The sequence below is a fragment of the Xenopus laevis genome, chromosome 6L (genome assembly GCF_017654675.1).
Source record: "Xenopus laevis strain J_2021 chromosome 6L, Xenopus_laevis_v10.1, whole genome shotgun sequence".
NCBI lineage: Eukaryota > Metazoa > Chordata > Amphibia > Anura > Pipidae > Xenopus > Xenopus laevis.
Window position 1 is genome coordinate 162,502,685 of NC_054381.1, and position 121,694 is coordinate 162,624,378.

General features: G+C 47.4%; 3 protein-coding genes, 11 non-coding genes and 2 pseudogenes across 20 annotated transcripts; all 16 read right to left on the bottom strand.

Annotated features, from left to right (window-relative positions):
- Positions 1-9,187: 9,187 nt before the first annotated feature.
- On the bottom strand, positions 9,188-38,222 carry LOC108719484 (5-oxoprolinase). Of its 4 annotated transcripts, none has more exons than XM_041567013.1 (27): positions 38,151-38,222; positions 34,058-34,241; positions 32,708-32,899; positions 32,479-32,593; positions 31,918-32,041; positions 31,580-31,775; positions 30,597-30,762; positions 30,302-30,440; positions 29,956-30,023; positions 28,947-29,212; positions 28,613-28,725; positions 28,353-28,523; positions 28,061-28,198; positions 27,659-27,797; positions 27,219-27,331; positions 26,302-26,453; positions 25,850-26,010; positions 25,560-25,661; positions 25,239-25,413; positions 24,849-25,033; positions 17,275-17,421; positions 16,960-17,094; positions 16,376-16,525; positions 16,083-16,240; positions 14,661-14,821; positions 14,383-14,480; positions 9,188-10,179 (listed from the first exon to the last, which is right to left on the bottom strand). In XM_041567013.1, the coding sequence occupies exons 2-27, from the start codon at positions 34,223-34,225 to the stop codon at positions 10,030-10,032; spliced, it is 3,882 nt and encodes a 1,293-aa protein (XP_041422947.1). In that variant the 5' UTR covers positions 34,226-34,241; positions 38,151-38,222; the 3' UTR covers positions 9,188-10,029. The 4 variants fall into 4 exon arrangements, with proteins under 4 accessions (XP_041422947.1, XP_018123833.1, XP_018123834.1 ...); XM_018268344.2 differs by lacking the exon at positions 38,151-38,222 and adding an exon at positions 36,076-36,223; XM_018268345.2 differs by lacking the exon at positions 38,151-38,222 and adding an exon at positions 36,076-36,170 and having other exon boundaries at positions 34,058-34,244.
- Positions 38,223-40,614: 2,392 nt separating this feature from the next.
- Positions 40,615-73,047, bottom strand: gpt.L (glutamic-pyruvate transaminase (alanine aminotransferase) L homeolog). Of its 4 annotated transcripts, XM_041565445.1 has the most exons (13): positions 72,985-73,047; positions 68,636-69,146; positions 60,098-60,281; positions 53,844-53,933; positions 52,758-52,866; positions 51,701-51,834; positions 45,519-45,762; positions 45,269-45,348; positions 44,835-44,971; positions 44,277-44,451; positions 43,522-43,677; positions 42,516-42,628; positions 40,615-41,909 (listed from the first exon to the last, which is right to left on the bottom strand). In XM_041565445.1, exons 2-13 carry the CDS (start codon positions 68,641-68,643, stop codon positions 41,819-41,821), a joined length of 1,521 nt encoding a protein of 506 aa, XP_041421379.1. In that variant the 5' UTR covers positions 68,644-69,146; positions 72,985-73,047; the 3' UTR covers positions 40,615-41,818.
- A 1,715-nt stretch (positions 73,048-74,762) lies between these two features.
- Positions 74,763-74,881, bottom strand: LOC121394901. The gene has a single exon (XR_005962079.1). It is a non-coding gene; the product is annotated as a 5S ribosomal RNA (ribosomal RNA).
- A 765-nt stretch (positions 74,882-75,646) lies between these two features.
- Positions 75,647-75,765, bottom strand: LOC121394939. Its single transcript, XR_005962110.1, has one exon. It is a non-coding gene; the product is annotated as a 5S ribosomal RNA (ribosomal RNA).
- A 763-nt stretch (positions 75,766-76,528) lies between these two features.
- LOC121394950 lies at positions 76,529-76,647 on the bottom strand. The gene has a single exon (XR_005962121.1). It is a non-coding gene; the product is annotated as a 5S ribosomal RNA (ribosomal RNA).
- Positions 76,648-77,408: 761 nt separating this feature from the next.
- Positions 77,409-77,527, bottom strand: LOC121394961. The gene has a single exon (XR_005962132.1). It is a non-coding gene; the product is annotated as a 5S ribosomal RNA (ribosomal RNA).
- Positions 77,528-78,286: 759 nt separating this feature from the next.
- On the bottom strand, positions 78,287-78,405 carry LOC121394972. Its single transcript, XR_005962137.1, has one exon. It is a non-coding gene; the product is annotated as a 5S ribosomal RNA (ribosomal RNA).
- Positions 78,406-79,160: 755 nt separating this feature from the next.
- Positions 79,161-79,279, bottom strand: LOC121394902. The gene has a single exon (XR_005962080.1). It is a non-coding gene; the product is annotated as a 5S ribosomal RNA (ribosomal RNA).
- A 752-nt stretch (positions 79,280-80,031) lies between these two features.
- On the bottom strand, positions 80,032-80,150 carry LOC121394903. The gene has a single exon (XR_005962081.1). It is a non-coding gene; the product is annotated as a 5S ribosomal RNA (ribosomal RNA).
- A 758-nt stretch (positions 80,151-80,908) lies between these two features.
- Positions 80,909-81,027, bottom strand: LOC121394904. Its single transcript, XR_005962082.1, has one exon. It is a non-coding gene; the product is annotated as a 5S ribosomal RNA (ribosomal RNA).
- Positions 81,028-81,778: 751 nt separating this feature from the next.
- On the bottom strand, positions 81,779-81,895 carry LOC121394971 (annotated as a pseudogene).
- Positions 81,896-82,643: 748 nt separating this feature from the next.
- LOC121394967 lies at positions 82,644-82,762 on the bottom strand (annotated as a pseudogene).
- An 816-nt stretch (positions 82,763-83,578) lies between these two features.
- On the bottom strand, positions 83,579-83,697 carry LOC121394905. The gene has a single exon (XR_005962083.1). It is a non-coding gene; the product is annotated as a 5S ribosomal RNA (ribosomal RNA).
- Positions 83,698-84,451: 754 nt separating this feature from the next.
- Positions 84,452-84,570, bottom strand: LOC121394906. The gene has a single exon (XR_005962084.1). It is a non-coding gene; the product is annotated as a 5S ribosomal RNA (ribosomal RNA).
- A 752-nt stretch (positions 84,571-85,322) lies between these two features.
- LOC121394913 lies at positions 85,323-85,441 on the bottom strand. Its single transcript, XR_005962085.1, has one exon. It is a non-coding gene; the product is annotated as a 5S ribosomal RNA (ribosomal RNA).
- A 4,904-nt stretch (positions 85,442-90,345) lies between these two features.
- On the bottom strand, positions 90,346-114,293 carry LOC108719486 (protein phosphatase 1 regulatory subunit 16A). The gene is made up of 10 exons (XM_018268347.2): positions 113,472-114,293; positions 96,164-96,234; positions 95,089-95,234; positions 94,874-94,977; positions 94,556-94,680; positions 93,792-93,917; positions 93,553-93,628; positions 93,306-93,435; positions 92,485-92,653; positions 90,346-92,246 (listed from the first exon to the last, which is right to left on the bottom strand). The coding sequence occupies exons 1-10, from the start codon at positions 113,719-113,721 to the stop codon at positions 91,794-91,796; spliced, it is 1,650 nt and encodes a 549-aa protein (XP_018123836.1). The 5' UTR covers positions 113,722-114,293; the 3' UTR covers positions 90,346-91,793.
- Between the last annotated feature and the right edge of the window lie 7,401 nt (positions 114,294-121,694).

Here is a 121,694-nt window from a genome sequence, read left to right on the forward strand (position 1 = left end):
AGTGTAGGAATACAAACATACAATTGTAGGGTTCGTGGTCACTCACCTTTCTCCACTTTGCTGAGAACAGATATTGAGGACCTCCTATTGTTGAAGGTGCAGGAGAACTACTGTATGTTAAAGTATGGAGACACCATAAGACTGGAGGAATTTCTTGGACCCTCCAAACCAGTGATTCCCAACCAGAGGCTCGCAAGCAACAATTTGTTCACCAAGGCCTTTGATGTAACTCCTAGTGGCTTCAAATCAGGTGTTCATTTCTGGATTTCTGTCTTTCTGTCTTAAATACGTGTTTACTGCCCAACAGACCTACCTACCTGGCCACATAGGGCTACAACATAACCAATTACAGTGCTTATTGTGCACCCCCTAGGAACTGTTTTTATGCTTGTGGTGCTACTCACCATTTAAATGTGGCTCAAGGGTACAAAAGTTTGGGGACCCCTGCTCTAAACATAAAATACTCTTCTGAGGCAGAGCACATTCAAAGATTGTGTGTTTTAATAACCTTCCTTTAATAAATAATATCTGCCCGTGAGTGAATTTATGTAGAAGAGGCAACAGTCCATTATGGCAAAGCAGACTGATACTCCAGGATAGCAAGGTTGGTAGTAGGGATGCACTGAATCCAGGATTCGGTTCGGGATTCGGCCAGGATTCGGCCTTTTTCAGCAGGATTCGGATTCGGCCAAATCCTTCTGCCCAGCCAAACCGAATCCAAATCCTAATTTGCATATGCAAATTAGGGGCAGGGAGGAAAATCGAGTGACTTTTTGTCACAAACCAAGGAAGTAAAAAATGTTTTCCCATTCCCACCCCTAATTAGCATATGCAAATTAGGGTTCGGTTCGGTATTCGGCCGAATCTTTCGTGAAGGATTCGGGGGTTCAGCCGAATCCGAAATAGTGGATTCGGTGCATCCCTAGTTGGTAGAACATGAGACCCTCCATTCAGGTCAAGCCAACAGAAGAGCTGATAAACAAGGCTAACTTGGTGCCAGAAGAGGATTCATCAACTCAATAAAGATGTCAAGACAATAAGTACAATAAGAAAGAGAGATGATGATTTTTCTTCCAAGGAGATGACGGAATACACAACTTGTTTATTTATTGTATACCTATTGTTACATAAGAAGCAGAATATCTACATGTTCATTCATCTGTGGGTTGGGCACATAACATTCTATCCCTGGGCTATGACTAAACAGATAATTAAGGATGATGTAATTAGTAGGTCTCTGAGTTGTCTAGTTTCCCATTCACCTGTCACCACCAGCGTCTGCTATAGGCGAGTGTTCCTCATAATGTGACATTTCCAGAAGGGATCAAAGGCGTTTTAAAATCCGAGGTGTTTCAGATCATGTTCGTCATAGACCTTATTAAGAGAACTGGAAAGACAAAAGGATACACAGAAATACTTATAGGGAATTGTTGTATCTTTATATAGAACAAATTGTACTGCAAAGACAATAAACAATTACCTATAAGTATCAATGTATCCTTTTTATAGAACTCAATGTACATGCAGAGCAATACATTTACATATATAAACAGTACAAACGTTGCAATAAATATACCCAATTATACAGTGACACCTGTAAAGAGATGCCTCAGAGCTGACACTATATAGAACCGGGGCAGAGTAATAACCTATTTGCTAACAGCCTCTGAGACAACAGAACTAACTAGAGTTTTCATAAGTTTAGGAAATGCACTATAATTTGATCATGTGATTTAGAGGTGACAAACCATTGCAAATAAATGAATAGTGATGGGGTATCCCCTCAAATGGTGGTAAAAAGCTTTTTATCTAGATGGTGTTCTACAAATGTTTCCACATTACATCAAGCAGATTAAGAGATGCCATGTAGATGGGTCAACATTCAAATGATATTGACAGTATTCATATGTATTCAACAGCACACATATTAAATAGTTTCAAAAAAGTCTTGAAACCCAATGTCGTTACAGCTGTTTTCCATCAATAATTACAACAATCCTTCAGGCTTAAGAAAAAAAAGGGTAGATGAAGGGGAACATCTTCTACCACTGCCTTCAACCATAAGAAAAAAGGGTCAGTGAAGAAGAATCTCTTCCACCGATGCCTTTCAACCATAAGAAAAGAAAAGGTAAATTAAGAAGAACCTCTTCCACCACTGCCTTCAACCATAAGAAAAAAAGGTACATTAAAAAGAACCTCTTCCACCACTGCCTTCAACCATAAGAAAAAAAAAGTAAATTGAGAAGAACCTCTTCCACCACTGCCTTCATCCATAAGGGAAAAAAAGGTAAATTAAGAAGAACCTCTACTACCACTGCCTTCAACCATAAGAAAAAAAAAAGTTTGATGAAGAAGAACCTCTTCCACCACTGCTTTCAGACATAAAAAAAGAAGGGTCGATGAAGAAGAACCTCTCCCACCACTGCCTTCAGCCATAAAAAGAAGGGTCGATAAAGAAGAATCTCTTCCACCACTGCCTTTAGCCATATCAACCAGGGTCGATAAAGAGGAAGAACCTCTCGCACCACTGCCTTCAACCAAGAATCTCTCCCACCACTGCCTTCTGCTATAAGAAAAAAAGGTAAATTAAGAAGAACCTCTTCCACCACTGCCTTCAGCCATATAAAAGAAGGGTCAATGAAGAAGAATCTCTCCCACCACTGCCTTCTGCTATAAGAAAAAAAGGTAAATTAAGAAGAACCTCTTCCACCAACGCTTCCAACCATAACAAAAAGAAGGGTTGATGAAGAAGAACATCTTCCACCAGAGTCATATCGTGAACTCAAACTGAGGCAAAATTAATGTAGGTAATATGGAAACAATTATGAATCTAAAGAAGAATTCAGTGACTAGGGGTGAACCGAATTTGGCTGACCAAAATCTTCCATGAAGGTTTCAGCTGTATTCCAAATCAAACCTGAAATTGCAAGCAGAAACTAAAGGTCAATCAGGTTCAAATATTAGTCTGTTTCATAATAAAATGGTTACTAAAAGCAAACTATAAAACCTACTCTGCAAATTTTGTTTTTTGTACCACCATGTACATATGTGTATGGTGGCACAATAACCCGAATTTGCAGAGAATCGTCTGCAGTCTGAGTCCGTTTTGTATAGTGTATAGCTTTGACAAAACAGTCTGTGTAGTCTGTAGCCACATGATCTTCCTCTTCAAAGTGAGAGACAAATCCTCAACCAGTATTTGCAGTTCATTGATAGAATGACAGTTACTCATCCCATTGGAAACAAGTAACATCACTACTGAAAACTGTCAGGATTGCTCAACCAGATTGTGTACAACTATACAAACTGATGACATCTGAGAAGAACGTTTTATTGCATTGGGGTAAGTGTCTGAATAGTGAAGATCCACCATATTGAGGTGCAAGTCAATATAAAGACATAAACAGATGGCAGTGTGTTAGCAGTAGCGTTGTTTGAATGGCCATGACTCTCTGCTCTGGAACGCATGAGCATTGTATGGAGAAAGGGCCATAGGTGATATTGGATTGTCCTGAGGAGCTCAGCATATTGAACGTAAGGAACTGAGCATATCAAAACGTAAGAGTGATTTATTTATATTGTGCTTTTCTACCACAGGACTCAATGCCATTTAGTGTAATCAGTCCTCCTATTTTGCTATCCCAGAACATTTCAGTGGTGGCTAGTCCAGGGTCACAAGGAGTTGCCATATCCTATATAATTAACCTCAAGTGTCTCTGCGTCCAGTCCCTGTGTCCATGGAATTGCGCTACTGCGCATGTGCCCCACGGACCGTTAGCTGCTGGAATTACCTGTCCGAAGAGAGGATCTGCTGCCTGCCACCTGAAGAGGATCCACCGCCGCCTGAAGAGGATCCACCGCCGCCTGAAGAGGATCCACTGCCGGCGTCTGAAGAGAGGATCCACCGACACCGTCTGAAGAGAGGATCCACCGCCGGCGTCTGAAGAGAGGATCCACCGACACTGTCTGAAGAGAGGATCCACCGCCGGCGTCTGAAGAGAGGATCCACCGCCGGCGTCTGAAGAGAGGATCCACCGCCGGCGTCTGAAGAGAGGATCCACCGCTGTCTGAAGAGAAGATCCACCGACACCGTCTAAAGAGAGGATCCACCGCCGTCTGAAGAGAGGATTCACCGCCGCCAAAGGAGAAGAAGCCACCGCCGAGGAAGAAGACGTCACTAAGGAGAAACTGCGTGAAAGGGCCCCGGCGAACTTGACAGGTAAGTCCCACTGGCCACCAATGTTAACCCCCCTGGCCACCAATGTTAACCCCCCCTGGCCACCAATGTTAACCCCCCTGGCCACCAATGTTAACCCCCCTGGCCACCAATGTTAACCCCCCTGGCCACCAATGTTAACCCCCCTGGCCACCAATGCCCCCTGGCCACCAATGTTAACCTCCCTGGCCACCAATGTTAACACCCCCCGGCCACCAATGTTAACCCCCCTGGCCACCAATGTTAACCCCCCCTGGCCACCAATGTTAACCCCCCTGGCCACCAATGTTAACACCCCCCTGGCCACCAATGTTAAACCCCCCTGGCCACCAATGTTAACCCCCCCGGCCACCAATGTTAACACCCCCTGGCCACCAATGTTAACCCCCCCTGGCCACCAATTTTAACCCCCCTGGTCACCAATGTTAACACCCCCTGGGCACCAGCATTAACCCCCTGGCCACCAGTGCTACAAAGGGGGCCCTGCCTACTAATGTTACCCATTCTGAAATGTTGGGAGGTATGTGACGACATATGTTCTAGCGCCCGTTAATTTAACGGGCTTAATGTATTAGTATTGTACATAAACAGTTTTTGGAAAGAATATTACCTTTCATTTATCATTTGTATGAATTAGCGAATACAACAAATCTTTTGCAAACAAATACATTGAAATGCCCTCCACTTTGTGGGACATTAAAATTATATGAGGAGACCACCCACAACACTACAGGCTTCCTCTTTCGGAAAGCCCCCGTGTATAAATCCATATTGTAGTTGGTCAGTATATGAACTAGTTCAGTTGATCATTTTGCTTCTGCTACACGGGGACCTATTCAAGGAAGAAAAAATTCTCATTTAAAAAACTTACCTGTAGATCTATGTTCAGATTGCTAAGGAGAACCGTCTCGGCCTGACTACAATATCCAAGCCATAGAGATCTGACTACAATATCCAAGCCATAGAGATCTGACTACAATATCCAAGCCATAGAGATCTGACTACAATATCCAAACCATAGAGACCTGACTACAATATCCAAACCATAGAGACCTGACTACAATATCCAAACCATAGAGACCTGACTACAATATCCAAACCATAGAGACCTGACTACAATATCCAAGCCATAGAGATCTGACTACAATATCCAAGCCATAGAGATCTGACTACAATATCCAAACCATAGAGACCTGACTACAATATCCAAACCATAGAGACCTGACTACAATATCCAAACCATAGAGATCTGACTACAATATCCAAACCATAGAGACCTGACTACAATATCCAAACCATAGAGACCTGACTACAATATCCAAGCCATAGAGATCTGACTACAATATCCAAGCCATAGAGATCTGACTACAATATCCAAGCCATAGAGACCTGACTACAATATCCAAGCCATAGAGACCTGACTACAATATCCAAGCCATAGAGATCTGACTACAATATCCAAACCATAGAGACCTGACTACAATATCCAAGCCATAGAGACCTGACTACAATATGCAAGCCATAGAGACCTGACTACAATATCCAAGCCATAGAGACCTGACTACAATATCCAAGCCATAGAGATCTGACTACAATATCCAAGCCATAGAGACCTGACTACAATATCCAAGCCATAGAGACCTGACTACAATATCCAAGCCATAGAGATCTGACTACAATATCCAAACCATAGAGACCTGACTACAATATCCAAGCCATAGAGACCTGACTACAATATGCAAGCCATAGAGACCTGACTACAATATCCAAGCCATAGAGACCTGACTACAATATCCAAGCCATAGAGATCTGACTACAATATCCAAGCCATAGAGACCTGACTACAATATCCAAGCCATAGAGATCTGACTACAATATCCAAGCCATAGAGATCTGACTACAATATCCAAGCCATAGAGCCTAACCCTGGTCAAAGGCAGAAGACTGACCTCAGCTGATAACATTTGTGTATTTATTATGTTGTAAGATGTTCCTGCAGTGCCTTGTTCCAACATCAGAACTGTATATATAGAACCCTCTCAGTGTAGTATAAAGCCCCAGTATTAAACATTGGACCCTAAGACCTTAGAAAAGTCAGGGAACAGGAACCCCATGAACGAGGTAAGGAAGGTGGATAGTGGTTTCTGTCATAGCACATACATAGGGGTTGTCAGTGCAACAGGGACACAATTGTGGGATGGAGTCACCTTGGAGAACTAAGAGGAGCCTGATACTGCATGTAGGAACCATAGACTGGAAAGGGACCCAAAAAAAAATCTCCATGTAATGGATCCAGCAGAAGTATCTCATGAAGTTACATTATCCAGAGTGGTGAGACTGATCCTTCACAACTTCTAGCGCCTATGAGTGTTGGTGTTATAGCAAAGGTTACACGATATTCAACGGTTCAATGTTTCTGTTTTCATTCTTGTTTTCACTGTCTAGTCTAGCGCATTATTTGACCAGGTGCTACGTTCTAAATTGCAGTTCAGCTTCCTAAAACTCTTCCTCCAGTCAGTGGTATAACTAGTCGGGGACAGGCCCCAGGGGCAAGATTCAGGCCCCCCACTCCAGAATTGCACACCGGCACTAGCTGAGCCCATGGAAAGTGTAGCAGTTTGCCTGGAATAAAGCTGGGAAAAGGGAATTACGGAGCCCCTCCCCCATGCGAGCCAGCGCATATGAACTCTGCACACAAACTCAGCACGCAAAAGGTATGTGCTGGGGGGATGGTTTGCGATTGGTGGTGGTGGCACTTGCGACTGGGGTGGGGGGCCCCCAGGCAGCAGTTCCAGTGGGCCCCGGACACCCCAATCCAGGATTCAGCCTTTTTCAGCAGGATTCAGATTCGGGCGAATCCTTCTGCCCAGCTGAACCAAATCCTAATTTGCATATGCAAATGATAGGCGGGGAGTGAAATCGCATGACTTTTTGTAACAAAACAAGGAAGTAAGACATTTCCCCCCTTCCTACCCCTAATTTGCATATGCAAATTAGGATTCGGTTCGGTATTTGGCTGTATCGGATTCGGCGCATCCCTAAATGTATGTAATGGGGGAATAAGCCTTTTATCTGTGCGTATGGCTCATGTACAGTAGCATTACACAATGAAGTAGTCTCAGCACAACCTTTAGTAGTAGGGCTCACATACAGTATGGCACCAGAAGGGCACAGTATGGAGCACTCACATTCTCAATTGTATTCTTCTGCTCCTATGTTATGGGATCTATGACAATATATATATTACTTGGCTCTTAGGGGCCAATGTTCTATTTGGCTGTTGCTGATCAGAATCAATGGTTTTCCTTACAATTCAACCCTAAAAGAGACAGAGCTACCCCAACTGCCACATCTTCCTCCAAGTTCTACTCTAGCTCACCTGTATTCTTATGGGGGGGACAGGGGGTGATAGAACAACCTGTTCTTATCCAGATACTTCTTGACTTGTGTCTGGGAGACATTTGGTGGCATTTCTGGTAGAACCTGTATTTTCTATACACCCCTCCCGTTCTGTGAGTAATCTCTGGTGCCTCCCAATACTCCCAGTGAGCCACAACCTCCCACTCTCTTTTATCTCCTTTCTTTATAAGTTTGTGCCTCCCCGCCGGGTAGTTTTATAGGAAAAAATACACATTAAAACCTCCTGCCCAGTCTGACACATCCGTAAACCATGTGCTGAGACAATGTCACAAAATTTATACCTTGTCCCCCCCCCCCTTATGTAAGGCAGAAAGTTAAAGATTCCATTTAGTGTCCCTTCGAGGATTAGTCTTTGTAGAGGCAGAATGAAGGTCCCAGTACACACTGTTCCTATATCACAAGGAGCCAATACTACAGTTCTACAACAACTAGACTGGGTTGATCTATACACGTATGAATCCTATGGCCACACAACAAGTCTGTATTGCCCAGGATTCTATTACCACTAAATATGGACTTGGCTGGAGCCATGCTTTCTCCTTCCACATTGGCCAAAAGACTCTGATACTGTTTAAATTTGTACCGCAGCCTATCAGAGCATATCTCCTTTCTCAAGCTGACTATATTAAAGCCAATGAGTAACTATAATTCTCCTGCACAAGCTATCCTTACCTACTGCGCCAGGGACACCCCCAAAGTACTCCTGCCCCCCCATACCTGTGTTGAAATCTCAGAGCTGTGGAGTTGTTGGTCGCTGGGGGTCTGCCCTGTGCTGCAATCACCAACCTGAAGAAAATGCACTTGTTACTAATAATGGGGCAAAGTAATATATGGTCTAAAGCTTGTACTTCTGTAGTAAACCAGCAATCAATCAGCAGGCAGAATTTACTAGTCAGCAGCTTGAAAACACACCTGATTGGTCGCTATGGGTTACAAGACCGGGACAAACTTTAGAACTATTACACTAGCCTTTATGTTCCTTGCAATCCAAGGAAAGAAGTGGGCAAATATGGCGGCCTCCATAAACCCTACTGTGCATTTTTCTATTTTTTAGGCTATTCTGGGGGTTTATGCTGCATAGAGACAGATCCCCTGCACTCGCCCATGTCTATATATAAAGGGCATCAGTATCACAAAATACACAATGTCCCCTTTAAGAAAACAAGGATTGTAATCCGAGTTCATTTTTAATGGGAATGTGCTGCCGGATGCACCAGTTTCTAAGCAGCGGGAGGATTTTATATGAATCTCTAGCCGGGAGGTTTATGTTGAAACAACACAGCCCCACGCTGGCACATTTCCCAATTCTCTTTATTCTCCCATTGTGACTTTTCTGCAGCCCTCCCCCCTTTGGCAGTGGCTGAAACCCGGGGTAGTTGTGCCCCCAATGCAAAACTTCCATAAGCAGCAAAGGAATCAGCATTGTGGGTATCGCTTCCTATAAAGACCAGTAATGGCCTCCGACCCCTGGGAACCATTAACTAGAGTCTCACTCTCCTAATCACAAAACCGACTCTCATGCAGATACACAGGAACACGCAAGAAACTGGATGATCTAAAACTCTTTATTGTCTACAGCCAACAGCTATGGCAGCTCCAAGGATTCATTTGGTCCAAACAGGACTGACTTGGGAACAAATGATGCCCCCCCCTAGAGCAGCAGTTGTGGGACAGAGGGGTATGGCAGAATAAGGGTGAGAGGAACGCAGCAGAACTTTAGTTGTTTAGAACCAGAGGCCTACAGGTTGGACAACATGTGACTTTATATCAATTAGGCCCCCGCCCTGTACTGCCCCCCTCTACCCCCAGTCATGCTCTCCATACAGATCTTGACCATATGTGATCGCCATCAGTGTTATTTGCTTCTGGTCTGTGATCACCTCCTAAAAGCAGTGGATTGGAAGGCAAGCAATCATGGTGGCCACCAACCACACAGCAAAAACTGCATCCTGGGGTCTTTGCTTAACAGGAGACCCCTGATTAATCAATAGGTGAAGGGCCTTAAGATTGACAGTCCTACATTACATATATAATGTTGGGGGCTCACAACTGTTGTGAGGGATCTAGTGGGGTGTCCTTGATGCTCCTTGTCCCCCAGCTTCTGCCACATTAACCAAGCGATAGTGTAAGAGCTGACCCATCGGCTGGAGGGGATTTGTATAATAACCTGCTGCTCCTGAGCTGGGATCTTGGATAAGGGGGGATCCGCAGAAGCCTAAGTGATTGCATGGCAGTGAAATTCTAAATAATTTGGATTAAGATCTTGGTCCTATATGGTCACTGTAGGGGCAAATCCTTTTGAGATTCTTTCCTCTAATGTACCAATCATGTCCTTGGTTCAACTCTTCCACATTCAGCAGATCAGAGATGGAGGGACAGGGGCACAACCAGTGTCAAACAGTTTCCTGAGCTCTGCGGAACTCAAACACACTCCCACGCTCAGCAAAGCCACCACTCAGAACCTTCACGGGAACAGGGGCCCTTTGGTTCCCCTCCTGAAGCCCAAACCCCCCACCGCCTGGGGTATGAAGGCTGAACGTGTCCTGTGGGCAAAAGACAGAGCAGCCAGTTATTTGCTTAAAATATGTACAAAAACAGAAATAGGAAGCAACTTCCATTGTATGGAATACGGAAAAACAAATAAGTGGTGTGCAGGGTCAAGGAACATGTAAGTAATTCAAAGGAAGGGAAAATAATGACCCAGACACTTGCACCCCCCCCCCACTGTCTAAGTCAGAGGTTCCCACCGTGTGAACGTGGTTAAAACATAACCTTTAATCATCAATAGTCAAAAATATGCCCAGAAAATAGCAAAGTTAAAATGATAATTAGGAGAGTAAACTAAACCGACTGAAGGTCACGAGCTAATGGACGGAACATGTAGGATCAATGACTGAATCTCAGTTAGTCAATCCCCATCCTAAGTTAATCAGCGGTAATACATTTATGGGGAGAAATAGTAGAAGTACTACCACCCTACTAGAGTATGTTTGTTTAGCTGCTGAAATCGGAGCAAAAAGAAAAAGGAAAAAAAAGTGGGTTTCTTCCGGTCTAGTAAATCTGAGAAGCCATATCCAAATGAGCTCATAACGGTATATGAACCAGCCTTGCGAGTGTCTTAGATCCGGCCCACACCGATTCCTTAATATCCGCAATCACCTCTGCACAACAATTACCCGAGGTTTCTACGTCCTGACTATATCGTCTTCTGCTAAATCTTAACCATACGGCACAAGAACCTTCAGCTCCTGCCCTTCCACCACCGAAATTTCTCCTCTATCACCCTGCCTAATAAGTTAACAAGTTTAGAGCGCCTGACGCACGTTTCGCTTGTTATACACGAGCTTTGTCAAAGGCTAATGTGGCGCCGGTACCAGTGTCTCTACAAATAGCCACTCCCCCGTCATTTAAATTGGCCAATTGTGTAGATGAAAAGCAAAAGAAGAGCGATCGTATGCATTGACTTGCTTTGAGTCTCTCCTTAAGGTGGCCATATATTCACTTTTATTAATGAGGATCATATAATGATCTGAACTTAGTTGTTGGATCAGTGTAATTTGTGGTAGCATTTGTTATCATTAAAGGGATTTTTTTTCAAAATGAATCAGTTAATAGTGCTGCTCCAGCAGAATTCTGCACTGAAATCCATTTCTCAAAAGAGCAAACAGATTTTTTTTATATTCAATTTTGAAATCTGACATGGGGCTAGACATATTGTCAATTTCCAAGCTGCCCCAAGTCATGTGACTTGTGCTCTGATAAACTTCATTCACTCTTTACTGCTGTACTGCAAGTTGGAGTGATATCACCCCCTCCCTTCCCCCCACAAGCCAAACAACAGAACAATGGGAAGGTAACCAGATAGCAGCTCCCTAACACAAGATAACAGCTGCCTGGTAGATCTAAGAACAGCACTCAATAGTAAAATCCAGGTCCCACTGAGACACATTCAGTTACATTGAGTAGGAGAAACAACAGCCTGCCAGAAAGCATTTCTCTCCTAAAGTTCAGGCACAAGTCACATGACCAGGGGCAGCTGGGAAACTGACAATATGTCTAGCCCCATGTCAGATTTCAAACTTGAATATAAAAAAATCTGTTTGCTCTTTTGAGAAATGGATTTCAGTGCAGAATTCTGCTGGAGTAGCACTATTAACTGATTCATTTTGAAAAAAACATGTTTTCCGATGACAGGATCCCTTTAAGTTGTTTCATAGCCTCAGATACACGACACGTGGCCACATTTGCTCCCTTATCCGAGGGTTTATTAATAATAACAACATCTTCCCATGAAGAGATTTGCTGCATAGCTGGTCTTTCAGCTCTAGTGAGGTTAACTTGGCCTTGTTTAGGTAAATTCATGAAATCCCTCATTACCAATTCACAGAATACATTGATAGCAGGACTTTCAATTCCTTGGTGGCATGAAACGACTTTTGGGTTTTATGATACCCCCTAATTCCATTCGTTCAGAGATTAACTCTTGCTCAGGCTCAAGAAAAGAATTCTGGAACATGTATCCTGACAATGCTTTGGACTGGATTAAATCAAATAGAAAGCTGCCCCCAGTTAGTAGACATTTTCTTGAATTTCATAATAACTCCAGTAAAGGTCTCAAAGCCACTGGTTTATTTAAAATGTCCCTGGGAATCGACTTGGAGTCGTCTCTTTTAGCCAAACAGAGTGAACTTTAAATGATGAATGCGCCAAGTCTGCAGGACTGAATATTTACATTTGATACACTATTTCTGTATTTCAGGAATTCCACATACAGGATCAATGAGATGTATAGATATCATCATCATCGTCTCCAAGATTACTTTGTACTCATTCATTTACTATTGACACAAATTTATATAATCGCAGGAGATTATTATACACAGTCTGTTGATTTTTCTGACCAATCATTTCTGTTGGGACAATGTGACCAATCAAATGATAGATCTACTTTATCTTCTTATCTGTCTATACTAAGTGTAGTGTTCTGCTCTGACAAACGTTGCCAACTAAAAGATTACTGATGGATAGTGTATAATATGAAAACTTTTTGTTACATTTGAGATAGTCTCTCAGTTTCATATTAACTACATTCAGTATTCCTACTACGGTCAGATTCAATGTTGCGAATCAGAAGATATAATGTATACGAGTTTAGGTGGCCATACACTATTAGATCCGCTCGTTTGGTGAGGTCTCCAAACGAGTGGATCTTAACCCAATGTGCCCGCTAACAGCCGAGTAATATCGGGTAAATCCAAATGTTTGGCCCTGCGAATGGGCACCGACAGGTCGCAGGACTGAATCAACTAGCCAATGCGGTCCTGGATCGAAGAGAAAATCAAACTTGCCCGATCAATATCTGGCTGATTTTTGGCCTGATATGGATCGGGAGCCCTCACACATGGGACGATAAGCTGCCGAATCGGTCTAAAAACCGATATTGGCACCTTTAATTTGCCGGTGTATGGCCACTTTAAGGAGATAGACTCAATGCAAGTCAATGCATACGATCGCATTGCTTTTCATCTACACAATTGGCCAATTTGAATTTGAAGGAGTGGCTATTTGTAGAGGCACCACTACCGGCGCCACGTTAACCTTTGACAAAGCTCGTGCATAACGAGCCAAACGCGCTCTATACTTTTTAACTTATTAGGCAGGGAGGAGAAATTGCGGTGGTGGAAGGGCGGGAGCGGGTGGTTCTTGCGGCGTATGGTTAAGATTTAGCAGAAGACGATATAGTCAGGACGTAGAAACCTTGGGTAATTGTTGTGCAGAGGTGATTGCGGATATTAAGGAATTGATGTGGGTTGATCAGTGGGCCGGATCTTAGACACTCGCAAGTCTGGTTCATATACCGTTATGAGCTCATTTGGATATGGCTTCTCAGACTTACTAGACAGGAAGAAACCCACTTTTTTGCTCCGATTTCAGCACCTAAACATACTTTAGTAGGGTGGTCCTGCTTCTGCTATTTCTCCCTATAACCGTATTGCCAACCCAACACCGATTAACATAGGATAGGGATTGACTAACTGAGGTTAATTCATTGCCTCTGAATCCTACATATTCCGTCCATTAGCTAGTGACCTAAGTTAACTCTCCTAATTATCGTTTTAACTTTGCTATTTTCTGGGCATATTTTTAACTATTGTCTGGGCATATTTTTAACTATTGATGATTAAAGGTTATGTTTTAACCACATTCACACGGTGGGAACCTCTGACTTAAGGTGGCCATACACTAAGAGATCCGCTCGTTTGCCAATGTCGCCAAACCAGCGGATCTCCCTCCGATATGCCCACCTTGAGGTGGGCAATATCGGGCTGATCCGATCGTGGGCCCTAGGGCCCAAAGATCGGATCATAATGATGCCTAACGGGCGGTCGGATCGCGGGACCACATCAACGAATAGATGCGGCTGCGATCCGACGGGATTTTTTCTCCCATCCGATCGAGATCTGGCCGACTTTCGGCCAGATCTCGATCGGTGAAGCAAGTCGGGGGGCCCCCATACACGGGCCAATAAGCTGCAGACACGGTCTGTTGGGGGTGCAAGTGTATGGATCATTCTTTTCCCTTCCTTTGAATTATTTGCTAAAAATGACTCCCCAATAGTTGGACTGAAGCAATGGGTTTGCACCACTCTTTCACATTAGTCAATAGAGGCCACAGTATATTATATACAAGAGTAGGTTCTAAATACAAGTAACTGCAATCAGCTCTGACACAGAAATGTTACTCACCCCCGGCTGAACATTCACTGATGTTTTGCCTCCGAGGTTAATGGTTGTTCCATCCTTTCTGTGCAACAGGTTGAGTCCGGGGGCCCCACTAGATCCCCCTGCAGGAAGAGATTATAAAGGGTTTGGAGGACAGGGAACCATTTCTACACCTGGAAATGTAATCCCTGCCCAACTCAAGGTCAAGTTCAAGGCACCGTTACATAGTTGGACCCAGTCCAGTTCTCCAGACCACATGCTATTTCCTTCCTCCCCTTGTCAACCCCCAGGCTGGCCCTTACCCTGTAACCCATAGGGTCGGAACACTCGGCGCTCCGTCAACACAGATAAAACAATGTCTTCTCTAAACAGCAGCTCTCGGATCACTCCATCTCCTCCATGGAACTTTCCTGTCCCACCGGTACCAGGGGATAACTCAAAGCTCTTCAGCACAACTGGGTATCTGGGAAAGGCACAGTATTGGGGTAAATAAAAAAGAAACGCTTGAACTGTGGTGCAGTGACCATGCTTAAAGATTGAGAGTTAATTAATGGAACCAACATCCTTCATGTGTAGGTACCTGGCACCAGAGGGTGTTCATCTGATGTGAATGTTGGATAAGTGGAGGCTGGTGCTGGAGGAACCAACCAGTTTCTGAGCAACAACACCCACTGAGATATTATGGCCCAGGGATAAATGCTCAGGTCAACTGCCTTTAAACTCTTAGAGATACGGCACATGGGACATGGCACAGCAGCAACGGGACAAGCAACTCCATGTGTGTCATCCACAGTGCCGCCACCAAAAAATATTATGGAGAAGGTTGTTTCAGTGTCTGTTCTTCGTTGCTAATGAAAATGCTGTGTATGCCACTTGACTTAAAGGAGAACTAAAGTCAAATTAAAGAGGTAGCTAGAAATGTTGTATGTGATGTTTTGTGCTTCTGTACCAGCCCAAGGCAACCACAGCCCTTTAGCAGTAAAGATCTGTGTCTCCAAAGATGCCCCAGTAGCTCCCCATCTTCTTTTCTGCTGATTCACTGATTCACATGCTCTGTGCTGCTGTCACTTACTGAGCTTAGGGAGCCACTCACAATATACAGTACACATAGAATAGAAATGTCACAATATAAGGCTGATTAGTAATTAATACACATAATTACTACATGGCAGCACAGAAACCAGTGCAATTAGCATCAGAATTGAATAATCAGCAAACCTGTAGCATCAGCTTATATTACAGTCAGGGAAGCTCATTTTCTGCTGGATAATTAGTGACGAGCCCTAAGCTTAGCTTCTCAACAGCCAATCAGAGCCCACTGAGCATGTGAGTGTCACAGACACTTTCCAAGATGGTGACCCCCTGTGACAAGTTTGAAGTCCTGGATCATTGCTGCTATTGACAAGCTCAAACTTTAGCCTCGTGCAATAAGTTCACTATAGAAAATAGGACATTTTTAGTCACATTCATTTTTAGGGTTTAGTTCTCCTTTAAAGATAAACAACTGACACTGTTAAATTATATAAATTATTGATTAAAAAGGCTTTTCCCTAGGATATGACTCTAGAGCTTGCGCTGGTCCAGTGACTTGTAACGACCAATCAGCTGTCAGTTTTTACAGTTATGGTGCTTATCGGATTGGCTGCAGTGGATTCCTTGATGGAGGCAAATCTGCCATGATACAGTCTCTCCCCTCCATTCTCACCACTAACCACCATATTTACCGTTTCTCCAAGATCTCGGGGTCGGTGATGCGGGTGTTGGTCATGTGAGTGTGGATTCCACTTCGCCCGTCCCAGTGAGGGCCCGCCCCTGCACCGCCAGCTACTGTCTCGTAGTAACCAGTAGTCTTGTTTCCAAAAGTTATATTATTCATACAGCCCTGTGGGAGATATCGTTTTGTGAGCTGAGACTTAAACAGTGGCCTTTGCGTGCCGAGTCAGAGCCCAGTAGAACAGGAATAAGTTGTGTGACATCATAACAATGATCCAATCACTGACTGTGGTTCTGATTGTACCTGAGATGCTGCACAGACTTCAAAGGCCTTGAAAATGACATCAACGATCCTTTGTGACGTCAGCACATTACCCCCAACCACAGCCGCACCAGGAGAGGGGTCCAGGATGGATCCTTTGGGAATTACAGCCTGGATGGGAACAAGGCAGCCCTTTGGGAAGGAATGAAGATGTTATTGTTATAGGAGGAGCAGGAATTAACTGGTGTCAAAAGAACTGATATTAGGGGCTCAGAGAGAAGAGAGTGGCCTGGGACCCAAAATGAAGATCCTTGGGAGGCAGGGGCAGTCATCACCGGGGAGTCCAGTCAAGGGTCCTCAGAGCTAAGAGGGGCTGAGAAAGTGAAGGTCTGATTCTTGGACTGTAAAGAGTCTGGGCTTCAGGTGGGTCATGGGCACAGTGGGGTGGATTGGGGGGGGAAGGCCTGGAACTTCGTTTTTTGGGGACGGGGCAATCTACGTAGTTGGCAGGGCACAAAGCCGGTGAAGGACTAATAACCTGGGCTCCCAAGGAGGGCCCTAATTACAAGAACTGGGATTTTAAGGACAGCCACACTCACCACCACCAAAGTCTGCCCGGTGCTCACCTGATTAAGAGGGATATCCTGGCCCACCATGCAGCGAAGGCAATAAATGAGAGCAGAAAGGGTAATTGCACGTGGGGCATTGCAGTTCCCATAAACCTCATATCCAGATCCAGTGAAATCAAAGACCGCACTGCCCTGAAAGAGATGAGCACAAGGGTAAGAGGCATCCAATAACACTGCAGGTTCCTCATAGCAGCACCTGTAGGGGGTCTAAATATGGCCTCCAGAACCAAATACTGGGACGTAAAAGATTTGTACAAACTGATCATTCAGCCACTCTGTGCGGGAAGCAGAGGGGTCACTATTAACAATTACCTCCTGCTTATTTATCTGCACTTTCAGTTTAATTGGCGAGCCATCATCCATGTAATCCACAGACTCCACCTCTAGCGCCCCCTTCTGGCTCTCCCAGCACTCAGCAAAGTCTCTCAGCATGTTCCTCACAGCCACCTCGGCATTAGCCTAGAGGAGTCAAGAAAAAAAAAATGCTTCACTGGTTCTACACTGGGCAGATTTAACCCTTTAAGTGCCAGCAGAATTTCACATTTTGGTTACGCGAAATGCCAGCCGTTTTTGAAACATTTTGTGCTCTCTCACTTTAGGGGCATTTTCTGAGGGGAAACCTATAGTTTACCTAGGAAAACTATACATTGTTTTTTTCGGTAGAAACTGAGCTTTCTAAATCTGCCTGAGTTTTCATGTATTTCCACCTGTGCAAAAAAATTTATAGTGCTAAATACCAAAAAAAAATGAAAAATTACCATTTTTCATCGTATATCAATTTATACCAGAAAAATATTTCATTTTACGGATGAAAATCCAACTGATTTGGAAAGCCTTATGTCTCTCGAACGTGCCAATACCAGATATGTATAGTTTTAGGGAGATTTAGGACTTCTGTACCTCAAAAACTCCCGGCAGTATATTGCCGAATTTTGAAAGCACTAAGGCAGAAAACGGCATGCTTTAGATTCCAAGGCAAAAACTCCTGAAACCGTAGGTTTACCCCAGAAAACCATGCATTTTTGAAAAGTACACATTCTGCCGATTACAAAATGGGTAACTATGTCTCTCTAATCCCAACTACCAAACATAAAAGCTTGTCTGAACATAGCGGTTTTTCAAAAAAAATTCAAAATTCTGAAAAATCATTGCAAAGGTTTTATTTTGCTGCTCCGCATATCCCAAACTATATTAGGTACCAAGAAAAGCACCTGAAATATGATTGCCAGGGGTCCACTGAACAGTTTGATACCCATTATGCATAGGTTTACCAAAGTATCTGGCATTTAGAGACACCAATATGAAGTTAGCACATCCAAATTGATCAGGACTTTACTTCAGCTACTGAGAAATCAACACATTGACTGCATTTTTTGTGGGGTAAAAACACAGAAATATATGTTTACCCCCCAAACCCATATATTTTTGGAAAGTACACATTCTACAGAATCTAAAATGGGTACCCATGCCTTTCTGCTCCAAACTACTGAGTCGCAAGGCTTTCCCAAAATTGTCGGTTTTGGTGAAATATGTGAAAATTGCCTCAAACCTTCAACTTCCCAGCACCATATCACCCATGTATCATTATGTACTAAGAAAAAGCACCCTAAATATGATTGCCAGGGTTCCTCTGAACATTTTGGTGGCCATTGTTCATAGGTTTACCAAAGTATCTGGCATTTAGAGGCCCCAAAATGAAGTTAGCGCATACAAACAGTCCCGTGGGTAACTTCAGCTAATGAAAAATCAAACACATTGACTGCATTTTTGTGGGGTAAAAACACAGAAATATATGTTTACCCCCAAAACCCATATATTTTTGGAAAGTACACATTCTACTGAATCTAAAATGGGTACCCATGCCTTTCTGCTCCAAACTACTGAGTCGCAAGGCTTTCCCACAATTGTCAGTTTTGGTGAAATATGTGAAAATTGCCTCAAACCTTCAACTTCTCAGCACCATATCACCCATGTATCGTTACACACCAAGAAAAAGCACCCTAAATATGATTGCCAGGGTTCCTCCAAACAGTTTGGTGGCCATTGTTCATAGGTTTACCAAAGTATCTGGCATTTAGAGGCCCCAAAATGAAGTTAGCGCATACAAACAGTCCCGTGGGTAACTTCAGCTAATGAAAAATCAACACATTGACTGCATTTTTGTGGGGTAAAAACACAGAAATATATGTTTACCCCCAAAACCCATATATTTTTGGAAAGTACACATTCTACCGAATCTAAAATGGGTACCCATGCCTTTCTGCTCCAAACTACTGAGTCGCAAGGCTTTCCCACAATTGTCGGTTTTGGTGAAATATCTGAAAATTGCCTCAAAGCTTCAACTTCTCAGCACCATATCACCCATGTATCGTTACGCACCAAGAAAAAGCACCCTAAATATGATTGCCAGGGTTCCTCCAAACAGTTTGGTGGCCATTGTTCATAGGTTTACCAAAGTATCTGGCATTTAGAGGCCCCAAAATGAAGTTAGCGCATACAAACAGTCCCGTGGGTAACTTCAGCTAATGAAAAATCAACACATTGACTGCATTTTTGTGGGGTAAAAACACAGAAATATATGTTTACCCCCAAAGCCCATATATTTTTGGAAAGTACACATTCTACCGAATCTAAAATGGGTACCCATGCCTTTTTGCTCCAAACTACTGAGTCGCAAGGCTTTCCCACAATTGTCGGTTTTGGTGAAATATCTGAAAATTGCCTCAAAGCTTCAACTTCTCAGCACCATATCACCCATGTATCGTTACGCACCAAGAAAAAGCACCCTAAATATGATTGCCAGGGTTCCTCCAAACAGTTTGGTGGCCATTGTTCATAGGTTTACCAAAGTATCTGGCATTTAGAGGCCCCAAAATGAAGTTAGCGCATACAAACAGTCCCGTGGGTAACTTCAGCTAATGAAAAATCAACACATTGACTGCATTTTTGTGGGGTAAAAACACAGAAATATATGTTTACCCCCAAAACCCATATATTTTTGGAAAGTACACATTCTACCGAATCTAAAATGGGTCCCCATGCCTTTCTGCTCCAAACTACTGAGTCGCAAGGCTTTCCCAAAGTTGTCGGTTTTGGTGAAATATCTGAAAATTGCCTCAAAGCTTCAACTTCCCAGCACCATATCACCCATGTATCATTACGTACTAAGAAAAAGCACCCTAAATATGATTGCCAGGGTTCCTCTGAACATTTTGGTGGCCATTGTTCATAAGTTTACCAAAGTATCTGGCATTTAGAGGCCCCAAAATGAAGTTAGCGCATACAAACAGTTCTGTGGGTAACTTCAGCTAATGAAAAATCAACACATTGACTGCATTTTTGCGGGGTAAAAACACAGAAATATATGTTTGCCCCCCAAAACCCATATAGTTTTGGAAAGTACACATTCTACCGAATCTAAAATGGGTACCCATGCCTTTCTGCTCCAAACTACTGAGTCGCAAGGCTTTCCCACAATTGTCGGTTTTGGTGAAATATCTGAAAATTGCCTCAAACCTTCAACTTCTCAGCACCATATCACCCATGTATCGTTATGCACCAAGAAAAAGCACCCTAAATATGATTGCCAGGGTTCCTCCGAACAGTTTGGTGGCCATTGTTCATAGGTTTACCAAAGTATCTGGCATTTAGAGGCCTCAAAATGAAGTTAGTGCATACAAATAGTCCTGTGGGTAACTTCAGCTAATGAAAGATCAACACATTGACTGCATTTTTTGTGGGGTAAAAACACAGAAATATATGTTTACCCCCCAAACCCATACATTTTTGGAAAGTACACATTCTACAGAATCTAAAATGGGTACCCATGCCTTATTGCTCCAAACTACTGAGTCGCAAGGCTTTCCCAAAGTTGTCGGTTTTGGTGAAATATCTGAAAACTGCCTCAATGCTTCAACTATCCAGCATCATATCACCCATGTATCATTACGTATCACAAAAAAGCACCCAAATTGTGATTGCCAGGGGTCCTCCAAACAGTTTGGTGCCCACTGTGCATAGGTTTACCAAAGTATATGGCATTTAGAGGCCCCAAAATGAAGTTAGCACATACAAATTGTCCTGTGGGTAACGTCAGCTAATGAAAAATCAGCACATTGTCTGCATTTTTGTGGGGTAAAAACACAGAAATATATGTTTACCCCCCAAACCCATACATTTTTGGAAAGTACACATTCTACAGAATCTAAAATGGGTACCCATGCCTTTCTGCTCCAAACTACTGAGTCGCAAGGCTTTGCCAAATTTGGCGGTTTTGGTGAAATATCTGAAAATTGCCTCAAAGCTTCAACTTTCCAGCAACGTATTGTCCATGTATCATTACCAGCATAAAGCATCCTAAATATAAACATAGGGGTCTACTAAATAGTTTGATGCCCAATGTGCATAGATATACCAAACTATGTGGCGCACAGAGACCCCCAAATGACAATATGTATAGACATTTTCACGGCTGACGCGCTGGCTGCTGCAACATAACCACCCGGTGTGTGTATTATGCGACATTAGACCACCTAACAGTACAGAGACCCCAGAAATCCATATATTTTCAGAAAGTACACATTCTGACGAATCCAATATGGGTAAATAAGTGTTTCTACTACAAACTGCCAAACTGCAAAGCAATGCTGAACATAACGTTTTTTATCAAATTTCTGAAAATCGTCACAAAGCTTGATTTTTACCCCATTATATGCCCCACATTTCGTAACTTATCAGCATAAAACATCCTAAATATGAACGCCAGGGGTCTACTGAACACTTTGATGCCCAATATGCATAGATATACCAAACTATGTGGCGCACAGAGACCCCCAAATGACAATACTGTATATACATTTTCACGGCTGACGCGCTGGCTGCTGCAATATAAGCACCTGGTGTGTGTATTATGCGACATTAGACCCCCCTAACAGTACAGAGACCCCAGAAAACCATATATTTTCAGAAAGTACACATTCTGACGAATCCAATATGGGTAAATAAGTGTTTCTACTACAAACTGCCAAACTGCAAAGCAATGCTGAACATAACGTTTTTTATCAAATTTCTGAAAATCGTCACAAAGCTTTAATTTTACCCCATTATATGCCCCACATTTCGTAACTTATCAGCATAAAACATCCTAAATATGAACGCCAGGGGTCTACTGAACACTTTGATGCCCAATATGCATAGATATACCAAACTATGTGGCGCACAGAGACCCCCAAATGACAATACTGTATATACATTTTCACGGCTGACGCGCTGGCTGCTGCAATATAAGCACCTGGTGTGTGTATTATGCGACATTAGACCCCCCTAACAGTACAGAGACCCCAGAAAACCATATATTTTCAGAAAGTACACATTCTGACGAATCCAATATGGGTAAATAAGTGTTTCTACTACAAACTGCCAAACTGCAAAGCAATGCTGAACATAACGGTTTTTATCAAATTTCTGAAAATCATCACAAAGCTTGAATTTTACCCCATTATATGCTCCACGTTTCGTAACGTATCAGCATAAAACATCCTAAATATGAACGCCAGGGGTCTACTGAACACTTTGATGCCCAATATGCATAGATATACCAAACTATGTGGCGCACAGAGACCCCCAAATGACAATAGTGTATATACATTTTCACGGCTGACGCGCTGGCTGCTGCAATATAAGCACCTGGTGTGTGTATTATGCGACATTAGACCCCCCTAACAGTACAGAGACCCCAGAAAACCATATATTTTCAGAAAGTACACATTCTGACGAATCCAATATGGGTAAATAAGTGTTTCTACTGCAAACTGCCAAACTGCAAAGCAATGCTGAACATAACGGTTTTTATCAAATTTCTGAAAATCGTCACAAAGCTTGAATTTTACCCCATTATATGCCCCACATTTCGTAACTTATCAGCATAAAACATCCTAAATATGAACGCCAGGGGTCTACTGAACACTTTGATGCCCAATATGCATAGATATACCAAACTATGTGGCGCACAGAGACCCCCAAATGACAATACTGTATATACATTTTCACAGCTGACGCGCTGGCTGCTGCAATATAAGCACCTGGTGTGTGTATTATGCGACATTAGACCCCCCTAACAGTACAGAAACCCCAGAAAACCATATATTTTTAGAAAGTACACATTCTGACAAATCCAATATGGGTAAATATGTGTTTCTACTGCATACTGCCAAACTGCAAAGCAATGCTGAACATAACGGTTTTTATCAAATTTCTGAAAATCGTCAGAAAGCTTGAATTTTACCCCATTATATGCCCCACATTTCGTAACGTATCAGCATAAAACATCCTAAATATGAACGCCAGGGGTCTACTGAATACTTTGATGCCCAATATGTATAGATATACCAAACTATGTGGCGCACAGAGACCCCCAAATGAATCTATAGCAGACAAAATTTCCATGGGCAAAACGAAGTAACATAGAACTGAGCCAAATGGTATAAAATCAGTAAAATCCAACAAAACCACAAAAATCAATGGCTTTTTTTTTTTAGCCTAATGTAATTAACGGTCAGAATCAAAGTTTGATTATTTTAGCATAGCTAAATAGGTTTTACAGATAGAAATAAGCGAACAACACCTACGCAAAGCTGAAAATGAAATAAAATGGCTAAACATGCAATAAAATGGCTAAAAATGTACAAATATCACTGAAATTGCAATATAATCACCGAAATAACATACAAAAGGTATTGCGCGGTGCAATTAGCAAATACGCTATTCGCAATGGCAATAAAACAGTTTTTACAGGCAAAAATACAGACGATGCGATAAAAGAAAATAAAAACACACAAAATAGCGTATGTGTGTGTACAACAGGCAAATTGTGTGTTGTATGCGTGTTGTTTGCATGTGCAAGTGTGTGCAAGCATGTGTAAGGGCTGTGAATATATGTGACCCCCCCCTGATCCCCCAAAATTGAATGTATGTGTGTGTAAGTGTGAATATAAGTGGGAATGTAAGTGTATTAGTACAATAGGTGTGTGTGGGTGTGTGTTTGTGTGTATGTGTGTGTGGGGGGGGCACTAACCTGGGGTGGCAGGCTGTAGGTTGTCCAGGAGGGCTGCATGATGAGCTGGAATCGTCTTCATTGCTGGATCTGGTGAGTGGGCGGTGCTGTAGGGCTAGGAAGCACAGGCAGCAGCAGGGCACCTAGATTTCATTGTGCCTGCTGCTGCCTTGGGGCCCCTGGGCGATCGCGCCTCAGGGGCCACTCGTTCCCCGCTTCTGCTCGTTGCCTAGGGGCTGGGGGACGAGTATGAACGGAGCGAGCGGCTTTTTTAGCCGCTCCTCCGTTCAAAAAAAGCAGGCAGCAGGCAAACAGCAGCAGAGCACGTTTATTTTGCGTGCCTGCTGCTGCATTGGGGCCCCTGGGCGATCGCGACCCAGGGGCCCATTTTCCCTACGTAGGCTCGTTGCCTAGGGGAAGGGTAAGCTGGCAGGGACACTAAGAACGGAGCGAGCGGCTTGTAAAGCCGCTCCTCCGTTCTGAAAGTGCAGGCAGCAGCAGGGCACATATGCTGCACGTGCCTGCTGCTGCCTTGGGGCCCCTGGGCGATCGCGACCCAGGGGCCACTTGTTCCCCGCCTAGGCTCGTTGCCTAGGGGCTGGGGAACAAGCAGGAACGGAGCGAGCGGCTTTACAAACCGCTCCTCCGTTCCCAAATCTGCAAATGCTGCAGAACGTAGAATCTACGTTCTGTGGCATTTCAAGTTACTTTGCTACAGAACGTAGATTCTACGTTCTGTGGCATTTAAAGGGTTAAAGTTCCTATAATAAATAATGGCAGGTATTTACATCAGATGTTTTTATATACCATCAGGGTGGCGGAACAAGAATATCACCTGAATGTGCGCCATGTAGGCCTGTACCACCTGCAGCCCATACACATCGATCAGCTCATTCACCAGCTGAATGCCTTTCTGATTGGCAGCTACTTGTGCCCGCAGGTCAGACAGGTTGTCATGGAGATTACGGGTCCCACTGCCGCCCGGGATCAGACCTGGAGCCATAAGAGCCTCAGCAACTGCTGCAGGGGTGAAAGGCAAAGGTTCAGTCACTGCACCCTCAGGCACCTTCCATATCTCATATTTCCATTCGTAGGAACCAATGAAATCAACAGATTGTGCCATTCCTATTGCTGGTGAATTATTAAAGTCACAGTTTTTCCTGTATGTCGGGTACAGAAACTGCTTAACATATAATTCCCCATTCTTTCCCATCTCGCTCCTCACCTTCCTCCTGGAATTTTCCTTCTCGCACCAGTTTGAATGAGGTGAACACTGCCCCCTCATCCTGCAGGATCTTGGAGTGGGGTGGCATGGAGCCTGGTGTAATACCACCAATGTCAGCGTGGTGACCTCTGGATGCCACAAAGAAAACTGGGCGTGGGGCCTCCACCCGGAACACCTGGAAGGAAAAACAACAAATTAGCCATTGATATTGAACACCAAATGTGGCGCCTCCAGATGCATCAGCAGAAAAGTGCACTTGGAACAGAATGAAACCAGTTTTCCAGGTGTGTAGAAAACACCTGAGAATAACAAAGCACTTACAGGGGTAATAACCGTGAGGTCTGGCAGGTGGCTTCCCCCAGCACATGGGTGATTACTCAGTATGACATCTCCTTCCTTCAGATCATCCTTCAGGTTCCTGATCTGAAACAGAGAGAGAGGCATGAGACCCCACTTCAACCCGACAGGAGAGAAGTGAACTTTGTGCTGTCTTGTACTCTTTGTACAAAACCCATCAAACCAGAGCACTGATCTGCTGGAACAAGATGGACAGGCTGGACCTAAGGAGCGTCCAAGGTCTAATCCGAGTCACACTCAGCCTCTGTACTCACCTGGAACTGGACTGTCTCCTGCATGGCACCCAGATGGACGGGTATATGGGGAGCATTAGAGACCAAGCCCCCATCAGGGCCAAACAAAGCACAGGAGAAGTCTAGTCGTTCTTTGATGTTAGTGGAAATCGCTGTTCTCTGCAGGATACGACCCATCTGCTCTAGAACACAAGACAAGACTCAATCCCACATATGTGATATAAGGCACTAAGTTCACCCAGTAGCAGTGACCCATATCCACCAATAAGATGTTTGTTTTTAAATTGGTGACCCGTGAATTCTACCTGCTGAGTTTGCTATGGGTTACTGCTCCTGGGCAAACTTGGTGCCTTTTAATACATAACCCCTAATGTCTGGTACAGAGGATTTCTATGCACTGTACTGGACCAAACCCAATAATCAGTAAACATCATCAGTGCCGGTATATACACGGGTGCATGGGGCATCCAAACCTGCAATGCTCATGAATCGATGGGAGAAGATGGAAAGCTGGATTGTGTCCAAGTCAGTGCCGATCACCCTCTGCTTTCCGCTTCCAACTGATATCCGGACATCTCCATATTCAGTTATAGAGGCCGTGCAATCAGGTTCCACCAGGATAGTACTGGGAGAGAGAAAGATGGAATCAATTTCTTGTTCCCCCAGTCAGGGTTATATGGGTGTACCAGTGTTTCACAGCTCTGCCCACCCTCTGTACTCCCTATAGTACTCGTGACTTTACATGCCACATCCAACGCATCTCCTGCATAATGTCCCAATATTCACATGGTGATGTAAGAGTAGGACTGACACTCTTTCAGGTAAGACTGATCTAGAATCACATGACTAGAAGGAGTGGGCAGGCCCATGTGTACCAAGACTTATGCCAGCAGGAAAGTGGCTTGGTAAACTGGTCTCGGGTAAAAAAAGAAACCTTTTTATTTAGAAAGCATTAATTTTCAGAGATGCACCGAATCCAGGATTCGGTTCGCGATTCAGCCTTTTTCAGCAGGATTCGGCCGAATCCTTCTGTCCAGCCGAACCGAATCCGAATTTGCATATGCAAATTAGATGCAGGGAGGGAAATCATGTGACTTTTTGTCACAAAACAAGGAAGTAAAAAATGTTTTCCCTTCCCATCCCTAATTTGCATATGCAAATTAGGATCCGGTATTCGGCCAAATCCTTTGTGAAGGATTCGGGGGTTCAGCCAAATCCAAAATAGTGGATTCAGTGCATCCCTATTAATTTTGGCATTAAATTGACCACTGGTACGCCCATGTCTGGATAAAGGGCAAGTATCATGGCACCGGAGGAGGAGGATATTGGAGCCTGGAGAATACAGTTATTGAGAAAATGTTTGGGGTTGAGCTGAAGGTAAGTCACATACCTGTTCTTGTCTATGATAATGGCGGGTCCTGTTATGGAATGGTCGGAGGAAAGGTCCTGCAGGAGGTACACGTTTGTGTCATAATATCCATCCTCAAAGTAGCATCTGGTGACCTACAAATGAGGAGAGCTGGTCAGGGTGAGGTGCTGGCATAGGCCTGGCACAAAGGTGAGAATTGAAATGAAGCTGAGAATAACTGCAACAAGGAAAGGGCCAATGGCAGGTGGGGCAGGAACGGAGAACAAAAGGCTGAAGATTTAGGTGCCGTCTAGTAAAACCCTCAATATTGGGTGTCTACAATAAAACGTGCACCGATTCGGAGGTACATAGTTTGAGGGGGATGCGGAATGGGCAAGACCAACATGTGCCAGTGAATGAGAAGAGTAGGATCACTAAGCACTAGTGGGGCAGAAGAGCATGGATTCACTTAAGCCCCTTACTGTCTCCACTCGGGCAGGCTGCCCACTTGGCTGAATGGCAACCTCACAGCGGATTCCGGTGCTGCCCGTCCCTCGTACTCGGATGTCGTCCACCACAATGGAGCGCGAGGGGATGGTGAATCCAAACTCCTTCAGGTACCTGAGGGACAGAAGGTAAGTGAATGTATCATCGGCCTTGTGATGTCCCTCATTATCAGGCCCGGACTGACAATCTGTGGGTTCTGGCAAATGCCAGAGGGGCTGCTATAAGGTCCCATAGAAAGTCAGTATTTAGTGGGCTGGTGGGGGCTGTTTGGGCCTCTATGTGGGTTGTTTGGGCCTCTGTGTACCTGAAATGCCAGGGCCTATTTTAATTCTCAGTCCGGACCTGCTCATTATCAACACTCCGGTACATTCCCTCACCTGTCAGTGAACGCCTGTTTAAAGTTCCCCACGTGGCAGGAGTCCGGGGCAGTTGGGTACCCCCGGTTAGAGCACATGAGGGCGCAGTCTGTTCTCTCATAGCGAAGGTGCAGGAACGGCTCTGTGTCAATCTGGGACCTGTTCCACACAAAGGGCATCAGTCCAAATCCTGTTCTATTGATCCCCATAACTAGCAGCTCTATGACTCCCTCATTAACCAACCAGGGATCATTTACTATTAAAATGTTAGATATCAGACCCCTTATTGATGGACTAGAGAGCAGCCTCTCACCTGTGGAAGCCTTGTTCCTGCAGGGCCTCTATGCACTGCCTCTCCAGGGCTACAATGTGTTCCTCCAGCAGGGAGAAGGATTCTGGTTTGTAAACCATAGAGCAGGGTTCCTGTGCCTCATGGACTACATCAGCCAATGCCATGCCAAAAGCAGACAGAACCCCACCATACCTGCATGAAGGGAGGGGAACCAATAAGCAAAGAGGTGCTGGTACTTACACGATACTCAGACGGCGCTCACACTTCCCCGGGACACCTACTTGTGGATGAATACAGTTTTCATGCCCAGTGAGCGAGCGATGGCACAGGCATGCTGCCCCCCTGCACCCCCAAAGCAAGCCAGCACATGGCGCGAAGTGTCATGGCCCTTTGCCTGAGGAACAGATTGATTTACATAAAATACATCTGAAATGAAATTATAAATACATGTTGTGTTTATGAGTGTGTCATCCAATTGCCATGTAACCTGGCCAGTCATAAGTGCCTCTGAAGGGAAGGTGCTGGGAGTTGTGCTTTAACACTATCTGCATGGCTACAAGTTTAGCACATCAGAAATAATGAATTCCGAAGGGGTTAAAATGCCTTCTCCGGTACCTGAGTGAGCGATCTGATTGGCCGGCACATAGCTTCATTGGCCACTCTGATGAATCCCATAGCAACTTCCTCCACACTCAATGAGGCACCAGAACCTGCTCTCCCAGCCTGGAAGTGGTTAATCTCAGCAGTCAGCTTCTGGAACTTGTGCAGCGTGTCCTCCTGAGACAGCGGCTGGTCTTCTGATGGACCAAAAATCCGGGGAAAGTAGTCGGGAAGGAGTCGGCCCAGGCAGAGATTGGCGTCAGTCACAGTGAGTGGCCCTCCTGGGATGAAGGACATGGGAAAGCTGAGCACCTAGTGAAGAACAGGCACAGGGCTCCCCCGAGAAGGAGGTAAGTTGGAACAGATTTGGGGCAGTTAGAACATAGGCAGCAAAGATGGGCCGATAACCAGAGAAACAGTAAACCCAGGAAGGGTAGGAGGTCTGTGATGAGATGCAGTGCTGCCCACCCACAGCTGTTGTATATAGGAAGAGCAGGTGATTGTTGGCATTGCTGGGAATAACGGTCACAGCAGGGTAAGATGGAGACCCCCCTGTGGCTCTTTAAGTTATTGTAGAAGTACAACTGCCAGCTAGGAGTGCAACTGCCAGCTAGTAGTCATACTTCAGCAACAGCGGAAGGGCTATAGGTTGGAAACAGTTTTGCCCCTGCATTGGGCACTACTGATGCTCAGAACACCCATGTCTTATCAGGTCTTAGCCATCCCTTTTGGGATCCTCTAGAACTGAAGGGCCACTAGGCAGGAGAATAGGGAGACTTGTACATAACGCAGCTCAGAAGGGTTACACTGTTAATAGAAGTTGCTAAACGGACTATTGGGATGGGAGGACTTCATATGGGCGGAAGTTTCGCCTCAACGATCTCTTTGCGTATCAATAACAGCTTTTGATTTACTTGCAGCGCTCCCCTAATCCAAGTGGCTGTAGGGCCCCCAGCTGGAGGGATGGTCTGAAAGGAGCAGCAGTTTAATGAAGCAAGAAGGTTACACAGTGAAGTAACAATACCTTTCCTGTAGCAGGCTGGGCCGGGGTGGGCTCCTGCAGAATCTGGTCCCACCATAAACAGACCTGATCTGGGAAACAAATAATTCTTAATATGTTCAATCACAACTGGTTACACATGTCCTCCGACAGTAAGATTGATGGAAATTGGGGATCTAAAGGATTAGGGCAATGGCTTTCTGTGTTTTGGGGAGCAGAACCCCAGCGTTTGCAGTTAGGAGGTTGGTAATGGGGAGGCAGATGTTGGCAGTGATAAGAGCAAACTAATCTCATGTCTCGGGCAAGCCTATATTCATACTGGCACGAGAAAATCCCTCCTAACTTGCCAGCTAATGCCCCCTGTGCCCACCTGAAGAAGAGCATAGAGCCCCCTCCGGCTGCCACCGTATTCACATCAAGTTGTGGGGCCTGGATGCTGATTCCTGCTGTTGTGGCTTCAAACACATGTTCATACTCGCCGGCATATCTGCTCACGTCTGTGGAGGTCCCTGAAGAGAACAAGTTCAATAATCTCCTGAAAAGTCAATTTTAATGTTCCCTTTCCTTGGCACCGAGCCAACAGCATAGATCACCCGTGTGAAATAAAACAACTTTTTTTTGTTAGTGGCTATAAAATGTACCCGACATATTTATCCATCTTTTACCTCCCATATCAAAGCCAATGACTGGCTGCGGGTGGTCCTGGTGATACGTGGTGATGGCGTATCCCACAACCCCTCCCGCGGGGCCCGACAGAATAGCACGGGAGCCACTGAAGCTCTGCATGGGGGTCAGGCCTCCATCCGAACGCATGAACAAGACCTGCAAGTCCTGAGGAGAGAGAGAGGTGCAGGCCACATGTATCAATAATATGGTTGGGGGGGGGTGATCGGCACATTGTAACTTAGTAAATAAGGATGGGAAAAAAAGACACTAAATTCAACCTCAAAGGGTCCCTGATTATATTAATCTATGGGAAAGATAAGTCCTTATATCTCCTGATGTCCCTGTAGCACCCCAATCTGTGAAGATCATAAATGGGTGCTGCTGCACATTCAGCTGGAGCTGTAGGATCCCTGGGATAGAGTCCTGCGCAGAACCAATTTCTAAGACCCAGACCTGAACATTTACCCACTTTGATCCGCTACCCGACCCGCAACTGCCTTATCCGTAACCCGCCGACCGCCATCAAACAAGTGATGGTGCTGCAAACCCAAAGTGATGTCATCAAAAGTGGGCGGGACAGAAAAGTTTTGGAAAACTTTAAAAGGTGTAAAATATTGGCCCTGGTTAGGGAGTGGTAACGTAATGTGGTTCTGGGCTGGGAGATGGAAAGGTATAGGCCTTGCATGTATTGTACACCTGTTACAACTGCCAGTATTTACGATTGTACAATTTGTCACAATTCTTGTACACTGAATTTATTGATGTAACCTTTTAACATTGTTGTGAGGTATCTGTCTCAATAAAATCTTGTTTGAGCAAAAAAAAGGTGTAAAATATAGACAATATTACATAACATAAGAAATTTAGACGAGACCCGCAACTCCGCGACTATACCCGCACCTGAAAATCCTCCCCTCATTCCACAGGGTGCCCGCTTTTTTTGGGTACCCGACCCGCTGCAGACCTCTACCCTGAGACTCACCTTCAGTTGGTTCTTGAAGCCATTGCAGAATCCATTGAGATATCTTTTTATGCAGGGGGTGAGATAGGCATCGGCACAGGCTGTGTAACCTCGGGGCACAATGCGGATCATTGGCATCACTTCTGATGAGAGAGACACATGGGTGAACCCCAAGGAGCGCGCCAATTCCCCAATTTGATGCTCATGGGAAGACCACCTGCAGATGGAAGACAAGAGAACGTTGACATTGTGTTACCCCCCATATACCAGTGAAACATGGAACAATCTAGAGCTGATGACATTGTGTGTGTATTGCAACGACAAACCATGACTTCCCCACTGCTCCCCCTAGTGCTCACGTGTAAGAATGCATAAGGACCACAGCCAGGCTCCTGATCCCCCGGGCAAGTACATTCTGCAGGTCATTCTCCAGCCTTTTCACATCGATTGGCTTCCACACCTCCAGGGACTCCCCAGTAGAACCTGGGGAAAGTAAAGATGCTCAGCACAGGGGACGAGGCTCTCTTGGTCTCACTGTATCTGAGCATTGGTGCCCACGATAAAGAAACACTAATATAAAGCTGATTATCAATTACTTCAGGGTCACATTACACCAGTGCAGTCTGCATCAATGCTCATTCATAATCAGCCCTGTAACAGATGTGACCTCATTTCCCCCAACCCCTAAGCTCAGCTTCTCCCCAGAGCCCACGGTGTGTCAGTGGCACTGCACATGCTCAAACGATGGACTGAGGGCAACTGGATCATTACTATTATAGCATGTGGCACCTCTTGGCTGGTACAGTAAATTCGGCACATAAAATACTGCATTTCTAGCCATTGTTTTTTTAGGCTTTAGTTGAATAATAATCTGCTTTTCTCCTTCAGCCGTAACTTGTCTATTTCCAATGTGCACCCACCTACAAAGGACTCCATAGACGGTCTCTTTGGGAGACAGCAGCCTTCCTGCCTCAGAACGACTCTCTCCTCCACCTCGATCACCTCCTCGTATAGCACCTCCGGCATCTGGATCTCCTAGGGGCAAAACACAGGGTGTCAGAGACCCCAAACTGCCCATAGGATGCGTATGATTCAAGTCTCATACAAATAAGTGGAATATAGCGGCACATAATATATTATTACTCTCACCAAGTCAAAGATCTTGGGCCGGGCTTGGTTCCCAATGTGCAGCAGGTCCCGGAATCCCTTAGTGATGAGCAGAGCAATTCTCTCTCCTTTCCTCTCCAGCAGAGCGTTAGTAGCCACAGTCGTGCCCATACGGATCCACTCAATCCTCCCTGTGTCCAGCGGCTGCTCCCGTGGGAATGAACATCCAGTCTCCTGTAGGGCAAAGCCATTAGTACTATATGCTACTCCCAATATACATAGCAACACCTGTATGGGAGGCTCAAATCTGAAATCCAACAATTTCAGAAGTATTTACCCCCCTGACTCACCCTTTACCCTGCACCTAAGCCACATCATCACCCCATTTAAAAAAGAATTGGGAAACCCCCACAATTATTTTTTTATTTTTTACCTCTGACTGTCAACAAACTGCTGAGGATTCTGGGTAGCTAGAGAGCACTTCACACAGTGGGATGAACTGGGGAAGGGAAGTCAAATCCCCCCTCTCCCCAATAATGAGGGGCTATGGAAAGATACCACCCTCCCCGGGTACCATATTCAGTTAGTATCCAAATAGACTGTGAGCTTCTAGGTATAACAGAATAAAGGCTCTCAGTATCACTGCAGGTAAGTACATTATCTCCTCCCTTACACCAATCAGAAGCCTGCGTTCCTCAGTATCACTGCAGGTAAGTACATTATCTCTCCCTTACACCAATCAGAAGCCTTGGCCCCTCAGTATCACTGCAGGTAAGTACATTATCTCCTCCCTTACACCAATCAGCAGCCTGCGTTCCTCAGTATCACTGCAGGTAAGTACATTATCTCCTCCCTTACACCAATCAGAAGCCTGGGCCCCTCAGTATCACTGCAGGTAAGTACATTATCTCCTCCCTTACACCAATCAGCAGCCTGCGTTCCTCAGTATCACTGCAGGTAAGTACATTATCTCCTCCCTTACACCAATCAGAAGCCTGGGCCCCTCAGTATCTCTGCAGGTAAGTACATTATCTCCTCCCTTACACCAATCAGAAGCCTGGGCCCCTCAGTATCACTGCAGGTAAGTACATTATCTCCTCCGTTACACCAATCAGCAGCCTGCGTTCCTCAGTATCACTGCAGGTAAGTACATTATCTCCTCCCTTACACCAATCAGCAGCCTGCGTTCCTCAGTATCACTGCAGGTAAGTACATTATCTCCTCCCTTACACCAATCAGAAGCCTGGGCCCCTCAGTATCACTGCAGGTAAGTACCTTATCTCCTCCCTTACACCAATCAGAAGCCTGTGCCCCTCAGTATCACTGCAGGTAAGTACATTATCTCCTCCCTTACACCAATCAGAAGCCTGCGCCCCTCATTAATCACTTTACCTCCTCCAGTATCCGTCGGATTCCCTCCGTGGGGGCATCAGGGTAATTTGCTGGGTCCTCAGACAGCAGCTTCATAACACGAATCTTCCCCCCGGGGCATCGTGCAAAGACATCTGTGAATGTGCCCCCCCGGTCTATAGCAAACTGGAACTTATCTGAGTCCGACATAATCCTGACGTATGAGCTGCTGGGGAGACAGGAGAGATCAGTATGGCAACTCCCGCGGGTAAATATCAGGCTGTACTGCTTTATTCTGCCATCAGGGGGCAGTCAGAGCCCAGGCACCTCTGTACTTTGGGGTCACTGCAGAGTAGTGGGGATGATGGAGCCCTGCCTGTGGGCAAACATTGGGGTCATTTTTTTCAGCCAGATGCACAAAACTATAAAATGTAATCGATTGCCCTGAGTTAGAGCCAGCAAGTGTCCTCTGCATTGGAATATATATATATATATATAAATGTGTTAACTTCCCCTTTAGTCACCCCTCTAGGTCGCATGGCTAATCAGTTACATTAAATGAAATCGTCGTGTCTATGTAGAAATCAGTGCGGGCTGCAGCATAATGTACAGGATGGGGTTTTAATGTATTTAACCCTGTCTCTCCCAGTGTACAACTCAGTGGAATGGCCCATCCCGCAGGGGTTCTTATATAGTGATGTATTAACTTGGGCCCAATCCTCCTGCTGAGCCGCTGAATGGACTTTACCCTCCTCTGTATCTGCCCAATGGGAAGTTTATAAACCAGAAGCTGAGTCTGACAAATACTGATCCCTCTGGTACTGACCCACAAGTGCCCCTATTAAAGGATTGTTCCCCCTCCAACACTTGTTTCAGACAGTTCCCCAGATGTAAAGACTTTTTCCCCATGACTTTCTATTTTCTAACATTGAAGCCCAAGTCTCATTTTTCACCTTTCTAAAGCAGCTGTGGGAGGGGGTCGGCGACCCTGTAACTGATCCATGTGTTTGTCCCTGCTGAGCAAAATCCCTGAGTGTCATTAAGGGCAGATACAATAGTCGCACTTATATTCCCCATAGATCCTACTGAGAAATGGAGCAACTAATGGATCAGCCAATTGGAACAGAATCTGCACCTGATCACCGAGCTGCTCCACTCACACTCATACTCACACTCACTACACTTTATGCTGAGACTTTGGAGAAATGATAAAAAAAGTTCATTTCTGGGGAACAATGTGAAGTAAGGGGGGCCCCGGGAGGAGCAATGAGAGGGGCCCCGGGAGGAACGATGAGAGGGGCCCCGGGAGGAACGATGAGAGGGGCCCCGGGAGGAGCGATGAGAGGGGCCCCGGGAGGAGCGATGAGAGGGGCCCCGGGAGGAGCGATGAGGGGCCCCGGGAGGAGCGATGAGAGGGGCCCCGGGAGGAGCGATGAGAGGGGCCCCGGGAGGAGCGATGAGAGGGGCCCCGGGAGGAGCGATGAGAGGGGCCCCGGGAGGAGCGATGAGAGGGGCCCCGGGAGGAGCGATGAGAGGGGCCCCGGGAGGAGCGATGAGAGGGGCCCCGGGAGGAGCGATGAGAGGGGCCCCGGGAGGAGCGATGAGAGGGGCCCCGGGAGGAGCGATGAGAGGGGCCCCGGGAGGAGCGATGAGAGGGGCCCCGGGAGGAGCGATGAGAGGGGCCCCGGGAGGAGCGATGAGAGGGGCCCCGGGAGGAGCGATGAGAGGGGCCCCGGGAGGAGCGATGAGAGGGGCCCCGGGAGGAGCAATGAGAGGGGCCCCTGGTCTGTCCCAGACAATCACCCCACTCCCTGTGGCCCCACATTAGGTACCTCAGTTCTCCAGCTGCAGACTACAACTCCCAGAAGCCTCCTGGACTCTATGCCCCTCCCCCTTGATTAAAAGTGCAACAGGTCGGGATGATGGGAGTTGTAGTTCTGTGTAACACATAACAGTCGAGTTTCCCGACCTTCAGTCTCTCTGGCTCCAACTCCCAGTAACACAGACCCGACACTCCCAGTAACAAATAAATTGAGACCCCCCCCGTGACACGGACTCACCGCTCCCCGAAGCGCTTCTGTCCCTCGCCTCACCTTCTCCTCATGCAGCGCCCCCTCCACTAAACAATCACAGCTCCGGCTTTAGAGAAGTGTCATTGCCGCCAGCCAATCGGAAGTTCGGGCAATGCGCCAATCAGAAAGAAAAATCGCTTATTGTTTTGTCCAATAAGAAACGACAGGAGGTGGGGCGGGGTTTTTTTCTCCTGCAGTGAGAGAGAGACTTGTGGAGACAGAATGAGCGGGTGGAGGTATAAGGTGGGCGTGGCGCTGATAGGCAGGAGAGCCAATGAATCCCTTCCTTTGGGGGGCAGAGGGCGGAGCAGGAAACGTTGGGGAGGGCCCTAAACTGACCTATAGCCGAGCTGAGAGCAACACGGATCCTGATAGTCTCTCACTATAGGAAATCACTGCGAATACAGACAATTGTCTTTTATATGGGCCCGGGGAAACAGGGGCCCAATGTCATTTTAGTTGGGTCCCCCCCATATCTGTGTTTGACAACTGCTGCCTCATCACTTCTGTCTGTATCTCTTTCTCTGTGTCTGTCTATGTGTTTGTCTCTGTTTATCTCTGTGTCTGTCTGTGTATCTCTGTGTCTGTCTCTGTGTTTGTGTCTCAATCTGTGTCTCTGTGTCTCTATCTCTGTGTCTGTCTCTGTGTCTGTATCTCTGTCTCTGTGTCTGTTCTGCTTCATTTCTGCTGCCAGACAAACCCCTCCACTTTGGGTTTATTGGGCACAATAAATAAACGCCTGACATATTATACATTGTACCCCTGTCTGACCCCTGACTCCCCTACTTAACTTGAGAGGAGCAGAGACTTGTGATAAACAACTGCCCAGCAAGAGTTTCAGGATTGATCTGATTGGCTGCTCCTGACCTTGAGACCTTGGTATGAAATGCGTCAGTCAGTCTGACTCTTTCACTAGAGATGTAGTTCAACAGCAGAATGAGGGACACAAGTTACACAGTTAATTTGGGTTTAAAAATGTAAAAGTCCATCAAGTCCAAGCCCTGCATTCCTGGTGTAATACCATTAGTTATCACTAGGGGCAGTATAAGGCCACTTTATTCCAGTGATCCCCAACCAGTAGCTCGTGAGTAACAAGTTGCTCCCCAACCCCTTGGATGTTGCTCCCAGTGGCCTCAAAGCAGGTGATTATTTTTGAATTCCAGTCTTGGAGGCAATGTATAAAATGAATGTATAAAAACCAGGTGTCCTGCCAAATAGAGTCTCAATGTAGGTTGACAATCCACATAGGGGCTACTAAATGGCCAATCACAGCCCTTATTTGGCTCCCCAAGAACATTTTTCATGCTTGTGTTGCTCCTCAACTCCTTTTACTTCTGAATGTTGCTCATGGGTACATTAGGTTGGGGATCCCAGCTTTATTCCCATACGTTGGGCCCCAGATAATCAGGGAAGTGCATTGAGCCCCTGCCAGTGGGTAGATAATTATGGGATGCCACTTAATTATAGAGCCACATAATAATAGGACCTCATACAGTGCCACACAGCATCCCCCAGTGGCCAGGTAATCTTAGGGCCCCTGCACAGAATCCAATGATTATATGGACAATAGAGGAGACGGCCTGGAATCTCCCAAGACTTGTTGCAGGGAATTCTGGGAGTTGTAGTTCTGCACTCATTGGGAATGTGTTTTTTTTTTGCGTGTCAGTGGAGATGAGAGTTGTGTTGATTCCGGCTGAGCGGCTGCTGGGTGTTTCACTGTTTGTACAAGGGTTACTGTTACACACCTGACTTGCAGCTGTAGGAGTCGGTACCAGCAGTGCCTCGTGCAAGGGAAGAAAGTGCTGGAGTTGGTGCAGGAGGAACCCCCAGGCTCATCAGTTACTGCTCATGTTGATGTTGCTTCCCAGACACTTAGTCACACCATCAAGAGCAAGTGCAGCACAGGGATAAGAACCCCTAAATAATGGTAGTTAAACTACAACTCCCAAAGCCAGAGACAACATTGGTCGCTGGTTGATATAAATTAGGGGCCCCAGGTCCATGGCCACTAACAGCAGCCCTTGGAAGGGACACAATGGCAAACTGTCTGCCCCAGCACTTACCTGAGGGGTCACGTGCAACTTAATTCAGTTTTGTTGATCCAATCAGATCTGCAGCTTCAGCCTCCCCAGCCCAATATGAACTGGCACAGTGGAACCCCCAGAACAGACAGTCTGCTGGCCAGAGCTCAGTGCTGGGGGTGACTGCACCAGGACGTAACTCCCTGTAACCTGATCAAGGAGGAGGAGCCTGAGGTTTCCCCAGTGCTGGAGGTGACTGGTACCAGTACAACAGGGACAGAGTTCCACTCACTGAGTTCAGCCTTACTGGCAAGGAGTTCCATGCAAATGGCCACACGGGGGCAGTAATAAACAAGGAATGAACAGGCCAAGCTCTATAGCAGTGATCCTCAACCAGTAGCTCGCAGGGTCAGACTGGGAGGCGTGGGGCCCACCGGGGCTACTGCCCCAGGGCCCCCCTCCGGCCGCCGCTACCGCTCCGGAGTGCTTTAGGGGACTAGTGCGCATGCGCGCGGTGCCGTGTTTGTGCGCAGGCGCGCGGCGCTACCTTTATGCGCATGCGCAGTTACTCTATTATACCGCGACCCCAAACAAAGTGGGGTCGCGCCGCCCCACTAAGTAGCGGATCTGGGCCGGCGGGGCCCACAAGAGCCCGGGGCCCACCGGGGTTTTTCCCGGTGTCCCGCCGGCCCAGTCCGACACTGGTAGCTCGTGAGTAACATACTCACCAACCCCTTGGATGTTGCTCCCAGTGGCCTCAAAGCAAGTGATTATTTTTGAATTCCTGACTTGGAGGCAAGTTTTGTAGCAATAAAACCAGATGTACTGCCAGAGTCTCCTGTAGGCCAGTCCACATAGAGGCTACCAATAGCCAATCACAGCCCTTTTTTGACACCCCATGCTTGTGTTGCTCTCCAAGTCTTTTTACACTTAAATGTGGCTCACGAGTAAAAAAGGTTGGGGACCCTGTTCTATAGGAAAGTGCAGTCCTTGCTCAGTGGAGCCAGAGAAATGGAACAGGGAGACTGGTTCTTCATTACAGGTCCAATCAGGCGGCACCCGGTTGCACTTAAAAGAGAACTAAAGCCTAACTAAAGAAGTAGGTAGAAATGTTGTACATGATGTTTTGTGCTTCTGTACCAGCCCAAGGCAACCACAGCCCTTTAGCAGTAAAGATCTGTGTCTCCAAAGATGCCCCAGTAGCTCCCCATCTTCTTTTCTGCTGATTCACTGATTCACATGCTCTGTGCTGCTGTCACTTACTGAGCTTAGGGAGCCACTCACAATATACAGTACACATAGAAATGTCACAATATAAGGCTGATTAGTAATTAATACACATAATTACTACATGGCAGCACAGAAACCAGTGCAATTAGCATCAGAATTGAATAATCAGCAAACCTGTAGCATCAGCTTATATTACAGCCAGGGAAGCTCATTTTCTGCTGGATAATTAGTGACGAGCCCTAAGCTTAGCTTCTCAACAGCCAATCAGAGCCCACTGAGCATGTGAGTGTCACAGACACTTTCCAAGATGGTGACCCCCTGTGACAAGTTTGAAGTCCTGGATCATTGCTGCTATTGACAAGCTCAAACTTTAGCCTCGTGCAATAAGTTCACTATAGAAAATAGGACATTTTTAGCCACATTCATTTTTAGGGTTTAGTTATCCTTTAAGGATGAGCCTTTATTATTGGGGCTGTTTTCTACTATTTATAACATTGTATTTCCTTTATGTTTGGCTCAAATTATGTAAATCGAGACAGTTTTGGTGCAAATCTTCTGTGAAGGATTTAATATTCAGAGTCCAAAAGTGATGGGTCTGGTCCCTCTTGCTTTTTTCCCCCCAGTGTCCCATCGGCCGAGTCCGACCCTGGAATTTTGTAACACCCCACTGAGCACAATGGAGGGGCCAGACTCTAACAGGCAAAATAGGGCTGAACCCTGCAGCTAACACTCTGAACATAAAGGGCCAGGAGCAGAATATTTCTAAAACTTTTGCCATTTAAAGGGGAACTCCACCAAGAAACTGTTTAATAAAAGAAAATGTATTTCTGTGCAATGCCCCAATTTCTATTCATTCCTCACTCTCAGCAATCACTGTGTTCCCCAGTTCCCCCCTAATATGTAATGGCTATTACACTGCTGGTTATGACTCTTGAATAAAGGAGGCAGGAGCCAAATTAACATGTCCCTCTCTTTGAACTATCTCGTACCCCTAGGAGGGGTGGGTGCCTCTTTTTTAAGGGGTCCCTTCCCATATAAAAATGTCTCCTCTTCAAACTGAGTTTCTCATTCTCTACCTGTTCTGCCAACACCTGGCTCATTAATGAATTTGGGAAAGGGCTCTCCCCCAAATCCAGCCTGGTCTCACCCAGTGCAGCATCTCTGTCTGTAGAACTGCAACAAACTGATGAAGGGGATCCAGATTCTGGGGGGCACCAGAGTAAGATACGACAGGTCAGTAAGTGTGACGGGGGGGGGGATTAAAATTTAGACAAAGAATCTTCCAAACAATCTTTATTGATTCATATTAAAAACATGAATTTTAGCCCTTTACGTATATTAAAATGCTGAACAGGACTGGCCAGTAATTTGGCTACTCGACATCTTGGCTAGAAGCTCAGCTGATCTGGCAACAGCCGCCAAGGATGACCCTACAGCCAATACTTCAGTGCAGTTGCCCATAGCAACCAATCAGATCTTTGCATTCTTTTTCCAATTGGTATAAAAGCAAATGGGTATGGGCAGGTGCAATCAGAACCTGTTATAGTGCGAGTCCTTGTGTGTTTGTGATGTTCTGATAGAAATGCAAATTGCATCCTGCACTTTATTCTGCATCCAAGATGGCGGCCTCCGGAGAATAGGAGCAAGCGCAGGGATTCCACTTCACCAGTTGAGGCATTGCATAGGACCTTCCATGAATTCAGATTATTATACAATTCTGAGCAGCGTTCGGGGCTTTGAGGTGGCCTCCTGGGCACAAGATCAGGCAAGTCCATATTTAGAAAGGGCACTTAGAGACTTCTGCAGGGCATCTGGAATAAGGCCTATAGAACTCAGCCAACCAAGGGCCTGAATGTAAAACTCCCATAATGTTACGTTAATCTGGATTAGTCTGTAAAGCAAGAGATTAAGCAACACAAGGGGTACACACTAAGCCCACTGTATACCCCCACATGACACCCTAAAAAGCAGATTTACCTCTCTCTGTCTACCAGCCGGCAGGGCCCTATAGAAGAGGCAGGTCAAGTAGAGATGTGAATGGGGCACCAGGCTGGGAAATCACAAAATGCATCCAGTGGTTATTAGGGGCCTCCTTACTGGGGCTCAGTCATTAGTGTAAGAAAACACGGAGCTCATTCACATTTTGGCTTTGGATTCCAACAAAAGTGCTAAATTGAGATAAAAACATAAAAAGGTGCATGTGTAGTTGTAACTGGATACTGATCTGTTGATAATTAGGGAATACTGTGAGGCACGATTGTGGGCCTACTCCTCAAGTTCTTGTCTAGTAGGGGAGTCAACCGTGAGTTTACTTGGGAGTCAGTGAAGGCTTCTCCAGGGTTGGGGTTGAGTAGCTCAAGTCTGAGGGTGGAAAGCAGGAGGTAAAAAGCACTGGGGCAAATCTGAGGGTTATGCATGTACTACTAGTCAACAGTCAAGATTAGGATATGGAAGCAGATGGTCTGCGCCATTGTGGCATCCTAGGAATACTCATCCATAAATTTCTGGTGGAAATCCTTCAGCCGCTCTAACAGGCTCTTCAGCTTATCGGTGGGAGGGAGGATGGTCATCCTGCAGAAAGAAGAATAAAATAAGGGTCAAATGTGGGGCCAGACAAATTCCTTACTATTACCTATAGCAGTGGGGCCTAACTGTGGGGCTGACCAACTAAGGGTCTGAAGCCACAGGTGGGTGGGCCCAATGTACTTTAAGAGGGGCTTTGATGATTTTTTAAATTAAACTACTGGGATCTCAACAATAGGCCAGTATAAGTGTGTCATTTATGTGCACTGGGGTTTGCTTGGAGGGGTAGAACGTTGGTCTTTTTTCAACCCAAATCCACTATGAAACCAGTTACTTTTTGGTGCCTTTTTTATCTACCGAATGATAAGTTAGTTTCTGTGCTCGGTATTATTCGACCACGGCTGATACAAGTCTGAATGTTTGGCCAAGGGGACCCAGAATGTGAATTCAGTCTCTCCCCAATACTAAGCCAGGTACACAGCTCTGATTATCTGTTATTTCTGGGGGAGAAATAGGGATTCAGTAACCTGGGAGCAGGTACTAATGGAGATGAGTCTACTTACTCTTTTAGAAAGTGAAAACACTATTAAAATATACAGCAATCTATTTTTACCACTAGGCGGTGTTACTTCATTGAGGCGTAGATCTGCTCACCTGAAATGGTGAGTGCCCTCACGTTGTCCAAATCCACTTCCAGGTACCACACAAATGCCAGTCTCTTCCAGCAGCTTCATACAGAAGAACATGTCTGGGGCCTGTCCCTCAGCCTGCAAGTCACAGTAGGGAAGAAGTGGCGTGAAACAGATGGACATCGATGGAGTATGGAAAACACGTAAAAGGGATGGACTTCCAGGGAAAAGTGAAAATAGGGTGGTACTTAGGCTCTTCTTCTCTCGACCTGCCTCTCTGCCTACATTGAGGTTCAGAGTGTTAGAGAAACTATGAGCAGAAAGAGACAGTTCTAGAGATGATGAACCTTTGTGTTGACAGAACAAGGTCTAGAAGAGGAGAACCTCAGTGTAGACAGAGCTCTATGTGGCCAGAGAAACAGGTCTAGAAAAGAACCTGAATATGAGCAAAGACTCAGACTAAAGAAGCATAACCTCAATGTGGGCAGAGACAGGTCTAGGGAAGGCAGGGAGACAAATCTAGAGAAGGAGGACCCCTGCATTGATTAGCAGACTTAGTGCATGAATTCTAGAACACTGTATTCTAGTTCACAGTAGCATAACAACACACAGAGGAGTGAAGCCAATATTATTATCAAAGTTACTGAAGTACGCAGAGTCTCTGACCACAATCACCCTACAGTTGCAAAAGGGAATGTCTGCGCACCCCCTCCCAAGTGCACTGATCAGTCCATAAGTTAAAAACTTTGGGCATTCTTTCCAAGTAGACCCTAGAATTAGATAATTTAGAGGTAGAAGAACAAATTAGTATCCACAAAAAGCAAGGAACCCCTGCTATTCTCTTCCAAGCCTCTATTATGAAGGTTCTAACCAATGAAATGCATTAACCGTGTTGTTGTTTTTTTAATATCCTGTGACTTAAGTATCTTTCAGGAGGTGCACTTACAGCTAGTTATTATAGTCAGAAACACAAGGGGGCACTAGACTGGCACGGTTACCAGCCCAAGATATTCCACACTTCCCCCAATTACCTGTGCAAGTTTAATGGCCTTCTCTGGGATGTGGATCCTTGGAAACGAGTACATGGCTCCCTGGACTGGGTTACAGCGGATCCCAGGCGCTTGGTTTAGGATTTCCTCAGTGAGACGAGCTTTCTCAGCCAGGTTATTGAGCACAGCCTGTTTCTCCTGGAGAAACGTATTATATTGGTCAATGTGGGAATTATATATATAAAAAATATAAACATTCATATCCTCTATACACATGTCCTGACTCACAAACATGATAAACTGCCTGCCCTGCCTGGCACTTGCACAACAGACACACAAATAGAAATACAATATGACTGCACCATCTCTCTGTGACCCCCGAAATACCCAAAGCCCCTCAGACAAGCACAGGAGGCACAGAGTTTAATTATTAGAGGTTTTTGGGTCGACTCAGAGTCAGTGCAGTTCCCCCGTCCCTCAAAAAAGTAGTATATTTCCAAGACCTTTTTGTGAAAGTAAAAACTTTGAAATTATGGTTTTTGCATTCTGAAAGTTCCTTTTTACTCTTGCTCAAGAACTGAAAACCCCCAAATTAGGCCTCTCCTATATGATTATTTGAAGAATTCTAGGGAAAAACGTCATCAATCCAAGTGACTTCCAGAAAACTTGTAAAAACTGGTCGAATTTTGATTTTGCAAAACCATTTTAGATAAAACAGTTAAATGATCACATTATACAGAAAGAGAGGGAATCACATAACTCCTTCCCCTTTATAACATACAAGCAGACAGACTTACAGAAATGAACTGTTTGTAGGAGGGCTCCCCAGGCTTTGGTGGGTTCACAATCACATCAAGTAATACTTGCCCCGGCACTGGGGGGCACAGACGCACAGACACCAACTTGGTTAGTTGTTGCTTGACAGCAGGATCCATATTGATCACTTCCATGTAACCCCCTCTGAACCCGCACCTGAGGAAGGCAAAGACACAACAACAGGTCTCACCAGCAGGTAATGGCCCATTCAATGACCAGGCCAAGGTGTGTCAGTACCATCTCCATTAGTAACATAGTATTGGTACCATTCTATGAGAACAGATCATGGTGTGCCAGTACCTTCTCCATCGGTAATACAATAATGGTAGGACTCTATGACAAACCAAGGTTAGCCAAATATTTCTGTGGGAATACAATACAATACAATCACGGCACCATTCTATGAGTAGGCCATGGTGTGCTAGAATCTTCTCCTGTAGGACTTCAGTATATGCTACAAGAAATCACTTAGATTCTTCACACAATTTGGGATATGTATGGAATATGGGGGATGCTGGGTCCCTGAGGGCCACACTCACTCTCCCATGTATCCCTTGGATGTGGAGTGGAAAGAAGCCAGTTCCAGCGTTTCTGAATACTTGGGTCCCATCTCAAAGAGAACCTTTTTGAAGGAGTGAAAGGCACAGCCCTTGGCATAGACATTATCTTGGTAGACCTGGAGGCAAGAGATGATGGATACGGTCAGTGCTTCAGACATTAATTAGCACCCCCTCTTCCTTATGGATTTACTGTAACCTCTCACAGTCCCCATAATTACACACAATCACCCTCTTCCATAGAAAAGTAAAACTAGAACCGAAGGGGGGGGGCACATGCCCCAACTTCCCTTGCCCTCCCAAATCTCCTTCCCATCATCCCACACAGGAGCACAGTCCCTCGCACAGACAGTTCCCTTGGAGCCCGAGGCACAGGGCCAGACCAAAGAGGAGACTTTAATTGGTTGGGTCAGTACCTCATCCGCCATCAGGAAAAGATTCTCTTCAGCAGCAAAACGGATCACGTCCTCAATGCACTTGCGGCTCTGCACCTGCCCTGGGGGGACACAGTTGCACCATCACAGGATCAATAATATGGACTTGTATGGGGGTTGTGGGGTACATGTGGGGTATATGTGGCCAAAGCTGAGCAGTAGCTAAACAAAATAGTAGTTCTTTGAGTTTTTCTTAAATAAAGCACAGTCATTTGTAAATATTTGGGGGTACCTGTAGGGTTTCCTGGGTTAATAATGCACAGTACTTTGGGGTCACAATGTTTTCGGGCCTCCGCTAGTGCTCTCCGCAGCTCGTTGATGTCCAGGGCCCAGCAGTTCTCCTCATCCAGATAATAATTAACCTGCACGGCATCCAACTCTGCCAGGGCCGCAGAATACAGCGGGTATTGAGGGATCGGGATCATCACCCCAGTTCGGGATTTCCCTTGCCCAGACACCAGCAACTTCAGCATTGTCTGCAGGGGGGAAGAAAAAGTACTGAACACCCAGCAGGGGAGATACTACATAACAGAATATATAGGAGACAGGAAGGAATGAGAATATTGGGCTGATTTACAAACATTGGTGCTAAATTGCTCTAGTGCAGTTGTCCTTAGGAATCAGATATTTGCTTTCCTTTTCTAAAACAGAAATGCCCCTGAGGGGAGGTCTCTGAGTGAATTTTCCTTCAATGTGGCCACCTGAGCTGGGCAAGTACTTCCCAGGAGTTGGCACCTCTAAGCTCTTGTGATTAGTGTCAACCAGGGCACGGCCTGTATGAAGTTTGGATGTTCTCCGTGAGCTCATGTTTGTTCCCCTTATGACCATTTTGGAGTCAGGAATGAAGGCTTCATGGGGGTTTTTCATCTTCACAAGGGGGGTTGTGGGAGCACCCGCATTGCTAAGTAAAAATATATATATAAGTATAAGGGAAGTGCTACTGACATATCCAAATGGGTCAGTGCACATTCCCTGGGCCCCTGTCTAAGTAATTCAGTAGATATGCAAATACATGTGTTAACAAAGACTTCTATATATTTTTACTTAGCAATGCGGGTGCTCCCACAACCCCCCTTGTGTATTTGCTTTTACAGCCTGTAGCTTTGGCTAAGCTTCTTGTGGCTTGTAGCATCCCCCATACCCACCCCTATTAATTAATAGTGGCTCTATGCTTTTAACTGCACCATATTTATACATATTTAAACCAAGGTTCAGCAGACTTTTACTTTTTACTTTACTAATGCTATTATGCAGAGAGACACAGGATCCTCAATACTATGACTGGTAGGTAAACAAGTTAGGGACCCCCATATGGGGTTTACCTTGACGTGGTATGTTGGCTTTTCAACTTTATGATCATAACTTTGCAAGTAAAAACCCCTGTCTTTGTTAACACATGCATTTGCATATCTACTGAATTACTTAGACAGGGGCCCAGGGAATGTGCACTGACCCATTTGGATATGCCAGTAGCACTTCGCTTATACTTCTATATATTTTTACTTAGCAATGCGGGTGCTCCCACAACCCCACTTGTGTATTTGGTTTTTCTTCTTCCTCTTGATCAACTGGCAGTTAGGCAGGTTATATATAGACTTAAAGGGATACTGTCATGGGGAAAAAAAATTTTTTCCAAAATGAATCAGTTAATAGTGCTGCTCCAGCAGAATTCTGCACTTGAATCCATTTATCAAAAGAGCAAACAGATTTTTTTATATTCAATTTTGAAATCTGACATGGGGCTAGACATATTGTCAATTTCCCAGGTGCCCCAAGTCATGTGACTTGTGCTCTGATAAACTTCAGTCACTCTTTACTGCTGTACTGCAAGTTGGACTGATATCACCCCCTTCCTTTCCCCCCCCCAGCAGCCAAACAAAAGAACAATGGGAAGGTAACCAGATAGCAGCTCCCTAACACAAGATAACAGCTGCCTGGTAGATCTAAGAACAACACTCAATAGTAAAACCCAGGTCCCACTGAGACACATTCAGTTACATTGAGAAGGAAAAACAGCAGCCTGCCAGAAAGCATTTCTCTCCTAAAGTGCAGGCACAAGTCACATGACTTGGGGCAGCTGGGAAATTGACAAAATGTCTAGCCCCATGTCAGATTTCAAAATTGAATATAAAAAAATCTGTTTGCACTTTTGAGAAATGGATTTCAGTGCAGAATTCTGCTGGAGCAGCACTATTAACAGAGTCATTTTGAAAAAAAAATTTTTTCCCCATGACAGTATCCCTTTAAGGTTGAACTTGATGAACGCGTGTCTTTTTTCAACCTCACTTACTATGTTACTGCATATCTAAAAGTATTAACCCCCATGCTTACACACTTAGGCACATTCCCATAGTAAGGGACACACAAGGGGCCACACACAATCCATGACATTATCTCAATTCCTGGCATTGCGATACTGAATGCATAACCTCCCAACATTTGGAAAATGGAAATATTTTGTGACCACACCCCTAATTACCAATGTTCATTTTACAAAATTTGGCAGGTTATGAAATTTTGAACATATTTCTGGTTTTTTTTTTCCTGTCAGTTATTACAGTTTTGCTAATGAAGGTGAATTGCCCTTTAAAGCATAAGGAAACCTTTAAAAGAATTGAATGTAAAATTGATGAGTGTGTTATTCAAAGCACTTTTGTCATTTACATTTATTTTTTATTTTCTTTTTATTCCAAGATATTAAGGGATACATGTACTGTTAATATGAATGAATTTTGTTACAACAGCGCCACCTGCTGGTCAGTTTCCCACCCGTCTGACCAGCAAGTAGTCAAGGAAGTTGTCAGGAGAAAGAAAGAGGCTGATGTTCTTCTGCTTAGGAATAAAATTAGAAACCTTTCTCACATCTTTCCTAAGCAGAAGAACATCAGCCTCTTTCTTTCTCCTGACAACTTCCTTGACTACTTGCTGGTCAGACTGGTGGGAAACTGACCAGCAGGTGGCGCTGTTGTAACAAAATTCATTCATATTAACAGCACATGTATCCCTTAATATCTTGGAATAAAAAGAAAATAAAAAATAAATGTAAATGACAAAAGTGCTTAGAATAACACTCTCATCAATTTTACATTCATTTCTTTTAAAGGTTTAATTATCCTTTAAGCTGTGAGTCTAAAGGACTCACTCATTTTCATATGATATTCGGTGCGTGTATGGTGGGAAAAGAGCCGACCTATATTGGCAGAAGACTTGGATATCGGTCGGCTCGTTGATTGGGCTGGACGGAAAATTTTGATTGAGTGCCTGTGAAGGGACCCAAACATCAGCCATTGTTAGAGCTGAATCATCAGATACAGGTAGAATTCTATTGTTTCTTCCCATATATCTGACCATTCAGCTCTACACGTGTGTATTGGAACCAACCATCTAACTTTGAAAGATCTTTTCCAAGAAAGATCGTAATTGTTACATCTATGGCCGCCTTAACTTCCTCCAAGGGACCTGTTATCTTATATAGTTACAATTACTTATTTGCTTATCTCAAAATTGTTACAAAAGTATCTTATCTGAACCTTGTGGCTTTTCTGCGCTAAAAGCCAATTAAGTTAGAAACTTTGTTTCTTTTTCTGGCTGTTCAGTGCAGAGAAAATTGGAACCGATTGCGGGTTGAGCTGTCAAAAGAGGGACTGTCCCTCTGAAAATGGGACAGTTGGGAGGTATGTGAATGTATCAGGGATGCACAAAAAAGGGAAGTTGTTGGAGCATGCTGGGAGTTGTAGTTCAGTGACAGGTCAGTGGTACATGCCACGGAGAGGAATCATTTGAATAAACAGAGAACTCGGAGGGACAGACGCACTGAGCCGCAGGGAACATCGTGTCAGGGGGAACAAACACAATGAAAGAGCCAAGTCAGCAAAGTCCAGCAGGGCAACCGCTCTAACAGACTTGTATTGTGCCAGGGAACTGGCCATGAACTCAGAACTGACTCAGATGGGCATCATGCGGGGGTAACAGGGGTATAGAAAGTGGGGTAACAGGGGTATAGAAAGTGGGGTAACAGGGGACTGGGCAGGTGAGAGACTGGTCTATATCTAATTGAACATGTCAGGAGGCATCTCTGGGCTACAAGTTGTACTTTGAATACTATTCAGCACAGCAGAAGATATTGGGTGGGAAAGAGAATTTGTAACTAGTTCAGTGCAGTCAGGAGAGACTTTGTGTAATCGGAGTTTATTGACGGCAGCTACAACTCCCAGCACCCTCAGACAAGCGCGGCTGGAAGAATGAACACAGGGGGGCTCATTTATTAAAGCAGTGCAGCGCATAAGTGGACGCAAAAGGTTGTCTGCGCCATCACAAGCGTGATCGCTAATATATTTGCGTGATATTGCGCATAACACAGAGCTTTTGCGATGGTTTTGTTTATGCGCATTGCGCAAAAGATTGGGCATTTATGTCGCAAACAATGCCGTGGTTATTAGGGGCGTGGCTGTGGGCGTGGCTACAATGCGCTTGCACTGCGGCCGTCGCAGATTTGCGTCTGTATATGTGCAAAACTGCACCCGGGCAACAGCACCACAATTTTTACGACTGCCTCTTCGTGGCGTAATAGTAACGCTCTTCAAAATGCGCATTCCTGCCCAGCTGCGCTAGTATATTCACATTTTTGCGTTTCATGTTGCTTAAAAGAGAATTTTATATATGTGTGCAGAGCCACACTGCTAAACTGGGTTCTGGCAAATACAATGGTGCTGCTGTTGGTGGGGATGTTTGTTAACTCAAAGTTGACTCAAAGATGAACAACCCGTGTAAAGTGCATATTAACCATGCCTTCCACCCAACATGTTTGTATTGACCAAGGTTCCTTTAAGGGTATCAGGTAGGCTAAACACCTTTGCAACCAAACAAATATTAGCACAGAAACAAATGCAGATGCGTCTAAGTGAACGCAATATGCGCAATATGTGACGCAACTAATTAAAGCAGCGCATTCATACATGAGCACAACTAATCCTTACCTTTGCGGTATCTTCCTGTGCGCACAATTTATTATAAGCACTGCGTCAGCTGATACGCAGTTTCACACGTCGCACCTGTCTGTGTCTACATTAGCGCACAAATCGCACTGTTAAGGTATCGTGCGCTACATTATTAAATACTCGCATGCGCTAGGCAAATGTCAGGCCACTGCGCTCTTTTTAGCGCTGCGCTGCGTTAATAAATGAGCCCCAGGGAGGGGCTCCATATAAACTGCCACACGCTATTGGCTCACACAGAAGGTCACAGTCCTGGGAACAAACAACAGGAGTCAAGTCATTCTCTGTAGGAATAATAGACCTTAAACTTCTCATTAAAAGAGGGAAAAGGATACGGGGGGGGGGGGGGCTCATTCAGAACATGGGCCAGATATTCACCAGTAAACCAGAGCAGCCAATCAGTGATCAGTGTTCTGCCTTGTACTGACAGAATAAGGAAAGCAAGCGTCTGATTCGTGGATCAGAATAACAACCGTGTGGCATTCAGAATTTATTCCCCGTACCACGTATGTTGCAGGACATTAACATGTAACACCACAGTCTTTGTAAATGGCGTCTAAAGTTTTATATGTGCCAACTAGGCCCACACACACACAGTCATACAAACACACAGTCACAGTCACACACAGAGTCACACACAGTGTCACACACACACAGTCACACACAGTCACACACACACACACAGTCACAGTCACACACACATTCACACACACAGTCACACACACAGTCACACACAGTCACACACACACACACAGTCACAGTCACACACACATTCACACACACAGTGTCACACACACACACACAGTCACACACACACAGTCACAGTCACACACACAGTCACACACACACACAGTCACACACACAGTCACACACAGACACAGTCACACACACAGTCACACAGTCACACACACAGTCACACACACAGTCACACACACAGTCACACAGTCACACACACAGTCACACAGTCACACACAAGTCACAGTCACACACACAGTCACACACAGTCACACACAGTGTCACACAGTGTCACACACACAGTCACACACACACAGTCACACAGTCACAGTCACACAGTCACAGTCACAGTCACACACACAGTCACAGTCACACACAGACACACAGTCACAGTCACACACACAGTCACAGTCACACACACAGTCACACACAGTGTCACACACAGTCACACACACACACACACACAGTCACACACACATTCACACAGTCACACACACACACAGTCACAGTCACACACGCAGTCACACAAGCAATTCAATGGGACTTATCTCCACTAGTGAAGTTGTACCAGGGCGGCCCATCAGAATATTTATACACTGGTCCACTCTGAGCAGCCATAATAGACCAGAGTAATGTATTCCAGGCAAATGGTGGTTATAGAAAGAGCAAGTCTTATATACAGTACCACAATAGAGTCACTGGCCCCCGTGGAGAGGTAGATGTTGTTGGGGTCGGACAGGATACCCCCATCCCTTCTCTCAATGTACTTGGCCACATCTTGTCGGATCACTTCAATCCCTTGGCTGGCGCTGTAGGCCCCTGTATAGGGGGAGAAAACACTAATTATTTAGGAACAGGGTGAGAGATGGAGTTACATATCCTGGATATATGAGGGTTGTTATTATACTAAACCCCCAGGACAAGCCTATAAGGATCAGAGGCTCCAGCCCACCGTATAAACAGCAGTTACACCTCCATATGGGCAGAGACCCCCCACTAGGGGACAGGGGAGTCAGAGAAGGACTATAGATGGGGGGTATCAGGCTATAGGGCAGGACAAGAGGTAGGACTCGCAGTTCTCAGGACATTTTTGGAGCCTTCATGTTAAAAACGATCTGAAGTCCTGGACAGAAACCAAAGTTTTATTGACTTAATATTTCCTCTTTTATTTTAAAACTCACTAGTGCAGTCAGTGATCACATCCCAATAGAATAATCCCGTCCTTTTTGGGACACAGTCAGTGCAGAGATTTCCCCCACATGAACAAACATGGGGGGGTTTAGGCAGTGAGGACACCCAGGAGTGAAGCGAATAAAATTGTAGGAGGTAAAGGGTTAATCTCCATTAGAGGAGAACTGTGCTGGTTATAAGGCCAAGAGCTCAATCCCAGTAGCTAAAATGTGTCCTGGTGCAGAAGTAACAGTCGAGGGTCTCTGAATTGAACGTACGGGGCCCCTAACAGTTGGGCCTAAGGTTGCCACCTGGCTGGTATTTTACTGGCCTGGCCGGTAAAAATGATGGCTGATCCCAATGTTATTAATAGAGAAAAATTATAAATATATAGGAAGGCCGGTGTTTTTTTTTCCTGAAAAAGGTGGCAACCCTAGTTGGGCCCCAGTGCACTTTCACATTAATGGAAGGCGGTTGAAACGGACAGGCTCACATGTTCCCTTGGGAAGCCCCCACCTGGTTACATTACTGCCTGGGTTCAAGGTTTTACCATCCCTGCAACCCCCACGAACCAATGCTGTGCCCGCCACACGCCTGCAGGATCCTCGCTGCCTTCTGCTTCACGTCCTCCGGGAACTTGTTGTCATTCATGAGCTCGGGGTACAGACAGATGGCACTCACCTACAAACACACCGGGTTACAGTGAGTACTGGGGCACTGGGAACAATGGAATAAGAAGATGCCAGGGGAAGAGGGCACAAGATTGGTATAAAATTTGCCCTATAATAGACTCTTCCAAGGCACCAGTCTTACCCCCACCAAAGATCTACCCCAAGGCTCAGGATTGGCACAGGGCTCACCCCAAGCTCAGACTCCTATAGTGGCACGGGGCCCAGACTCCTATAGTGGCACGGGGCCCAGACTCCTATAGTGGCACGGGGCTCAGACTCCTATAGTGGCACGGGGCTCAGACTCCTATAGTGGCACGGGGCCCAGACTCCTATAGTGGCACGGGGCCCAGACTCCTATAGTGGCACGGGGCCCAGACTCCTATAGTGGCACGGGGCTCAGACTCCTATAGTGGCACGGGGCTCAGACTCCTATAGTGGCACGGGCTCAGACTCCTATAGTGGCACGGGCCCCAGACTCCTATAGTGGCACGGGGCTCAGTCAGTGTCGGGCTGGGACACCAGGGGCCCACCCAAAAACCTTTGACCAGGGGCCCACCAATTAATCTTAGACCAGGGGCCCACTCTTAGTACTATTATTCTTCCTTTCCTCACTCATCTATTCTCCTTTTCTTTACACACTATAATCTATTATTCCATCTATTTAGCCACTTTGTTTTCATAGAAATAGGGAATGGCCATGAAATAGGCCAAATGTTTAGCAGCATGAGGGGCCACTGACACCTGGGCCCACCTGGATTTTTCCTGGTATCCCTGTGGGCCAGTCCAACACTGGGCTCAGACTCCTACAGTTTAGACCCCTCTGAGTGTAAAGGCCTAACCCAATGTTCATCCCAGCACAGAATCCTCCATGGGCACAAGAATGGCACCAGAAGGGCAGATCTCAGTTATAAAACAAATAAAATAGTAAAATGTAACTGCATGGGGTTATTGCAGACTGGCAAAGGAATCCTGTGATCCACTCTTTACCTGGCGCAGGAAAGTAACGGGTTTCTGACCCATTGCATGGGCATCTCCAATATTGGCTTTGATCACTTCTGTGAATGGCTTCTTTACCCCCTGCAAGAAAAAACAAGAGGGGGGATCAGAACGTACCATAGACCATGGGAGACCAGCAATGCCCCCAAACTCCACGCGCAACCTCTGGTTTGGAAATCTCACTAAACGCGTCAGGATCTGATGGACACAAACACTCGACTGCACAAGTGCATCTCCTTTATGAAAAAGTGCGGCTGTCAGTTTTATATTCAAACATTGGCAACTGCCATTTCCATATGTACAGGTAGCTGGCAGGCAGTTAGAACTTGGGAGCAGAGAAGAGATTCCCAGTCCTTTATAGGCCACAATCATTATAAACAGTGAAATCGATTTATTTCCACATTGTAGTGTTGGTGACTGTAAAGACAAGTGACATGGCAGCTCCCACTCATAGGGGCCAGTACATTACTGGGATGCTGTGGGTTAGAGAAGGTAACCAGTAAATGATCTTTGTCCTCTGGGCCATCAGGCGCCTACATCAGCACTTTCTGCTCAGGAATCTCTTATCTCTCAGGCAAGTGAAAGAGGAAAGTGCTCCACTGAGCAAACAAGACTCAGGTCAGGCTTCTCATTCTCAGGAGTCACTTTCCCCGGGAGAGAGCAAATTGCACCCAGTCCTGCGGTTACCCACTTGCCCTTCTCTCTCCCCAGAGATCAGATAGTGTCTGTCCCTGCCATAAAGGTATCTCCTTCCACATGCTTAGAAACTTATAATAATTGCAAATACCCAATATCATTGCCCATCTCTGTATAGAAAAACAAAAAAAATATATGATATTATATATATATATATATATATATATATATATATATATATATATATATATATATATATATATATACACACATACACACGGCTAGACAATTATCTAGGGAGGCAAACTATGCAAGAAACGGTTAAAGGGGTTGTTCACCTTTAAATTAACTGTTAGTATAATGTAGAGAGGGATATTCTGAAACAATTTGCAATTGGTTTTCATTTTTTATTATTACTGGTATTTGAGTTATTTAGCTTTTTATTCAGCAGCTCTCCAGTTTGCAATTTCAGCAGTCTGGTTGCTAGGGTGCAGATTACCATAGCAACCATCATTGATCTGAATAAGAGACAGGGATATGAATAGGAGAGGGTCTGAATAGAAAGAGGAGTAATACAAAGTAGACTTTAGACTGTAAGCCCTACGGTATAGGATCCTCCAGCCTTTTGTCTCCTTGACACCGAGCACTTAATCTGTTTTGTAATTATATTTTATATTTATGTGAATTTCTAGTAATGCACTTATTGTTACTTTTTATTCCAATGACCCCTTGTTTAGTACTACTAATTTATTGTTTTGCTGTGCAGTAGGGATGCACCGAATCCACTATTTTGGATTTGGCCGAACTCCCGAATCCTTCCTGAAAGATTCAGCCGAATACAGAACCTAATCCACAGCATATGCAAATTAGGGGTGGGAAGGGGAAAACCTTTTTTACTTCCTTGTTTTGTGTAAAAAAAAAAAAGAGTCACGCAATTTCCCTCCCCACCCCTAATTTGCATATGCAAATTAGGATTTGGTTAGGCCAGGTAGAAAGATTCGGCCGAATCCTGCTGAAAAAGGCCGAATCTTGGCCTAATCCCGAACCGAATCCTGGATTCGGTGCATCCCTACTGTACAGTGCTCTGCCCTCAAGGAGTGAGGTAGCAATAACCATACATTTGTAGCCTTACTGAGTATTTTATTTTTAAGATGGGGTCAGAGACCCCTTTTGAAATCGGTAAAGAGTCAGAGGCAGGCAAATATTTAAAAAAAAAAAAAAAAAAGAATGAAGACCAATTGAAAAAAAAGTTGCATAGAATTAGCCATTCTAGATCAAAGGGTAACTTAAAGGCTGTTTACGGAGCTGATTTTGGAAGGTGCTGCATCGAGTATCATGTCCCCGGCATTTGTACAAGTACTGGATATGAATAACTGACGGAGAGATGAAACAGGAATAACTGTATAAAGAGAATCAATGTAGTAACACATAGCAGCCAATCAGCAGGTAACAAGAGTCACATGTCTGAACGCTGGTTGCTCTGGGTTACTAGACCTGGTACAGAGAGTTTATGACTGTGAGCCCCGGGGGTGTCAGACAGTGAAGTATTTGGACCATCCGAATTCCAAACACAAAGTTTTCAGCAGGAAAAGAAAATATTAATGTCTGAAACACATCAAACTCCTTTCTGCTATTTATTCAATAGGTTTAATAGGACAGTTCCCCTTTAAGTTAAATGTCCGTTATTCTATCCCTCCTTTGTGAGGCTGGGGGGGACAATTTCCATAACATGTTTATCCAAAGGATTCTCCCCCTGCTGCTCACATTCCTCTCATATGTGGAACAAATAAAATGCTCAGTTGGGGGAATAGGAATAAAGAATGACTGGCGCTACATTAATAAATAACGTTTGTGTGTGAGATCCACAGGGGGAATAAAAGGGCCGGGATCTCAGGAATTCCCAATAAAAGGCACAAGACACAGAGCCAATGAAATCAGGCAGAATCCGTGTCAGTTTCCATAGAGATGAATGGGGGGAAGAATCCGCTCGGCACAGGGAACAATCCCGGCCTTGGTATCACATTAGACAATGGGCCGATGGTTCTGCCGCCTGCTAATTCCCACCTGCCGCAGAGACTTGAATGGGAATGAACTTTCTTACTTGCCCTTTGCTCAGTCCTACAGGGAGACATATGGGAAATACAGATTTATATTGTATTCCTGAATATGGGAAATAACTGCATCCTTCTTACTTGCCCATAACTATCGCTGATAAGGGTCACGTGTGTGATATTAATATTGTTTTCCTAAATCTGGGAAATATGATACGGCAAACGGTGTCGGACTGGCCCACGGGGATACCAGGAAAACTCCCGCGGGCCCAGGTGTCAGTGGCCCCTCCTGCTGATAAACATTTGGCCTATTTCATGGTCATTCCCTATTTCTATGAGAACAAAGAGACTAAATAGATGGAATAACAGATTATAGTCTGTAAAGAAAAGAGACTAGGAGAATAGAGGTTGAGTGAGGAGAGGAAGAATAATAATATTACTGAGAGTGGCCCCTGGTCTTAGATTAACTGGTGGCCCCTGGTCTAAGGTTTTTGGGTGGGCCCTGGTGTCCCAGTCCAACACAGAGGGCACACACACACACAAATATATATACACACACACACTTTTGGGGTTAAAAGAATAATAGTGTGACCACCTCTTGTAATTTAGGACAGAAGTGGTGTAACAGGAGAAAGATATTTGTATCACAATTATGTTGTACATTGGGGGGGGATTTGCACCCCTAACAAACTAAGACTGTGTCCCCCACTCCCCCAATACACCCAACCAACCAGGACAATTCTTGTCTCTTTTCCACTCACCCCCATAAAATACAACCAATCATGACTGTGCTCCTGTCCGCTTCCCAATATACCAGCCAATCAGGATTGAGTTTCTCACCCCCCCCCCCCTACCTAAATAACCCAACCAACTAGGGGTGCATTAGTGTTCTCCTTGGCCCTGATCTAATGAACCAGCAGTAGAGAAGAAGTTCTTGCTGCTCAGGCTCAGGGTGTCAGCACCCATGACAGACAGACAGAGACAGACAGACAGACAGACAGACAGACAGACAGACAGACAGACAGACAGAGAGACCTCGGGGAGAGACAAGCCGAGTCCTGCCCCACTTTGCTGCTTTGGTTTATGTTCCAGGGACCCAGCCCAGTAGCAGTTCCCAAAGAAACAGAGGGGAGAGGAGTTTGGGGCTAAAGGGGGAGAATTGGGGAGGGGCAGCAGGTTAGTGCAGGACTCTCAGTATGTGGGGTCAGGGCCACAGAACGGAGTTTAGGGGTCACAGGAGAAGAGGGTTTAGGGGGTACAAGTTAATAAGTGGGTGTCAGTAACAAGTCCTGCGGAGGCTCAGGGTGCTGTACAGGAGGAGGCAGTAACCTCTAGTAGATTTGATCAGCCCAGTGATTTTGGGGCCACAGTGATGCCCCGCGAGTGTCAGCTGCTTTGTGGCAGGAAGTGATGAGAGTTTGTTTGGGCCCCTCTGTAGGTGAAAGGCAGGAGGAAGCTGATGGGTTTTAGAGAACTGAGAGGGGCCCATTCTCTCCCACTGCATGCTGGGACATTGCCTATTGTATACTGTGTGCTTATTGATCACATGGGCTGTTCCCTTTTTGGGATATAGAATGTAATTGTGACATAAACCTTTATACTCTGCCTGCAATATTATTGGCTGAAAGAGAATATCCCCCCATGTGACAGGCAGAGGGGCCAATATCAATTATACAGGACTCAGGGGGGTGTAAGCTCCTATACACCAGCCTATCTGTGGGGGTCCGTTTGGGCCTCGGTCTACTTGAGATACCAGAGGGGTTACCTTGCACACATGCCATCAGGTTGTGTAATTTTGCATTGGGTGGAACAGGTGGTGCATGTGCCAGGCATACAGTAGTGACAACAGAGTTACAGCAGTGCTGGAGGGCACACACTTACAAGAAACAAGTCTGCTATTTGCTAAATCATGCCCGTCCCACAGGGTGACCCCCGAGAGCCTATAGCTACACGTTGGAACAGATCAGCATGACATTATTATAGGGTTAATAGAGGAGCATTGGACTGGCACGACACTTGGCATCCTGGTCTCTGGGGAAGGTGCCCGTCTGAGTTATTACAGGAGAACCTGAAGGAATGGACGACTCTTATAACTCACATAGCGGCCTCCCTGCACGGATATCTGCTATATATACCCCATACAATTCATATAGTTGTGGGGCAGACAGGGCAGAGATAGGGTTAACTGCATAGGCAAGGTCCCGTATCTGTCAACAACTCCAGCAACAGACACACCCCTGCCTGCCCTCCTGCACAATGTACACTGCGTGGGTTGTTATTTCTGGAACCCCTCCTGGTACCCCAAGTGCTGCCCTCCTTTATCTGTACCCACATTCAGCCAATTACACTGCGCTACCATCATGTGGGCGATATCAATTCCCATGACTGTTTCCGGTAGGGATGCACCAAATCCAGGATTCGCTTCGGGATTCAGCCAGGATTTGGCCTTTTTCAGCAGGATTCGGACGAATCCTTCTGCCCAGCCAAATTTTCATATGCAAATTAGGGGCGGGGAGGAAAAAAATCGCATGACTTTTTGCCAGAAAACTAAAAAGTAAAACATGTTTTCCCCTTCCTACCCCTAATTTGCATATGCAAATTAGGGTTCGGATTCAGTTCAGTATTCAGCCGAATCTTTCACGAAGGATTCGGGGGTTCGGCCAAATCCAAAATAGTGCATCCCTAGTTTCCAGTGACAATGCTGGGGGGGCATTACTGGGGGGAAATCAGCACCCCTATAATTTACCCATCTCAAGCAATAGGTTCAGTCATGGCTGTGCCTCCATCATCACTGCGGTAACACAACCTCTAAGGCTGCGTCTGAGACGGATGAGATGGAGGAACAAGTTGAGCAAGTCATTGAGTGAGAAGTGTTTCCTCAGCTAAGGAGATTCCTCCCTAATAATCACAATCACGGCCATTAGATTAGCGGAGATCACAATTACAGCTAATCCTCCTATTGTGTCACGCTACTAGCAAAGTAACCGTCGCTGTGCTGGAGAGAAATTGAGGCAATTTAAAGGGTAAGTAAGTAAACACCTCCTGACAGTTGGGGGGGGTATTATTGCCCCACATTTATGACCCCCTCCCAAACCTGCAGTTTCCACCTCTCCCTGCCCTTTGATGAGGCCGTGGCAGCACTGGGAATCATGGGAGCAGTAATGAAGGCTCAGCCGGGGTTAATAAAATGAGGCTACGTGGGACCTTTACTCAGATCAAACAGAACCTGACACTTGTTAAAAACTGGTTCCTCCAGCAATTCCCATTCCGCCCCAAGTTCACTGCCTTTAACCCCTTCACTGAGGGACGAGTCACTTAAGTGAAGTCCCAGGAACGTTGTGAATAACTGGGTCTCTAACACCTGTGTGAGTGTGTGAAGGGGGTTAATTCCCCAAATAAAGTGGCCAAAATACTTTTGTGGAACCACAGAGCAAGTTTAACATTAGGGGGGTCTGCGTCATACAGAAATGGGCAAATTCTAAGGCAGCAGCAATGATAGAGGTGCTTCCTACAAAGGTGGTCCGGTCTACTGCCCCCCCAAATATACCGACCCCTCACCTGCTGCAGTTCTTTCTCCAGCTCCACAGCCCTGATGACGATGGGGCCCCTCACTGCGTATTCCACTTTCTGGATACAGGGATTCATGGAGTCCAGAGTCAGGATCCGGTTGCATGTCCCGTTCTCAGACATCTTGCGAGTAACTTTCCCGTCCCGTTCAGCCAGCGGCGTTCCTGACAGCGACCTGAGGGGGCACAGGAGGGCAGAAGTGAGCTGGGGGGCCAATCTGCTCCTAAACACAACAGAAGCATTGGGGGCCAGCACCCCCCTCAGAGACCCCCTGAGAATACTCATGTCCCAGATGCTCCAATTGGAAAATAAAAGAGAGAAAAGGGTCTCGAGAGCCACGAGGGTCCCCTAGAAGCCAAATGTAAAAGAGAAGATGTGGCAGGTCCTGGGGGCACTTGGGGAGATCTGACGCCGGCAGTTTGTGAGAAGCAAAAGCTCAGCAAGTCCAGGCAGCCGGATACAAGTCTGTGAGTGTGTGAGAATGTGAGTGTGTGCGAGTGTGCGAGAGAATGAGTGTGTCCGTGTGGGGTGAAAAAAGGAGAAGTTCAACTTTAGACTTTTGTTCTTTGCAATTCCCCTCCCTACAAGTAACCCTGCAGTGTTGTGCAACTATAACCAGATCCCACCTTCTACAAGTGCTACACTGAGAACCCTGGTACCTGCTGTGTGACTATAGGGGGCACCCCCAGATCTAGGCTGCCTTACACTAGTGGTATATTCTATATCCAGTCCTCCTCTTACTGAGACCCCCAGACTCACCCCGGCCCAGTTATGTAGGACAGGACTGAGCCACTGACACACAATGTGCCTCCAGGGTAGAGAGTCTCCAGCGGGGAGGGAGGGATCTGCCCCGGGAATGAATTGGGAATCACTTATCAGAAAGTCAGTTCCGCCCCACAATGTGCCGGCAGGAATCCTGTGCAATGGGAAATGCAGGAATATTCGGATAATGGGAAACTCCCAGCACCCACACACACACACTACCAGTCTAGCCGGGCACCCACACTATACCCTGATCATTTGGGCTCCCACTGAGTATATGCACATCAGAGGATCCCCAATTAATGTCCTGCAACCCCTGTGCCCGAGGAGGTCCCAAATCTCACTCAGTCTACAGCCCCTATGCCTGGGAGGAGCCCATACTGTGTCTGGAAGTAGCCCATACAGTAGTATGGTAGCCCCTGTGTCTGGAAGGAGCCATAAAGTGGTAGGGCAGGAGCCCATACATGGCATGGCAGCCCCCATATCTAGGAGCCTATATAGCGGTATGGCAGCCCCAGTGCCTTGATGGATCCTATACAGCATCATGGCTCCTGTGCCCCAGTATCAGCCAGTACTGAAATGAAATTAGAGTCCGGTCACCCAGTTCCTATAATGGGAGAATAAGAAAGAGGCGTTTGTGCCCAGTCCCATGTCCCCGTATAATACACAGACCCCCAGCCAATAAAGGGCAGGGATTGGGCCACAGGCAAAGCAGCTCAGGAAAGCAAATAAGTGAGAATTAAAGGAACTTTCCCTTTGGTAACGTGAGACAAGAGTTGTGTAAGTTGTGCACCCGGCGCTCCCACACCCCCAGCACTAACACGTGTACAAACCTGCCCGGGAGATATTTTATCCTTTCTCAGTCTCCTCACCCTCTGCTGGACTACAACTCCCACAATCCTCCGACATACAATCAATTCCTCCGCTGATTCTTCCAATGTAAAGACTGAGCAGGACTGAGGGTCGGCCCTCGTGGGGGCTCAGTCGGATGAGTGACAGGTTTACTATGGAATCTGTTCTGGGTGGGGCAAGAAAAACTCTAAAATGTGCAGATTGTCTCCTGCAGGGGGGGATATAGAGCCGACGGGGCAAACCTTCCTTTCATGCTTTTCAACTACATTTCCCAGCATCCCCTATCAGAAGCAAAGTGTGAAAAGATGATCCAGATGTTTTTCTGCCCAAAAGCCAAAAAGTGCAGTGGAAGCTGCTGAAACACCCCATCACCCCATGGCCTGGCAGCACCCCCTCCTCTGGGGCCCCATTATTTACATACAGCAGCCAGACTGTCAGTTTAGGCAGATATAAAGTATAACTGTCACCCCTATACTTCTTATTTGTGCCCCTAGAGGTAGTGGTCTCCCACGAGTTCCTATTTATAAGATATTGGAATAATCCCCATGCCACATGTAAGAGAACAAATCTCACCCATGTTGGTTCCATTATTTGCCCTTTAACCCAATTGTGCTTCTGGAGACTCCTTGGGGCCCTGCTGCACCCCATCATTAATAATAACTAATAACCCCTCCACGAGTCACTCCCGGCCTATAGGGCCACTTGCAGCTTTGCCTGGGGGCAGTGGTGCCAAAGGGCTGTAACCCATAGCAACCAAAGGATTTGCTTTCATAAAAAAGTGGCAACATACAAAGAAAAATCATAATGATCTCATTTAAAGGGGAACTAAAATCAAAAGAAATGATTTCATGATGTGCAGAGACCTCCCAGTCGGTATTATGCTGCACCCTTCTCTCAGGCACTTTATGGGGTTCCTACTGTGGCTCCTGTACTGGTGGGTACCAATCTCATTGCCCCTCCATCATCATAATGTCTGGGCCTCAATCACTGGGGTCCAACCCCAGGTTTCCTCTTCCCAAAGCCTCATCCCTCTGGTCCTATATCCTCTGCTCCATTCCCACCCTTTATACAGAGTCACATGACCCTGACAAATGGGGGGCGCTGACCCCTCTCACACAGGATCTACATCACTGCGCTGAACTTTACCATTACCCCCCCCTCCACCCCAGGGAAACACCCTCCTCCCTGCAAATGGAATAGTCTGACCCCTCCTATACAGGATCTACATCCCCATGGGGCCACACTAAGCGCAGCGGCTCTTCCTCCCCCAGGGAAACACCTTTCCCACAAGTCAGTTACATTCAAGGGGGAAAATGCTAGAAAAATATATTCTTTTTAATGAGAGTAATTTCTAATTTAGCCCAGCAAATTGTGTTTTCAGCCTTCTTACACCCACTAAACACTAACAGGGGAGCAAAACATATAATCTAATTGAATATTAGGAATCTTGTGCTCAACGGCTACTTATTTACCACCCCCAACAGATGGAAAATAAAATAAAAAAGTACATAAATATTTATATTTTAATATTTATATATATGATCAGCCTGGTGATCTCTCCCTTGTTAAAAAGACATCCAGCCCTTCCTTAAATCTGTCTAATGTTTCCTCCAGTGAAGCTGCTTCCAGGAGCCAATCCCACAGCCTCACTTTAAATCAAAAGGGGTGAAGGTGGGCAAGAGAAATGGGGCAAAAGGGTGGGGGGTAGAAGGATGGAAAAGAAATCACAAGGGGAGGATAGCAGAGGCTTTTTGAGGGTTTAAATTTATGAATAACCCCATACAAGTGATCCCCTGCACTCAACCCATTATCAATATATTAAGGACACTGAGACATTTTGTGCCTTAAAGGAGAACTAAAGCCTAATTAAAGAAGTAGGTAGAAATGTTGTACATGATGTTTTGTGCTTCTGTACCAGCCCAAGGCAACCACAGCCCTTTAGCAGTAAAGATCTGTGTCTCCAAAGATGCCCCAGTAGCTCCCCATCTTCTTTTCTGCTGATTCACTGATTCACATGCTCTGTGCTGCTGTCACTTACTGAGCTTAGGGAGCCACTCACAATATACAGTACACATAGAATAGAAATGTCACAATATAAGGCTGATTAGTAATTAATACACATAATTACTACATGGCAGCACAGAAACCAGTGCAATTAGCATCAGAATTGAATAATCAGCAAACCTGTAGCATCAGCTTATATTACAGCCAGGGAAGCTCATTTTCTGCTGGATAATTAGTGACGAGCCCTAAGCTTAGCTTCTCAACAGCCAATCAGAGCCCACTGAGCATGTGAGTGTCACAGACACTTTCCAAGATGGTGACCCCCTGTGACAAGTTTGAAGTCCTGGATCATTGCTGCTATTGACAAGTTGAAACTTTAGCCTCGTGCAATAGGTTCACTATATCAAATATGGTATTTTTAGCCACATTCATTTTTAGGGTTTAGTTCTCCTTTAAATTCAATCCCTGTTTTGTTTAAAGGGTAAGACATTTTTAGTAGCTAAAGGCACAAAATGTTTCAATGTCCTTAATATATTGATAATGGGCTGAGTGCAGAGGATCTCTTGTATTTGTCTATGTGAATTTTGTTACAACCTCATTGCACCCGCTTAATGTTTTAAAAAATGAGTAGTGAGCACAACTTTTCCCGTTTGCTATAAATAACCCCCCCCTCCCAATAGGAGTGCAGTAGCCCTTGGGTTATTTCCCAGTGTTAGTAGAGGCGAGTGTATAAGGTCTCCCCCTTGTGTTACACAATGATATCAGCCAGACTGAATGATATACCAAGTTAGACTGTAAGCTCTATCGGGCAGGGACCTCCTTTTCCACTGTGTCTTTCCACTTACCATATAGCACTTAAGTGCTTTATCCTGATCCTGTGTATTTTATTGTGTGATTTGTTTTCCCCATGTATAAAATAGAGATTTACCGAATCCACTATTTTGGATTCGGCCAAACCCCCGAATCCTTTGTGAAAGATTCGGCCGAATACCGAACCAAACCCTAATTTGCATATGCAAATTAGAGGTGGGAAGGGGAAAAAATTTTACTTCCTTGTTTTGTGACAAAAAAGTCACACGATTTCCCTTCCTACCCCTAATTTGCATATGCAAATTAGGATTCAATTCGGCCGAATCCGAATCCTGCTGAAAAAGGCCGAATCCCAAACCGAATCCTGGATTCGGTGCATTCCTAGTATAAAATATATATATATATATTGTACTTTTATACACTGTACAGCACTGCGGCTCCTTAACAGCACTTTGCAAATAAAGTTATAAACACACACACATACATACATACATACATACACACACACACATACATACAAATACACACATACATACAGCTGATTTCCCACACACACTGGCACAGAGAAGCAGTACTGGTCTCGGACTGATGGACTGAACTCGCTGGTGTCTGTGAGCTGCTAATTTGTGTAGTGAGTCTGGAGCACCTGTGCAGTGTGTGTGCCAGATTCACAAGTCCTAGAGCAAGGGCACCGGTATAACTGTATAATGTGATACATCTGCTGAGTCGCCAGTTATCTGGGGAAGAACAAGCAGGGGCAGAGTCCCAGGGGTGGGACAGGTAAGGCATCTGATTGGCTGGGGAGGATACACCCCTTGCACGCCCACTGCTATATCATAACATTATACTCAGCACAGGTACAGTATATATATATATATATATATATATTATATAGTGAATAAAGTACCCCCTCTTGTAAAATATAAGGATATTATAAGTTACCGAGGAGTTTCATGACCATATAAAAGTACGAGGCCAAAGGTCATGGAACTCCAAGGTAACTTCTAATAGCCTCATATTTTGCAACTCACCTTCAATGTAACTTTTAGTATGTTATAGAATGTCCTATTCCCAGCTACTTTGCAATTGGTCTTCATTGTTTATATGTTGTACTTTTTGAGTTATTTCCCTTTGTCTTCTGAACCATACCAGCTTTCAAATGGGGGTCACTGACCCCATCTAAAAACAAATGCTCTGTAAGACTACAGATTTATTGTTATTGTTTTTTTTTTTTATTCCTCATCTTTCTATTCAGGCCTCTCCTATTCATATTCCAGTCTCTTATTCAAATCAATGCATGGTTGCTAGGGGAATTTGGACCCTAGCAACCAGATGGCTAAGATTGCAAACTGGAGAGCTGCTGAATAAAAAGCTAAATAAGTCAAAAACCACAAATAATAAAAAATGAAAACCAATTGCAAATTGTCTCAGAATATCCCTCTCTGCATCCTACTAACAGTTAATTTAAAGGTGAACAACCCCTTTAAAATACATAATATTAAAAAGGAGGAAACGATGGATTTTAACCCTAATGCACAGGATCAGGCTCATGAGTCACAACTTATGTAGAAATAATAACGTTTTCATGCAGTAAATGGAGAAAAATGGCTGCTGAAGGATTTAATCTGATTTTTTCGGGGGGGGGGGGAATTTACCCCTGTGGGGTTCCTTTTCTTTTGTTCGTTGATTTATAAGTCAGCGGTCACCCTCCAGCTGTTGTTGAACTACAACTTCCCACATGTCTGACACAGATGATCCCCATTTACTGTTGAGACATAAATACATTTGTTCCTATTACCTGAACTTGTTTTCCCTTTCTATTCACCCACATAGAGGCGGAGCCATAAAACGACACCCAATATGGTAAATTGTCACTTCCGTACATGTCAGTGCTCTACTTAATAGCAGGAACCCCTAGAAATGGGGGCCAGGCTTGTGCACCCCAAAACACACGGCACATTCCATATCCCTCACTGCATAAACCCCCAGAGCAATGGGGCCCAACAGGTCAGTGTTAGAAAGAAGAAAGTGTCCAGTTCTCAGCACATTCCCCCCTACCCAATCTCATGGGAAACCCCTGTGCATCATGGGAGTCAGAGTAGGATACAATTAGGGACCCAGTATTTCCCACATGGGACTATAGAGGGGCAGCCAGAGAATAGTAGGAATGCTGGATACTGTGTTTCCCTTATCAGAAGGGGTTAAATAGGGCCTCATTTAGATGCATGCTGCAGACTGTACAGATTTCTGTGCAGCCATTGAACATGGCGCCAGGTGAGAAGAGCACATGGAACTTACCTGCCATTGTACAAATTCCATGTTTCCCACATACAGTGGGACGAGATCAGATCTGAGTCCATTCTGACTGGCCTGGGATAGTGGAGCCTCTCACCAAATCTACCTGAGCAAATGCAGCCAATCAGCACGATGCACACACCTGAGGCTCCCAAATGTGGCAACAGCAGAGAAGGCTCCGCCCCTATTTTGGGCAGCCAGTAATCTAGCGCTCTTGTTCAACCCCAGCAACACCATGATGGACCCACCTGTGGCTGTGTTAAAGGCATGGTTGACCTTAAAGATGGAAACTCAGTTGGCATGATACTGAATTTGTATTGTGGTTGCCAGGGTCGCTGCCCTAGCAACCGCACAGTATCTAAAGAAGGAGATAAAGGGAGTCAGAGTAGGATACAATTATAGGGACCCAGTATTTCCCACATGGGACTATAGAGGGACAGACTAACAGCTCTAACCAGGCAACAAGGAGAGTTTTATATGGGACAAGAAAACAAGGTGGGGCCCAACTGTCCCGTTTTAGAGGGACAGTCCCTCTTTTGACAGCTCAACCCACAGTCCCTCGTTTGTACTGGAAAGTCCTGTTTTTTTCTGCACTGAACAGCCAGAAAAAGAAACAATGTTTCTAACTTAATTGGCTTTTGGCAGAGAGCCCAGAACAGCCACAGCTGCAGATAAGATACATTTGTAACAATTCACATGTATCTAGATAAGTAAATAAGTAATTGTAACAATATCAGATAACAGGTCCCTTGGGAGAAGGGAGACTCACAGCTTTTAAAGGGCAATTCACCTTCATTAGCAAAACTGTAATAACTGAAAAAAATCACAGACATGTGTTCAAACCTGTGAAATTTTGTAAAATGAACATGGTAATTAGGGGGTGTGGCCACAAAAATGGGCGTGGACAAAAAATTACACCACGCTATGCAACGCCAACTTTTTTGTCCCTTTTGGGGACAAAATATCTTGTTGATATCTTGTATTAAGAGCAGTTTTACTACAACTGGAACCCCAAGACTGACGCCTGTCCCCCTCTACTGAATGTAATGGGAAACCCCCGGCCTCTGGGAATTGGAACAGATTTTTTTAAAAATGTGCAAGGGGGAAAATGGGGGTTGGTCGAAAACCAGAGGATTTGGGGGTGATGCTGTAGCCCATTGGGAAGGTGATAATTGTCACCTCAGTTACTATGTCTCTATGGGAAATAAATTTCATTATGTACAAGAAACTCTTTTTCATATTGGGAATCTCTGATGTTTAGGGTCTGTGGCAAATTTAATCTGTGCCCTAAATACTGAGATGCCCAGAAGAATTGCAGCGTTGTTTATTATTAATTATTAATTATTATTAATGTTCCATTGCAGCCCTATGGGAAAACAGGCGTGTGGCTCATACTGGTGGGAAATGGTACTGCAAGTGACAGAGATCTCAGTGCTGTTCTATTCCTGCCAATAACAGTCAAATAAAGTAAAAACTGATAGAAATGGCCACTCCCCGAACTGGAGATTCTGGCCAATAGCAGAGGGGCTGCTGTAACCTGCCATAGACTCTCACTATTTACTGGGCCTCTGGAGGGGGCAGTGTTGGGCCTTGTTTGAATCTTAGTCCAGATTATGAGAAATCTGACTTTATCCATTTTGCAGGGGGATTTTGATTAATCAAATACAAGAAATGCAGATTTTGGCTATTTTGGTGGAGCTACAGTTGCCAGAGCTCATTTGCCAGTTTTAGTACATCAGTCAAACAGCAGTGCAACACAGGGGCCCAGCAAGTCCCAAACTGACGTTGTACCCAACGCTGACTTACCTCTTCATCCCTCCCTCAGGGATCTGGGTCTGAAATCTCTTTATGTCCCTCCCTCAGGGATCTGGGTCTGAAATCTCTTTATGTCCCTCCCTCAGGGATCTGGGTCTGAAATCTCTTTATGTCCCTCCCTCGAGGATCCAGGGTGTGAATTATGTCCTTATGTCCCTCCCTCGAGGATCCAGGGTGTGAATTATGTCCTTATGTCTCACAGAGATTGTGTTCTTCAGTCCCTCGGGTCTCAGTGCCAGCGATTCTGTGCCTCTCCCTTAAGGAACCAGTACCATCCGTCTTTGCCCATCTCTCAGTGATCCGGTTACCAGGGATTTGTGTCCTTGTTGTCCCTCAGGGATCCAGGGCCCGGGGTTCTGTGTCTTGTTGTCCCTCAGGGATCCAGGGCCCGGGGTTCTGTGTCTTGTTGTCCCTCAGGGATCCAGCGCCACAGTAAGTTCCCGTCTCTGTTAGAACCTCCAGGCTGCTGTGTCCGTGTGTCTGTGCCCTTAGTATTAATATCCTGTGGGAAGAGCAGAACATTCTCAGAACCTGCGGCTCTTCTGGTCTCATGTCACACACTGTCCTGACCTTTCCTCTTTCACTGGGACAGAATGAACCCAAACCCTTCCAGGTACCACCAAACTACCCCCCCCCCCATTCCAGTCCCAGCTCCTGGCTGCCAATCTGCCCCATCACATTCCCATCTGCCCCAACTACTTATGGGCAAACACTTATTGGACCTACTGTAGTTCCTCAACTAAATGGCCTGTGACTGGTGAGTGTCCCCAGAAGATGAGAGAAGATCAGACAGTCCCCCTTTCTCATGGTTCCTCACCGTGTGAGACCTCCATATCTGACTCAGGCTGAGAGACAGCTCCTTGTACCGATAAGAAAGATGGGGCCCCTCTCAGAACCAGAGATAAAGAAACACTTGGGTTTGTTCCTAATAATCTGCCCCTTGCACCCTCCATCCCTCCCTGCCTGTGCCCCGCATGCTGCCCCCCCTTCCACATCTTATTTCTTTTTATTCTGTGTTTATTTATTATTTTAAATGATCTTCTTTTCTATTTTGCCTCTTTCTCATGTGAAATTTGAAGTGCTGTCTAGTTGTTAGGGGCAGTGACACCCGGCAACCAACCTCCTGAAACTGTAACTTTTTCTATTTGTGTTTCCCTGGTTCATCTAATTTATAAACCTTGTTCAAGGGGACTGCAACTACAGGTATGGGACCCCTTATCCAGAATGCTGGCAGCATATAGTGAACTGTATTAGATTGACACAAACTGATCCTGCTCACACTGGTTACTACAATCCAATGGCGCCGACCTTCAGCCAAACATCAGGCCCATCTCATTATCCTCATTTCTGCTTCTCTTAATCCATATTACATTATATCTCTGAGGCTGCTAAACATGCCTAGTGCATGAAAAGAGGTTTTACCTGGAAACTGAGCCACAGAGCTTGCCATTCTTAAGAATCTGCAGTTCCCTTGTTTGTTTTTGGTGGTCACTGAAGTCTGACGTGGATATTGCTCATATGGAAAAATGAGGGTCTCGTAATCCAGTCACCGCCTGTTCTGTCCTCCTCAGGGTGGCCCTGGGCTACAGCTCTGCCCCTCAGGTTACATCTTGTGGGACATTCAATCCTCTGCCTCTCCCCCGGCGCCCTCCAGTAAGGATCCACAGCTATTTCTGGGCTCTGATATAACTTACTACATTCTTTCTATGTACAGAGGAACTACTACTATAGGCACCATCTCTCCCTACTATACCTGCTATCCCACAGTCACACTCGCTTCCCAGAGACTATTATCCACTGTTACTATAGTCACCATCTCTCCCTACTATACCTGCTATCCCACAGTCACACTCCCTTCCCAGAGACTATTATCCACTGTTACTATAGGCACCATCTCTCCCTACTATACCTGCTATCCCACAGTCACACTCCCTTCCCAGAGACTATTATCCACTGTTACTATAGGCACCATCTCTCCCTACTATACCTGCTATCCCACAGTCACACTCCCTTCCCAGAGACTATTATCCACTGTTACTATAGGCACCATCTCTCCCTACTATACCTGCTATCCCACAGTCACACTCCCTTCCCAGAGACTATTATCCACTGTTACTATAGACACCATCTCTCCCTACTATACCTGCTATCTCACAGTCACACTCCCTTCCCAGAGACTATTATCCACTGTTACTATAGACACCATCTCTCCCTACTATACCTGCTATCCCACAGTCACACTCCCTTCCCAGAGACTATTATCCACTGTTACTATAGACACCATCTCTCCCTACTATACTTACTATCCCACAGTCACACTCCCTTCCCAGAGACTATTATCCCACTGTTACTATAGACACCATCTCTCCCTACTATACCTGCTATCCCACAGTCACACTCCCTTCCCAGAGACTATTATCCACTGTTACTATAGACACCATCTCTCCCTACTATACCTGCTATCCCACAGTCACACTCCCTTCCCAGAGACTATTATCCACTGTTACTATAGACACCATCTCTCCCTACTATACCTGCTATCCCACAGTCACACTCCCTTCCCAGAGACTATTATCCACTGTTACTATAGGCACCATCTCTCCCTACTATACCTGCTATCCCACAGTCACACTCCCTTCCCAGAGACTATTATCCACTGTTACTATAGACACCATCTCTCCCTACTATACCTACTATCCCACAGTCACACTCCCTTCCCAGAGACTATTATCCCACTGTTACTATAGACACCATCTCTCCCTACTATACCTGCTATCCCACAGTCAAACTCCCTTCCCAGAGACTATTATCCACTGTTACTATAGGCACCATCTCTCCCTACTATACCTGCTATCCCACAGTCACACTCCCTTCCCAGAGACTATTATCCACTGTTACTATAGACACCATCTCTCCCTACTATACCTGCTATCCCACAGTCATACTCCCTTCCCAGAGACTATTATCCACTGTTACTATAGGCACCATCTCTCCCTACTATACCTGCTATCCCACAGTCACACTCCCTTCCCAGAGACTATTATCCACTGTTACTATAGACACCATCTCTCCCTACTATACTTACTATCCCACAGTCACACTCCCTTCCCAGAGACTATTATCCCACTGTTACTATAGGCACCATCTCTCCCTACTATACCTGCTATCCCACAGTCACACTCCCTTCCCAGAGACTATTATCCACTGTTACTATAGGCACCATCTCTCCCTACTATACCTGCTATCCCACAGTCACACTCCCTTCCCAGAGACTATTATCCACTGTTACTATAGGCACCATCTCTCCCTACTATACCTGCTATCCCACAGTCACACTCCCTTCCCAGAGACTATTATCCACTGTTACTATAGACACCATCTCTCCCTACTATACCTGCTATCCCACAGTCACACTCCCTTCCCAGAGACTATTATCCACTGTTACTATAGGCACCATCTCTCCCTACTATACCTGCTATCCCACAGTCACACTCCCTTCCCAGAGACTATTATCCACTGTTACTATAGACACATCTCTCCCTACTATACCTGCTATCCCACAGTCACACTCCCTTCCCAGAGACTATTATCCACTGTTACTATAGACACCATCTCTCCCTACTATACTTACTATCCCACAGTCACACTCCCTTCCCAGAGACTATTATCCCACTGTTACTATAGGCACCATCTCTCCCTACTATACCTGCTATCCCCCAGTCACACTCCCTTCCCAGAGACTATTATCCACTGTTACTATAGGCACCATCTCTCCCTACTATACCTGCTATCCCACAGTCACACTCCCTTCCCAGAGACTATTATCCCACTGTTACTATAGGCACCATCTCTCCCTACTATACCTGCTATCCCACAGTCACACTCCCTTCCCAGAGACTATTATCCACTGTTACTATAGACACCATCTCTCCCTACTATACCTGCTATCCCACAGTCACACTCCCTTCCCAGAGACTATTATCCACTGTTACTATAGGCTCCATCTCTCCCTACTATACCTGCTATCCCACAGTCACCAGTCACCATTACCACTATAGGCTGCTCAATCTGTAGGTTCAAATGAAATGTATTACTAATTTTCCCCACCAGCAGTGGTTGCTCAGTTGGGGGGCACCATTACATTCCTGCTGACTCCCTCTAGAGAGATCAGTGTCACAGATACAGGAGTGTGGCCCCTATAGGGACCCTCATACGCAGATATCATTCAGGAAAGATATAAATGAAGATTGTTACTGTATCTCTATATGAATATCTGTGGTAGGATTCATATGCTGATGCTCAAGTGGCAAAGCCCCTCACATGCTGGGTATCCCCCCTACCTGAGAATGGCGGCGGCAGCCGGAGAGAAGAGCCCCTGTTCCTCTGTCTCCATGGCAGGAGCTGGGCCCAGCGAGACGAATGAGAGGGAGGAATGTTCTGCAGTGCAGCAGGGAGCAGCCAACAGTCAGACAGAAGGAGGAGAGGGGCCCGGCCTCACTCCAATCTCATTGCTCCCAGATACACGTGGGGAAGGGACTGTCCTATAAACTGATATAAAATCACTACTCTGGGCTGTGTGTGTGGCCCCAACATATTCACTGCTATATATACAGCCCCCATTTATATTCCCTGCTGTATAAGAACCCCATCCCTATTCACTCCTATAAAAGGGCCCCATCCCTATTCACTAGTATACAAGGGCCCCATCCATATTCACTCCTATAAAAGGGGCCCATCCCTATTCACTATTATAAAAGGGCCACATCCCTATTCACTACTATAAAAGGGCCACATCCCTATTCACTATTATAAAAGGGCCCCATCCCTATTAACTACTATAAAAGGGCCCCATCCCTATTCTCTAGTATAAAAGGGCCCCATCCCTATTCACTACTATAAAAGGGCCACATCCCTATTCACTATTATAAAAGGGCCCCATCCCTATTAACTACTATAAAAGGGCCCCATCCCTATTCTCTAGTATAAAAGGGCCCCATCCCTATTCACTACTATAAAAGGCCCCCGTCCCTATTCACTATTATAAAAGGGCCCCCATCCCTATTAACTACTATAAAAGGGCCCCATCCCTATTCTCTAGTATAAAAGGGCCCCATCCCTATTCACTACTATAAAAGGGCCCCATCCCTATTCACTACTATAAAAGGGCCCCTTCCCTATTCATTACTATTAAAGGGCCCCCGTCCCTATTCACTACTATAAAAGGCCCCCGTCCCTATTCACTAGTATAAAAGGGCCCCTTCCCTATTCATTACTATTAAAGGGCCCCATCCGTATTCACTACTATAAAAGGGCCCCATCCCTATTCACTACTATAAAAGGGCCCCATCCCTATTCACTACTATAAAAGGGCCCCATCCCTATTCACTACAGCTTCTCATCCTGCTATTCCGGACATTTGAGTCTATTGATCAGGACACAAGAGGAGGTCCTTTAGTGCATCATTTATTTAATCTACATTTATTGAATGTAAGTGCAGGGGTTTCATTTGGAGGGTTTCCACCAGATGGACATTGATCTTAAATTTAACCCCATTTACTTATGTAACAATCCCTCTCGTTGGTGACAGGCCCAGACACAACCTCACGTGTCTTTATTGTTGGTTTATCTCTTGCCTGGCACAATGGTGGCTGCTCAGGACTCATCAACAATCCTGTGTGTGGGAAGAGAACATTTTCTGAACACACATCAAGATCTTTCGTGCCGGCCCCAAGTGCTTAAAGGTAAGACTGGAAGAAAATCTACTTCTCATGATAAACAAGCCATGAGCCCATTCCAAACGATTCTGACTGGCCACACACCCTCACTTTTGTAACCAGCCAGAGACCATTGAAGTCTCACTAGTGACTCAAAGCAGGAAAACTTGTGTAAAAGCGAAAAGAAAGAGCTGGACAAAAGAACACTGACATTTTTCCACTAGACATTTTGCTGAGAGGCCAAGCTTGTCCTGGCCAAGGCCCGCAGGTGTACAGTTCAGCGTATGGAGTGGCTCCCTTACGGGGGTGGGGGTCTCTATCAGGCAGCTAGCTGTCTGGCTGTTGCGGGAAGGAAAAAGCAGGGAGGAGACTGCCCCCTGCTGCTCAGAAGGGCAAAGTGCAAAAGCCTACGACACCTGGTATTCCCAGGCGGTCTCCCATCCAAGTACTAACCAGGCCCGACCCTGCTTGGCTTCCGAGATCAGACGAGATCGGGCACTTTCAGGGTGGTGTGGCCGTAGGCGAACACAAGGCTGACTTTTCCTCCTCTTGTGCTGCCTTCTTGGGGCCCAGCTCCTCCCCATGCAGGGCTCTTTTCCCCAAGATAAACAACCCCAGCCTGGACAGCCGGCCCGCCTACCTCAGCTCCTCCATCCCTTTCACCCCTGTACTTACACCCCTCTGCCCTCTCTCCAGCTCACTCATAACCTTCTTAAGGACCGCATATACTGGAGGCCAAATCCCAGCTGCCTACCCCAGCTCGGGCCTGACCGGGGGGCAACCGCAGAAAAGGCTCAAACTGCCCTTTCCCCACCCCCCACCACTTCATGCCCTTTTCTATACAAGACGGGACCTTATTTGCTACGGCCGCCGCCAGCGAATGACACTGCCTACAATTGGACAGCTTGTTCTCTTCAACCCCCCCCCCCCCCCCCCTCCCATGGCCCTTGTCAGCTCAGGATAGCCCTTGCATCAAAGTGTCCAGCAAAATCCAAGGGCAGATCACTTCCAGCGCCATCCCAGAGTCCAGCTTGCTGCTCACCTCCTGAGAAAAGGCCCTTTCCTTTTGTGTCTGAGGCAGACACAAAAAAGCCTTTTTTCCACTCGACATTTTGCTGAGAGGCCAAGCTTGTCCTGGCCAAGGCCCGCAGGTGTACAGTTCAGCGTATGGAGTGGCTCCCTTACAGGGGGTGGGGGTCTCTATCAGGCAGCTAGCTGTCTGGCTGTTGCGGGAAGGAAAAAGCAGGGAGGAGACTGCCCCCTGCTGCTCAGAAGGGCAAAGTGCAAAAGCCTACGACACCTGGTATTCCCAGGCGGTCTCCCATCCAAGTACTAACCAGGCCCGACCCTGCTTGGCTTCCGAGATCAGACGAGATCGGGCACTTTCAGGGTGGTGTGGCCGTAGGCGAACACAAGGCTGACTTTTCCTCCTCTTGTGCTGCCTTCTTGGGGCCCAGCTCCTCCCCATGCAGGGCTCTTTTCCCCAAGATAAACAACCCCAGCCTGGACAGCCGGCCCGCCTACCTCAGCTCCTCCATCCCTTTCACCCCTGTACTTACACCCCTCTGCCCTCTCTCCAGCTCACTCATAACCTTCTTAAGGACCGCATATACTGGAGGCCAAATCCCAGCTGCCTACCCCAGCTCGGGCCTGACCGGGGGGCAACCGCAGAAAAGGCTCAAACTGCCCTTTCCCCACCCCCCACCACTTCATGCCCTTTTCTATACAAGACGGGACCTTATTTGCTACGGCCGCCGCCAGCGAATGACACTGCCTACAATTGGACAGCTTGTTCTCTTCAAACCCCCCCCGCCCCCTCCCATGGCCCTTGTCAGCTCAGGATAGCCCTTGCATCAAAGTGTCCAGCAAAATCCAAGGGGCAGATCACTTCCAGCGCCATCCCAGAGTCCAGCTTGCTGCTCACCTCCTGAGAAAAGGCCCTTTCCTTTTGTGTCTGAGGCAGACACAAAAAAGCCTTTTTTCCACTCGACATTTTGCTGAGAGGCCAAGCTTGTCCTGGCCAAGGCCCGCAGGTGTACAGTTCAGCGTATGGAGTGGCTCCCTTACAGGGGGTGGGGGTCTCTATCAGGCAGCTAGCTGTCTGGCTGTTGCGGGAAGGAAAAAGCAGGGAGGAGACTGCCCCCTGCTGCTCAGAAGGGCAAAGTGCAAAAGCCTACGACACCTGGTATTCCCAGGCGGTCTCCCATCCAAGTACTAACCAGGCCCGACCCTGCTTGGCTTCCGAGATCAGACGAGATCGGGCACTTTCAGGGTGGTGTGGCCGTAGGCGAACACAAGGCTGACTTTTCCTCCTCTTGTGCTGCCTTCTTGGGGCCCAGCTCCTCCCCATGCAGGGCTCTTTTCCCCAAGATAAACAACCCCAGCCTGGACAGCCGGCCCGCCTACCTCAGCTCCTCCATCCCTTTCACCCCTGTACTTACACCCCTCTGCCCTCTCTCCAGCTCACTCATAACCTTCTTAAGGACCGCATATACTGGAGGCCAAATCCCAGCTGCCTACCCCAGCTCGGGCCTGACCGGGGGGCAACCGCAGAAAAGGCTCAAACTGCCCTTTCCCCACCCCCACCACTTCATGCCCTTTTCTATACAAGACGGGACCTTATTTGCTACGGCCGCCGCCAGCGAATGACACTGCCTACAATTGGACAGCTTGTTCTCTTCAAACCCCCCCGCCCCCTCCCATGGCCCTTGTCAGCTCAGGATAGCCCTTGCATCAAAGTGTCCAGCAAAATCCAAGGGGCAGATCACTTCCAGCGCCATCCCAGAGTCCAGCTTGCTGCTCACCTCCTGAGAAAAGGCCCTTTCCTTTTGTGTCTGAGGCAGACACAAAAAAGCCTTTTTTCCACTCGACATTTTGCTGAGAGGCCAAGCTTGTCCTGGCCAAGGCCCGCAGGTGTACAGTTCAGCGTATGGAGTGGCTCCCTTACAGGGGGTGGGGGTCTCTATCAGGCAGCTAGCTGTCTGGCTGTTGCGGGAAGGAAAAAGCAGGGAGGAGACTGCCCCCTGCTGCTCAGAAGGGCAAAGTGCAAAAGCCTACGACACCTGGTATTCCCAGGCGGTCTCCCATCCAAGTACTAACCAGGCCCGACCCTGCTTGGCTTCCGAGATCAGACGAGATCGGGCACTTTCAGGGTGGTGTGGCCGTAGGCGAACACAAGGCTGACTTTTCCTCCTCTTGTGCTGCCTTCTTGGGGCCCAGCTCCTCCCCATGCAGGGCTCTTTTCCCCAAGATAAACAACCCCAGCCTGGACAGCCGGCCCGCCTACCTCAGCTCCTCCATCCCTTTCACCCCTGTACTTACACCCCTCTGCCCTCTCTCCAGCTCACTCATAACCTTCTTAAGGACCGCATATACTGGAGGCCAAATCCCAGCTGCCTACTCCAGCTCGGGCCTGACCGGGGGGCAACCGCAGAAAAGGCTCAAACTGCCCTTTCCCCACCCCCCACCACTTCATGCCCTTTTCTATACAAGACGGGACCTTATTTGCTACGGCCGCCGCCAGCGAATGACACTGCCTACAATTGGACAGCTTGTTCTCTTCAACCCCCCGCCCCTCCCATGGCCCTTGTCAGCTCAGGATAGCCCTTGCATCAAAGTGTCCAGCAAAATCCAAGGGGCAGATCACTTCCAGCGCCATCCCAGAGTCCAGCTTGCTGCTCACCTCCTGAGAAAAGGCCCTTTCCTTTTGTGTCTGAGGCAGACACAAAAAAGCCTTTTTTCCACTCGACATTTTGCTGAGAGGCCAAGCTTGTCCTGGCCAAGGCCCGCAGGTGTACAGTTCAGCGTATGGAGTGGCTCCCTTACAGGGGGTGGGGGTCTCTATCAGGCAGCTAGCTGTCTGGCTGTTGCGGGAAGGAAAAAGCAGGGAGGAGACTGCCCCCTGCTGCTCAGAAGGGCAAAGTGCAAAAGCCTACGACACCTGGTATTCCCAGGCGGTCTCCCATCCAAGTACTAACCAGGCCCGACCCTGCTTGGCTTCCGAGATCAGACGAGATCGGGCACTTTCAGGGTGGTGTGGCCGTAGGCGAACACAAGGCTGACTTTTCCTCCTCTTGTGCTGCCTTCTTGGGGCCCAGCTCCTCCCCATGCAGGGCTCTTTTCCCCAAGATAAACAACCCCAGCCTGGACAGCCGGCCCGCCTACCTCAGCTCCTCCATCCCTTTCACCCCTGTACTTACACCCCTCTGCCCTCTCTCCAGCTCACTCATAACCTTCTTAAGGACCGCATATACTGGAGGCCAAATCCCAGCTGCCTACTCCAGCTCGGGCCTGACCGGGGGGCAACCGCAGAAAAGGCTCAAACTGCCCTTTCCCCACCCCCCACCACTTCATGCCCTTTTCTATACAAGACGGGACCTTATTTGCTACGGCCGCCGCCAGCGAATGACACTGCCTACAATTGGACAGCTTGTTCTCTTCAAACCCCCCTCCCATGGCCCTTGTCAGCTCAGGATAGCCCTTGCATCAAAGTGTCCAGCAAAATCCAAGGGGCAGATCACTTCCAGCGCCATCCCAGAGTCCAGCTTGCTGCTCACCTCCTGAGAAAAGGCCCTTTCCTTTTGTGTCTGAGGCAGACACAAAAAAGCCTTTTTTCCACTCGACATTTTGCTGAGAGGCCAAGCTTGTCCTGGCCAAGGCCCGCAGGTGTACAGTTCAGCGTATGGAGTGGCTCCCTTACAGGGGGTGGGGGTCTCTATCAGGCAGCTAGCTGTCTGGCTGTTGCGGGAAGGAAAAAGCAGGGAGGAGACTGCCCCCTGCTGCTCAGAAGGGCAAAGTGCAAAAGCCTACGACACCTGGTATTCCCAGGCGGTCTCCCATCCAAGTACTAACCAGGCCCGACCCTGCTTGGCTTCCGAGATCAGACGAGATCGGGCACTTTCAGGGTGGTGTGGCCGTAGGCGAACACAAGGCTGACTTTTCCTCCTCTTGTGCTGCCTTCTTGGGGCCCAGCTCCTCCCCATGCAGGGCTCTTTTCCCCAAGATAAACAACCCCAGCCTGGACAGCCGGCCCGCCTACCTCAGCTCCTCCATCCCTTTCACCCCTGTACTTACACCCCTCTGCCCTCTCTCCAGCTCACTCATAACCTTCTTAAGGACCGCATATACTGGAGGCCAAATCCCAGCTGCCTACTCCAGCTCGGGCCTGACCGGGGGCAACCGCAGAAAAGGCTCAAACTGCCCTTTCCCCACCCCCCCCACTTCATGCCCTTTTCTATACAAGACGGGACCTTATTTGCTACGGCCGCCGCCAGCGAATGACACTGCCTACAATTGGACAGCTTGTTCTCTTCAAACCCCCCTCCATGGCCCTTGTCAGCTCAGGATAGCCCTTGCATCAAAGTGTCCAGCAAAATCCAAGGGGCAGATCACTTCCAGCGCCATCCCAGAGTCCAGCTTGCTGCTCACCTCCTGAGAAAAAGGCCCTTTCCTTTTGTGTCTGAGGCAGACACAAAAAAGCCTTTTTTTCCACTCGACATTTTGCTGAGAGGCCAAGCTTGTCCTGGCCAAGGCCCGCAGGTGTACAGTTCAGCGTATGGAGTGGCTCCCTTACGGGGTGGGGGTCTCTATCAGGCAGCTAGCTGTCTGGCTGTTGCGGGAAGGAAAAAGCAGGGAGGAGACTGCCCCCTGCTGCTCAGAAGGGCAAAGTGCAAAAGCCTACGACACCTGGTATTCCCAGGCGGTCTCCCATCCAAGTACTAACCAGGCCCGACCCTGCTTGGCTTCCGAGATCAGACGAGATCGGGCACTTTCAGGGTGGTGTGGCCGTAGGCGAACACAAGGCTGACTTTTCCTCCTCTTGTGCTGCCTTCTTGGGGCCCAGCTCCTCCCCATGCAGGGCTCTTTTCCCCAAGATAAACAACCCCAGCCTGGACAGCCGGCCCGCCTACCTCAGCTCCTCCATCCCTTTCACCCCTGTACTTACACCCCTCTGCCCTCTCTCCAGCTCACTCATAACCTTCTTAAGGACCGCATATACTGGAGGCCAAATCCCAGCTGCCTACTCCAGCTCGGGCCTGACCGGGGGGCAACCGCAGAAAAGGCTCAAACTGCCCTTTCCCCACCCCCCACCACTTCATGCCCTTTTCTATACAAGACGGGACCTTATTTGCTACGGCCGCCGCCAGCGAATGACACTGCCTACAATTGGACAGCTTGTTCTCTTCAACCCCCACCGCCCCTCCCATGGCCCTTGTCAGCTCAGGATAGCCCTTGCATCAAAGTGTCCAGCAAAATCCAAGGGGCAGATCACTTCCAGCGCCATCCCAGAGTCCAGCTTGCTGCTCACCTCCTGAGAAAAGGCCCTTTCCTTTTGTGTCTGAGGCAGACACAAAAAAGCCTTTTTTCCACTCGACATTTTGCTGAGAGGCCAAGCTTGTCCTGGCCAAGGCCCGCAGGTGTACAGTTCAGCGTATGGAGTGGCTCCTTACGGGGGTGGGGTCTCTATCAGGCAGCTAGCTGTCTGGCTGTTGCGGGAAGGAAAAAGCAGGGAGGAGACTGCCCCCTGCTGCTCAGAAGGGCAAAGTGCAAAAGCCTACGACACCTGGTATTCCCAGGCGGTCTCCCATCCAAGTACTAACCAGGCCCGACCCTGCTTGGCTTCCGAGATCAGACGAGATCGGGCACTTTCAGGGTGGTGTGGCCGTAGGCGAACACAAGGCTGACTTTTCCTCCTCTTGTGCTGCCTTCTTGGGGCCCAGCTCCTCCCCATGCAGGGCTCTTTTCCCCAAGATAAACAACCCCAGCCTGGACAGCCGGCCCGCCTACCTCAGCTCCTCCATCCCTTTCACCCCTGTACTTACACCCCTCTGCCCTCTCTCCAGCTCACTCATAACCTTCTTAAGGACCGCATATACTGGAGGCCAAATCCCAGCTGCCTACTCCAGCTCGGGCCTGACCGGGGGCAACCGCAGAAAAGGCTCAAACTGCCCTTTCCCCACCCCCCACCACTTCATGCCCTTTTCTATACAAGACGGGACCTTATTTGCTACGGCCGCCGCCAGCGAATGACACTGCCTACAATTGGACAGCTTGTTCTCTTCAAACCCCCTCCCATGGCCCTTGTCAGCTCAGGATAGCCCTTGCATCAAAGTGTCCAGCAAAATCCAAGGGGCAGATCACTTCCAGCGCCATCCCAGAGTCCAGCTTGCTGCTCACCTCCTGAGAAAAGGCCCTTTCCTTTTGTGTCTGAGGCAGACACAAAAAAGCCTTTTTTCCACTCGACATTTTGCTGAGAGGCCAAGCTTGTCCTGGCCAAGGCCCGCAGGTGTACAGTTCAGCGTATGGAGTGGCTCCCTTACAGGGGGTGGGGCTCTATCAGGCAGCTAGCTGTCTGGCTGTTGCGGGAAGGAAAAAGCAGGGAGGAGACTGCCCCCTGCTGCTCAGAAGGGCAAAGTGCAAAAGCCTACGACACTGGTATTCCCAGGCGGTCTCCCATCCAAGTACTAACCAGGCCCGACCCTGCTTGGCTTCCGAGATCAGACGAGATCGGGCACTTTCAGGTGGTGTGGCCGTAGCGAACACAAGGCTGACTTTTCCTCCTCTTGTGCTGCCTTCTTGGGGCCCAGCTCCTCCCCATGCAGGGCTCTTTTCCCAGATAAACAACCCCAGCCTGGACAGCCGGCCCGCCTACCTCAGCTCCTCCATCCCTTTCACCCTGTACTTACCCCTCTGCCCTCTCTCCAGCTCACTCATAACCTTCTTAAGGACCGCATATACTGGAGGCCAAATCCCAGCTGCCTACCCAGCTCGGGCCTGACCGGGGGCAACCGCAGAAAAGGCTCAAACTGCCCTTTCCCCACCCCCCACCACTTCATGCCCTTTTCTATACAGACGGGACCTTATTTGCTACGGCCGCCGCCAGCGAATGACACTGCCTACAATTGGACAGCTTGTTCTCTTCAAACCCCCCGCCCCTCCCATGGCCCTTGTCAGCTCAGGATAGCCCTTGCATCAAAGTGTCCAGCAAAATCCAAGGGGCAGATCACTTCCAGCGCCATCCAGAGTCCAGCTTGCTGCTCACCTCCTGAGAAAAGGCCCTTTCCTTTTGTGTCTGAGGCAGACACAAAAAAGCCTTTTTCCACTCGACATTTTGCTGAGAGGCCAAGCTTGTCCTGGCCAAGGCCCGCAGGTGTACAGTTCAGCGTATGGAGTGGCTCCCTTACAGGGGGTGGGGGTCTCTATCAGCAGCTAGCTGTCTGGCTGTTGCGGGAAGGAAAAAGCAGGGAGGAGACTGCCCCCTGCTGCTCAGAAGGGCAAAGTGCAAAAGCCTACGACACCTGGTATTCCAGGCGGTCTCCCATCCAAGTACTAACCAGGCCCGACCCTGTTTGGGCTTCCGAGATCAGACGAGATCGGGCACTTTCAGGGTGGTGTGGCCGTAGGCGAACACAAGGCTGACTTTCCTCCTCTTGTGCTGCTTCTTGGGCCCAGCTCCTCCCCATGCAGGGCTCTTTCCCCAAGATAAACAACCCCAGCCTGGACAGCCGGCCCGCCTACCTCAGCTCCTCCATCCCTTTCACCCCTGTACTTACACCCCTCTGCCCTGGACAGCCGGCCCGCCTACCTCAGCTCCTCCATCCCTTTCACCCCTGTACTTACACCCCTCTGCCCTCTCTCCAGCTCACTCATAACCTTCTTAAGGACCGCATATACTGGAGGCCAAATCCCAGCTGCCTACCCCAGCTCGGGCCTGACCGGGGGGCAACCGCAGAAAAGGCTCAAACTGCCCTTTCCCCACCCCCCACCACTTCATGCCCTTTTCTATACAAGACGGGACCTTATTTGCTACGGCCGCCGCCAGCGAATGACACTGCCTACAATTGGACAGCTTGTTCTCTTCAAACCCCCCTCCCATGGCCCTTGTCAGCTCAGGATAGCCCTTGCATCAAAGTGTCCAGCAAAATCCAAGGGGCAGATCACTTCCAGCGCCATCCCAGAGTCCACTTGCTGCTCACCTCCTGAGAAAAGGCCCTTTCCTTTTGTGTCTGAGGCAGACACAAAAAAGCCTTTTTTCCACTCGACATTTTGCTGAGAGGCCAAGCTTGTCCTGGCCAAGGCCCGCAGGTGTACAGTTCAGCGTATGGAGTGGCTCCCTTACAGGGGGTGGGGTCTCTATCAGGCAGCTAGCTGTCTGGCTGTTGCGGGAAGGAAAAAGCAGGGAGGAGACTGCCCCCTGCTGCTCAGAAGGGCAAAGTGCAAAAGCCTACGACACCTGGTATTCCCAGGCGGTCTCCCATCCAAGTACTAACCAGGCCCGACCCTGCTTGGCTTCCGAGATCAGACGAGATCGGGCACTTTCAGGGTGGTGTGGCCGTAGGCGAACACAAGGCTGACTTTTCCTCCTCTTGTGCTGCCTTCTTGGGGCCCAGCTCCTCCCCATGCAGGGCTCTTTTCCCCAAGATAAACAACCCCAGCCTGGACAGCCGGCCCGCCTACCTCAGCTCCTCCATCCCTTTCACCCCTGTACTTACACCCCTCTGCCCTCTCTCCAGCTCACTCATAACCTTCTTAAGGACCGCATATACTGGAGGCCAAATCCCAGCTGCCTACCCCAGCTCGGGCCTGACCGGGGGCAACCGCAGAAAAGGCTCAAACTGCCCTTTCCCCACCCCCCACCACTTCATGCCCTTTTCTATACAAGACGGGACCTTATTTGCTACGGCCGCCGCCAGCGAATGACACTGCCTACAATTGGACAGCTTGTTCTCTTCAACACCCCCCTCCCATGGCCCTTGTCAGCTCAGGATAGCCCTTGCATCAAAGTGTCCAGCAAAATCCAAGGGGCAGATCACTTCCAGCGCCATCCCAGAGTCCAGCTTGCTGCTCACCTCCTGAGAAAAGGCCCTTTCCTTTTGTGTCTGAGGCAGACACAAAAAAGCCTTTTTTCCACTTGACATTTTGCTGAGAGGCCAAGCTTGTCCTGGCCAAGGCCCGCAGGTGTACAGTTCAGCGTATGGAGTGGCTCCCTTACAGGGGGTGGGGTCTCTATCAGGCAGCTAGCTGTCTGGCTGTTGCGGGAAGGAAAAAGCAGGGAGGAGACTGCCCCCTGCTGCTCAGAAGGGCAAAGTGCAAAAGCCTACGACACCTGGTATTCCCAGGCGGTCTCCCATCCAAGTACTAACCAGGCCCGACCCTGCTTGGCTTCCGAGATCAGACGAGATCGGGCACTTTCAGGGTGGTGTGGCCGTAGGCAAACACAAGGCTGACTTTTCCTCCTCTTGTGCTGCCTTCTTGGGGCCCAGCTCCTCCCCATGCAGGGCTCTTTTCCCCAAGATAAACAACCCCAGCCTGGACAGCCGGCCCGCCTACCTCAGCTCCTCCATCCCTTTCACCCCTGTACTTACACCCCTCTGCCCTCTCTCCAGCTCACTCATAACCTTCTTAAGGACCGCATATACTGGAGGCCAAATCCCAGCTGCCTACTCCAGCTCGGGCCTGACCGGGGGCAACCGCAGAAAAGGCTCAAACTGCCCTTTCCCCACCCCCACCACTTCATGCCCTTTTCTATACAAGACGGGACCTTATTTGCTACGGCCGCCGCCAGCGAATGACACTGCCTACAATTGGACAGCTTGTTCTCTTCAAACCCCCCTCCCATGGCCCTTGTCAGCTCAGGATAGCCCTTGCATCAAAGTGTCCAGCAAAATCCAAGGGGCAGATCACTTCCAGCGCCATCCCAGAGTCCAGCTTGCTGCTCACCTCCTGAGAAAAGGCCCTTTCCTTTTGTGTCTGAGGCAGACACAAAAAAGCCTTTTTTCCACTCGACATTTTGCTGAGAGGCCAAGCTTGTCCTGGCCAAGGCCCGCAGGTGTACAGTTCAGCGTATGGAGTGGCTCCCTTACGGGGGTGGGGGTCTCTATCAGGCAGCTAGCTGTCTGGCTGTTGCGGGAAGGAAAAAGCAGGGAGGAGACTGCCCCCTGCTGCTCAGAAGGGCAAAGTGCAAAAGCCTACGACACCTGGTATTCCCAGGCGGTCTCCCATCCAAGTACTAACCAGGCCCGACCCTGCTTGGCTTCCGAGATCAGACGAGATCGGGCACTTTCAGGGTGGTGTGGCCGTAGGCGAACACAAGGCTGACTTTTCCTCCTCTTGTGCTGCCTTTTTTTGGGGCCCAGCATATAACACCCTCTAACTTCTGTTTATTCTCCTCACCCCTAAACTAATCTCATAACAGTGCCAGTTAAGTTGTCCATACACAGTGTGATGAAAATTGATAGACCAAGTCAGTAGCTTATAAGCCTATGTGTGAGGCCTTCCCATTTTTCAACTCGGCCAAAATTGTGTAAATATTAATCGGACAGGTTTAAAAATCCCAGCACCGAGGTACCTCCCATTTTAAGATGGGTATCGGTAAAATATCTGTTTGTTTGACAATTCACTAAATGAGCAGATTTTAGTCTCATTAACTCACTGACAGTATCAACACACACAGGATTGTATCAATATTTATAGGCAACCCCCAGCTGTACAAAGTACGGAAGTCCCCACAAAATCACCATTAATTTGCAGTTTGTTTTCGGGGACCCAGTATCAGACACTGCCACTCAGGAATAGCCACATTTCCACTGAGTATTTCTTTCAGTACATCAGAGCCTCCTACATGGCATGCTGGGAGCTGTAGTTTAGGCTCATTATACAGTAAATATAAATCTGTTTCTTTAGGGCTGAAATGGGAGCCTCCCAGATACAGACAGAAGCTTTTGTTCATTCGTGGAACACATTTAGGCAGAAGCCTATCGGCCTCACCAGAGACACTTTCTGATTTATCTGGCCCTTGGCAGCAAGGAGAGCACACAGGGTTAATGATGAGCTGAGATGATAGAGAATTCTCATGAATGGGGTTAAATTGTGGTGCTATTACATATAAATGATAACACAGCAGCCTGACTGGTTTACGATCACTATATTTTCTCTTTTATTCTCTTAGGCTTTAAAGCAATAGCCAGTGATTTAGATAAAGACCATTAATTAGTCCAGTGACAGAACTACAGGGGGGACATGGGTGACCCACGGTGCAGACAAAATTGTAATTGTTTTTCTGTATTGCCGGTGACTTTGTGCAGCCAGGTGGTCACCCAGGACCTATTAATTTAACCCCTGAATAACTCCTAATTTTCTGCCGTTCAGACAGACAGAATCCTGTGAGTGGAAGGAGGTAAAATACGGTGAAGGAGGATTTCTCTGCCGGTGTATTTCAGCCATTCAAGATGTGACCAAAACTGCCCCTTCCCACTGACGGTAATGAGACCCCTCAGGTGCAGGTGAATGAGCAGCTCTGGGATCGGCCACATCAAAAGTCTCTGCGTCGCACATGGACTGAGTCAAATGCTACTGATGTGAATAAGAGACTGGAATATGAATAAGAGACTGGAATATGAATAAGAGACTGGAATATGAATAAGAGACTGGAATATGAATAAGAGAGGACTGAATAGAAAGATGAGGAATAAAAAGTAACAATAACAATACATTTGTAGCCTTACAGAGTATTTGTTTTTAGATGGGGTCTTAAAGCTGGAAATGTATCCCAATATAAAAACGTAAGCTGCAGAATAGAGCACAGAGATGAACCACATCCCCTACATGATATGTCACTGCTTTTGCTTCCAATAAGGATTAATTATATCTTAGTTGGGATCAAGTACAAGCGACTGTTTTATTATTACACAGAAAAAGGAAATCAGTTTCTGATTTGGATTATTTGGATAAAATGGAGTCTATAGGAGACGGCCTTCCAGTAACTTGCAGCTTCCTGGATAACAGGTTTCCGGCTAATAGATCCCACACCAGTACTTTCGAAATCACAACATAATAATAATAATAAAGTATGTAAACATTAAGCAGCTGCAACAAAAAAAAATGATGTACTGCGAAGATGCCCACCTGAAGTGCTGATATGTATGAGAAGTCATTGAACATGGTTAAATGGGATTCTTCGGAAAACATGCTTTTTTAAAAAAAAAAAAATCCATCCGTTATTTCAGATTCACAAACTTTAGGTTGGTGCAATAGGTTCAGCATATAAAATATGGCATTTTTAGCCACATTCATTTTTAGGGTTTAGTTCTCCTTTAACATGGATGAAGAGCAACACTGATAATTATAAACCAATGAAGCATAATACAGGATATTATAGAAAGAATATCAGTGGATGCCATATTGATCCAGCCATAGGTGCCCTTATGTCCCCCCCGTCAGCCTTACAGGGGGGCATCAGACTTCAGAGGATGATGTAGTAGGGAGATGACATCAGAGGACAATGTAGTAGGGAGATGACATCAGAGGATGATGTAGTAGGGAGATGACATCAGAGGATGATGTAGTAGGGAGATGACATCAGAGGATGATGTAGCAGAGAGATGACATCAGAGAATGATGTAGCAGGGAGATGACATCAGCGGATGATGTAGCATGGAGATGACATCAGAGGATGATGTAGAAGGGAGATGACATCAGAGGACGATGTAGTAGGGAGATGACATCAGAGGACGATGTAGTAGGGAGATGACATCAGAGGATGATGTAGAAGAGAGATGACATCAGAGGATGATGTAGCAGGGAGATGACATTGCAGATAACATGGTGAAGTGTGTAACTGAGTAACTTGAGGATGACAAGTAAGAAACATTGGGGTGCACATATAGCGAACTACAAAGCACAAGGAACGTGGGAGCGAGAGAAGAGTATAAAATCCTCCAGTTGGAGGGAATGTAAAGTAGTTCATATGAGACTATTTGCCTTTCAAAGTCAGATACATTAAACGGTGGTTACGATAAGGCCAGACAATGTCACAAGTGGAAGGTTTCTGAACAAACGAGGAGGCATGTGATCTGAAGAATTGTTGAGCTTGGCCATTCATATGATGGAATTGGCAGAGAGAAACCTCAGGGATCTGAAAGAAGACTATATCCCTGGGAAACAGAATCTCTTGGCAGAAAGGCTGTCGGTCCACACCCGGGACGGGAGAATAAAATCATTGCATATTCCTCAAGATCCAGAGGAAATGGGGTCCGTTTTGCATAGACCTCATGGTTTCCAAACACAATTTAAAGATGAGGAGATGTGTCTTGGACAAAGGATCACAAGGCCAAAGGGAAAGATGCCTTTTCAATCAATTGGAAATAAAACAGAGCTTATTTATTCACACCAATAAACATTATCCAGAGAGTCCTCAAAAAGATTGAGGACAACAAAGCAAAGGTGGCCCTGGTATTGGTTCCCACAGCTACTGCTTCTAGTGAAAGACCAACCTCTCCATCTCCCAACGAGACCGGATCTGCTGATTCAGGGAAGATTAGTTCCCCCAGGACAGACCTTAGAGACTTGGCTCTTGAAAGGGTAACATTTTAATCCTTAGGACTTTCCGATACATTAATGGCGGCAAAAAGACCTTCCACTGTACAGAGATATTTTTCTTAATGGGAGTGTTATGATTGGTATCCCAAACCCAGAACAAACCCCAAGGTCTCGGTCGCGCCTCAGTCTTCCGCCTATAACAGCCCCTTTCACTTCTGGAGAAGCCCCCGCTACTCGGGTGTCGCCAGGTCTCAGCATGAGGACCAGGGAGGGAGCTCCGGCAGGCAAGGGAACTACACGAAGTACAGGAACAGAGAACAAGAGCCGTAGTCGAGGTCACAGGCGAGTTCAAACACACCAAAATGCAGGACAAAATCAGGATCCAAAGAATAGTCAATACACAGGCAAAGGTCAGGACGGGCAGCGAACTAGACCAGATCAGGGGACAGACAGGGTCAAGAACAACTAGGAATACTCAGAAACCAGGAACCAATAAATAAGACCTACGTTGGGTAATGCATGAAAGACGCCTGCACCTTCCACCATTTTCCTGGACTGGGTCGTGGTAGTGGGCAGGTATTTTCCATCATTTTTCCAGGGAGGCTTAGTTGACAAATATGGTGGCTGGGAGCAGAAGTCAAATACAGTAAGTGCAGTCCGGTGAGTCTGACAGCTTCATGTGGAAGAGTTTTGTTCTTTAAGTTGGAACGTGTCACTATTTAATGACATTATAATTAGGAATCTGCTATATGAGGGGCAGCACAAATGCAAGTGCTTTTATATGGGTTCCAAGACAAGGATTTACTGGATCAGTATCAGGGAGAGCTATGGGAAGTAACGTCACCACAAAACTTCTTGTCCTACTAAGGCTGGCGGCACACGTGGCTACTTGGGGAGCCCATTGACAAATCGCCTCTTCTTCTAGCGACTAATCTCCCCAAAATACCTTCCCGCCGGCTAGAATGTAAATCACCATGGGGATGGCAGTCGGAGCGCTTCGGCTTTTTGAAGTTTCCTTGTGAGGCAACTTTGGAAAACAAAGTGATCTGAGTGCCGTCCCGCCGGTGATTTACATTCTAGCAGAAAGAAAGGCATTTTGGGGAGATTAGTCGCCCGAAACAGAGGCGATTTGTCGCTGGGCTCCCCAAGTAGCCACGTGTGCCACCACCCTTAACCTCTGGCCTATTTCTGCTACAATGATGATCCTCACTGGCTGGGCCACCTCTGGGCGAGATATAATGGAATTCTAACCGTAATCACTATTAATCCAAAATGAAACTCTTCACACACAGAGACCCGGATAGAGCCGGTAATTATTAAATTAAGAACCAAGCAATAGAGACATGGATGCCCGTAGGCTGCCCAACATACAGCAGGTGGCGCTATCACCCAAAGTCAACCAATCAGGTTCATTTGTTCTGATACAGGAGTAACTGCCCTTCAGACTCTCCACAAGAAGAGCCGGGTATTCTCTTGTCCAGCACAGAGAGCAGTGAGAGAGAATGTGCCGGGCCCCTGATGTCCTAGAACAGAACAAAATCTCCAGACCTTGCGCAGAGACACAATCAATGCAGTTGCGGATAGTAGGGCGGGGCCCTTGGAAAGGTTACGCCCCCTGAACCTCACCTTTAATATATAATGACAGACAAATAAAACACACAAGTTGATCAATAATGATAAATAGACTTTTTTTTCAGCTGATGGAAAATATTACAAATGGGAACAATTTCATGAGAACCAATCAGAGTTCACATTCCGGACGCTGTATCTGCAGTGAGTTCATTCCCATTGGATAAGAGACAAACCATTCAGCATTAAGGAAATACCTCTGGGAGTGTCTGGGGAGGGCAATATCCAGTGAACAGACACAGGCTCAGTAGAAAAGGAAAGGCCCTGAGAATGTTCCAAACCCGCGCTCCTTCCCAATCCTGAGCTCTATCAGCCATACACACATTTCCCACAATGCATTTCATCCTGACCACACACTGGACACCAGCCATGCTCTATACACTCACTCACACTCACATCATTAGTACTAGATGCAGCAACCAATCAGAATTGTCATTTCATTTGCATAACATTCCTAGGCCAATTAAAACCATGGAGTCTTTGGGTTCGTTTCCCTATAAGTGAAGGTCCCCCAAAATTATGAGATTCTCCTTAATTCCACCCTTAATGCCCTTTATCTTGTCTCATATCAGAAAACTCACACATCCCAACATTTATTATGTTATACAATGACTAATTCTAAGCAACATTTCAATTGGCCTTCATTTCTTTTTTCTTTATAGTTTTTGAATTGTTTGCCTTTTACTTCTGATTCCAGTTTTGAAAATGAGGGTCGCTGACCCCCATCTAAAAACAAATGCTCTGTAAGGCTACAAATTTGTTGTTATTAATTTAGCACTTTGTACCCAAATTCTCATAAATACAAAAGCTTGGGGCCAAAATGGTAGCCATAGATCTTCCTACAGGAGAATGCTTCACAAATGCTGAGAAACAGAGTCAAGAGAAGTTACCCTTTAAATAGAGGGAGGCGGAGAAGTTTTTAGAAATCTACCCCCCCCCAGTACCTGTATCTGAGGGAATGGGATCCCCAGTATGTAGGCCAAGTTCCCAAATTTCTATATAACGGGGAGTAAATGTGGGAGGAGCGGATACTCCTGTGAACTTCCTGTGATTGGCTGCAGCAACAGTGTGTAGTGAGAGAGTTGTGCAATAACACTGAGTGACACACACACACACATATATCCCCTGAGCGCACTAACACACCCCTCTCATGCCACACACACACACGTGTCTCCTCAGGGGTCCACTGGGAAGCACCTCAGGAGTCGGGTTACCCTGCAGCCATAAGGAATACTGAGCTTTGGAAACCGCACAATAATAGGGAATTCCCCACAAAAATAGAATATTATAGATAAATTTCAACTTTATAAAATCCAGATTTATAAAAAAAAAAAGAGCCGAGGTGCCGCTCTGAGCTCCGCGCACCCCCAGGAGCCCCCTATAAAAATACTTTCTCTGCTAAAATAGTTTAAAGGACAAATCTGCCCATGGGAAAGATACTGGCCCTTTAAATGCAGCGAGAGTCCCTTTCCAGGCTGTGCCCCAAGCAGTCACATCACCCCACAGCAGGGTCTTTTCTCCGCTGGAGTGGTCTCCTCTACTGGAGCAATGAGTTTCAATAACGGGGGCTCCCCACTTGCTGTAGTGTAATATACAGGCTCCTGGGGGGCGGGGCCTGAGGAATCTTGTGCTTCAGAGTCAGACATAGGGGGTGGGGGTGGCGCGTGCCTTTGGAGCTTGGCCGCCGCCCGCTGTCGTTTCAGCTCAGCCAATGTGTGGTGGGAGCGTTCATTGCTCAAGTCCGGGCCCGTGTCCCCCTGGGTGGCCAGCTGGTAAGACACACTGCGGTCCAAGCGCTTGGAGAAGGTGTGTTTGGAGGCGGGAATCAGAATCCCGTTCCGCTGGGATGATGGGAATGAGCTGGAAACTGGCACATCATGGTCCTCCGCTGGCCCCTCCTCTCCCTCAGTTCCGGCCGCTTTCTCTGGCTCCGCCTCCACACTCTGGAATGAAATGAGCAGAATTTGTCCTTTAATTTGTCTGTGGCAGCTATAAGCAGATCATGCATTTATGGGCCATGACAATTCTTAATTAAAATTTAGGATATTTTCATCCCAGACCGACTGCGCCAAACTCCACCCACCTTCTCCCTTTTTGAAGTTTAAATCGGCCCCTGGAATTGCATGCAAGGTTCTCACACTGCCATTAGGGGGCAGAATCAGCGAGCGAGTGCCCACTCACCGGTTGGTGCTGCTGCATCTCTGTGTTGGTCGTTTTATCCTCATCCTCATCCTGCTGCTCCACTTCATTCTCCCTGGAGCCTCGCTGCTGCCAGACCATGGCTTCCTTCTGATGTTCCCTCCTGTACTTATTGGTACGCTCCGTCACACTCACCCGACGCACCACCTTCCTGCAAGGACACACCACAGAGTTGTCACAGGGGGGGAGACCAAAATGCCAATGTGACTGTAACCCCCACAATCACCTGAGCAGGTACCGATATAACAGTCAGTCCTTGAACCCAAGCACCTCTGCACTTGGTCTTTTTATTGTGCCTTCAGGTGTGTAACAAGCTGAACTGGGACATGGGCGAGTATGTGGCAGAGCAAGTAAATGACAAAGGGTTAAGTGAGCGGGTGTATGGGGGCAGATAATAGAGGGAATGACCAGTAGGAGGCAAGTCATTGTCGTACTTGTTTGTTTCAATGCAAAAGAACAGTGTAACTGTGTAACTGTAACCCTCTGCATGAGCGGAGCTGCTCTATGAAAGCGGAGAAGGATTCCATATAAAGTTGTAGAAGTGAGGCCCAGGCCGGTGAAACTCATCGAAGTGGACAGGAAAGTTGTCCCAGAATATTATGGGATGGAAAAGGATATGACTGGATATGAGTGGGATACTGATATTTCTGAGAGGAGCCACTAGAGGGGGCTGTTGTGCTTAGGGACTTTATACAAGAGAGAAGCACTGACGTCTGTGTCTAAGGGTCTGTACATCCCTGCGGAGCCCCTGTAATTACTTTGTGCAACAGCCAATCAGTGTCCCCCCTTTGTGCCCCCCATACCCTCTGCTGCCAGCGCTGGATGTTCTCCTCTGCAGAGCCGTCCGGTGTTTGTCCTGTGATTTCTTGATGGCGTCATGTTTGTGCTTCAGCTCCAGGATCTTGGCTCGGACCTCCTCGTCCCCACACACATCTGCCCCGGGGGGAGGAACACAAGGAATTTACTGGCAAAGGAACGAACCTGCAGACAGGGCCCCCTTATCCCTTAATACAATCAACCTTGTGCCCAAAATGACTGCAGTTCCCTTACCCAATGGCGTCTCGTCCAGCTGAGACTTGGAATTCAGGTCGGCGCCGTGCGCTACAAGTAGTTCCACCACGTGGATCTGAAACCAATGGGAGGAACATGAGTCCAGTAAAGAAGATACAGAAGTTTAGGGCCCCATTGCCCACATGTGAGATTAGTGTGATGAGGGCCCCCAGCTGAGTCACGTGCAACACTGATTGACAGGATCAATGGGGAGCTCTGGGTGTAAAGCCCAAACTCACCTGCCCCCAGCAAGCGGCCGCATGTAGTGGCTCCCAGCCATCTTGGTCTCTGGCATTTACCAGCGCCTTGTGCTCCAGGAGAAGCTCCGCCACCGCCAGATATCCATTCGCAGCCGCAATGTGCAACTAAACCAACAGGGAGCAATGAGACATCTGCACTCTATACGTAATATGGCTGTGTGAGGGGAGAAGAGAGGGAGACAGAAGGGAGAACAGAGGAGGAGAAGACAGAACAGTGGGGGGAGAAGAGACAGATGCAGAAGGAAGAGCAGAGGAGAGAGGAGGGAGACAAACGGGGAGCAGAGGACAGAGGAAGAGAGTGGGGGGGGGAAGAAGATACAGATGGGAGAGCAGAGGCAGAGAGAAGAGAGGGAGTCACAAGGAAGAACAGTGGACGAGAGAAGACAGGGAGAGGCAAAAGGGAAAACAGAGGCAGAGGGAAGAGAGGGAGAACAGAGGAGAGAGGATGAGAGTGGGGGGAGAAGATACAGATGCAGAAGGGAGAGCAGAGGCAGAGAGAAGAGAGGAAAAAGGGAGAACAGAGGACGAGAGAAGACAGGGAGAGGCAAAAGGGAAATCAGAGACGGAGAGAAGAGAGGGAGAAAGAATGGAGAACAGAGGATGAGAGTGGGGGAGAAGATACAGATGCAGAAGGGAGAGCAGAGGAGAGAGAGGAGAGGGAGGCAGAAGGGAGAAAATGCAACTGGAAGGAAGAGGAGAGTACAAGGAGGGGGAGAAGATAGAAGAAGTTGCCAATTTCTTACCAAACTGGTGCCGTTAGGGTCGTGTGCATTCACCTCTCCGCCCGTCTCCACCAAATGCTGAATATCTTCCAACATGTGCTGCTCAGTGGCCCCCCGACACTCCTCTATCTTCTCCTGGGTGATACCTGTGATACAGAGGGGGCAGCTTTATATACACTCACAATGTTCTACACAAATACAGAGGGTTCCAGAAAGTGATGCCCCTGACTGTGCCCCTCACAGGAATAAACACAAAGGAACGGAGCCCCACACTGTGCCACACAAATATCACATGCCCATCACGGGGGGGCAGAGCTCAGTATAAAGATAAAGACCCACCTTGCTCAGCCATTGCCGTCTCAATATGATCCAGGGTCACATCATCCTCACACAGGTCGTAGGGCATGTTCCCATCCGAGTTCACTGCCAGCAGGTTGGCACCACTGAGTGGGGAGCACAAGAGGTCAGACACAAGGGGCCCTGACCCAACCACAGATTTAACCCCCATCCCCCCAATACTGTAGCACAAACCCCCATACAGGGAGGGCTCTTACTGTTTAATGAGGAGCTCCACCAGGTGCAGGTGACCACATGTAGCAGCAGCATGAAGAGGCGTCCATAGTTCACTATCACAGGCATTCACATCCGCTCCTGCACCAATCAGAAGCCTGACAATCTCTTCATAGTCATCAATGCAGCACTGAGGGGTACAGGGAGTTACTAATTTATGAGTGAGACTGAGAAATTGGGCTCCCTGCCTGATATATATCGGGTCATTCAGCTTGGAGCATAGCAAGAGAAGGAATGTTCTGGGCACACAATAAGCTATACCCTCATACTGTACTGTCTAAGGGAATCAATATGGCACCTCCTCCTCCCATATGTATAAATACAAATATACAGAGAAGGAATGTTCTGGGCACACAATAAGCTATACCCTCATACTGTACTGTCTAAGGGAATCAATATGGCACCTCCTCCTCCCATATGTATAAATACAAATATACAGAGAAGGAATGTTCTGGGCACACAATAAGCTATACCCTCATACTGTACTGTCTAAGGGAATCAATATGGCACCTCCTCCTCCCATATGTATAAATACAAATATACAGAGAAGGAATGTTCTGGGCACACAATAAGCTATACCCTCATACTGTACTGTCTAAGGGAATCAATATGGCACCTCCTCCCATATGTATAAATACAAATATACAGAGAAGGAATGTTCTGGGCACACAATAAGCTATACCCTCATACTGTACTGTCTAAGGGAATCAATATGGCACCTCCTCCTCCCATATGTATAAATACAAATATACAGAGAAGGAATGTTCTGGGCACACAATAAGCTATACCCTCATACTGTACTGTCTAAGGGAATCAATATGGCACCTCCTCCTCCCATATGTATAAATACAAATATACAGAGAAGGAATGTTCTGGGCACACAATAAGCTATACCCTCATACTGTACTGTCTAAGGGAATCAATATGGCACCTCCTCCTCCCATATGTATAAATACAAATATACAGAGAAGGAATGTTCTGGGCACACAATAAGCTATACCCTCATACTGTACTGTCTAAGGGAATCAATATGGCATCTCCTCCCATATGTACACTCACCTGGTGTAGCGCTGTCAGACCATCCTCGTTATACAAGTCTGGGCTGAATTCATTCTGCAGTAAGTATCGCACTAAAAACAGGAGTGAGAAATAATTTAGCCAATTGTAACCTTTCCTGATATAAATATTAACAGCACTGAAAATCTAAGCACAACTACAGTCACAGTGATATTATACTTTATATACCACTGACATGTGCTACAGTGCAAGACATCCATTACTCATCAGCCAATGTCCCAGTGAGCTTACAATTTAAGGTCCCTATCCCATTCCCATCAGTCCCTGTCCCAGTAAGCTTAAGATCTATGGTCCCAAAAACATTCCCATCAGCCCGTGTTCCAGTGTAAGGTCTCTTATCACATTCCCATGAATTCCTGCCCCAGTCAGCTTATTAAATTTATATTATAAGGCCCCTGTCATATTCCCATCAGCCCCTGACTAGTGATCTTACAATCTAAGGTCCCTATCACATTCCCATCAATTCCTGCCCCAGTGAGCTTACAATCTAAGGTCTCTATCACATTCCCATCAATTCCTGCCCCAGTGATCTTATATTATAAGGCCCCTGTCATATTCCCATCAGCCCCTGACTAGTGATCTTACAATCTAAGGTCCCTATCACATTCCCATCAGTCTCTGCCCCAGTGAGCTTACGATCTAAGGTCCCTATCACATTCCCATCAGTCCCTGCCCCAGTGAGCTTACGATCTAAGGTCCCTATCACATTCCCATCAGCCCCTGACTAGTGAGCTTACAATCTAAGGTCCCTATCACATTCCCATCAGTCCCTGCCCCAGTGAGCTTACAATCTAAGGTCCCTATCACATTCCCATCAGTCCCTGCACCAAAGAGCTTACAAGATCCCATCCCAGTGATCCCCAACTAGTGACCCCAAAGCATGTGCTTATTTTTGAATACCTGGCTTGGAGTTTTGGTTGTATAAAAACAGTTGTATTGCCAATAGAGTTTCCTATAGCAACCAATAGCCAATCACAGCCCTTATTTGGAACCCCAGGAACTGTTTTCATGCTTGTGTTGCTCCCCAACTCTTTTTACATTTAGATGTGGCTCACGGGTAAAAAAGTTTGGGGACCCCTGGCCTATCCCATTAAAGTCAGGGCCCCGGGGCTGCTCGGCACCAGATCTAAACCCGGAGCCAACCAATGAAATCAGCAGTTTCACTAAAGGACAGAGGGGAAGCACAAGTGTGAGCAAGTACAGGATCCAGAAAGTTCTAGAAGCAGCCAGTTACCCAGAATGCTCAGCAGGTGTGACAGGAAGACAAGGTGGCACCCACAGCGCCAGGGAGACATTTAGTGCTAATAAATAATTCTGCACTTGGTGCTAAAACAACGTTTCAGAAAATGTGCCTGTGCCTCGTGCTGCTCCCCTGGTCTTTACTGGGGGGATAAGATTTGAGTCTCTCCACGTGCCCCCGGATTCTGCACTGAGCACCCCAACATTGTGTGACACCCCGGTAGCGTCAGACCATGGGGGGCTCGGGGAGAGCAGCAGCTGCACATGTAGCAACGACCCCCTCCATCACTCTCTAGTCTCCAAAACCTTTTCTATTGTATCACTAGGCCCCACACCTCTTACAACTCCCAGCGTTACGACTCCCGGCACCCTGAAGCAGAATCTAATAGGAGTTGGTGCTAGTGCATTTGGTGGTTCCCAAGGCCCTGGGGCCGTATCCATAGAGAGGACAATAGCCCCGGGGGTATAAATAATGCAAGAGAAATGTCACTGCTTTATCTTTATTATTTTGTTTGCTCAGCACTGCGCCCATGTTGCTTTATTGCTCCGTAGCTACAACACAACTGTCAGTTGGCAGCGCCACATCATGAGCCAACGGTTAATATGGGCCGACTTAGCCGATACTCTGGGACAGACACTACAACAGCTCCATCTAATGGTCATTGCATGTAAATACATTGCTGAAAGCTCCCTCTAGTGGTGTGTGACTGTCACTGCAACATCAGCCATAACTTACCCAGAAGCCCCTGTGCCTGGAGTGGCAGTGCCAAACCTCTGCTCCAATAAAATGTGCACCAGAGTATCGGTGTTTAATGGCACAGCCTGGCTGTCTGAAATGTACAATTCCCTGCTGGCCAAGAAGGAATTCTGGGAGCTGTAGTTCTGCAGCAGTTTAACTTGGGATATGGCACGGTTGCTGTTCCTGGTGCCCGTCTGGGGTGGGTGTGGCACCATCAGGCGCTCAGTCTGTTTGTATTGGCTGCTGTACGACCCAACTGTCTGTTTAGTAAACAGACTTCCCTGCCAATGCCTTTAACCCCTGAATGACTTATTCCTCTTATATTTACTGGTACCGCTTCCCCGCAATTACTCCGGGCATGGGCAAAATGCAGCTACAACTCCCAGGCACCCTCCAAGGGCCAGTAACACCAAAATAAGAAAGAATTTTGTAGACATTTAAATTTGATTCAATTTTACATGCGATCCCTGGAGCTCTCCCAAATAAAATGCCAGTAACAATCTGTCAGTAACATCACTGGCCAGAAAATGAACCCCAAAATCTGCAGCAAAGAACAAAGGTAAAAGGGTCCAATCCAAACGACCAACGTCTTTCCCTTCCAGTAGCAAAGAACCAATCAGAACATTCCTTATTCTAGTAAAGGGGCAGACTAGTGGGTATCCAGGCAGAAAATATCACCCAGGTCACTGCCCAGCATTCACATGCCCATTACACACAAGCCACATATATATATATATACAGTGTAAATTAATGTACTAATGGGGGTTACACAATGAGAGGTGCCAGGCTCCTGGTTTACACCCAAAACATTTGCCAAGATCTCACTAAAATAAAATAAGCAAATCTGCTTGGTGTTTCACTACTTTCACTACTCGTTACATTTTCTCCTGGTCTAGTAACCCATAGCAACAGTCACCGTGGCTGCGGATAGAGATAAGTCAGAGATAAGCATGTGATTGGCTGCTGTGGGTGACTGGGCCTGGAGTAAATCTTAAACCAGTTACAACATGAGCCCCATTGTGATTTCTGCTTCTCCCATAAGCACCAGGGTCCTGCCTACTAAGGGCATTCAATGGAAATAATGCCCAGATGCCAATACACGGGGGGCTTCTCACGTCTCATATCTTGCGAAGAAGCAGAATATGGACAGGGAGAGGCGCAGATAAAAGGAGAAGTAAAAAGAACAAACAAGGAAGGCAATAAATTACTCCCTAGGGAACAGACAGCGGTTTGAATTCCAGGATGGGGTGAGGTGGAACTACACAAAACCCACAATAGTGTATGACTGATTGTATTGTGCCTTGTACACTCTCTGTCATATACACACGTCACTTGGCTTTAACGTCCCCTTTAGGTCTCGTTAGGAGTGAGAAGAGCAGTTATTGGACATATGGATGAAGCAGGGAGTTAAAAGCAGGGTGCTAGTAAGTAGCAGGGAGTTAAAAGCAGGGTGCTAGTATGTAGCAGGGAGTTAAAAGCAGGGTGCTAGTAAGTAGCAGGGAGTTGAGGGCAGGGTGCCAGTATGTAGCAGGGAGTTAAAAGCAGGGTGCTAGTATGTAGCAGGGAGTTGAGGGCAGGGTGCCAGTATGTAGCAGGGAGTTAAAAGCAGGGTGCTAGTATGTAGCAGGGAGTTAAAAGCAGGGTGCTAGTATGTAGCAGGGAGTTAAAAGCAGGGTGCTAGTATGTAGCAGGGAGTTAAAAGCAGGGTGCTAGTATGTAGCAGGGAGTTAAAAGCAGGGTGCTAGTATGTAGCAGGGAGTTGAGGGCAGGGTGCCAGTATGTAGCAGGGAGTTAAAAGCAGGGTGCCAGTATGCAGCAGGGAGTTGAGGGCAGGGTGCTAGTAAGTAGCAGGGAGTTGAGGGCAGGGTGCCAGTATGTAGCAGGGAGTTAAAAGCAGGGTGCTAGTAAGTAGCAGGGAGTTGAGGGCAGGGTGCCAGTATGTAGCAGGGAGTTAAAAGCAGGGTGCTAGTAAGTAGCAGGGAGTTGAGGGCAGGGTGCCAGTATGTAGCAGGGAGTTAAAAGCAGGGTGCTAGTAAGTAGCAGGGAGTTGAGGGCAGGGTGCCAGTCCTGGAGCACCAGGCTAATAGAAGGCCTCACCCTTTCCGGGCTCCTGCTCCGTCTCTCTACAGAAGGCAAATCAGTTCCTGAGTAACGAGGCCCAGAACATTGAGCCCGAGGATGCCCATCTGCTGCCATTATAAAGGGCTGGACATGCCAGGCGTCCCTCTGCTTTCCATTCCTTATAATTTCCTAACCAGAAGCCTAAGAATAAGCCTAACGTTTAATTTCCATACAGCGTCTCCTCCCTGCCTTTAATGAACATCTAGTGTGTCCAACAGCACCACACCCTGGGGTTCTCTGTACCCACAAACCTATTCATTAGTCTCACTACCCAACATGCAAATACTCCTGTGAGAACTTCCCCAAGCCAGTTTCCATCATTCCATTCCCTACCAGTATCCACCATTGAATGTCTGAGCACACTGATCAATCCAACAGAACCATTATTGGGACCCAGCCGTGCTACAATGAACCCTACCCTTACAGTCAGCTTTCCCTCAGCCACGAACCTTTCTTCTCTATGAGAATGCCTTCTCCATCTTGAATTCCACTGCCCAAACCAGACAAGTCTTCGTATGGCTTCTCCAGAAAATCATCCCAAAGCCTCACATCTTCCATGATGACAACCCATTCAGTTTATATTCTCATGAGACCTTAAATAACTTCTTCATATGGCCCAAGCCACTTTAAGTTCTAATCAAGGCCTGCACATTGCTCCAATGTGACAGAACCAGCAAGTCACTAATTCATAGGGGACTTTTTCCCCAACAAACATTGTTACTCTGGTTCAGGAGATATTGGGCCAATACTTCTGCACTGAGACAGAAAATGAGGGTTAAAGATGGAAACTAGCCCTGACCCCAGCCAACTTCTCATACTGGTGCACCTTCAGCATCTCACGTGGTTATTATGTTCCATGTTCTTGTACAGTTGGGAAAGGATCGCACCACGGGTCATTTGGGACCTAAGCCAACAGCCATTTGCAGCCTTCCTCATAAGTCTGATAAGATACTGGACATGAACACCATCACTATGGCCCCATAAACATACAATGCTGAATTCTTCTGGGAGGACAACTTGGCAGGCAATGTTGTATGAGCAGCTTTAATAAGAGATCTTGGTCCCATACTGTTTGTTGTCACAGTGTCTGTAGAGTTTAAGCTCCTCGGGGCAGAGACACAATGTAAGAAAGGGGAACCTCAGCTCTATTGCCTATTGCTATTCTCTCTCCGCTGATTGCTGGTGCTTAGAGTGTGATATTACAATATCCCTTTATTCTTTATCACTAGGGTGGAACCAACAAGGAAATCACCAGGACACCACAACTAAAGGCAACTATATACCCACCTGACAAACGGGAAACTCATGACCCCAACTCTACACATCAGTCAAGGAGGGGTCGCTGAGGTAGTGTGAGCCAAACCTGACATTCCCAAAATCTTCCCCAGTCCCAACGTATAAATCCATAACCTTGTTATGAGCTAAGGGGGCCAGTCTGAAGGTCAGTTAGGGGGAGATTTGGGGTGAGTGTTTATTTGTACCCTGGGTACCCCTGGAACTATAGCAGGGTGACACCCCAATGTTTCTATATATCTGTAACCTTGTTATGAGCTAAGGGGGCCCAGTCTGAAGGTCAGTTAGGGGGAGATTTGGGGTGAGTGATTATTTGTACCCTGGGTACCCCTGGAACTATAGCAGGGTGACACCCCAATGTTTCTATATATCTGTAACCTTGTTATGAACTAAGGGGGCACAGTCTGAAGGTCAGTTAGGGGGGAGATTTGGGGTGAGTGCTTATTTGTACTCTGGGTACCCCTGGAACTATAGCGGGGTGACACCCCAATGTTTCTATATATCTGTAACCTTGTTATGAGCTAAGGGGGCCCAGTCTGAAGGTCAGTTAGGGGGAGATTTGGGGTGAATGCTTATTTGTACCCTGGGTACCCCTGGAACTATAGCAGGGTGACACCCCAATGTTTCTATATATCTGTAACCTTGTTATGAGCTAAGGGGGCCCAGTCTGAAGGTCAGTTAGGGGGAGATTTGGGTGAGTGCTTATTTGTACCCTGGGTACCCTGGAACTATAGCAGGGTGACACCCCAATGTTTCTGTATATCTGTAACCTTGTTATGAGCTAAGGGGGCCCAGTCTGAAGGTCAGTTAGGGGGAGATTTGGGGTGAGTGCTTATTTGTACCCTGGGTACCCCTGGAACTATAGCAGGGTGACACCCCAATGTTTCTGTAACCTTGTTATGAGCTACAGGGGCCCAGGTAGTGTGAAAACCCCTAACACATGGCAGTGACTGGTAAATACTAATGAGACCCATGACAAGGATGGGTTAAAAAGAAGGTAGGTACTAGTTGAAGACACGGCAGACCCCAGGTAGGTACAGGGTGCACATCTGAAGTTAAAGACAAAATGGCTCGGGTAGAGGCAGATTACAGAATAATTTAGAAGAGGAAGGAGATTAGAACTAATTAGTCCAATTGATATTTGTGCTCAGTCAGATCTGAGTTCCAGAACATTTGGATAAAGACACAATCCATTTAGTTTTCACTCAGACGAGTGTCGTGAAGTGGGAAATTCCTTAATACGGACATTTTTATATACGTATATATTTTCGGGGCAGCCCTCTGCTTCCGTGTCATCCCCTCGGTAAAAAATTCAAAATATACTAAAGAAGACCAGAAATACTGAGATTTTTTCAGCCTTGAGAAAGGTCCCTGATGGGACTGAAACATCACGTTGGCTCTACATGCGCCTTCTAATCCACTAATAATCTCAGTGTGGCTGGTCTTCTTTACTATCTACCAGACACTTCCACTCTCTCCTCTCTGTGCCCAGACACTTCCACTCTCTCCTCTCTGTGCCCAGACACTTCCACTCTCTCCTCTCCGTGCCCAGACACTTCCACTCTCTCCTCTCTGTGCCCAGACACTTCCACTCTCTCCTCTCTGTGCCCAGACACTTCCACTCTCTCCTCTCCGTGCCCAGACACTTCCACTCTCTCCTCTCCGTGCCCAGACACTTCCACTCTCTCCTCTCTGTGCCCAGACACTTCCACTCTCTCCTCTCCGTGCCCAGACACTTCCACTCTCTCCTCTCTGTGCCCAGACACTTCCGCTCTCTCCTCTCTGTGCCCAGACACTTCCGCTCTCTCCTCTCCGTGCCCAGACACTTCCGCTCTCTATTCTCTGTGCCCAGACACTTCCACTCTCTCCTCTCTGTGCCCAGACACTTCCACTCTCTCCTCTCTGTGCCCAGACACTTCCGCTCTCTATTCTCTGTGCCCAGACACTTCCACTCTCTCCTCTCTGTGCCCAGACACTTCCACTCTCTCCTCTCTGTGCCCAGACACTTCCACTCTCTCCTCTCCGTGCCCAGACACTTCCACTCTCTCCTCTCTGTGCCCAGACACTTCCACTCTCTCCTCTCCGTGCCCAGACACTTCCACTCTCTCCTCTCTGTGCCCAGACACTTCCGCTCTCTCCTCTCTGTGCCCAGACACTTCCGCTCTCTCCTCTCCGTGCCCAGACACTTCCGCTCTCTATTCTCTGTGCCCAGACACTTCCACTCTCTCCTCTCTGTGCCCAGACACTTCCACTCTCTCCTCTCTGTGCCCAGACACTTCCGCTCTCTATTCTCTGTGCCCAGACACTTCCACTCTCTCCTCTCTGTGCCCAGACACTTCCACTCTCTCCTCTCTGTGCCCAGACACTTCCGCTCTCTATTCTCTGTGCCCAGACACTTCCACTCTCTCCTCTCTGTGCCCAGACACTTCCACTCTCTCCTCTCTGTGCCCAGACACTTCCACTCTCTCCTCTCCGTGCCCAGACACTTCCACTCTCTCCTCTCCGTGCCCAGACACTTCCACTCTCTCCTCTCCGTGCCCAGACACTTCCACTCTCTCCTCTCTGTGCCCAGACACTTCCACTCTCTCCTCTCTGTGCCCAGACACTTCCACTCTCTCCTCTCCGTGCCCAGACACTTCCACTCTCTCCTCTCCGTGCCCAGACACTTCCACTCTCTCCTCTCTGTGCCCAGACACTTCCACTCTCTCCTCTCCGTGCCCAGACACTTCCACTCTCTCCTCTCCGTGCCCAGACACTTCCACTCTCTCCTCTCTGTGCCCAGACACTTCCACTCTCTCCTCTCTGTGCCCAGACACTTCCACTCTCTCCTCTCTGTGCCCAGACACTTCCACTCTCTCCTCTCCGTGCCCAGACACTTCCACTCTCTCCTCTCTGTGCCCAGACACTTCCGCTCTCTCCTCTCTGTGCCCAGACACTTCCGCTCTCTCCTCTCCGTGCCCAGACACTTCCGCTCTCTATTCTCTGTGCCCAGACACTTCCACTCTCTCCTCTCTGTGCCCAGACACTTCCACTCTCTCCTCTCTGTGCCCAGACACTTCCGCTCTCTATTCTCTGTGCCCAGACACTTCCACTCTCTCCTCTCTGTGCCCAGACACTTCCACTCTCTCCTCTCTGTGCCCAGACACTTCCGCTCTCTATTCTCTGTGCCCAGACACTTCCGCTCTCTCCTCTCTGTGCCCAGACACTTCCACTCTCTCCTCTCCGTGCCCAGACACTTCCACTCTCTCCTCTCCGTGCCCAGACACTTCCACTCTCTCCTCTCCGTGCCCAGACACTTCCACTCTCTCCTCTCTGTGCCCAGACACTTCCACTCTCTCCTCTCTGTGCCCAGACACTTCCACTCTCTCCTCTCCCGTGCCCAGACACTTCCACTCTCTCCTCTCCGTGCCCAGACACTTCCACTCTCTCCTCTCTGTGCCCAGACACTTCCACTCTCTCCTCTCCGTGCCCAGACACTTCCACTCTCTCCTCTCCGTGCCCAGACACTTCCACTCTCTCCTCTCTGTGCCCAGACACTTCCACTCTCTCCTCTCTGTGCCCAGACACTTCCACTCTCTCCTCTCCGTGCCCAGACACTTCCACTCTCTCCTCTCCGTGCCCAGACACTTCCACTCTCTCCTCTCCGTGCCCAGACACTTCCACTTTCTCCTCTCTGTGCCCAGACACTTCCACTCTCTCCTCTCCGTGCCCAGACACTTCCACTCTCTCCTCTCCGTGCCCAGACACTTCCACTCTCTCCTCTCCGTGCCCAGACACTTCCACTCTCTCCTCTCTGTGCCCAGACACTTCCACTCTCTCCTCTCCGTGCCCAGACACTTCCACTCTCTCCTCTCCATGCCCAGACACTTCCACTCTCTCCTCTCTGTGCCCAGACACTTCCACTCTCTCCTCTCCGTGCCCAGACACTTCCACTCTCTCCTCTCCGTGCCCAGACACTTCCGCTCTCTATTCTCTGTGCCCAGACACTTCCACTCTCTCCTCTCCGTGCCCAGACACTTCCACTCTCTCCTCTCCGTGCCCAGACACTTCCACTCTCTCCTCTCTGTGCCCAGACACTTCCACTCTCTCCTCTCTGTGCCCAGACACTTCCACTCTCTCCTCTCCGTGCCCAGACACTTCCGCTCTCTATTCTCTGTGCCCAGACACTTCCACTCTCTCCTCTCTGTGCCCAGACACTTCCACTCTCTCCTCTCTGTGCCCAGACACTTCCACTCTCTCCTCTCCGTGCCCAGACACTTCCACTCTCTCCTCTCTGTGCCCAGACACTTCCGCTCTCTCCTCTCTGTGCCCAGACACTTCCACTCTCTCCTCTCTGTGCCCAGACACTTCCACTCTCTCCTCTCCGTGCCCAGACACTTCCACTCTCTCCTGCACTTATTGCTGTAAAACTAGGACCATGGGAAACTTTGGCCACGTAACATGCAATAAATGGGATGAAAATAAATGAATAAAGGGAAAGTTGAGCTCTGGAGGTAGGTCAGGTCTGGCCCAGTCCAATGTACTTCCCATTGACTTGAATGAGTCAATTTCCCAGGGTTAATCATTTGTACGGAGCTTGATAACTAGGCCCGCCTTTTTATTACCCATCAGGTATCATTACCCGAGGGGCACAGAATTCTGGGTACTGTAACGACTTTCATTCCGATTGCCAAGGGCACTTGTGTGAATTTGAAGGATAAACCAGTTTATCGGATGTGAGTGATAACGTCATTTACTCAGTGATTTCATTATCAGTGACTTTGTGGCACAAGAGCAATGACTTTCTGCAGGCGGCCTATCGAGCGCAGCTGTAATGTTTCCATCAATAAATCAATAGTATTTCATTGTGTCGCACTTAAATGGCGAGTAATTCCCACTCTTAACTGACCCCCGGGGGCATCAGACTGATCTTGTAGGGACAGAAGTAGAAATGAGACAACAACTACTAAATGACAACCCCCAGGCAGAAGCGCAGGAGTCCGGGACTTGTGCACCCCCCCATCCCAGGCAGCTGCTCCGCTGAGTTAAAGGGGAAATAAACCTTTGAATTAATTTGTATTAAGCCGCACAGGAGACTGTGGGAGTAATTATTTGCAGTGAAACCCACAGTGAAGTTAGTTATTGCTGGTTGCTAGGGTCAGGGAACATGGCAACAAGAAAGCAGACAGAAACTTCTCCTATTGTAGAAGTGCAACTCCCAGCGGCCACTGTCAGGTTAGATTAATGGCAGTACTGGGGGGGGAGGGGAGCAGAGTTATATACAATATATAGAGAGCAGCGTATGTATAAATATATCCCCGAGTCTGCGGCCCTCCCCTCCCCCTGCTTGGGGCCCATATAATCCTCTCAGGGACAAGCTGATTATCCAACAGGTGTCGCACACACTGACCCCCCAGCACTGGAATCTGTCACACGTCTGCCAGTGGAGCAGGGGGGCCGCCAGCCCAAATTCCTTTCGGGGACCCCCTGCCAGACGCTGCGTTACATTGTACCAACCCCCAACTATTGACTCCTCACAGCTCAGGAATCTGATTTAATTAAAGACGCAATTAATCCACAATAACCCCCCCCCTCCACTGTAAATACAACTGAACTTTCTCTTCTTCTGCCCCAGCGGGTGAGCGGGGGTTAATCAACAAAACAACCAGGAACAGGTTCTTCTATAAACAAAAAATTCTCCTTCTATCAGTCCCTAACAACTCCCTGCAACCTGTCCTACAGAATGAACTCCCTGCAACCTGTCCTACAGAATGAACTTCCTGCATAAACTGCCTGCAACCTGTCCGACAAAATAAACTCCCTGCAACCTGTCCTACAAAATGAACTCCCTGCAACCTGTCCTACAGAATAAACGCCCTGAAACCTGTCCTACAGAATGAACTCCCTGCAACCTGTCCTACAGAATGAACTCCCTGCAACCTGTCCTACAGAATGAACTCCCTGCAACCTGTCCTACAGAATCAACTCCCTGCAACCTGTCCTACAGAATCAACTCCCTGCAACCTGTCCTACAGAATTAACTCCCTGCAACCTGTCCGACAAAATAAACTCCCTGCAACCTATCCTACAGAATCAACTCCCTGCAACCAGGCCCGGACTGGCAATCTGTGGGTTCTGGCAAATGCCAGAGGGCTGCTATAAGGTCCCATAGAAAGTCAGTATTTAATGGGCTGGTGGGGGCTGATTGGGCCTCTTTGTACCTGAAATGTCAGGGCCTATTTTAATTCTCAGTCCAGACCTGCCTACAACCTGTAACAGAATAAAGGTGGCCATAGACGCAAACGAGCGGATCTTCCCCCGATATGGCATTAACGAGCATGGCTATATCGGGGGTAATCTGATTGTTTTGCCGTATGGCCGAACGATTATGATGTGCCGTGGGCTCCGGCGGGATCAGTCGGGTCAAAATCAAACCTGACCAATCGACCAAATGAGCGATCTCCACCGGACGAAAGCTGTCGGCACACGGCACACACGATCTGACAATCGTACGAATCCACGATTCATACAATAGGATCTGTGTGTCTGTGGCCAGCTTAAGGTACTGGATCTGTACAATGTGATGGGAAGATTGCGCAGGTTGAACAGACTGAGCCGACTGTCACCTGGATCCCTGACACCGACATTTGGGCCTTCGCCGACACACGGGGGAGTCGCCCATTCTGGGGGGGGGGACACTGAGAAATACACTAATGCCATTAATGCCATGCGGGTCCATCAGATTTCAGACACACGGTGTGAGGCCGGGGCATTACCTCTGTATATGGAGGGGGGGCATGAAACCCCCCGGGATAATATCCTCAGGAAACCCCACTCTAAATATCCCCCACTCTTCCTACACAAACTCCCCCACCCCCACCCCAGGCTTCCTGACCAGACACATAACAGGAAGTGCAAGAAAAACCTTCCCCCGACCTTCTCAACAAATAGTCACAAACCCAAAGTTCCAGCCATGAACTAGTTGTCCCCCCCCATCTCATTGTGAATCTGAATAACCAGGAGACTCATAGGGACTGGCTCCTCCCATCAGTCACTTCATCACTTCCCCGGAAACAAGTTCTGCTCTGCCGGCCAGAGAGACCCAAACAGGTTGGGATGAAATACAATCAATTTCCTTTATTTCTCACTCACCCCACGAACAGGAAACTGCACAGGAAGTGGCACCGACCCTTCCCATTCCCTCCAACTGTACCGCCATTTCTATATTTCTATATATTATACACCAAACTCATTTATTATAATGTACCCCCCCTACTGTAATGATAAGGATATTAGAAGTCACTGAGGGGTTGTTCTGTGACCATATAAAGACACAAGGCTGCAGGCTGAGTTATACAGGGAACTCTGAGTATCACTCATGTATTATAAGGGATAATGTACCCCCTACTGTAAATGATAAGGATATTAGAAGTCACTGAGGGGTTGTTCTGTGACCATATAAAGACACAAGGCTGCAGACTGAGTTATACAGGGAACTCTGAGTATCACTCATGTATTATAAGGGATACTGTACCCCCCACTGTAAATGATAAGGATATTAGAAGTCACTGAGGGGTTGTTCTGTGACCATATAAAGACACAAGGCTGCAGGCTGAGTTATACAGGGAACTCTGAGTATAACTCATGTATTATAAGGGATAATGTACCCCCTACTGTAAATGATAAGGATATTAGAAGTCACTGAGGGTTGTTCTGTGACCATATAAAGGCACAAGGCTGCAGGCTGAGTTCTACAGGGAACTCTGAGTATCACTCATGTATTATAAGGGATAATGTACCCCCTACTGTAAATGATAAGGATATTAGAAGTCACTGAGGGGTTGTTCTGTGACCATATAAAGACACAAGGCTGCAGACTGAGTTATACAGGGAACTCTGAGTATCACTCATGTATTATAAGGGATAATGTACCCCCTACTGTAAATGATAAGGATATTAGAAGTCACTGAGGGGTTGTTCTGTGACCATATAAAGACACAAGGCTGCAGGCTGAGTTATACAGGGAACTCTGAGTATCACTCATGTATTATAAGGGATAATGTACCCCTACTGTAAATGATAAGGATATTAGAAGTCACTGAGGGGTTGTGACCATATAAAGGCACAAGGCTGCAGGCTGAGTTATACAGGGAACTCTGAGTATCACTCATGTATTATAAGGGATAATGTACCCCCTACTGTAAATGATAAGGATATTAGAAGTCACTGAGGGGTTGTGACCATATAAAGGCACAAGGCTGCAGGCCGAGTTATACAGGGAACTCTGAGTATCACTCATGTATTATAAGGGATAATATACCCCCTACTGTAAATGATAAGGATATTAGAAGTCACTGAGGGGTTGTTCTGTGACCATATAAAGGCACAAGGCTGCAGGCTGAGTTATACAGGGAACTCTGAGTATCACTCATGTATTATAAGGGATAATGTACCCCCTACTGTAAATGATAAGGATATTAGAAGTCACTGAGGGGTTGTTCTGTGACCATATAAAGGCACAAGGCTGCAGGCTGAGTTATACAGGGAACTCTGAGTATCACTCATGTATTATAAGGGATAATGTACCCCCTACTGTACAGCTCAAGGAACTCAATGCTTTTTGGCATATACAGACTAATGACAGATGTGAGTCTTTTTTCAACCTGAGCAAATACATAACTCTATGTAACACCAGGGCCCATAACAATCATATGTTGTTGAACTTCACCTCCCACATTACATCCTTCTATAAGTGACTCTGTACAAGCTGCAGTTTGGGTGGTGTCTGCGCAGCACTTTGTATTGAGACCATCTGGAGCTGCTGCCACGTACATCTGGGGTCAGTGACAATATGAGCCAATCACAGACGGACCCTGATTATAATAAGAGAGAGACTGGAATGAACCCCTTTTATACAGGGCCCAGACCATGGGGGGTTCACTGATTCTTATGGATCCAGAGACCCCTCCACACTCCCAAATGTTTCTTCTCTAGATAAAAGTCCCAGAGAGGACCTAGCTGAGCATTATGGGTAAAGCAGGTGCAGAGCAGAATACATTGTGACATCAGACAGGTATGTGGGAGTAAAGTTCTAGAATTTGGGGGGGGGGTCAGTTAAAGAGACAACTCTGTTCCTTGGCTTTGGGGAACTCCTCCCAGTTGCCGTCAGCCCTCCAGCAGAATGTCAAGAATGTGACCAATGTCAGAGCCGGGTGGGTGAGCTCGGAGCAGGTTGCAGGGAGTTACAGGTTGTCTAACAAAGGCGCTCGCTGACATTCTGAGGGGCTCGGGTGCTGGGATAATCCCTATTGGTTTGCCAAGTACATCACACGTCACATGGTTAAATGGCCCTTGGGAAAGAATAAATATCGCTGGGGGTGGGAGGGGTATATGGGGGCAGCAGCACTAGGTACAAATATTTGTTGGGTAACAACGTGGGACCCCTGTCTCCCAGCATGCAGCATTCCTAGTTTCATTGTATATGTGGTAGAGAATTCTGGGAGTTGTAGTTCTGGGTATGTATGAGTGAGGGAGGAAACCCCCACAGACACCTTGCAGATTGAGCCCTGGCTGGAAGTGAACTGGGGGGCCCCCAATAAACAAGTGCCCCCTGCACTAGAAGGTTCAGCAGAGGATTCTGGGAAACAATCATAACACACTTTGGTCCCATTAGGGTTATTCAGCCCCTAGGAATTTGGGGAAAACTGGAAATCACAATAGGACACAGTTAACCATTCCTCTGCTGCCATTGCCCCCCCCCCCGGCCAAGGGGAACAGTGAGGCCAGACTGAGGCCCCCCAGCAGTGACAATAACAATGAAGTGACAAGTGACAATAATGAAGGTCAGAAACAGCTGCCCCAGGTCCAACAGTAACCGGATCCTAATCAGCAGCAACGCAGGGGCCCCAACACCCAATGGTAACGGCACATGGGGAGATCTGTCACCCACATTTATTACTGTGAGGAACAAATCTCCCCAAAATGCCTCAACATTGGCAATAAAGTAACGGGAAGTCATGTGCAACAATTCATTTGTGAGGTTGTCTGGGGGGAGATTTGTGCTGTTTGTGTGTATGGCAGCACCAACGTTCAGACCATTGGCCACTCACAAGCGCCAGTTACTGGTCACCCGGCCGATGTATAACAGGCCATTGGCTATCAGAATGGGAACTGCTTGGAGCTCTCAGCCTGCACTGAATTCCAAGGAGCCATGCAGCTGTATCAGAACCAATGAACACTGAGAAGAAGATTTCATTAAAGGGGTGAGATGTTGCCTCTAATAAAGGGGATCAGTGATTGGCTGAGGGCATTTCCGCTTGGGAGTTGAAGCTGTTGGTGCTGCTGGGGGGGGGGGGGTTGGCTCATGTCACATCCGCTCAATCGCTGACTCTTTGTTACTAATTAATGTCTGTCCCTAATTATCACTGCAAAGTCCAATATCTCAACTACTAGATCTCCCGCCCACTTTCACTTTAATCACCACCCCTCCCCCTTTAGCTACTCCCACCACCGATCACTCCCAGCAGCCTCTCCTGCACTGGGGACCCCAAACTTCTCCCTCCTACAAAGTCTGAGCATATCAGAGATTCATCATCATCATCATCAGTTATTAAAGCACCAACAGGTGCCGCAGCGCAGTACAATAAATGGGCTCATATAGGGGGGCAAGTAGAGGTTGTGTTGGGTCTGGGGGTGTTGGTAGTGTTGGGGTCACTTGATTGGGGTGGGGGTACAGGGGATGTGAAAGAAACGCATGGGGTTTATACACAAGTGGGTGCAGCGGAATTTGCTGCTGTGATTGAGCCCCACCTCTCTGTACAATTATGTGATATGAGGGGTTAATGAACCCATCCCAGGGGCCCCCCCAAGTACAAAGATCTGATCCAACATATTGGAGTAAGGGCCCCAGTAACAAGGGTACAGTCAGGAGATCACATTGCCCCCCAAATAATACAGTGAGCAGCGTATCAGAGCCCCCCAGGGATGTTGCGACACTTAGCGCCCCCAACCTTATACCCCCCCACTCTTACTTTTAATGTGGGGGGGCACATCACAGTTACACTCTCTGCTACAATACTGCGTGGGTCCATTTTTTGGAACCTGTACCCGACCCGGACCAATTTGCAATTTGCAACCTGGACCCGCATTGTTACCCGCTTGGACCCACAACCCGCTGACCATCAAGAGTCAGGAAGTGATGTCACTGTAAAGTGGAAGTGACATCAGAAAAAAGGAGTAAAAATCGCTATTGAGAAGACCCTCGGCCTGACCCTCGTCTATTCCCGCACTCGGGACTTCTACCCGTAACCCGCAGTGAATGAGAGGTTGTTGTGGGTACCAGAGCCGCTGCCGGACTCGACTCTCTGCACCAGGACCGCCATCAGAAATCGCAGGGCCCCATACATTTCCTGGCCCCCCTGGGCGGCGCCCAACGCAAGCCCCACCTACAGGTCCGCCCTCCCCACCACACAGTAAAAAAACAAAAAATATATTGGTGGCTACGACCCCACATGAGAAAAAAAATTGGTGGCCTAAATTGGTGGCCAGGGCCCCTTAAACGTCCATCCCTTCCCGAATTCAGCAGCTCTGAGAAAGATGAGAGCTCGGGGACCCCTACAACTGTCCCCCCCCCTGATGGCTGCCCTGCTCTGCACAAGAAAAGCAGAAATTCCCACTGAAAGAGCAGAATTTTGTCTCTTAAAGTAACAGAAGTTTTTTGCCCAATAACTTTGTGAGCCCCCAGTCAGTGCAGTGCAGGATATGAGCCCCCAGTCAGTGCAGGATGTGACCCCCATGAGGACAATACACAGGATATGAAGTCAGTGAATAGAAAACTCAGCAGAAGTTGACACTGATATTGGGGGGTGTCAGTGATACTGGGGGGCATTAATAGTAAACATGAGGTGGGGGGGCTCTTACCTTCCTCAGTGTCGTTCCGGGCAGCGGCCTCCAGTAAAGTGACAGTTGGGGGGAACGTGACCCGTCGTTGCTCTTTGCCCCCCTGTTTCTTCTGCCCCCCCTTTGGCTTCTTGCCGTGCCCCCCCTTCTCACACTGAGCCCAATTCTTCAGCTGCTGAGCCCGGCGCTTCTGGGCTTGTTTCACCCTCTCCTGGGGGCTCATCCCACTCACCCCCGACATCTCCAACACCAACTCCTCGTGCTCCGCCATTACTGTGCCCCCCCAGATCTCTCACACGGAATATACAGGGGGGGGCTCAGGGGCATCAGCTGCTCCTACTCACATCCCTGACTCACACTCACCTCACACTCACTGAGTCTCACTCACACTCACCTACTGACTCACCGACACTCACTGACCCACACTCACACCTACTCACTCAACTACTGACTCTCACTCACACTCACTCATCTACTGACACTCACACTCACTGATCCTGATGTCACTACAATGCCCCCCCTGTACTCACACTCACACTCACCAATAATCCGCCCCCCAGGAACAAACTGTCACGTGACGGCCCAGCCCGGGGGGGCAACTCCTGATCCTGAGGGAGGGGGGGGCTCAGCAGCGCGTTCCTGACACAACTGGGGGGTCACTTCCTGGAGTGAGTGGGAGGGAAAGAGTTAAGGAGCTGTGGGGTCACTCACACTCACACTCACACTCAGCCCCCGCTACTAAATGAACAGTCTCTCCCCCCACAAGTCCCGCAGCCCCGAGTCCGCTGGAAACTCCTGATCCTTCTCCTCCCCGGGGAAACCTGAAGCGCTTCCTGCAGCCTCTGCCCCGCCCACTCCTCCCACTCACTCCCACAGCCCCGCCCTCCGTCCTGACCCCGCCCCGGCTCCTCCCATCTCACCACCCACACCTCCTCCTTCCCAGTCCCGACCACTCCCAGCGCTCCCTGCTCTCCTCTCTCGTCTCTCTCTGTCCTCTGCCTCCTGCCCCTGTACCAACTGCCCCTGTACCAACTGCCCCTGTACCAACTGCCCCTCTACCAACTACCCACTGTACCTCCTGCCCCTGTACCTCCTGCCCCTGTACCAATTACCCCTGTACCTCCTGCCCCTGTACCTCCTGCCCCTGTATAAACTACCCCTGTACCAATTACCCCTCTGCCTCCTGCCCCTGTACCTCCTGCTCCTGAAACAACTGCCCCATAGCTGCTTTTTTCCCCCGCGCTGCTCTATTCAGAACAAATTGATGGGAATGATGGGGCCCTGCAGTCCAACTGAGGGGCCACAGTTTAGAACTGACTTCTGGAGCAGGAAAAGTTTTGGCTCCACTGATTCCATATTTACATTTTCTGTGGAGCTGCATTAGCTCCGCCTTTTACCCCACATATACATTGAGTGGAGTGGGGAGGAGCCATGGCAGGGGCCCACCCCCAAGGAGCCTGTACACGTCAGATTAATAGGGCCCAGTGTGAATGATTAGACACGTCCCTGAGATGGGAGGGTGGAGAGTCCATAGCCCGGAGCCTCCAGTTTCTGCTGGAAACCTGATGCTACTGGATTTCCCTTCAAGCAGGAGACAATGGCACCTGTACTGAAGTGGGAGCTGCCATACTGCCATAAGTAAGAGGGATATAAGTGTCTCCTTGAGTTGCATTAGTCTATGGTTATTGTATGACAGTAACTACACAGCAACTGTCACTCTCTCAATAGTTACTGTGCTGCATTGTGATTGGAGGAAGAGTTTATATGGGCGGGACTCACTATACCAGTCAGTTGTACTGAAGAAGCTGCTGGAGGAGAAACGTCGTCAGTGATTACTCAGCAAGTCCAGTTGTTTTCTAATTCCTTCTATTACATATTCCATTAGCTGAGGAATGAACCCTTCATACAAATATTGTTTATTGTGTGTGTAAAGGGACAGTTAAACCTACAGCTCATTATTCCGCTTTCCCTTCTGTAAGAAAACTGCGACTCAGTATAAAATGTATCCGGTTACGTTTGGGGATTGTGTTTCCTCCATGAGAGACAGAAACTCCCACAATCCCCTGCGTCTCACCTGCCGACTCTGCACAAATTCACACCTGTCCTCTGATGTCACAATGAAGGTAAAATTGGTGCGAGGGGTTAATGAGTCGCTATAATTAGCCCCCTGTGATCATTATTTCATTATCACCTTCCCAATTCCTTATCATTTACTAATTGCCCCTCCCCCAGCTCTTTCTGACTCATGAATATCCCATTTTTGGAGGCGGAGCTGGTGAGGTCACAGGTTTGTTCCCGTGGGATTGGGGGATATTTTTATCAGATGTTGGTACATCGGCAGCAAAAACGGGATCTTTCTTCAGTTTGGCCTCCCACATATCGGCCCCAATTGTGCTGATCTGACTGCTGGTCCCTAGGGCCAATGATGGGGCCACAGGAGAGGATCAAGTGGGCGGGGCTCATGCATTGATATATAGAGACATATTACAGGTCTAATAATTTCTGGGGTGTTAAACCTGCACCCCCCCAAAGAGCCTCTTAACTACAACTCCCAGCATCCTCTTGGTTGTGATATTGTAGGAGTTGTAGTTGAACAACAGCAGAAAGTGAAAATATGTAACAATTATTGCACAATATAAAATATTCTTTCTCTCAACAGTTACCCCCTAGGGGGCCTTTAATGCAAAAGCCTAGGGCCAATGCCCCTCCTCCAAAGGGAAACTATTCCTTCCTGTTGTTTTATTTTTCATTATCAGTGTCATGATCTGCCACTAGGGGGAGCCTCCCAACAACAGCAACAATAGAGACAAGTCCTTGCAAAGTGACACTGCTGCAAACACAACAGCCGCCAATGGAACAGCTCCCCCCTCCCCCGACTAATGGGAGCCGCCTCCTAAATACATGGAGAAAAGATCGGCTCAAATGGGTAAAACAGGGGGAACATTAGTGAATAGGCCCTAAGGCGTCCCTTTAAGGCCACACCCCTGCGTGACATTGTGCAGTTGATGGTTGATACTACTCCACAAGGGGTAGTGAATCTAATCACCAACCCAGGGGCCCCTCCTCCTGCACACAGAAATACCCAGGGGCCCCTCCTGCACACAAATACCCAGGGGCCCCTCCTCCTGCACACAGAAATACCCAGGGGCCCCTCCTGCATCACAAATACCCAGGGGCCCCTCCTGCACACAAATACCCAGGGGCCCCTCCTCCTGCACACAGAAATACCCAGGGGCCCCTCCTCCTGCATCACAAATACCCAGGGGCCCCTCCTCCTGCATCACAAATTCCCAGGGGCCCCTTCCTGCACACAGAAATACCCAGGGCCGCTCCTGCACACAGAAATACCCAGGGGCCCCCTCCTCCTGCCATCACAAATACCCAGGGGCCCCTCCTCCTGCACACAGAAATACCCAGGGGCCCCTCCTGCAAACAAATACCCAGGGGCCCCTCCTCCTGCACACAGAAATACCAGGGCCCCTCCTGCATCACAAATACCCAGGGGCCCCTCCTGCACACAAATACCCAGGGGCCCCTCTTCCTGGCACACAGAAATACCCAGGGGCCCCTCCTGCACACAAATACCCAGGGGCCCCTCCTCCTGCACACAGAAATACCCAGGGGCCCCTCCTGCACACAAATACCCAGGGGCCCCTCCTCCTGCACACAGAAATACCCAGGGGCCCCTCCTCCTGCATCACAAATACCCAGGGGCCCCTCCTCCTGCATCACAAATTCCCAGGGGCCCCTCCTGCACACAGAAATACCCAGGGGCCGCTCCTGCACACAGAAATACCCAGGGGCCCCTCCTCCTGCATCACAAATACCCAGGGGCCCCTCCTCCTGCACACAGAAATACCCAGGGGCCCCTCCTGCAAACAAATACCCAGGGGCCCCTCCTCCTGCACACAGAAATACCCAGGGGCCCCTCCTGCATCACAAATACCCAGGGGCCCCTCCTGCACACAAATACCCAGGGGCCCCTCTTCCTGCACACAGAAATACCCAGGGGCCCCTCCTGCACACAAATACCCAGGGGCCCCTCCTCCTGCACACAGAAATACCCAGGGGCCCCTCCTCCTGCATCACAAATACCCAGGGGCCCCTCCTCCTGCATCACAAATTCCCAGGGGCCCCTCCTGCACACAGAAATACCCAGGGGCCGCTCCTGCACACAGAAATACCCAGGGGCCCCTCCTCCTGCATCACAAATACCCAGGGGCCCCTCCTCCTGCACACAGAAATACCCAGGGGCCCCTCCTCCTGCACACAGAAATACCCAGGGGCCCCAGGCCATATGAGAAGCAGAGGGCCCTGTGTTGCAGGAATATCACTGGAGGCTGCAGGTACCTGGGGGCCCCAGGCAGAATTATAGCTGGAGATATTTATTGGGCCCTGTCCCTTTATAAAACAGCTGTCAGGGGAAGTAACTTGCAATTGGTCTTGATTTATTGTGGTTTTGTGTTGTGGCAGCATCGTATGTTTTTCACTTTGGTCACAGACGGAAGCCAAAGGGTTAAGATACAGTCAGACCAATCGCAGGGCTGTGGGTACCAGCGGGGCCCCTGTACAAGTGTCAGACGTCTCCTGAGCAGCCGCCCAACCCCCTGTCTTTGCCGGAGCCTTAATAAATGTTTCATTGCTCAGCTCTCAGGCTCATCTTTCTCTCAGTGGCTCCGGGGCCCCCGGCTCTCACTAAATAGGCCTCAGCCAGGTGCATTATGGGAACTGAACTAGATGTTATTGGGCCCCACAGCAAATTCATTTTAGGGCCCCCAACAAATCCAGAGTTTGTCCTGTTTTACCATTTGTTGAAATTGCTCTTTATTTGGGCCTCATGGGGCCCCTATACCTACTGGCCCCCCTGCAGCCGCAGGGTCTGTTGGGGGGGGGGCAGGGAGACCACACACCTCTTGTTGTACAGCAGGGGTTAAATGAACTGGGAGTGGGAGTTGCCATACTGATTTCCATGTAAATGTTCAGTGTAACAGACACCAGTTTATCTGTAGGGGGTGGAGCTGCCATACTGAGTACAGGAACAGCGCCCCCTTGTGTGTGAGACAAAGTCATTCCACTCTCTGACACATAACGGGCCCTTTAGATCCTCTGGGGGCCCAACAGGACCATGTGCAGAGCCCACCCCCAGTCTCGACTCACAACCTCATGTCATTGGCCTATAGGGAACAGGTGTCTGATTGGTTATTGGGGGTCACATATAGGGGCCAATTATAAATCTTCTTCTTTAACTGGATTTGCTGATGGGACAGACACTGCCCCCGATAATTACCCCAAATCCCTCAACTCTGGCCCTGAGCCCCCCCCAAGTGCAGCCAATCCCGAGGCTGGAAATAACGGGGTCGCCCCCCAGGGAAAACCTATAGGGACCAACTGGAGTCAGTTATTATATGGGGCCCCGAGCCGCATAGTGTGGCCCCACAGCAAAGGAAATGCAGGAATATGGGGGCAATTACTCCCATCACTAACACATGGGGGGCAGCTAATACCAGGGGGCCCCCAGTTCCTGTTCCCCCTTTATCTCAACCAATGAACTCGACCCCTTGTTATTATTTAGCTTTTATTTCTATTATTTCACTTTAAACAGAGACAAAGGCAACAGCCAATGGTTCCCATTCCCAAAAGGGATTCACAGTTTAAACTGGACATTGATTTCTATTGGTTATTGGGAGAGGAAGTGAGTCTTTGGCTGGACAATTTCTATTGGTTATTGAGTGAGTGAGTGTTAGTGAGTGTTAGTGAGTGTTAGTGAGTGTGAGTGAGTGTAAGTGAGTGTAAGTGAATGTTAGTGAGTGAGTATGAGTGAGTGAGTGTTAGTGAGTGTTAGTGAGTGTTAGTGAGTGTGAGTGAGTGTAAGTGAGTGTTTGTGAGTGAGTGTTAGTGAGTGAGTAAGCAGTGAGTAGGGGGCTCGTGGGTGGGCAAGTACTCACTGACATTTTCTTTTCCCGTCTCATTGAGTTGCCCCACTGCTCCCAGTTCCAAGTCCCAGTCCTGGAAAATCTCAGGAAGTTTAATAGGATTTAACTCTTTCCTTCTCATGGCACTGGGACCAATAGGATTGACCCAAGTGAAACTGAGACAAAAAGTAAAAGCTGCACCCCAATACAGGCCGGTGCCCCCACTACCTAGAGCAGCTAAACTGTCACGTGAGACAAGAATCATTCCCTCCAATAAAGAGCCCGGGGTCACTGCACAATATTCGTTACTGGAAAAAAGAAACACAGAAAGTGATACGGCAGCAGCACTATTGATAGGGTTGTTCCCCTTTAAATTAACTGTTTGATGTAGAGAGTGATATTCTGAGACAATTTGCAGTTGGTTTTCATGTTTTATTATTTGTGGTTTTTGACTTATTGAGCTTTTTTTGCAATTTCAGCTATTTGGTTGCTACGGTCCAAATTTCCCTAGCAACCATGCACAGCCTGACCCCTGCTGGACGCTGCTCCGTATTACACCTCTAGAGACAACATAGAAATCTCTGATCACAGCCTGACCCCTGCTGGACACTGCTCAGTATTACATAAAACCACACATACACAATGGGAAGACTTACTGTTAGTAGAAAAAAGAGTCCAGATGATGTAAGAAGTACAATATCTTTATTTGGACATATTCAAGCCTGACGCATTTAGTGTAGAAAGACAGCACTTACTCATAAGCCTATGAGGAATGAATGGATATTGGAAAGTTGTATCAGGAGTCAGAAGCAGCAGTGCAGAGAAGAGAAAGGGACAGACACAATGACAGTTACACAGAACTATAAACCCAGTGAGAATGAGGAATGAATGGATATTGGGAAGTTGTATCAGGAGTCAGAGGCAGCAGTGCAGAGAAAGGGACAGACACAATGACAGTTACACAGAACTATAAACCCAGTGAGAATGAGGAATGAATGGATATTGGGAAGTTGTATCAGGAGTCAGAAGCAGCAGTGCAGAGAAGAGAAAGGGACAGACACAATGACAGTTACACAGAACTATAAACCCAGTGAGAATGAGGAATGAATGGATATTGGGAAGTTGTATCAGGAGTCAGAAGCAGCAGTGCAGAGAAAGGGACAGACACAATGACAGTTACACAGAACTATAAACCCAGTGAGAATGAGGAATGAATGGATATTGGGAAGTTGTATCAGGAGTCAGAGGCAGCAGTGCAGAGAAAGGGACAGACACAATGACAGTTACACAGAACTATAAACCCAGTGAGAATGAGGAATGAATGGATATTGGGAAGTTGTATCAGGAGTCAGAGGCAGCAGTGCAGAGAAGAGAAAGGGACAGACACAATGACAGTTACACAGAACTATAAACCCAGTGAATATGAGGAATGAATGGATATTGGGAAGTTGTATCAGGAGTCAGAAGCAGCAGTGCAGAGAAAGGGACAGACACAATGACAGTTACACAGAACTATAAACCCAGTGAGAATGAGGAATGAATGGATATTGGGAAGTTGTATCAGGAGTCAGAGGCAGCAGTGCAGAGAAAGGGACAGACACAATGACAGTTACACAGAACTATAAACCCAGTGAGAATGAGGAATGAATGGATATTGGAAAGTTGTATCAGGAGTCAGAAGCAGCAGTGCAGAGAAGAGAAAGGGACAGACACAATGACAGTTACACAGAACTATAAACCCAGTGAGAATGAGGAATGAATGGATATTGGGAAGTTGTATCAGGAGTCAGAAGCAGCAGTGCAGAGAAGAGAAAGGGACAGACACAATGACAGTTACACAGAACTATAAACCCAGTGAGAATGAGGAATGAATGGATATTGGGAAGTTGTATCAGGAGTCAGGACCAGCAGTGCAGAGAAAGGGACAGACACAATGACAGTTACACAGAACTATAAACCCAGTGAGAATGAGGAATGAATGGATATTGGGAAGTTGTATCAGGAGTCAGAAGCAGCAGTGCAGAGAAAGGGACAGACACAATGACAGTTACACAGAACTATAAACCCAGTGAGAATGAGGAATGAATGGATATTGGGAAGTTGTATCAGGAGTCAGAAGCAGCAGTGCAGAGAAGAGAAAGGGACAGACACAATGACAGTTACACAGAACTATAAACCCAGTGAGAATGAGGAATGAATGGATATTGGGAAGTTGTATCAGGAGTCAGGACCAGCAGTGCAGAGAAAGGGACAGACACAATGACAGTTACACAGAACTATAAACCCAGTGAGAATGAGGAATGAATGGATATTGGGAAGTTGTATCAGGAGT

Bases quoted from the DNA above. Each gene is read 5' to 3' on its own strand.
- LOC108719486 (XM_018268347.2), bottom strand. From the start codon at position 113,721: ATGGCGGAGCACGAGGAGTTGGTGTTGGAGATGTCGGGGGTGAGTGGG. The intron at 96,235-113,471 runs GTAAGAGCCCCC...TCCTGTTTTTAG, and splicing joins CCGGAACGACACTGAGGAAG to TGCGATACTTACTGCAGAAT. The intron at 92,247-92,484 runs GTGAGTGGGCAC...ATTTCATTCCAG, and splicing joins AGATGCAGCAGCACCAACCG to AGTGTGGAGGCGGAGCCAGA.
- gpt.L (XM_018266497.2), bottom strand. From the start codon at position 66,894: ATGGACTCAGATCTGATCTCGTCCCACTGTATGTGGGAAACATGGAAT. The intron at 53,934-60,097 runs GTGAGGGGTCGG...TTTTTCTTGCAG, and splicing joins TGGAGAAAGAACTGCAGCAG to GGGGTAAAGAAGCCATTCAC. The intron at 51,835-52,757 runs GTTCGTGGGGGT...CCCCCTATACAG, and splicing joins GTGTGGCGGGCACAGCATTG to GGGCCTACAGCGCCAGCCAA.
- LOC108719484 (XM_018268343.2), bottom strand. The intron at 26,454-27,218 runs GTATGTGACTTA...TCTCTCTCCCAG, and splicing joins ATTATCATAGACAAGAACAG to TACTATCCTGGTGGAACCTG. The intron at 17,095-17,274 runs GTAATTGTTAAT...CATCTCTTTCAG, and splicing joins TGCAGATAAATAAGCAGGAG to GGCAGTGCGGTCTTTGATTT.